General features: G+C 38.5%; 2 pseudogenes; both read right to left on the reverse strand.

Moving 5' to 3' along the window:
- Positions 1 to 23,520: 23,520 nt before the first annotated feature.
- LOC142433400 (heterogeneous nuclear ribonucleoproteins A2/B1 pseudogene) lies at positions 23,521 to 114,827 on the reverse strand (annotated as a pseudogene).
- Positions 114,828 to 114,838: 11 nt separating this feature from the next.
- LOC142433401 (mitochondrial intermembrane space import and assembly protein 40 pseudogene) lies at positions 114,839 to 115,267 on the reverse strand (annotated as a pseudogene).
- Positions 115,268 to 124,027: the final 8,760 nt, after the last annotated feature.

Consider the following 124,027-nt stretch of genomic DNA (forward strand, 5'->3'; position numbering starts at 1 on the left):
GTAGCCTTATTGAGATCTTTTTTTTCAAAAACTAATTTGGGGCTGAAATCATAGTGAAGATTCAGGACATGTCTGTTAAATGGATGATTCACCGATGATTTCTGGTTAGGACGTCCTTTTTGCGTGTGTTGCTTCTAGCAGTATATGGTATTTAGTTTGATTGATTATCACCGAAGAGGCTCTTTTCTAATTGAACAATACTGAAGTAAAGGAGACGAGCTAAATAAAATATCTTCCACTAGGCATGCCTGGAATGGTGACCATTTCCAGAGTCTTGATTCCTGATGTCCCAGAACTGGCTATGTTGTATAGGGCATCTGACTGGGCTAGCTAAAAGATTGAGCATTAGAGGGGGCGCATGCCTTGGACTATGAGATATGGTGCCTAAACCCCATTACCAACATTTACTCAGGTTCCACTAAAAATAAAGTCCATTTAAGTCAGCATGGAGCTCCTTCTTCTATTTTAACAGTGCTATGTATTCTGGAGAGGCAAAGAAGCGGAAATCCGAGAAATGTGGCAAAATTAAAGGTCTTATCCCTCCTGTTTGAGAGACTACATTGTAGTGATAGAGCGGAAGCCCTTTACCCCTTGAACAGTAACCCCAATTCCCATAAACCCTCCATTTTAGAATAATTTAAAGAAGAATTCGATGCCTTTCCAAGTCTTGGAAGTTGCCAACCTCCCCCACCTTTGCCACTTTGGTAATGTGAGAAGCCCAAATAGAAATATTTCTAATAATCTACTAAAAGCAAAGAAATGAGATGGGGAACACTATTTATGGAAAAGATAAAGGATTCAGACAATTAATTTGGATGAAATTAAAATGAAAATTTGCTAATTTCAACGGGCTGTTTTGTCCTAAACTTTAATTAATTATAGGATTGGGAGTTAAAAAGTTAATGCCTTGAAATGAATCACTGAGTCTGAGAGCTCAGGATCATGGTCTTGGAGGACCCCAAGATCAATTGGCTTAACTGTGCACCTTAAGTGTACATCTTACTTTGATGAGTAGCATCTAGGCTCTTAGAAGCTAGTGAGTGGCCACCTAAAGAGCAACTACTGGTCTCTTCCCATCGAAAGGAAAGAAGGGTAATGACGTTGAAGACGTTTGGAAACAATTGGTCCAGTGAACTAATGGACCACATGAACATCAGCCTTCATGACCCGAAGACCAGAACTAAATGGTACCCAGTTATCACTACTAACTGCTCTGAAAGGATCATATTAGAAAGTACTGGATAGGGTGGAAAGAAAAGGTGAAACAAAATTCTAAAAATTATGAAAGATACCAGCTTGCTGGTCACATAGAGACTGATGAACCCTCCGAAAGTATTGCCCATGTTCCCTTTTCGGGTCTTGAACTCACCCCTGTGGCTCACCTTTCAGCCAAACAATATACAAGAGAATAATAACAGTATTGAGGTGAACACACCTTAGAATAATTGATCATTTGGGATCCAGGAAGCAGGATTTACCCAAGAAGAAAGTTCATAAGGGTTAGAAAAGAAGTAGGAATGGAGACAAGAAACACAGGGATAATGTGTTATTCAGGAGATTGCAATGAAAGAGATAAAATAGAATGTATATGAACTATTGAATACAAAACTGATTATCTGCTCTGTAAACTACTCAATTCACACACACACACACACACACACACACCACTCATCTATATATATAATTTTATTGGGAGCTCATACACCTCTTATCACAATCCATCCATCCATCCATTGTGTCTAGCACATTTCTACATTTGTTGCCATCATCATTCTCAAAACATTTTGAGTCCTTGGTATCAGCTCCTCATATTCCGCTCCCTCCTCACCCCCCCTCAAGAACCCTTGATAATTTATGAATTATTATTATTAATGTATTTGGGATTTTTTGAAGTATTTTCCCTCACTTGAGCCTCACCAAAAAAAAAAAAGAAGCAAGCAAGTCTGAACTTCCACACAACTCATCCTCCACCCTCACCTATACAGATGAAAAATATAAGTGAGATTCAGTGATATATTTGGACTACATAGCAATGAGTGGTGAAACGGGCATTTAGAACACGTATCACATGGCTCCAAGCTGAGGGAGACCAGACAGAGGATAGTGCTGAGCTACGGGATGTTAGACAAAATCAAATTCATGACCATCCAGTCGATTCTGATTCATATTGACCCAATAGGATAGGGTAGAACTGCCTTATAGTATTTCTAAGACAGTAAATCTTCACAGAAGCAGATAGCTACAACTTTCCACTGTAGAGCGTCTGGTTAGTTTGAACTGCCATGCTTTTGGTTAGCAGCCTAGTACATTAAGCACTGCACTACATTAAGACAACGGCTATGTATAACCGAGTGGGGAAGTTGTTAAGCCTATACGAGGAGTAATGACTATTTGATTTTAACATGAGGTTTCTTAGTTCTCCCTGTTTCTAAACAGTATTTAATGATCTATAACCAAGCTCACGATAGGAGGTCTCTTTTTAGAGGAACCTTTCTGAATGTGTTTGTAATATAATAATTGAACTAGAGTGCACTCATTGATTTTGTTTTTATCTTTCATTGAAGTGAATCACTCTACAGTTAAGATGCATTTACTGACACTGTCAGTTTGCAGTATATGAAGCCCTGTTAGGTGCCATGAAGAAAAGGGGGAAAGGGCATAAATATGAGACACTGTCTCTTCCCACAAGAATCATTAGGACTTGTATAGATGTGAAAAACAATTCAAGCTTATGATCATGACATTGCAATCTGTACATGAAGTGGGGTACGGTGAGGACAATGAGTGACAGACTAGAAAGGATGTTGTAAAAGGAATAAAAGAATCTGACTTAAGATTAAAGTTCCTACCAGTGAGTTAAAGTTTATTGTACCGAATTCCAAGGATTATAGGGTTAAGGTGTAGGTGTTACTTAATTGCAATCATGAAGCTAAGGAATTATTTACAGGTGCCATGTTGGCAAGGGGTGGATTGCGTTAGTTTATCGTCCCAACCTGGCCGATAAACACATGTGGGGTTAATTGATGGGTGGAGGGATAAATTGCTTGGTGAGCCTTGCCTTTTGAGTTCTCCAGTCTCTTGCTTTGTGATGGTCGCACCAGGGTACAGCTGCCTTAGCAGGTCCCTGCTTCAGCTGGCAAGGCTGACTTCCTGCAAGACATCCCTGAGGAGAAGCCACATGGACTTACCCCGATGCAGCCCTGGGTGCTGGAGCAGCCGTGTGGAGACCCCTGCCAGTGCTGAGGTGCTTACACATTCACTGATTTGGCTTTCCTCCTGCAGTCGGTATCATTGCGTGTGTTTTGTGAGATGGAGGAGGACTTTGTGGATTGGTGTTAGACATGTGGGTTAATGGGTAAATGTTAATGGGCTTGGGCAGCACTGGGCTGGGATGTTTGCTTGATGCACACTTAGCCTTTATATAAAATTCTCTTATACATGAGTTTCTGTGGATTTGTTTCTCTGAAGTCCCCAGACTATGACAACCAGTAAACTCACAGCACAACCGTACACAAATTATTTTGAATATTTTGTTTTTTACATTTTGAATCTTTTCTGTCTTTTTTTTCATTTTGAATACTTACCTCCAGTTTTCTCATTTAAAAAGGGAGGGTAGCAAAGTTAAAATTGATCAGCTGGCTCTCAAGTCTATTCTAGCACAAAATGTCAGTAATCCTCTGACTGACTCAGGCAAGGAGGAAGTGGAAAGGCATTAGAGACTAGAAACCTGGTGATGAAAATAAGCCAAGCTAGTTGAGGTGCAAGGGCCATAGCAAGGGTTTTTAAAAGATGCGGTACAGCAAAGTGAGTGGTGGGCAAATGAAGAGTTGTAAAACACTTTTAATACCAGAATAAATTGTTTGAAGATTTGATTTCAAAGATAATTGGTAACTAATGAAGTCAGCCAGAGTATAGGGGTGCCATGGCAAAACCAAGTGAGAAAAGTTATCCTTGACAGTATATTTGATTCTGGAAGAATATGCGGATCTACTTTGTTCCCCTTGAGATGATAACCAGTTAATGCAGGGTCATTTGTGGAAGCATCGTTCTTTCTTGATTTTTGCCGCAACCTCTAGTTTTGGCTCTGCATTGCTAAAACTTGTATCCAAATTGCTGGCCTGGCTTGCTTAGCCATCTGCCTATACCTTTAGATTTAGTTCATCATGAGTCATTTGGCCTGCATGCACTCAACATGCTAATGGAATTTTTAATTTGAAGTTTGAATGGATGATGAATGACCACAGGAATAGAATCGATGAGCGAAGGGTCTTCGTAGGAAGGCTAGAGTGGTTTCATTGTAAACCTGAACACAGATTAGAAAGTCTAAAGGATAATAAGAAAAAACGCATGTTTGCACAATCTTTGACTTAGTATTAATGAGCTATAGAAGAAGGCTGTTAAGAAATGGCCAGCCAGGCCTGAGGCACAATGGATCTAAAATGAGCTGAGATTATTACGAGAACACTGGTCTACTAATAGCATCAGAGCTCCGGTGTGTAGGTGGGTTAAGCATTGCGATGCTAACTGAATGGCCAGTGGTTGCAACTCACCAGCTCCTTCACATGAGAATGATAAGAAAATCTGCTCCTTTAAAGATCTATAACCTCAAAAACTCTATGGATGATGTTCTGTCCATACAGTGGTCACTTCCATCCATTTATCATCCATTTCTTTATTAATGAACTAGGGACCTCCTCTGTCCCTGGGGCTATTTCCTCAGCTACCTGTCTGCTGTTTTTCCTTTTGAACAACCTGAAGTTCTTCGGTGGTGAGCTCTATACTGTGCTCCTTTGCCAACTTCTCCACAGCCTTTGCGTCAACCCATTGACTAGCTGAGAGACACAAGGTCTCCCACAATACTCTCCTCCTTAGAGACCTCAAAGCCTTCAAAATCTCTCTGTCACAGCTCCTAGCCACAATGTTTACATGCAAAATTAACGCTCTTGTACGAGTTCCCCCACGCAAACCAGGCTTTGTTGATAAGGGTGAAAATGACTTTTTCAGAACTCTTGAAGGGTCATCTGGGTGTCAGGTTATTTCAAAGGACCATTGGAACAGTGCTCTGGGGTTCAATTTTTTGAAATTAACAATGACTTGCTGGCCATGGGCTGGATGAGAGGAATCTTATTTGGGGGCAAGAACTTAACAATGATAAAGCCTCCAAGCCTGGAGGATGAGCAGAAGCACTTCCCACTAAGAAGAGTGCTTTTACAGTCAAGTTTTTTTCTCCTGCAATTATTTTTTGCATTAGGCCCAAACACTTCATGTACCCACTCAATGAAAAACTGCCTGGTCACCCATGCTTTATTATTTGCCCTCTGTATCACATTTTACTTATTTTATTATGTTTTTTGTTGTTGTTTAAAAACCCATGGGTTTCTTTTAATAGTACATTAACATGAGCTTCTCTTTTTATTCGTTTTATTAGGGGTTCATGCAACTCTTATCACAATCCATACGCACATCAATTGTGTAAAGCACATTTGTACATTCATTGACCTCATCATTCTCAAAACATTTGCTCTTCACTTAAGGCCCTGGCATCAGGTCCTCATTTTTTCCCCACCCTCCCTGCTCCCCTCTCCCTCATGAACCCTTGATAATTTATGAATTATTATTTTGTCATATCTTGACCTGTCTGATGTCTCCCTTCACCCACTTTTCTGTTGTCCGTCCCCCAGGGAGGAAGTCACATGTAGATCCTTGTAATTGGTTCCCCCTTTCTAACCTACCCTCCCATTATCACCACTCTCATCACTGGTCCTGAAGGGATCATCTGTCCTGGATCCCCTGTGTTTCCAGTTGCTATCTGTACCAGTGTCCATCCTCTGGTCTAGCCAGACTTGCCAGGTAGAATTGGGATCATGACAGTGGGGGAGGGGAGCTTCTCTTTAAAATCCCCACTAGCATTCTCACAGAACAACAGAGCGAGCCTATCTTTCATAGGCTTGTGGCCTGGCAATGCCTTTTCCTCTTTAATAATGAAGGTCCTACTGTTTGGGGGTTGTTCCCCACACCCTTCCCCCAAAAGAGTCTGGTTTCGTCGCAGTTGAACACTTGCTGGTGAACAAAATCCTCAATGTTCACGTCTTCAGCAAATTCAGCCTTGGATTTATCAGCTTCATCTTTATTTATAACCAACCTTTCCCCATGTCTCACTACACTGTGGATGCCTGATCTCCTCTTGAATTTTTCAGAGCTGCCATGGCTGGCTCTGAACCCTTCCAGCTGCTCAGCGCTCGCTCCCGCAACATTGTTCCATTAAATCACTATGGAGGCTTTTATCCTTTTCACATGTCACTGTCTGGGATATACTATTACCATTGAGTTGTTCCTGATTATCCAACTTAATAGTAATTTTTCAATGTCTTCGATGATCTGGGTTCTTTGTTTAGTGGTAAATGATTTCACATCTTTTGCTACATTAGCTGCTTTAATCATTTTTTTCTTAAACATATTGATAATGTTGACTTAGCCATGTTGTATTCAGCCACCAAATCAGACAAGCTACGGCCTGGTTGAAAGTTCACAATGATTTCTTTCTTAAACTCTATCGTGGTTCTCATAGTTTCCTCTTAGCTTTACTGCTGGTATCACATGGTTATGATATTTTATTCAAATAAAGCACAAAAACCACACTGATGAATTTTTTAATGGACTAACATCAACACTATATGTTGTCTAAAGGAGAGTGGCGCTTAGACTGCAGCATTTCCCCTTTGTGTTGGGAGTGAGATCTACTCATGACCCACAGCCCATCGTTTTTATCAGCTCAACCATCGAGCAAAGCTATGACAGCAAATTTTCTCAAACTTTGCCATTCTGGTAGTGGAAAGTTAGAGGTTAAAGCCATTCAACAACCAAGGTACCACTGTATTATAATGAACAGTGCAAAGACTTGGAGTTAGAAAACCAAAAAGAAAGACCACGCTCAGTATGTATTAAGCAGAAAGAACTGAAGGGAAAAAAAATTGTGGAACCTGTGCATAGACCAAGAAGCAGTGGTTCAAAGAGCACAAAAAATACTGTGATTTAAAATCAGAAACAGTGTGTGTCAAGGTTGTTTACTTTCACCATACTTATTCAACCGTATACTGAGCAAACAATCGGCGACGCTGGATCACATGAAAAATAATGCAGCATCTCGTTTGGATGAAGGCTTATTAACCACCTGCCATCTCTAGATGACACAATTTTGCTTGGTGAAATCAAGGAGTACTTGACACACTTGTTGATGAAGATCAAGGATTTCAGTTTTCAGTATGTATTGCAATTTAATATAAAGAAAACCCAAACCCTCACCACTAAACCAATAGACAACAACATGGTGAATGGAGAAAGGATTGAAGTTATTAAGGATCTCATCTTGCTTTGATCAGTGCTCATGGTAACAGCAGTCAGGAGATCAAATTACGTATTGCACTCGGCAGATCTGCTCCACAAGACCTATTCAAAGTGTTGAAAAGAACATCACTTTGAGGACTTAGGTGTACCTAACCCAAGCCATGGTATTTTCAGTCACCTCATCTGAATGTGAAAGTTGGACACTGACTAAGGAAGACTGAAGAAGAACCAATGCATGTGAATGATGGGCTTGACGAAGACTGTTGAAAATACTGTGGACTTACACAAGAATGAAGAAATCCATCTTGGGAGAAGGTTAGCCACAATGCTTCTTAGAAGTGAGGATGGTGAGACTTCATCTCATGTACTTTGGACATGTCATCAGGAGAGACCAGTCCCTGGAGTAGGACATCAGGCTTGCTAAAGTAGAGGGGCAGCAAAAAAGAAGACTCTTGACAAGATGCATCAACACAGTGACTGCAACCGGGCCTCCAACAGGACAGCAATTGTGAAGGTGGCACGCAACTAGGCGGTGTTTCAATCTGAGTCAGAACCAACGTGATGACAGCCTAATAACCATTTCCTGAACTGTGAGACAATGAATTAAAGCCATTTGCTTACGGTATTTCTATTGTAGCAGCACTGTATAACTAAGAGAGTATGTATGAGTGTGTGAGAGGGGAGTCGGGAATCCGGAAAAGGGACAATTTCAATAAGAATTGTCCCTGCACAATATTACCTTACTAAATCTCAGCAGTGTTTATTACAACCACTTCTTGTTTGGCATCAGCCTGCATGGGAAATGTGGGATACAAAAAGACTTTTCCTCAGCTTCTCTCCCCCAAGTATATGTCAGATCCAAGTTCTTTCCCTGAAGGCATTAGCCCCCTGGAGCGTCTGTCCGCCATAGCTGGGGCTCACTCCCTGCTGTGAAGGACAGTAGATTGCTCTCCCTGGAAAGCTTAGTGTAAGGCAAGTCTCTAACTCAAGGACAATGAGGTTAGGCCACCATCATGAATCTAGGGTCTGCCTATCTTGTCACATGAATACCCTTAAGCCCTCTTCTTTCTATAGTGTGTATACCCCTAGATCGTCCCCCTCCAATTATTGTATTACCTGCAGTACAACCGCTTCCTGTGACATATGACTTTACCTGTAATTAGGGGGCTTGCACACCCCAAAGACATATAAACCTTGGTTAGAAATAAATCACTCTCTCTCCTGCCCTCTCATCTCCTACCTCCGTGTACCACCACCAAGAGGAGCTGAGCTGAGCATGCTACTATGAAATGTGTCTGACTCTTATTTCACTCTTTTTCCTATCTCTCTTATTCGCTGTGAATTTACTGTAATCTTTATATAGCTTAACCGTACAATTGCGCTTACTGGACCAGTGATAGTGTGAGGGGCTGGTTTCCCCCACGGGGAAAAATAATGGAGGAGGGGGAAAAGGTAGGAAAAGGAGTTTCAGAAGAAGGTTTGACAACTTACAGTTGCTTTGATTAAAAGGTTTGGGGAGTGTGTTAGACAGGGTTCTCTAGAGAAACAAAACCAGGACACTAATAATTTTGTATATAGATAGATAACATAGGAAATAAACAGTTAACTGCTCTATAAAGCAGTACAAATGGCTCCGTGCAACTCACTCCCGTGAGATAGCTAGGACACCAGCAGTCCTTCAAGTCTTGAGGACCGCAAGGTAGTCCTCCATGGAGCAATTCAGGCTATCTGGCCACAGGCAGCAACCAGCAAGCAGGTCACCAACAGTCAGCCAGGCGACAGGTTCTGACAGTCTTGCTCAAGAGATGTACTTTCCAGTAGCGTGGTGAAGCAGGTTTTGAAGGAACCTCAAATTACAGCGCCACAGACCATAGGTAGGCGTCCCACAGATAGTGTAGCTTGCGAATGGAGGCACAGAACAAGCAAGGCAGCCAAACACGGAGCCAATGATCCAAGAGCAAGAGAGAGAGAGAGGCGAGGCTGGCCAAGCCATTCCTCTTTCCACCCTTCAACAAATCTCACATGTGTTCATTGGCCGTGATGGCACAACAAACCTATCACAGGGAGGAAGGTGACTTTATTTTCCTCCAGTGATATGCCCCCTGTCTTCCTAGCCACTCCCTTCTTCTTTTCCCTGAATGTTTCCCCTTGTACAATTTTCTCTCTTACTGAAAATTGTCTCATAGACACGCTCTGTGGTAAAAACACACCCCACTGGCATCAAGTTCAGTTCAACTCATATTGACCCTATATGACAGGGTAGATCTGCCCCTGAGTGCTTCTGAGGCTTTAGCTACTCAAGTAGAAAGCACCATCTTCTCCCATGGAGCAGCTGGAAAGTTTGAATTGCTTACCTTGTGGTTAGCATCCCAATGAATAACTCATTATGCCACGATAAAAGAAAAGTCGATGCATTTGAATTATGATTCTGGTGAAAGATATGGAAAGTACCCTGAACTGCCAAAATAACAAAGAAATCTCTCTTGGGAGAAGTACAGTCAGAATGGTCCTCAGAGTCAAGGATGACAACACTCTGTCTTATGTACTTCAGGCATGTTGTCAGGAGAGATCAGTCCTTAGAGAAGGACATCATGTTCGGTGAAGTAGAAGGGTAGCGAAAAGAGGAAGGTCTAGATAAGATGGATTGCCATAGTCGTTGCAACTATAGGTTTGAACATAAGAACACTTATGAAGATGGTACGGGACTGGGCAGTGTTTCCTTCTGTCGCCATAGGGTCACCGTGAGTCAGGTCTCACTCGACAGCACTTCACAAGAGCCTCCTCAATGCTCACTGCCATCGAATGAGGCTGAGTCATATGAACCCTGTAGTACACAGTAACAACAAAGGTCAAAACCAACCACCACCCCACACCACACCCCCCTCTCTCAGCTTCCTAGGCCTCCGCAATGACAAAGCCATCTCCCAACTGTGTCCTAGGTCCATTGGTTATAACTTGACCAAAACATGAGGGCTTTTTGGTCTTAATTGTTTCAGTGATTCATCAAGTCATTCCTCAATGAATTATTGAACATCTATGTGCTAGGCAGTAGATTTTTATTCTAGAAATTCACAATAAACAAACATGATACCATCAGTGCTCAAATAGTTTACATTTGTGGAATAGAACCTGGGAAATATACACATTAAAAAGACAGGTAGTTGGGTGGGCTTGGGGAGCATCCAGGATCTGGGGGAAAGCTGTATTCTTCATCGGTGCTACATCAAACCCTGACTGACTCATCTCCTCCCCTAGACCCCTCTGTGAGGGGGTCTCCAGTGGCCGACAAATGAGCTTTGGGTCTCCACTCTGCACTTCCCCCTTCATTCACTATGGTAAGATTTTTTTTTTGATGATGCCTTATACCTGGTCCCTTTGGCACCTTGTGATCATACAGGCTGGTGTGCTTCTACCATGTGGGCTTTGTTGCTTCTGAGCAAGATGGCCGCTTGTTCACCTTCAAGCCTTTAAGACCCCAGACACTACCTTGCAAGTCTGGATAGAGCAGAGGTTGTACACTGGTGCAGATAGGAGCTGGAGGCACAGGGAATCCAGGGTGGATGATACCTTCAGAACCAGGGGGTGAGGAGCAATACTGGGAGAGTAGAGGCTGAGTGGTTTGGAAAGGGGGAACTGATTACAAGGATCTACATGTGACCTCCTCCCTGGGGGACAGACTACAGAGAAGGGGGTTAAGGGAGATGCCGGATAGGGCAAGATACGACAAAATAATAATCTATAAATTATCAAGGGCTCACGAGGGAGGGGGAGCGGGGAGGGACGGGGGAAAAAAAAGAGGACCTGATGCAAAGGGTTTAAGTGGAGAGCAAATGGTTCGAAAATGATTAGGGCAAAGAATGTACAGATGTGCTTTATACAATTGATGTATGTATATGTATGGATTGTGATAAGAGTTGTATGAGCCCCTAATAAAATGTTAAAAAAGGACAGTGATATGACCAAAAATATTTCAGAAAATGATAAATGCAGTAAAGAAAATAAGAACAACAAAAAAGATGTGATAGTGTTTTGAGGAATTTGTTGATGAGTATGCTTACTTATTTGTTCAATTCTATATTATATACAAAACAAGAGTTTCAATTACTCCATCAACACTAATATTTTTGCCCCATCAACTTTTGATTTTGAAAATTTAAAACCCAAAGAAAAAATTGTAAGAATAATATAATGAGCATTCCTATATTCTTCACCTATATCTATCGATTGTTAATATTTGTCATATCTGTTTGAAATTTCTATCTACTTAACTATTATTTATCAATCATCTACCTTTAGTTTTGGTTAACCACTTGAAAATTACATTCCAACATCATAATGCTCCTATAAGTTTTTCAACTAGCATATATAAGAACAAGAACATTCTTCTACATGTCCTGTAAGAACAAGAACATTCTTCTATGTAAGCACAATATAATTGTCATGTCCAGGCAATTTGACAATGATACATTAATAATGCCTTATATACAATACATATTTTGAAATTTCCATTGGTACCAATAATGTGATGTATAGGATATATGTATATCTATGTACGTATAGATATATATCTATGGATATATCTATACATAGATTTATAGGTAGATTACTGACATTGAGTCAGTGCCAACTCATAGTGACCTTATAGCTTTTAAAAAAGCAAATCATAAACTGCATTTCATTGCTCTGTTTTTTTAGTCTCTTTTAATCTAGAATAGTCTCAGCCTTTATTTCTCTGTCATTACATTGACATTTTTGAAGAGTATAGATCAGTTGTTTTGCCCACTGGCCCTCAGTTTGTATTATTGTTTGAGGTTGTTTGGGATTGGACAGTCATGAAAGCCTTCTCTGAAGAGGGTTCAGTTGAGTCCTGAATAAAAAGAAGCAACTAGTCATCTAAAGAAATGGAGAAAACTATTCCCGACAGAGGGAACAGCAAGTACAAAGATGCTGAGATGAGAACAAGTTGTGTTTGAGGAAAAGAAAGCAGACTAAAGTGGCTGGAGCTTAGAGATCAGGAGAAATAATATTATGAGATGAAGTAAAATAGGCAGGAGTCAAGTCTGTTGAACCAAATATGGAGAAAATTAGGATTTTTACTGTAACTGTAATAGTAAGCTTAAAGGGATTTTAAGCAATTTGATAATATATTCTGATTTGAATTTTCTTTTAAGCATAGTTTTTATTTTCCAAGATTTTCATGTATGTATTTTCATATATGTAGGCTAAAGAAACAAAGATTTCTACAAGGTTATTACAAAAGAGAGGTAATAACTTCCCCAACTCCATAGAGGTAATAACTTTGAATGCCTTTAGTTAAATAATACAGTTGTAAAACACATTTATAATTTTTTCCAAATTAAACCTTCATGGAAGAGAGTTTATCCCATTCATTAACACCCCCCTATATGCAGGCAAATGCAAGTCTCATTCCACTATTCTCCACCACTCTCCCAGTAATGTTTTTCATAATTTGATGAGATTAATATTCGTTATAATCTTTATGCAAGGGGGCTTCATAAAATTTTTGAGAAAATTTCATTATCTTTTAACTCAATTTGCCACAAACTTTTTGAAGCCCCCTCATATGAGGTAACTTAATTATGGGGGTAGCATCAATCATTTTTTCCATATTCTGTTAGAAGGAAATCATAAATCCCACTTACATACAAGGAGAAGAGATTGCACAAAGGCACAAATACCAGGACCACTTAGGGTCTATGTTGGGTTTCTCAGCTAGACAATCTGGATAGGGATTCTCATTGAACAACTCCTTTGTTGAGCATTTTTAGGATTTTTGTGAGTTGCTCATATTTCCAGATATAATTATGTCAGTTTCCTGCCTTGAGATTTTAAACCAGACTCCCAGTATTATAAGATTTCAAGTGTCACAAGTCATTTCATGTTGGACTACTAGGGAAAGGTTAGTGAATCAAAATCCCCCAGCATCACCTTGGATGAAATAATTCTACTCTGTACACACGTGTTAGAATTGACTTGACTACACAGCAACTAGCAACATCAACAAGCCAGGATTCTCAGAAGGAACTGGGAATCTCAACATCTACTAAGTAGAATTCTTAATTCTCCTGATTTCAGTATGGTAACTCCTCCATCAACTGTCCTCTAGTCTTTTCCCAAGGAATACAACTTCCATCTTTTGATGGAGAAGAGTAAAAGCAATTATCCAACTGTGTGGAGTTGGGGAAGAGACCTTAGGATCTGACCATAGACCAGGGATATAAATAGCCGTGGTATCAGACAGAAAGCATTGGGAAGTGGATTTTGACAGATGCAGGTAGGTTAAAATCTAGCAATTATTTGATCCCCTGTTTGACCCATTTTTTATTTGTTCTAGTTTTTAGTACTTTCTCATTTATTTTCCATTGAGGTTTTTCTCTCTTTTGCTTTGTTAGTGTTGTTAGTTTTTTGTTTTGTTTTAAATGTTTTTTTCTGTGTATGAAATCCAAGATAGATAAATCTATAGAGACAGTAACTGGGCTAATAGTTCCCTTGGCAGAGGAGGTTGGTGGGAATTGAGGAACTAATGATGATGGGTACAAGAATGAAGAAAATATTCTAAAATTGAGTGTGGTTCTGATTGGACAACTCTTCTTGTTATGATTAAACTATTGAATTGTATGATTTGTGAATTATAAGCCAATAAAACTATATATAACCATATATAGTTTTATTGGCATATAATATATATCAACCAATACTCTCTTTTTTAGCCTCACCTCAATCCTACTTCCACAAGTACAGGTATCATTTACTGCTGAGATGCTTTGTTGTTAAAATAGTCAAATGACATCAGAATCCGTGTAACTTAAAAACCAAAATTAAACCCACTGGCATGCAACTGATTCTAGCTCATCAGCATAGGATAATGACCAGGATCAGCCCAAAGCTGACTCCCATGAAATAGAATTCAGACACCTCTAATTTCCAATCTTTTCACCAATTTTGATACCAGCCATTCTGATTATGATTCAATGGTCCATTGAAATGATCGCACAAAACTCACAAACCATGCTTAGTATTTGTATGTAACAGAAAATAACTTGGGATCAAGATGATCAGGAAGCATTCAGGCAAAGCCTGGAAGGCTCTGCTGAAGGGTAGAGCATACCCCTCCCTTATTCAATGCAAAACAGCTCTCTGAGCTCCTGTTAGCCATGTAAGTAGGCTGACCCTCCTATCAGCAGTTCCAGCCTCCCCCCACCATTCACACGCCAAGACATGCTCCTCTATGCCCCTTCAGGACAGGCTCCTCTTGGCCCTGTTGTTGGTCACCACTGATCTACCAGTGTCACTATCAACTCTGACACAGGGCTTCTTCCAAGTCCCTGAATATCTTGAGAATTACAACCCTTAAACTGGGTTACAGCTCTTTTAGGTGGCTCTTTGCCTCCCCTCTCTCTGCTTCTTCACTCTTCTTTCTTCCTTATGCTTCTGTCCTGCTTTTCTTCCTGCTTCTTTCTGTCTGATCCCCTTTGAAGTTTGCTGCATGCATACACAATTTTTTGACAATTTCAATTTCAAAAATGTCCTCTCCTAGTAGCTGGTATGTGTGCTGGTATGTGTGCAATATTCAGTAGCTCACAGGCCCTTCATTTGCATGGTATGCTATAGTTACATTATTTGCATAGTTCATACACTACATTTGCATGGATATAATGAACAATTACTTAAAGTGTGCACCAAGCACAGGGAATGTTTTCACCCAAGATCACATAAATATATTAAATCACAAATTCTATAAAAATTACCTCAGAAATATCCATCAATCAGGAAAAATTCACAAATCTTCTAGGGACTAAGGGTAAACATTTCCAAAGTTGGCTTTCCAAAGAACCAAGGCAAATTGCCATATAATGGAATTAATTCCAACAAAATTGTGTCACCAATTTTGCTTAATGCCAATTGTAGACTCAATTTCTTCAGGTTTGCTAAGTCAGTTTTTTTTCTCCCAATTTTCAGCTTCAGAAATTGGATTGCTCTCATCTTCTCTCCCTAAATAACTGCCATTTTAGTGAGGTTTGGCAAAAGAGTAGATGCAAATGCAAATGATCACATTGTTATGGTCAATGGGATGTCCTAATTTACATGTTTAAAAGATTGCACTGGGCTTTTTGTGAAAAAAATAGATTATGATGAAGGAACAAAAGGGGAAATCAGGAGAACAGTTTGGTATCCAATAATGGTATATTAAGAGAAATAAATAGAAAAAAGAGAGAGAGAGAGAAATAGGGCTTGCCTATGGATTGAGAGGAAGGGGAACTGAGAGCTGATGACTCCTAAGCTATGCAACACATTAGATAGTGCATTTCATCTATTTCTTGATTCATTATTTCTCAGTACTGATTTCTATAGCACTGACATTTACCCACTTGGTTACTCTCTCTGCCACAATTAATGTCACCATACAACTAACTCAGAACAAGCCTCGCATTGCTGTAGCATTTAACATGATAAGGAAACTCTAACCATCAGTAATAATAACATTGAAATGGAACACAAAGATCAATATTCTAAGTGTTAGTGAATTGAAATGGATTGGTATTGACCATTTTGATTCAGAAAACCCTAAAGCTGCATGCACTCTTTGACTGAGGACTGAGGCACTTGAGGGGAGAGGAAGCAGAGTGGCTAAATTTGACATGTGGAAATTGTAGTCATTGGACCTTGGGGGAACCCCAGGTTTGGTGAGTGTCCAGTGGCAAGCAACCCAGAATCACCATATATTTAGTACCTCGATGTTCCCCTTGGAGTGATATGATATGTTTTGAACTGTTGGGTAGGGATTTGAACTTGGAAGAACTGATCCATAAAGTTTTCCCTTGGCACCAACTCTTATGCCTAGGGTAAAGAGAGTGCAATTGAATGTGATATCCAACTGTGTGGAGCAGCAACTCATGGGCTATGGCTCACAGTGTGACTGTACTTGCATAGACTCCTCATACCTACAGAGTCCAGAGTGATGTGTAATTGAAAAAAATGATGATGTTACCAGTGTGATTGTCTTATACCCCAGGTGCATGATTGAAAAGGTGTTACTTTACTCTTCCTATGGGATTTTGTTTCCCTGCCTTTAATTTGCTTGTTTGTATTTGTTTGTCTGTCTTTTGTTGTTTGCTACTTGCTTTGTAGCTATTGTTGGGGTAGCTGGTCTTATGGCGTTTTGAATTTGTCATTATAACAACTACCATAGTAAACCCGAGTCATGCATGTCCCAGCAACAAACAGATGGATTCTGGGCCCACACTGAACTCTAGCCCCAACCCAAGGACAGTTAGTTCTGATAACAGGCACTGCTCCATACTCACCTGCATGAAAATATCACTGAAGATAAGGGTGCTACAGCAAAGTGTGAAGAGAGCAGATGGTGTCCTGCAATCCAGTGGAATAGTGTCTGGGGTCTTATAGGCTTGTATTCAAACAAGTAGCCATCTAAGCGCGAAGCCAGCTAAGCTCACGTGGAAGAAGCACACTAGCTTGTGTGATGCAAAGATGACAATAATAAAATTCAAATATGGCAAACGGAAAATTATCAGAGATAAAATTGTGAACACCCAATTTATGGAAGGCTGTAGAGGACAATGGGGGGCCCCAAACCCATCTGGAGACTATCTAGTCAGATTAATCCCCTGGCAGATTCCCTCTAGCCACAGGCAAAGGTCTGGACCAGGCTTAGTAGCAAACATAGACTATTGCTATCCTGATTATGCTGGATCAAACATGAGAATTGGTCAATTGACCTCCCTCTAGATGCAACTGCATTTTGTTCTAGATGCAAGGACCTCTTGCTTGTTCCGTGACAAAAACATCTTCCCTGGCTTTTTAAATAGGGATGGTGGTCCTTTTTTTCTTACTCGTTGTTTTTATTTTTATCTTTATGTTGCTAAAGCTTTATACTTACTACTTAATTAATTTTGAACTTTATTATTTCTGTTGGTGTTGCAAGTTTGTGAAGCACCAAAGGAGTGGATGCATAGAGACAATAACTGATGCAAGGGTTGGTAGAGGATGTAGGGGGCAGAAGATGGGGAGGGTGAGGGGATTTCAGGAGTAAAGAATGAAGGTGGGAGGGGGATGAGCACTAGAATGAAAGGAGATTACATAACTCATTTAGGCAATTTAATCATGGGCGGGGAGAAAATGCTCTGAAATTGATTTTGGTAATGATTGTACAATTTTTCTTGATATGATTGAGCTATTGAATTGTGTGATATGTGGATTAAGTGCCAATAAGGCTTTAAAAATAAAATTAAAAAAATTATAAAAGAGAAAAAGTGGCATGTACTGTCAAAAGAACAACCAAATCTGCCTTGGGAGAAGTACAGCTAGTTTGCTCCTTAAAACCAAGGATGGTGAGATTCGTCTCTCATACTTTGGGCATGCTGTCAGGAGAGACCAGTCCCTGGAGAAGAGCATCATGTTTGGGAAAGTGGAGGGGCTGTGGAAAAGAAGAAGGCCCTCGCTAAGATGGATTGGCACAATGTTTCCACAATGGACTTCAATAAAAGCACAGTTGTGAGGATGGTACAGGATCCAGTAGTGTTTTTTTTTCTGTTGTACATAGGCTCCCTAGGAGTCAGAACCGACTTAACAGAACCTAACAAAATGGAGTGATTACTACAAATCAGTCTTCATGTTATTTACTTTCCCTACATGGTTTCATTTCTTTTCTCCAAAAGCCCAGCGAAGCCATCAGAATTCATTCTCCTTGAATTCTTCAAGTTGATTCTTTCCAATTCAGTCCATTTCTGATCAGGATAGTTTCACTAGAAACATGCCAAGGTCTCTACCAGGTACAAGGGGACACATTACACTAACTTTTGCCATTTCTACTGATTTGTTCACTTCAAACCTATGGCCATACCCCATTGTTCATATTACCTACTTTTACCATTAGTGACCATCCCTTTCTTGTCGGTAAATTTTGTTTCATTTAAACTTTTTCTTATATGTGCATTATTTCCCATGAAATTTGAAAGATTCTTCTAACTACAGCACATAATTGTAGTCTTACCCTACTCCACAACTTTTTCTGCATAGGAGATATAAAGACTTGGAATGGAAATGAGGGAAAACTTGCTCCATCTGCAAAATTTTGGTAATAAGAGGCATAAGAATGAATTTTTGAATCATTCATATGAAATACAAATAGTATGAGAGGCATACAGAGTGATTTTCATGAAATTTGAGAGATTTCCCAAGATTTTTGAGGAATGGAAAAGCGGGGGAGTTAACAGAGCATTAACTCACAACTAGTATGTGCTGAATGCTACCCGGAATGGAAAAGGTAGGAGGATTAAACTTTGGTTTGCCAGGTCTTTTTTGTGCTAATAGATGTATTGACAACAGGAAGCATTGGCAACCCAGTAGGTTAGCAAAGCTAGGTGAGATTTGCTTGGATTCACATGTTCTCCGGATTACCATTTGCCCTAGCAGTCCCTGGAGAGCTGGCTTTTTTTTTTTTCCCTAACCATTTTCAACATGCTGAGTTCTGGATGAATTTTCATTTCTGCTCTGTCCATGTCTTTCTTCTGATGATAAAAGAAGTGACGAGGTTGACTAACTAAATACTGAAATATTGATTTTCCTCCCTTGAAAAAGGTTTGTGCATATGTGTATAACAACTTAGTAAATCAGAAAATAAAGTTGTTGACAAAAGGGAAGATTTTGTACTCGATGACATCCCAGTGTGCTCTCTCTCTCCTCCATGGAAAAGAGAAGGTGTGAAGGAGATTGAAGGAGCCAAGCAATCTTCGTCCCTCCCACTCCTATATTCACCACTATCCGGAACAATGAATTCTGCCCTCTAGTTCATTTCAACTCAAAGGTCAGTGACAAAGGAAGGCCTCCAATGAGGTAAATTGACACAGTGGCTGCAACAATGAACTGAAACATAGCAACTATTGTGAGGATGGCGCAGGACTGGCAGTGGTTCCTTCAATTGTGCCTAGGGTCATCATGAGTCGGACTGACTCAGTGGCACCTAATAACAACAGATCTTTGGGAGAGCAGATAGCCTCATCTTTCACCCTCCAAGTGCCTGGTGGGTTTGAGCTGCCAATCCTGTAGTGTCACTGATGGTGTAGTTGCTTCTGTAGAGCTGCTTGTTATCCAAAAGGTCACCAAAAGTTCAATATTTACTTTCCAGCCCCACCACTGAACCAAATGCTACCGTTTTCGCTCTTCAGTGGCAAGAATGAACACACTAAATAGCAGGAAGAAATATTGAAGTGGCACAGGTAACTAAGGAATTTACCTTCTTATTTATTGTGGTTCTGGTTGCTATTTTTTATTATATTTATTTTATTTAAAAAATCATTTTATTGAGGGCTCTTACAGCACTTATAACAATCCATAAATCAATTGTATCGAGCACATTTGTACATATGTGGCCATCATTATTTTCTTTTAAAAAATCATATTATTAGGGACTCATACAACTCTTATCACAATCAATACATATGTCCATTGTGTCAAGCACTTTTGTACATTTGTTTCCCTTATCATTCTCAAAACATTTGCTTTCTATTTGAGCCCTTGGTATCAGCTCCTCATTTTCCCCCTCCCTGCCCTCTCCCCTCCCCAATAAATACTTGATAATTTATAAATTATTATTATTTTGTCATATTTTACACCATCTGATGTCTCCCTTCACCCACTTCACTGCTGTCCATCACCCAGGGAGGAGGTTATATATAGATTCTTGTAATTGGTTCCCCCTTTCTCCCTCACCTTCCCTCTACCCTCCCAGTATTGCCATTCTCACCACTGGTCCTGAGGGGGTCATCTGTCCTGGATTCCCTGTGTTTCCAGTTCCTATCTGGACCAGTGTATATCCTCCGGTCCAGCAGGATTTGTAAGGTAGAATTGGGATCATGATAGTGGGAGCAAGGAAGCATTCCAGAACTAGAGGAAAGTTGTATGTTTCATCATTGCTACACTGCACCCTGACTGGCTTGTCTCCTCCCAGCGGCCCTTCTGCAAGGGAATGTTCAATTTCCCACAGATGGGAGCTGGGTCCAAACTCTACACTGCCCCTCTTTCACAATGCTATGATTTTTTTTTTTTTTTGGTCTTTGATGCCTGATACCTGATCCCTTCGACGCCTTGTGTTCTTACAGGCTGGTGTGCTTCTTTCATGTGGGCTTTGTTGTTTCTCAGCTAGATGGCCACCTGTTTATCTTCAAGCCTTTAAGATCCCAGATACTAAATCTTTTGATAGCCAGGCACCATCAGCTTTCTTCACCACATTTGCTTATGCACCCACTTTGTCCTCGCAGATCGAGTCGGGACAGGCTGGTGTGCTTCTTCCGTGTGGGTTTTGTTGTTTCTCAGCTAGATGGCCGCTGGTTTATCTTCAGGCTTTTAAGACCTCAGGTGCTATATCTTTTGATAGCCAGGCACCATCAGCTTTCTTCACCACATTTGCTTGTGAACCCGTTGTCTCCAGTGATTGTGCCAGGAAGGTGAGTATCTCAGACTGCCAAATTGTTAGAACAAAGTATTCTTGTGTTGAGGGAGTACTTGAGTGGAGGCCAAATGTCCATCTGTTTCCTTATTACTAAACCTATAAATATATGTACATAGATCTATTCCCCCTCATCATATATAAATATATTTACATCTGTATATGCCTGTATTTAGATCTCTATAACTGCCCTTTTCCTCCTAGTTCTCTCCTCTATTTCTTTTTACTTTCCTCTTGTTCCACTATCATGTTCAGCCTTCATTTGGGTTTCAGGAATTCCTCTGGGTTACATTGCCCTTGATCCAGCCCTGCCAGACCTCATACACTCTCTTTGCCACTGATTTCGGATCCCTTGTTGTTCCCTTGACCCTGGGTTTGCTAACACCCCCTTCCTTTCCTCTGTCTCCCCTTGCATCATTATTTTCTAAACATTTACATTCTATTTGAGCCCTTGGTATTATCTCCTCTTTTCACTCTCTCTGCTCTGTTCCTACCCTCATGACCCCTTGATAAATTATTATTATTTTCATATCTTACACTGACCACTGTCTCTATTCCCCCATTATTTCTATTGTTTGTCCCTCTTTAGGGGTGTGTGTGTGGTTGTGTCTATCATTGTCCACTTCCTCCCTTTCTCTCCCCACCTTACCCCTATCCTCTTGGTATCCCTACTCCCATTTCTGTTCCTGAGGTGTTTATCTAACCAGGATTTGGTGTGCTGCTAGCTCTTATCTGTGCCAGTGCACATGTCCTGGTCTAGCCTGAAGTTGAAGGTAGGACTGGGATCATGATATTGGGGCATGAGGAAGCCTCAAGGAACCAGAGGAATATTGTGTGTTCATCAGTGCTATACTTCACCCTGGTTGACTCATCCCTTCCTTGTGACCCTTCTGTGAGTTGATGTCCCATTGTCTACAGATGGTTTTGGGATCTCTGCTCCAACCCCCTTCATTATCAATAATATATTTGTTTGTTTTGGGTCTTCTGGTGCCTAGTACCTGATCCTGTCGATACCTCATGATTGCACAGGCTGGTGTGCTTCTTACTGTGTGCTTTGTTATTTCTCTGTTAGATGTCCACTTGTTAAACTTCAAACCTTTAAGACCTCAGACACTATATCTTTTGATAGCTGGCCAGCATCAACTATCTAAACCATATTCACTTGTGAACCCATTTTGTCTTCAGCGATTGTGCTGGGAAGGGGAACATCACAGAATGCCAGGTTGTTAGAACAACATTTTCTTGCGTTAAGGGAGTGCTTGAGCAGAGGCCCAAAGTCCATCTACTACCTCAATGTATTGCCATATAAATATATGTATATAGGCCAATACCTCTATTTTTATGAATTAATATATATACACACACCTATGTTCATACCTCTAACCATAGCTTTGTTTTCTAGATCTTTCTTCTGTTTCTTTTTACCTTCCTCCTGTCCCATCATTATGCTCACTCTTCTTCTGCCTCTTAGCAATTCCTCTCAGCTTGATTGTTGTTGCTCCAATACCCCCCAGGATCTCTATGTCCTCCTTGCTGTTGATTTTAATTCGCTAGCTATTCCCCTACCTATGGTGTTGTTTGCTCACTGCTCCCTTCCCCTGCCTCCTCCTCCCCATAAGTCCCTCCATAACCATCAGTCCCATTGCTTTCTCCTGCAGCCTGCTCCCCATGCCTATCATACTTTTAGAAGAATTCAATAGCCTCTCACTGTGGGTCCAGATTGAGCTCCAAGTAGTTTGTGGATCTCAGTACATGAAACTCTCTTTGATTTATTCTCCTGTCTTTCTATGCAGCCAAACATAATCATCCCTTTTTACCAAATATTTTTTGAGAACCTACTGTACACTTTGCACTATAATAGGTATTAAAGATTTAAAAGCATATAAAATATAATTTTATTCCTTTGGTTCATTTACATATTGGCACAAAGATCTTCAAAACAGATCTACACATACATTATTGAAATACAGAATAATGTGATAGTTAGATGCTTGGATAAGCTGCTAACTCAAAAGAGGAAGTCTACTTTTCCTTAAGAGAACTAGAAAAGTGTTCACAAAGGTGACACTTGAACTATGTTTCAAAGGTGAAGAAGAAGATTGAAGGCATTTCAGATATAAGGAATAATATATGCAAAGATACAGAAATGTGAAGGACTATGAAGTGTTTAAAGATCTGTAAAGAGTTCAGTTTGACTCTAGCAATGCTATGTATCCGGAGTAAAAAAGGGAAGTTGAAGTGCTTGTGAAAGACTTTAAAAAAATTTAATTCCTTAATTTTTTATTCCTGGTACAACTACCACAAATCTCCAGGCAATATACCTGAGGTAATGAAAAGAAAGAGAAAAAAAACCAACAAAGCTACAATAGATAAAAGATTTCCAGAATGTACATATCATTGGCACTGCATTGCATTAATCAGTTACTGAACTTTTTGCAAACTGTGGCTATGACAGTCCTGAACAAGAAGGGTTTCCCACTGAAACTGCAGTCACTTTTCTGAATGCGGATCATCTCTCCTTCTATGGCAGATTTTGACAGTTTCTCTCATGCATTTGGGCCGACTATCTCAAAGTAACCTGTAGCTTTCCTGACAACCTCTCTCTCTCTCTCTCTCTCTCTCTCTCTCTCTCTCTCTCTCTCTCTCTCTCTCTCTCTCTCTCTCTCTCTCTCCTGCTTTCTGCTGAATTTTTAGAAACTCCTACTACCATATCCATCACTCCCACCATCAGGTCCATAAGCACTGCCTGAACTTCTTCCACCAAAACTACCCTCTTTCACGGGTCCATAATTTGATTGCTGCTGTCCACTGTAATTTTCAAAACCATTATAGTTTCCACCACCACCATAGTTACCACTGCCAAAATCTCCTACATTTTAACCATCAATATCTTCCACCACCATATCCACCACCTTGGTTTCCATATCCTGACCCACCACTATCACAGTCCCCTCTACTACAATAACCAGGACAATTGCCATATCTGCCACCATCACCTTCAAATCCATTATATCCGCCATCACCTCCTCCACCACCATAGCTTTCTCTTCCACCATATTCCCTCCTTGGCCAAAGTTCCCTCCACCACCCCCAAAGTTTCCTTCACAAATGTAACATCATTTATCTCTGTCACCAGATCCACCTCAGGACCTCCCTGTGATTTCAGGAGGCTGCATCTCTTGTTTTAAAAGAGCCGTTTTCACTTTACAATTATGCCCATTAATAGTGTGGTATTCCCGAACAACAATTTTATCAACCGTATCATCAAAAAGCAAATCCTCTCTTGGTCCAACTATGCTTGAATTCTATAGTTTTAATCTTGTAATACTTTTCAAAGTAGTCTCTCAAATTATATTATGCCGTGTCTTCTTTTAAGCCACCAACAATACGCTTCTTCCTTGTTCAATGGGCACCAGGCTTTCCAGAATCCTGGCTTGAAACAGCTCTCTTTGGCTCCATTATACAGCCATCAACCTCGTGTAGCCGGGGACACATTGCTTCCTCCACCTCTTCAACACAAGGGTAGGTCACAAAACGCCAGACTCTGGAATGTTTTCTGGGTGTCTCTCATCACCAAATACTCTGTGAGGGTGCTCCATTTCTTGCAACATTCTCTTAAACTATACTCTGTAGTTTCAAAGCTTAGACCACGATTAAACAATTTCTGCAACTGCTCAGGTGCCTTTGGATCGTGATGCTCCCCGTTGAGACTGGACTCCTCTTCCAATTGGACTTCAGTATGAGACCTTGGAAGATTTTCTTAGGCCATACTAAAGAACTTGTATTTATTATGCAATAACAAATGGAGATTTGCAGAGCAGGTCAATTTCTCTTTCAAGAATTCGTACACATTTTGTATCACGTTTTGATTGCAATCCCTACAATGTAACACACATAGCATAGTTCCTCCCTTTTTCCTATCTCTAGTCCTCCTTTTTTCCTAACCATCTGAACATTGACCTTGTTCAAATACTGCCTTTTGATATCAAATGTTAATTATTCAAATATGGACTTACCTCCCTGTAGACCTGCCTATTATTTAACTGAAAAAATAAGTCATGGAGGTGAATTCATTTTTAGACCTAACAGTCAACACCCTTGGGGATTAAACCAATATCTATTTGTCCAGTAAGTGTGGTCTTTTTTCCAAATTTGAGTTTTGATCTACATTTTTCTCTCCCACTGCATCCAATACCTTCTAATGAGATCCTTTCAGAGCAGTAGGCAGTAGTGGCAAGCCATCATCTACTTATGGGTTCATTGTCATGGAGACAATTATTCACATGGGTCATTAGATTGTTTCCATGCACCTTCTATTTTCATCACTGTCTTTCCTCTGGACAGTGAGAGACCATTAGAAACCGTAGCTAACCATTCAAAAGCTTTTAAGACCCTAGTTGCTACTCAGCAAATTCGCCAAAGTTTGATGCAGAGCCTTGTCTTTGTGGGCTATGTTATGCTAATTGAACTTGGAATCCCCAGAGATCATGATCCTGAGCCCTCAGGTAAAATGAATCATTCCCTCAACTTTTTCTGTTATGTCTAAGAAGTTTTTATAAATTTGCTCCCTGAATGCTCCACCACATTCATAGATATATTTGTAGCAAAGGTAAATATACATGTATAAATATTTTCTGGGAGACATATACACTATGTATGTTTTCCCACTTTCCACAAACATTTCTTGAGCCTGGTTGCCTATCCATGCATCTACTCACAAGTCACCATCGTGTTAGGCATTCTATAGAGCAAGAACAATGATATTTGGTATGTATATAAAAGGGTTTATAAAAAAAGAGTTTATATCAAGAAAAATGGTTCACAGAGTTGTAGAAGCAGTTAATTCCAGTTTAGTTGTCAGATATGCTGGAGGTTTTCTTGAATCATATGACTGCAGGGAAACCGGGAAGCCAGGGAGCCAGAAGATCAAAGGCTGGTGGAAGCAGAAACAGATCAGCAGATCAAATGTTTTGGTAGGCCACAGAGAGCTCCCAGGATCAATAGCAGTATCGAAGGCCACCCTCACATGTTCTAAGAGACCAGTTGTAGAGTCCACATCAGCAGGAAGGAGAGACAGTCAAGAAGAGAGAGAGAAAGACATAGAAAGAGATGGCAGGAGCAGTGCTCCAGGTCTCTATTTATAGATGTGAAATAGGAAACCCTCCCAAAGCAATATCACCAGGCTGTGACTTGCATTTTATGAGGATGAATTTCTGTGACACTTCTGTGGATACTGGTCCATCCAACTTGACACAAAACCTAACATCACGATCATTATTGCAGGATTGTGTATGTAACATCATTTATCTCTGTTGCCTTTCACTCTTGTACTCATTTCAGTGTCTTCCTCTGCTTCAATTATTTTTGACTGATCTCCCTCTTGTATATTTTCTTCTCCTTTACTCAATCTAATATTTTTATACTAATATTTGTATATTTTTCTCCTTCACTCAATTTAATATTTGTCTACTCTCTACCTTTCTTCCTTCCCTCTCTTACTCCTGGCAACCAACAAAGATTTTGTTTTGTTTTGTTCTTACTGTGAAAACCATTTCTTGACTATATTTTCCTCTGCTATTTACTTATTTCACTCATCATGATGTCCTCCAGGTTCATCCATGTTATGAGGTTTCTTGCAGAGTCATCATTATTCTTTAATGTTGCACAGACACATACAGAACATCCCATCCACCACCAACATAATATGCATTCTTTGCCAGTGCATATGAAACATTCTCCAGAATAGACCATATGTTAAGCTAAGCAGCCTCAATAACTTTTTAAATGTTAGTTATTACAAAACCTCTTCTTGGATAAGAATCCTATAAAATTGGAAATAAACAAAAGTAAAATCAAGGGAAATATATACTTCACAACAGAGATGAACCTGGAAAACATGCTGAGTGAAATTAGTAAATCACAAAAGGACAAATATTGTGTAGATTATAAAAAGTCAAGAAAATGTTTCACAGTAAATTAACATTATATGATTGTTCCAAGAAGTGAAAATGGAAGGAAAGGAGGGGGATTCATGGCTAGTAGGCAGACAAGTGTTAACTTGGGTGAAGGGGAAGACAATATACAGTAAGAGGGAGCTTGACAAAAAAATGATGGAGGCAGAAGACGGATGTTTGCAAGAGTAAAAGCAAGAGAGGCATTTACTGTTACATACACAAATCTTCAATAGATGCAGATATACAGGTTAAAAAAGTATGAGAGGGAGCGTGGAAGTAAGTGTACCGGTGTGTGTGTGTGTGTGTGTGTGTGTGTGTGTGTGTGTTTGACAAAGAATATCTATATACCAGGGGGTGCCAAAAGAAAGCAAAAACGATGCTCATTTGTTTTTTTGATGTGGGAAGAATAGTGCATTTGGAGATTGTTCCAGCAGGTCAGATTGTAATCAAGCTTTCTATTTAGAGGTTCTGAAGAGATTGCATAACAATGTGCAACAAAAACAGGCCTGATCTGTGGCAGATGGGGGACTTGTTTTGCAACCATGACGATGCACCTGCTCATGCTGCCATCTCAGTGCACCAGTTTTGGGTGCACTGAGCACCCAAAAAACAACATGCCTCTCTTGCCTTACACACCTTATTTATTTGACCTCATTCTGTGTGACTTCTTTTTGTTTCTGCAAATGTAGAGGGACATGAAATGACAGTAATTTGATGATATAGAAGAGGTGAAGAAAAAAACAAGGAAGGTACTATCAGCTATCCAAACAGTTGCATTTGAAAAATATTTCCAAAAATGGAATCGTAGATTTGACACATGTATTAAGTGTAATAGAGAGTACTTTGAAGGTGATTGGGTTGTTTCATTAAAAAAAAAGCTTTAAAAGCCCTTTTTGGGGGGAGGGTAGCCCCACGTGTGTATATTTGCTGTAACTATATCCATAAATGTGGTGAAGCATACAGGGATCAAAATTAGAAAATTTTTTTGATATAGCCAAACACTTTGGGGGAATGAGTCACTGAGTCCAGAGACTAGAGACCATATTCTGTGAAGACACCAAGGTCAATTGGCATAACATAGCTCACAAAGACAATGCTTTATATCCTATTTAGTGAGTAGCTACTGCAGTCTTAAAAGTTTATGAACAACCATATAAGGTGAAACTCTTAGTTTCACCTTGAAGGAAATAAGCGATGAAAATTGAAAGATAAATGAAAAAAATTGGTTGAATGAACTAATGACCCATGAAAACATCGATCTCTGCAACCTGGAGACCAAATTAACTAGATGATGCCCAGTTACCAATACCAACTGCTCTGAGAAGGATTACATTACAAGATCCTAGCACAGTTGTTCTCAACCTGTGGGTCGTGACCTCTTTGAGGGTCGAACGACCCTTTCACAGGGGTCGCCTGATTCATAACAGTAGCAAAATTACCGTGATGAAGTATCAATGAAAATAATTTTATGGTTGGGGGTTCACTATAGCATGAGGAACTGTATGAAAGGGTCACGGCATTAGAAAAGTTGAGAACAACTGGCCTAGATAAACTGGGGAGAAAAATATAGGACAGAACTGAAAATCATAAGAGAGACCACTCCAGATCTGATATTAACAATAATATCCCTCATTCCAAATGCTCTTCTGAATCTGGCTTATATTTCTGGCAACTTCTATATGTGTACTTTTGAATTATCTTCAGTAAAATTTTAACTGTCAAGTGATGTTAGCTATATTATTCGAAAATATCTGCATCCTACTGGGTCACTTTTCTTTAGAATGGGCACAAATGTGGATCTCTTCTGCTCAGTTGGCCAGGTAATCATTTTATAAGTTTCTTTGCGTAGACTAGTGCTGCGGGAGTTTTGAGAACCCTTTTGAGAGCTAGTCTGTCTACCCTGTTTGGTGCTAATGTCTTCAGTGCTGTTCAGACTTCTTCCATCAGTTGCATTGTTCCTTGAGTATATGCTGCCTCTTGAACTAGTTGAATGTCAACTAATTTTTTTGTGCTTCAGAGCATTTGATTATTATCCTTTGTGTATCAGTCGGCTCTGTTGTGATGCCATTAGTGTTATTGACTGCTTCCCATTTCCTTTTGTTTGATATGATAGAGAGTTGTTGATTGTATTAATGCCGTCAAAGAGTTAAGTTCTAGTCTTGTGGCTTCTGCTTCGATGTTTTAGTTTCTGTCTCATTTATTTCTGTCTAATCTTTATAATAAGGAGCTCTGTCGGTAGGTTATGTGTTGTTCTAATAACAAGATAAAAATTTGAGGCCACCAGCTGCTCTGCAGGAGAAAGATGAGGCTTTTCTGCCCCCGTAAAGATTTACAACCTTGGAAACTCAAAGGGGCAATTATACTCTGTTCTATATGAGTTGAAATTGATTCAATGGCAGTGAATAATCCTTATTATTTATATTCTTCTAGGGATCGTGGGCTTATTTTGCTATTCTTTTTTATAATTGCTAGAGATATTGGGTTAAGGTGTTTATTTGGCTTCTTTTTAATATGTAAATTTATTACTATAAATCTCTGAACACTGCTTTGCTCCATCCAGGCATGTTGTTTGGTTGTGCTTTCATTATTGTTTGATTTTTTAAAATTGTATTTTTTTTCTGTTACTCAGTAGTTTTTCATCAGTGTTATTCAATTATACTTGCTCTTTTTAACCCACCCTGCTCTTCTTATTGATTTCTAATTTTATAGAATTGAGATCTGAGAAAATGCTTTGTCATATTATAACATTTAAAATTTTTCTGATTCTTACTTTTGACCTACCATGTGATTTACTCTAGAAAATATTTCATGTGCACTGAGAAATATTTCATATTGTGCTGTTGTTAGCTGGAGTAATCTGTATATGAATATGAGATCATTTTGGTTACTTGTACTGTTTAGTTTGTGTCTTTGTTGAATTTCTCTCTAGTTATGTCCTTCATGGCATGTGTTGTATTAAAGTCTCCTCCTATTATTACAAATTTATCTATTTCTCTCGTAACTTCTGTTAGAATTTGATTTATGTGTATTTGAGGATATTTTGTAGGGTGCATAGGTATTTATTATGGCTGTGTCCTCTTGTTCAATTGACACTTTTATCACTAAATAATGTCCTTTCTTCTCTAATGGTATTTTAACAGATATTAATATTGCCACTCCTGCGTTTTTGTGATAACCATTAGCTTGATATATTTTTCTACCCTTGGATTTTCAGGGATCTTTTCTTTGTGTCTTGAATGATAATTTGTGGGTTTTATAATTCAGTCTTCTGTTCTCTGTCTCTTGATCATGTATTTAATCCAATTGCGTTCAGTGTAATCTTTGCTAGGTATGAGTTTATTGCTGGCATTTTGCTGTGTGTGTGTGTGTGTGTTCATTCATGCATATGTGTGGTTTCTTTTGTCCAAATAATTTTGTGTTTTCTTATCATTTTCCTTTTGCTATTGTTCACTAAGTCTTTATAATTTTCCTCTTTTTTATTTTGATGAGGTATATTAACTGTCTTGGAGGTTACCCTGCAATTAATTAATTTCTTCCCAAGTTTAAAGCAGTCTGTTCTAGAAATCAACTTGACTTCCTCTTCATTTGTAGTTCTGTAAAACACCATTTTTACTTTGTACCAATGTGTTATAGATTGATAACTCTGGTTCCCCCATTTACTGTCTTATAGGTTGTTTTTTACCTTGGACATTTATATATGTGTGGTTGAGGATGCCATGTCTGCTAATAAAAAGTTGTTTTGTGCCACTTTGGGTTCTCTGTCCAAGGAATCCCCTGCAGTGTTTCTTGGTAAATGGCCAGTTGGTCACAGATTCCATTAATTCCCATTTATTTGCAAATGTCTAAATTTAGGTATCATAATTTGAGGGACTTTTTTATTGGGTGTCTATTTCTTCTTCCTTTCACAGTTTTATATGTCATCCTATTTCCACCTTTCTGGCACAGTTTCTGCCACGAAATCAGAGTTGTCTTATGGGTTCTACTGTTTAGGTGATTTTTTATTTTTACAAAGCTGCTTTCAGGATTCTTTCCTTGTCTTTGATTTTGGAACATTTGATAATGACATATCTTGTGCTTTTCTCTGGGGATCTCTTTTCTTTTCTGGTTCATTAAAATTTTGGCTAGATATCTCACGATTCAGGCAATTTTTCTTGCAACAAATCTTTGATAATTTCACTGCTCTTTCTTTTGCCTCTTCCTGTTCTGGAATTCAATTCTCACATAAGTTGTTCCTCTTGATGGTGGCCAAAATAATTTGTAAGCTTTCTTCACTTGTTCCAAGTCTTTTATTCACCTAATTGTTTCTCTAGCACTTTAGTAAAGATAGATTTGTCTTGAAGTTCACTGAGTCAGTCTTCCATTGATATAGTTCTACTACTTTGCCCCTCCAATGAATTGTGTTCTTCTGAAATCTTAGTATTAATTTTAGGGATTTCTATGAGCTTTTTTGGTGTGCTTTCCAATTTTTAATTTATTTTGTCAGTTTCTTCTTGTAGAGTCTTCTTGAATTCTCAAATTTTTCTGTGTTTACCTTGATTTGCCCTTCAGGTTTGTTGGTTTTTCTCTCAAGTCACTAAAAATAACCATATATAATTCTTTGGAGCCATTTATCTGATGGTGTCAGTGCCACTTTTTTCTTTGACTTTGTATTTTGGTGACTTATTTAGAGCACTTTTTCTTGTTTCTTAGTGAGAACTGAAATTTTCTGTTCACTTGAAACATTGTGGTGTTGTATTTGAATTTAAGTGATGATTGTATGTTGGTATGTTTATATGCACTCACCATTTTTTCCTTTAAGTGTGACATAGGAGGAAGTGGTGCTTGAAGTTCTATGTTTGCTGGTTGTGTAGCACTATTGAGGGCAGATCTGGTTGGTTTTGGTCATTGTACATCAGGAGTAAGTAGTGACCTCACACAGAGGATCAGGCTCCAGGAAGTATGAATATGGTTGAGGCCTGTGGCAACTGTTGCTGTCTTTCACTGTGTGGTACAAGGAAAGAAATTATAATAATAAACCAGGTAAAATAAGTGAACAACTGCAAGAAAAAATATTTAATTACTAAAACAAAAAAGAATGAAAATTAGAAACGAGGGAAAAGTAATAGCAAAAAAATATACCTTTTCTAATTTTAAACCTGAGGAGGGTGAAGAAAAAGAGAGCAGTAAAGAAAGGCAACCCAAACCCTCCCAAATCAAAATCAATGCCATTGTAGAAATCCCATGGGACAGGGTAGAACTAACCTTGTGGGTTTCCAAGATGGTCACTATTTACCAGTGTGGAAAGCCTAATCTTTCTTCTGCAGAGTAGCTGTTGTTTTTGAACTGCTGAACTTGCAGTTAGCAGCCCAAGCTGTAACCATTGTGCAACTAGGCTCAAGAAATGAGAAGCTAATAAAAAGAGAGAGAAAGTAGGGATTGTTACTGTTAGGTGCCATCAGGTCATGTCCTACTCATAGCGACCTTGTGCGCAACAGAGTAAAAGACTGCCTGGTCCTGCAGCATCCTACCATCCTAACAATTGTTTCCAAGTTCAAGCCCATTTCAACAGCTATGGTGTCAATCCATCTCCTTGAGGGCCTTCCTCTTTTTTCATCCCCCTCTACTTTACCAAACATGATGTGCTTTTCCAGGGACCGGTCCCTCCTGACAATATGTCCAAATCATGTAAGACAAAGTCTCACCGTCTTTGCTTTTAAGGAGCACTCTGACCATAATTCTTCCAAGACAGATCGGTTTGTCCTTTTAGCAATCCATGCTACTAATATTCTTCTCAGAGCCAAACTTTAAATGTTTCTATTCTTCTTTTGTCTTCCTTAGTCAGTGTCCAACTTTCACATGCATGTGAAACATTTAAAAATACCCTGGCTTGCAGCAGGTTCTCCTTAGTCATCAAAGTAACACTCTTTCTTTTCAATGCTTTAAAGATGTCTTGTACAGAAGATTTACCCAACACATGGTGCAGAAGATTTACCCAGCACATGTGTTTTTGATCTCTTGACTGTTGCCTCCATCAGCATTGATTGTGGATCCAAGCAAGACAAAATCCTTGACATCAATCTTTTCTTCCTTTATCATGATGTTACCTATTGGTCCAGTTGTGAGCATTTTGGTTTTCTTGACATTGGGTTGTAATCCATGGTGAGTGCTGCAATCCTTGTTCTTCATCAGCAAGTGCTTAACATCCTTCTCACTTTCAGCATGCAAGTTTGTGCTATTTGCATGTCGCAGGGTGTTAATAAATCTCCCTCTAATCCTGATGCCACATTCTTCTTCAGATAATCCAGATTCTCTCATCATTTGCTCACCATAGAGATTGAATAATTATGGTGAGAGGATCCAACCCTGTCGTACACCTTGCCTGACTTTAAACCATACAATATTCCCATGCTCCATTTGCACAACTGCCTCTTGATCCATGCACAAGTTCTGCATGAGCACAATGGAGTGCTTTGGAATTCCCATCTTCTCAAGGGTAGTCATAGTTTGCTATGGCCCACACAGTCATATATACCTTGGCCTAATCAGTGAAACCTTTCTGGCATTCTGGGATTTGCTTTCAGCTAAGGGGTATCAATGATGATACCCCTTGCTCCAAGACCTCTTGTGAATCCAACTTGAATTTCTGGTAACTCCCTGTTAATGTACTGCTGTTACCATTGTTGGCCCGGCTCAAGTAGTTTTGCTTGCATGTGATATCAGTGATATTCTATAATTTGATCATTCTATCATCTTTCTTTGGAATGGGCACAAATATGAATATTTCCCAGTTGGCCAAGCCGCTGTATTACAAATTTTCTGGCATAGACTAGTAAGTGCTTCATCGGCTTCTTGAAACATTTTGATTTGTGTTCCATCAGTTGCTGAAGCCTTGTTTTTGGCTAATCTTTTCAGTGCAGCTTAAACTTCATCCTTCAGCTCTATTGTTTTCTTGCTTCTATGCTACCTCCTGACATGGTGGAATGTCAACTAGTTCTTTTTGGTTCAGTGACTGTGTATTCTTTCCATCATCATTACTACATCATTCAATATTTTTCCCACAGAATCTTTCAAGATTGCAACTCGAGTTTAATCTTTCTTCAAAACCATTTTATTCAGTGCTAATACAAATGTCATATCATTCCTTAGCTCAATCACATACTGTAAAATGGTGGCCACAATCAGTTTCAAAACATTCTGTTCCTTCTTGAACTTTTTAATATTAGACCCCCTTTATTCTCGCTGTACCCACCTTCTGCCACACTGTACCCTCTGTAAGTTACATATACCAAAACCAGAAAAACCTAGAGCAAAAATTCTAGAGGATTATGCCCAATGACAAAATATGTCTGTCATAAACCCGAATATGAAACAAAACAACACAAAAAATGGTGAAACCTAGATCAGGGACAACGTGCATCAGAGGGGGGATCAACTGACAACATTTTGACTGTTCAGGTCATGTATATAATTTTGATCTCCGACAGCCATCTATCCAATGCACTGTTTGGTAACCAGTTTGTGGCACTGGAGGCTTATTTCCTGTGTAGATCGCACAGATGTCTCCTGGGCTTCCACTGTCATCCATAGCCTTCTGCAAGCCTGACTCTCACAATTTAGGCTCTGATACTTTTCCCTCCTTTGGTTTTGGATTATATGATTATTAATCTTTTAGTTACTGATATTCATGTGCCTTTCCCACGTGGACTTAATTTGACATTTCTCTTACATGATTGGCTGCTTATTTAAAAAAATCCTTTAAGACCCAGGGCCACGATGTAAGAACTAATTGCTCTTAAATTAGAGCCAGGATATAGTACAAGCCCCAAACCCATTCCTGGGGCTATGGTTTTCTAGTCCTATGGGGCAGTTCTACTCTGTCTTATAGGGTCACTATGAGTTCAGAATAGATCTGATGGCAATGGAATTAAACCATTACTTTTAGATTATTCCAGACAATCTAATATAATTATCTCATTTATATACTTGTTTGTTGTGTATCTTCCTCATTAAAAAAGTAAGTTCTATGAAGGTAAAAATCTTATATGTTGTTCTATCCCCAACAGCTAAAACAGTGCCTGGTCCAGAGTATGTGCTCAGACTATGCACTTCATCAAATAAGTACAATGAAAACCATTTGATATCACTTTTCAGCCCTAAATTAATAACTCCACGTAATTTGATTTAATTTAGTGCAACAAAAAATTATCAGTCTTAGTCACCTGTTTCTCCATAACCTAAAAACAATGCCTGGCTCATAGTAGGTACTCAACTAAACTAAAAATAAAGCCTATTGCTACTGAGTCAATTCCAACTTACTGCAACCTATAGAGACAGCACCTGTAGAGCTTCAATAGCTATAACTCTTTACATAAGCAGACAGACATCTTTCTCCCTTGGAGAGGCTGATGGATTGAACTGCCAATCGTTTGGTTAGATATCCAATGCTTAACCCACTGTGCCATCAGGGCCACTAGGTACTCAAGTGACATTAGTTAAGTGAACAAACAAGTTGCATTTCTACTTTGTGTAACAATGAAATAAGGATTTGTAGTAGTTGTTGTTAGTTGCCATAGAGTTGGTTCCTACTCACAGCAACAGAATTTTATTCAGCAGAATGAAACACTGCCTGATCCTGTACCAGCCTCACAATTGTGATATTTGAGCCGATTTTTGTAGCCACTGGGTCAATCCATCTCATCTTGCAAAAGGAACTTGCTTTTTCTCACCAAATTTCTGCTTTAAAAAAGCATAATGTTTTTTTCCAGGGACTGATCTCCCCTAATAAATATTCAAAGTACATGAGGCAAAAATCACTAGAAACGGAGGCCACAGCAGTGAGGAAAATAGACTAGGAGCCATTTGTTGACTATCAACAGCCTAGAGACAGAGACTGGATTTGGTTTCCATGGCAACCTTTCAATAGACCGCGTAGGAAGTCATCTATCTAGCATATTCTCTTTCCACAGATCAATTGGGAGATATGAAGAAGATGAGAAAGAGAAGCAGTTTTTCAAGGTTTGTGTCCTTTAATTTTCTGTATCAGGGAATGGATCTCTAAACTACTTGGTAGGTGGGTATGGGGAAGATATCTGTCCATAAATCTTGTTCCTACCAGAGGTCACTGTGCAGCATAGCAACACTTTCCCAGTAAGGTAATCCCTTGAAACCTACCTGAATCAATGTGGGGGAGGAATTTCCATAGAGAGGACTGCTCCCCTTAGCTCAGTTGTTGGTTTTGACTCATAGCTATCCTACATCCAACAGAATAAAACACTTCCAAATCTTGCACAATCCTTACAATTGTTCTCATGTTTGAGTTCATCATTCAAACATAGTTCCTTTAGACCCGGGTTAAAGGTGAAGATGGCAAGGAGTTAGGTTCCTCACCTGGAATAAAGATATAGCTTGAAAAGCTGGGCATTGAATCTATGCCTATAGCCGCATTTTGCTCCTCTTACGGCTGTCAACCTGTAGCGATCCTATATGACAAAGTGGAGCTGTCCCTGTGGGTTTCCAAGACCAGAGATCTTTATGGGAGTAGAAAGCCCCATCTTTCTGCCATGTAGTGGCTGATGATTTTGACATGCTTATTTGTGGTTAGCAGCCCAGTGCATAACCCACTATGTAACCACGGCTCCATGCGTCTTGTTCCTCCTGCTTTTATTATACTATTTGTGATATCTTCATGGAAATGCACCATGTACACTATAGGCTTCTTCTTGAAAGCATCAGTTCACCAACAAAGCTCTGGGCCCATGGTATATTATCTGTAATCTTCATAACTCTTCAAAGTAGGATAATACTAGCCTAATTTTACAGATGAAGAAATTAAGATTCAATTAAGTTAGAAGTTCAGACTCTGAAGCCAAATTACTCGAGCTGAGCTCTATCACTACCAGATCTCAGGAAATTTTCTTAACTTTCCAAAGTCTCTATTTTCGAAACCTAAAGAATAGTATCTAATTCAATAATAATATGTGTGTTTGTAGATCTATCTAATAATCCCTTTAATGTGCTTAGCACCTTCCTTGTTAAATAATATAATTATCAGTAAATATTAGCTGTTGTCATTATCTAAGGTTACATAGCTAGTGTGGAGATCTGGTTCAAACCCTGTGCTGTCTGGCCTGTAACTCTTTCCATTATAACCAAACCAAACTCACCGCCATCAAATTGATGTCAACTCATAGCAATCCTATATAACAGGGGTTCACAAATTTTAGCATGCATCAGAATCACCCAGAGAACTTGTTAAAACATGAAAAACTAACCCTTAGAACTTTAAGTCTGGAAGGGATCTGACAGTTTGCTTTTCTAAAAAGTTCTCAGGTAACTCTAATATTGCAAGGCCACTGCATTAAACCAGAAGTCACTTACAAAGAGCATCTAAAAGCAGCTCAGACTGTCGGTGAGGATAAGGTGTGAATGCCTCCAGAACAATTGCATTTTAAATAGATATTTTATGGAAGCAGAGAGACTGAAAATCTGGTCCAAGAGAAACACAAAATAAGGTAACTATTTTTTTTTTTAGTGCAAGGAACTTGCCTCTCCAATCACAGATAGCTGTAAGCATCTCTTCATCAAGCTACTGAATGCAACATGTTAAAACCCATTGGGAAAGTCTCCTACCTACTTGCTGAATGCAACATTGGTAATATTGTTAAGCCTGAGCAGTGTTTTGGGTTTTCCTAGTCATATTCAAATCACATTTTTGGTACTGGGTGAAGTCCAAGCTCACAACTTAGGGGCATGGGAGCTAATGGGATATATGGAACTGAATAGCATTTAGCCCAGTTGAACTCTGTCAAATCAATGTTTTGGGAAGAAGCCTGCAGTGTAAATAGTGCTTTTCTATGAAGATGTCACCAATAGTGTAGTCATGGCAACAGGAACAAGGTGTGGCTATGGACCTGACTCCTACTTCACAATGTACAGCTTTAAACCCTTTCTTCTTGCCACCTGCCATGCCCCTTCCACCCACTATCATAGACCAAATGACCCAATTTCAACCTTCATGGAAATATTCCTCCAAATTGCTCCCAGAGTCATGAATACAGAATGTAATTCTTTGTCATGGGTTCTTCATCTACAAGTCACAGCAGTAGCACATAAAAGGATAAGTGCATGGTTCTGGGAGCCCCTGTCATCATATGTCAGCAGCGAGGGAAAGATGGGATATAAACATTTAGCTTCTTGAGGGACAGAGCCATTCCTGGTACTCTATTCTTTACCTGTTTGTGGCATTTGATATTACTGTCTATGTTAGTGAACTGATTCTCACTACACGAATGCCTATTTATTTCTCTTTTGAGAATTCTCCTCCTCTTCAAATATCTTTACATCCCAAGGTTCAGAATGAAATCCCCTTTTTCTCCAGATTCTTCCTTCCATAAGTAAAACTCTAAACTCACTCCCATTAAATGATTTCTGACTCAGCAATCCTGTGGACATAGTGAAACGAGTTCTGTGGGTTTCTGAGAACTCCATAACCCAATGAGAAGAAAGCCTCACCTTTTTTTTCCCCCAGTGGGTTTGAACTGCTGGCCTTGTGAGTAGCAGCTTGTGTAGCACACTATGTCACCAGGGCTCCTTTCCATAGAGCACTGCTACTTAAACTTTAGTACATGTGCCTATGGTAATCAGAAAATTATATCTTATTAGTCCCCAATGGGATTAAGATTGTACAAAATATAAATCACTGATATTGCTAAAGATTTGGATTAATTCTGCTGGTAGCTTGTTGTAACAATGTCTTCTCGGTGACATAAACAATGCATTGTTTTATATGTTACCACATGCTTCTTCTCTTGCTGTGGTCTGGTACTTTGAATAACATTACCTTTGTGATACCTTATACTTCATGGCCTCAATACTCACTTCTATTTAAAGAACGTTCACTCAAATCAACATCTTTAGTCTCAATTTCTTTCCAGAGCCCCAAACCTGTATTTCTAGCTGCCTTTTAGATTCCAACCACCACTAACAGCAACCTGGAGAATTAACTTTAAATTCAACAAAACAAAAACTAAACTCGTGAGGACTTCCAGCAAAATGGAGAACTAGACAGACAGGCTACACAGATCCTCTTCATCAAAGACATGAGAGGCCAAACTAAACAGACAGGGATGATAAATCTAAAATCCTGAACTTTGGAGAAAAGGATAGAGAAGTGTATTGACTACTGATTAGGGAAGAATCTGAAAAAAAAAAAGCAGTGAGAGAATAGACAGAATGAATAAATAGCCAGCTGGTCTGACACAGCTCAGCCAATTAGGAATTTTACAGCAGCAGTCCAGACAATGATAGTGCAAATGCCTACACTAGTGGATGACAATCAGAAATTTGTGATCCTTCCCCTTTCCCCACATCTTCTTGGTGGCCAGAAACATAACGACTCTTCTTGTTGACTAGTTGCATGGTGACATTGCCTTTCTGACAGCTCTTGCTCTGACTAGATGGTGGTTCGGTTGCTACATGTACCATCCCTGCATATGGAGATATGAATTCTGCCTGATCAGACCAGCAGAACACGTAGTGTCAGATGGCTTATGTGTCTTCAGCCACTTCTAGGCAGGCAAAAATTCCTTCCATAACCAGCCAGCCTTCCATTGCCCTCTGAGTTCAAAAATGTCCCTTCCTGGAACAAGCACCCTGATCTCAGCTACTCTCTGAACTAGGAGGAATTACTTCCGAATCAGGTGTCTTTACCTTGGACATTAGGTAGGGCACCAGATCTCTGTCTGAGATTGGGTATTCCACACTACCCTCCTACCCCAACCCTCCTTGTGAACTCCGTGACTGGTAGAGGGCAATGAACCATCCTGGGTTCCCAGCTTTCTGGGTGCCCATTCCCACCCCATTTTCCCTTTCTTTGTTTATTTTTATTTTCTTGTCTATCACTTGGTTATACTGTGGTGGCGTATGTGTCACTGTGATGATGGAATCTTTGTCACTGCTATTTCAAATACCAGCAGGGTCACCCAAACGGACTAAGAGCAGAAAATGGAAGAAGGACTTGGCTCCCCCTCGGAGGAAAAAGGTCCTGAAAATCTTCTGCACAGCTTTGAAATGCTGTTAGATACTGAAGGCCTAATGAATGGAAATGGGATATTGTAGAAGATAGTGCCAGATGACAGTCCCCTGGGGTCAGAGGGCACTTGAAATGCGACTGAGGAGGATCTGCATTCTTAGAATAGAGTTAACAGTCATGGAGGCATGAGATGGGTAAAGACTGTTAGATTGGAACCTTCTGGATCTTCATTTACTTATGGGGAATGACTCAAAGTAAGATAAATAGCTGCAAAAATCTCCTAATTATCAGACTTTGAATGTGTTAAATATGAATCTAGGAAAACTGGAAGTGGTCAAAAGAGAAATGGAACACATGAAGACAGATGTCCTAGGCAATAGTGAGCTGAAGTGGACTGATATTGGCCATTTTGAATCAGAAAATTATATGATTTACTATGCCAGGAATAACAATTGAGTAGAATGTTGTGACATTCATTGTCAAAAAGGCTGCAAAATCAAACATGAAATACAGTATTGTCTGTCATAAGATTATAGCTAGCCACCTTCAAGGTAATCCAATCAATACAATTACTATTAAAATTTGTGCACCAACCACCAAAACTAGTGATGAAGAAATTGACTAACTCCACCACTGACTTCAATTGGAAATTTATCAAAGATGGAAACAAAATGCATTGATAACTATTAGCGATTGGAATGTCAAAGTTGGGACTCAGGAGAAAGAAACAGTCATTGGAACATATGGACTCAGTGATCAAAATGAAGCTGGAGGTGACATGACAGGATCTCGGCAGACCCACGTGTTATTCATAGCAAGTATCTTTTTTCAACAACCCAAAAGGCAAGTATACATGTGACTTCACCAGATAGAATACTTAGAAATCAAATTGACTACATCTGTGGGAAGAGACAATGGATACGCTCAATATTAGGAGCTAAAGTGAGGCTCAATATTAGGAGCTAAAGTGAGGCTCAATATTAGGAGCTAAAGTGAGCTAACATGAGGCTGACTGGAATTTCAGGATAGAGCTGAAGAAAATGAAAACAAGTCCATGAGAGCCAAACTACAATCTTGATGCTATCCTACTTGAATTTTGAGACCATCCCAAGAATAGCGCTTCTGCTACATTAAACACCAATGACAAAAGTGAACGACATTAGGAACACCATTCAGGAAGAAAACAAAAGGTCATTAACAAGACAGGCAAGAGAAAAGATCAAAGGGGATGTAAGAAGAGACTCTGAATTTTCCTCTTAATCATTGAGTAGCTAAAAGAAATGGAAGAAATGAAGTCAAAGAGCTGAAGAGAAACTTTCAAAGAACAGCTTGAAAACACATACATTATAATGAAATGTGTAAAGACATAGAATTAGGAAACCAAAAGGGAAGAACACGCTCAGCATATCTTAAACTGAAAGAACTCAAGAAAAAAAATTCAAGTCTCAAGTTACAATCTTGAAAGATTATATGGCCAAAATGTTGAATGATGCAGGAAGCATCAAATGAAGATGGAAAGAATATACAGAGTCACTGTATATCAAAAATACCTATTCATCATTCCACAATTTCATGAGGTAGCATACAAGCAAGAATCAATGATGCTGAAGGAAAAAGTCCAACTGGAACTGAAAGCATTCACCAAAAACCAGTCTCCAGGATTTAATGAAATATTAATTGAAATGCTTCAACAACCTGATGAAGTACTAGAAGTGCTCATTCATCTATATCGGGAAATTTGTAGACAGTTTCTTGGCCAATAGACTGAAAGAGATCCATATTTGTACCCATTCCAAAGAAAGGAGACTTAACAGAATGTTCAAATAATAAAATGAGATTATTAATAACAGAATCCCTGGTGGTGTTGGGCTGTGATCCGCATGGTTGACACTGAAACCACCAGCTGAAGATCATCCAACAACTATTGCAACAGTACATTGACAGGGAATGTCCAGATGCTCAGACTGCATTCAGAAGTGGATGTGGAACAATGTCAGATGAATCTTGGCTGAAAGCAGAGAATACCAGAAAAAATTGACCTTTTTAAGTTGCCAAGATTTCGTCGTGCTTGGATCCACAATCAATACTCATGGAAGCAGCAGTCAAAAGATCAAAATACCCTTTGCATTAGGTAAATCTACTGAGTAAGACCTCTTTAAATGGTTGAAAAGCCAGCAGATTTCTTTGACGCATGCCATGGTATTTTCAATAGTCTCACATGCATGTGAAAGTTGGGCATTAAACAAGGAAGACTGAAGAAGAATCGAAGTTTGACTTATGGTGGTGACTAAGAATACTGAAAACACCTAAAGAATAAACAAATCTGTCGTGGAAGAACTAGAGCTAGAATATTCATTAGAGGCAAGCTCACAGTCAGTGATCTGCTGATAGTGTTCTATAATTTAACCATTCCGTTGAGTCCACTTTCTCTGGAATGGGTACAAGTGTCCAAAGCCTTACATACTATGGACGTATTGTGAGGAAAGACCACTCCCTGGAAAGACGTTATGCTTGGTAAAACAGAGGGGGAACAAAAAGGAGGATGACCACTAAGGATGTGGTGACAGTGGTTCCAACAATGAGCTCCAATATAAGAGCAGCTGGGAGGACAGTGCAGGACTGGGAGGGTTTGATGCTCTTGTACATAGGGTCGCTATGAGTGGAACTGACTTGATGGCACCTAATAATAATGAGGGAGGGTTAACGGAGCTATAAATCTTGTTTTTTTTAAAAACAATTTCATTGACATTTCGTCTATGTGTCATAGTTCACTAGTTCAGCATAACAAGAAGGGCTGTAAAATCATTACCACAGTCAATTTTAGAACATTTTCTTCTTCCTTCTATTCATTGTTATTCATGTCATTATTTGTTTAATTAGAGCAAAGCTATGCACAATAAAACAGGTTGCAATTCAACAAGTTCTTCTTGTATAATTCAGTGCCATTGATTATCCTTTTTGAGTTGTACATGCATTATTGATATTCTTTTCCAAACTATTCCACTACCATTAACATAAACGAATTGCCCCCATAGCAAAAACTCTTTCTCTTTCACCCATGGTATTTATGCTTCAAGTAAGGTTTCTTTTCTTTTTTTTGTTATTGCTAGTTTTCTTTATATAATATTCATATACCATATGCTTGCATAGTTAAAAAGAGTTGCGTGTACATCATCACAATCAGGTAGAATGATCTCTCCCCCTCCCGCTTTATTGTTTGCACCCCAATTCCCCTCACCCTCCTCCACCTATGTTTCCTATAACCCATTACATCAGTTATTGTCTCTGTGTATCTACACTTTCTGTGCATCATAAACTGGGAAATCTAACAGAAGCAATAAAAAAACAAAATGAAACAGAGAGGACAAATTAATAGTAATAACATAATGATAAAAATGAAAATAAAGGGGAAAAAAGACCAGCAACAATATTTAAAAAGCCAAAGAAGGAATTTCTCACGTGAAAAAAAGTGACAGACATTTGAGCCTAGAGCAAATTCAGGATGGGGTAAGAGGGAGGTCAACTGACCAAGTATTACATTATACCATAGTTGAGTCCACCATAATCAAGTTACAATAACCTCTGTCGGATGGTAAACCTGTTTAAGTCCCTCGCCTGTGGCTAGAGGGGTCGGCCGGAAGCTTAATCTGACTAGATAGGTTTCAGATGGATTTTGGGCTTCCACTGTTCTGAATAGTCTTCTACAAATTGGGTGTTCACAAGTTAAGCTCTGATATTTTCCCTTTCATCATATCTAGATTTTGTTACCATGATCTTGGGATCATATAGTGTGTTTTTTTGATGTGGACTTAGTTGAAGCCTTGCTAATATGGCTGCTTGCTTGAATACAAGCCTTTAATACATCAGACACTATTCCAATTGATAGCCAGGCACCATCTGCTTTCTCCACCACACTTTGTTGTAACACCCTTATCATCAGTGATCTTTTCATGAAGGTGAATACTGAGCAATACCATGCTATAAGAAATAACTGCTCTTGGATTTGGGCTAAAATTAAATGGGATCCCAGAATCCATCTCTTTGTCCAAAAGTTATGAACTACTCTGATTTACTTTGGCGGTCATATTATGACAAAAAAATTAAAAACCACCACTAACATAAACAACAAACAAACCACCAAAGCACAATAAACAAGGTGGAGACTAGGTAAGAAGTATGTCGTAGAGATTTTTTTTCCCCAGGAGGGCTTTTCTTTAAAAAAAATGCAAATGGATACCTGAAATAGAAGAGACAAAGTGGATAATTCTAAAAAACCACAGTGTACAACTCTTTAGAATGCTTTTGTATAAATTTGAACACATCACTCAGAATTTTTATTTATTTTTTTAAGAAATAATTTTTTTTTTACATTTTATTAGGGGCTCATACAACTCTTATCACAATCCATACATATACATACATCAATTGTATAAAGCACATCCGTACATTCTTTGCCCTAATCATTTTCAAAGCATTTGCTCTCCACTTAAGCCCTTTGCATCAGGTCTTCTTTTTTTTTCCCTCCCTCCCCACTCCCCCCTCCCTCCGTAGAGATTATTTTAGGTCACGGTAGTAAGTTTGAATTTTGTTCTCAATGTGATGTGAAGCCATTGGAGAGTTTTCAGCAGCGGAATCATATGCTATGATTTATGTATTCAAGACATATTTCTGTTGCCCATGGGGTCACTATTCATCAGAACTGATTCAGGAGCATCTAACAACAACGTTTTCAAAGAGCAATGAAGCTGTGTGGAAATTGAACTGTGTGAGGAAAATATTAGAAGCTGTGAGAGCAGTGATGTAGATATGGCAATGGAACATTTAAATTTTTAAAGTTATGATCAGATAAGTATGTATTTTAAGTTAAAAATAATACAAAGACTAAATATATATTCCCAGATTAAATTAGTGGCTTGCAAAAAAGTGTCAGACTATATTCATTATATTGTATCACATCTTGGGACCCTCTAAAGAAATGTTTCTAATTTAAAACCTCTAGATCAAAGAGATCTTTCTAATTTACTATCTTTTCCCATGCATAGGTGTGTGTATTCATAATTATATGACAGCTCAGCCTCTTCTAACCAACTCTCTGAAATTTGTTGAGGACCTATCCAATTTGTAAGTTTTCAAGAGACAGAAAAATCATACAATTTAAAGTTATCACAACATCATTTTTATGCTTACAGAAAAATAAAACTTTACAGAATTTCGGATTTAAAATCAGATATATTAGGAGAGAATTTTTTAAATTTAAGTCATTTTATTGGGGGCTTATTCAGCTCTTATCACAATCTATACATACACCCATTGTGTCAAGCACATTTGTATATATGTTTCAGCCCATTGTTTTTTAAATTTTTTAATCATTTTATTGAGGGGTCATATAACTCTTATCACAATTCATACATACATCCATTGTATGTCAAGCAATTTGTATATCTGTTGCCCTCATCATTCTCAAAACATTTGCTTTCTACTTAAGCCCTTGTTATCAGCTCATTTCCCCTTCCCTCCCCGCTCCCCTCCCTTATGAACCCTTGATAATTTATAAATTATTATTATTTTGTCATGTCTTACACTGCCTGGTGTCTCCCTCCCTTCACCCACTTTTCTGTTGTCCGTCCACCAGGGTGGAGGTTATATGTAGATCCTAGTAATCGGTTCCCTCTTTCTACCCCACCCTCCCTCCACCCTCCGGTACCTCCACTCTCACCACTGGTCCTGAAGGGATCATCTGTCCTGGATTCCCTGTGCTTCTGGTACCTTTCTGTACCAGTGTACATCCTCTGGTTTAGCCAGATTTTTAAGGTAGAATTGGGATCATGATAGTGGGGGGAAGACGCATTTAAAAATTAGAGGAAAGTTATACGTTTCATCCTTGCTACACTGCACCCCGACTGGCTTGTCTTCTCCCCACGGTCCTTCTGTAAGGGGATGTTCCATTACCTACAAATGGGCTTTGGGTTCCCAACCTACACTCCCCCTCATTTACAATGATATGATTTTTTTTGTGCTTTGAGGCCTGATACCTGATCCCTTTGACATCTTGTGGTCACACAGGCTGGTGTGCTTTTTCCATGTGGGCTTTGTTACTTCTGATCTAGATAGCCGCTTCTTTATCGTCAAGCATTTAAGACCCCAGATGCTATATCTTTTGATAGCCAGGCACCATAAGCTTTCTTCACCACATTTGCATGTGCACACATTTGTCTTTAGCAACCGTGTCGGGAAAGTGACCACCATGGAATGCCAGTTTAATAAAACAAAGTGTTCTTGCATTGAGGGAGTACTTGAGTGGAAGCCAAATGTCCATCTGCTGCCTTAATACTAAACCTATAAATATATGCAAGTAGATCTATTTCCCAATCATCATATATAAATATATTTGCATATATACGTGCCTGTATTTAGACCTCTATAAATGCCCTTTCCCTCCTAGTTCTTTCCTCTATTTCCTTTTACTTTGCTCTTTTCCCACGATCATGCTCAGCCTTCATTTGAGTTTCAGTAATTTCTCTCGGTTACATTGGCTTTGATCAATTCCCTACCAGGTGTCTCACACCCTCCTTGCCACTAATTTAGGATCACTTGCTGTTCCCTTATTGGTCAACATCAACTCCTTTCTCCCACCTCCCCCTCTCCCATGTCCACCTGAACCATCGGTTCCATTGTTTTCTCCTCCAGACTATTCATCCAGCTTATCTAGATCTAGATAGACCTGCAGAGATAACAATGTGCACCAATTAAAAAAAACAAGACATAGAAGACAAATCGACAAAAGAAAACACAATGATTACAACAACAAAAAAGCAATGACCAAAAATAAATTGATTAATTAATTAAAAATAAAGAAAAACCTGTAAATAATTCAAGGTCTGTTTTTTACCTGTAGGAGTGTCCTCCACTGGAGTCCAATGGGGTGCCACATCCTGGCCCCAAAGTCTAACCTTTGCACTCCCTCGGGACCTCCCTACTCTGCTCCCCCTGCTGCTCTGCTGCATGTCCTTAGTGTTTTGCCTCGGTGTGCTGGGCTCAGACCGGGCTAATCCTCACATTGAGTCTCCAGTGTTGTCCCCCCTAGGGGCATGGGTCAGTGAGGGACCTCGTTTCTCCTAGTGGGGCCAGGCATATGGTCCACTCTTTGCATTGGCTGTTCTGAGCAAGGATATTGTCCTCCAGGCTTGGTGGGCCCAGATGTGCTCCACTCCCTCTTCCTCCCCCTTAATGTGCTCCTGTGTGCTCTGATCAGACATGTCCCTCTCCCCGAGCTGCAGCTTCAGTGCTGGCCTCTAAAGTAAATTCTTCTGGGGGAAAGGAGAGACTTATACACAATACACATCATTCTTTTACCATATCAAAATATTAACTAACCTGTTCCTTTAAAGAGTAATTTTCCTAGTACAGTTAGGATTTTATTTATAGATCGTGAGACTAATCATTAACTGGGTGACAGTGGGGCCATAGGGCAGAGAAATTCAGTTCAATCACGGAAACATTTATTGAGGTCTGCTTTGTACAAATAATGTAGAGTATAAGGTCTACTGAAAATTTTATGAGAAATAAGGTTAATTCCTTAACCTTCCTTTCCCCTCCTTGCTGAAGAATGAATCATTGTGAGGAAAAACAACTAGTATGAAATTAGTTATACAGTAAGACAGTCTAGAGAAGAGATTTGTAAAAAAAAAATGAGAATCTTTTAGTATTTTAGTTTTTTTGACATCAAAAGAATAATCTTTTCTGACTAGGAGAATCAGGGAAATTTAACAACCGCCATAGAACATCTACTATGTAACAAAAAAGTGCTAGATGTTGGCACTACTGTGTAAAGAAGACCATAACAAATGATTATTCTAGTGTGATCAGAGTTATGAGGGAGGAAGCATAAGCTGCTATGGGAGAACTGAGGAACAGTATCAAGAGTAGGATTAGCTGGCTTTAGATAGACTTTTTGAAAGAGGTGTCATCTAAGTCAATATTATGATAACTATAAGAAATATGAATCAATCTCTTCAGAAGGCCATGATCCTCATGGTTTGGAATGTGTGTGTTTTTCTGTGTCTATGTGTCTTATTTTCAGATATTGAACATGACTGATCAGTTATTCTAACAATGACTACTGTTTTATTTGGGTTGGGGGTGGGCACAAAACAGAATAATTGTTCCTGAAGATTTTTCTTTACAGTTGCTTTTAATCAATATTTCTTAACCTTGACTAGATACTTCTTTGTTGAAGTTTGGGGCCAGATATTTCTTTGTTCTTAGGATGCTCTTGGGAGCATCCTTGTCCACTATATGCCATAGGAACTACCCCAGGGTTGTGACAAAAAGTTTTTAAGTGTCTCTAGATATTGACAAATGTTCCCTGTCTTGGAAAATTATTTCTGAGTGAGAAACACTAATTTAAGTGTTCATTTTTGTTTCATCAATATGTAGATGACAATTGGTGGTTTGGAAATAGATGAAAACCCAATGAAAGCATCTAGCGTAAAAACGGCAATTCCTTTTTAAAATGCCTAAATCTAGCTTGAGTGAGAAACCAAGGAATATGGAAGAAAGGGAAATATAAGAGGTAGGAGAACAATCAAAGACAGAAAATAAGGAAGAAAGCCTCATTAATACATAGAAATTAATATCATAGGGTACAAATTACTAGGTTTAGTGATTCCTGGAAGTATGGGAGGAAGGCGCTGCACCTCACAGGCTTGTTATAAGGATTACATTATAGTGGATATGAGGAATCTTTCCAAATTAGATCACACTATGCAAGTGCTAGATGTCACAATGATCTATTTCTGTCAAGGCACTTCCAAGGCCCTTTTTTATCACATGAAAGATGAGAGCCATCCCTGCAAAGGGTTTTTAACCTCCTTAACATTGTATGCAGAGATACGTCTCTTTCATTAAAACAATAAAAATAGGAATACCTTAAGATGGCCTTTGTCTGAAAATGTGGTCATATTTTACATGCAGCACAGATGTTCTGATGCAATAGGAATCTAGTAAAGGTTTGGGCCGGGGTGGGGGGGTGTTTGTCTTTAGCAAGTTAGAGTGACTAAAAATAGGGTATTCTGATTCCCAATGTAATACTTCAGCAAAGATGCTTTTTCTCCAATGCAATAAGCAGCCAAAGTTTCAAAAGTTTTATGTGTCTCTGCTCATGTGCATTATTTTATTATTTTTTCCTAGAATTTTGATACCAATGTTTTAAAACTTTTATTATTTTTATGTTTCAAATAATTTTATTGATTTATACTTCACATATCACACATTTTAATTATATTAAAAAGATTTGTCACCACAGCCAATTTCAGAACATTTTCTTCTCATCTTCATTGTTGTTACTCCCCTTTTCCTCCCATCCTACCCTGCTAGGCCCCTATCCAGTTATTGTACATATAGCTCCAACTATCCTGGATTTCATATACAGAAAATCATACAAAACACAAACAAGAAACAAACAAACAAAAATACAGCAACCTTGACAGAACAAAACAGAGAAAATCTTTAATCAAACAGAAAGCAGAGCATATTAAAAAACGTGGTTTTAAATTGGGTCAAAGGGAAATCAAATGATACGGTATTACATTTTAGCCTAGTTATAGCTGCCACAATTGATTTTGCAATCCTCTCCGACTGACATGCACTTTCCTGGACTATGGTCACAGGGGAGTCACCTGCCGTTTAATCCATGTGGGGTCCACGTGGAATTTAGCCTTTCACTGCCATACATAGCCTTCTGCTATGAATGAAACCAGTTGTTCACTTCTGATATCATCCCCTCTTTCAAATTTGGGTTTTATTATTTACAGTCCTTGAATCACACTGGCTAGTATGCTTCTTCTATGTGGGCTTAGTTGACACCTAACTTAGATGGCTGTTTGTTTGAAAACAAGCCTTTAAGACCCCAGATTCTATTCTTTCTGATAGCAGGGCACCATCTCGTTTCTTCACCAAACTTTTCTGTAGCACCCATATTTTCAGTGATAACTTTATGAGGGCAAGTTTCAAATAGGCACATAGCATAAAACCAAATTGTTCATAGATTGGGGCTAGAATTAAGTGTGAGTCCAAAATCTATTCATATACCTCTGGTTCATATGTGTCTCTGATTAATTTTAGAGGCATTGTTTTCATTTTATGATAGAGACTATTATAAATCATCCTCTGGGTGCATAAGATGACACTATCAATAGATACTGTACCTTTGCCCCAGAGAAGTCAAAGAAACTAGATGGTGACTGGCTATCAGAAAGAATAGCATCTGAGACCTTAGAAGCTTGTCTTTAAACAAGCAGCCAAGTTATGCATTAACTAAGTTCACATCGAAGAAGCACAGTGGCCCATGGGATCTAAGGATTGTAAATAATATAATCCAAATCTAAAGGTGGAAATAGTATCAGAGTTTAAATTATGAACACCTGGTTTGCAGAAGGCTATGGACAACAACAAAAGCTCCAAATCTGTTTTCAGGACCCACACATAGATTATTCCTCAGGTGAATCCCCTCTGGCCATAGTCCAGGCATATGAATAGCTACCAGACACATAACCGTGTAAAGTCTATTATGGCACCTATAGTTAGGGTAAAATGTAATGTTGTGTGATCTCCCTTTTGATCCATTTCTTTTAGTTTTTAATACTTTCTGCTTTCTTTTCCTTTGTGGCTTTTCTGTTTTACTTTGTTATTGTTGTTTGTTTGTTTAGCTTTTTGTATATTTTTCTGTCTATGAAATACAGGATAGGTAAACCTATAGAGACAGTTCCTGTCTCTATAGTAAATGAATTCCTGGAGCTATGGCAGGGGAGGTTGGGGGGAGATGAGGGACTAATAACAATGAGTTCAACAAATAAGAAAATGTTATAAACGTGAGTGTATGACTCTTCTTGATATGATCAAACATTGAATTGTATTATATGTAGATTACATACCAATAAATCTGTTTTAAAATGAGCAAATTAATAAAGAACAACAAAAAAGTGTCCAATTAGAAACACAGTACTGGACATATTCCCTGCTTGCATTCTATATAAGCATTTTTTCCCAATGGGAGGTTGTTCATCCATGTTTATCCACCAACACTAATGTAATAGCCATCTCTGAGATATACATGCCTTCTTTCCCCATCTTCACCTGAATTTCCAGTGAGGTTTGCTTTTCACTCTTGTAGGACTGTCTGTTGATTTGGAGTGACCTTAGCACAATGTTGTATGGAAGCAACAGAATGATCTTCTAACCTCTCCCTCTATCTTGAAACACTGGTCCCAGTAGAGATGCAGTTTCCTTTTTTGAAGTTGCTTTAATGATGTACATGTTAAGAAATAAAATAAATTTTAAAAGATGCACATGTAAATAGGTGATAGATGATTCATGGGCACTAGGCAAACTCTCTACCTTTTTGCTTGGGAAAGCAAATTAGAAGATTACATGACCTGAAAACAGAAACCTACCTTCTTCTTGGTGTTTATCCTTTTAGTAATGGGGTCATACAATTCCTGTCCTTTTGTGAGTGAATACCTCCACTCAGCATATTGTCATTAGGTGTTTCATGATGTTAGCACTATTTTTAAAGGATGTATAGTATTCCAGTGTGTGTGCGTGCATGCATGCATGTGTGTGTACCAGAGTTTCTTTATCCATTTGTCTCCTGATGGGAATTTGGGCTGTTTCTATAATGTATAAGGAACTTTTGACCACCGTTCCTGAGAAGTTGCCTTTCTCCCATTCCAACTTAAGATGGTTCTTTGGAGAATAAGGAAATAAACCCAACTATCTGAAGCATATTGGAACTTCCAACAAATTTAATAAATTCACTCTGTATTTTTTTTGGAAACTACTATATATCTAGCATGTCAGGCTGCTTGCTATGAATAACTGCTTGCTATTCGTAATGCATATGCTGAAAAGGCAACAAATCATACATAGTCAAACTCACAAAGCAAGATAGCTGCCAGAGCCAGGGAAGTTGGGGTTCTGAGGAGGGGCTAACTGGGGCTTTCTGTGATCTGGGGAGTAAAACATTAGCAAAGATAAATGTAGGAATAAACATGGCTAGATTCTTTTTTCTAAATCATTTTATTGGGGTTCATACAACTCTTATCACAATCCATACATACATCAATTGTGTAAAGCACCCTTATACAATCGTTGTCCTCATCATTCTCAAAACTCACCTTCTGCTTGGGTTCCTGGAATCAGCTCATTTTCCTTTTTTGCCTCCCCCTCCCTCCCCGCTACCCCCTCCCTAATGAACTCTTAATAATTTATAAATTATTATTTTATCTTATCTTACACTGCCCGGTGTCTCCCTTCACCCACTTTTCTGTTGCCCATCTCCCAGAGATGAGGTTATATGTAGATCCCAGAGATCGGTTCCCCATTTCTACGCCCACTTCCCTCCCAGTATCGCCACTCTCACAGTTGGTCCTGAGGGGTTCATCTGTCCTAGATTTCCTGTGTTTCCAGATCCCAACTGTACCCCTGTGCATCCTCTGGTCTAACCAGGTTTGCAAGGTAGAATTGGGATCATGATACTTAGCGGGGGTGGGGGGAGAAGCATTTAAGAACTAGAGGAAAGTTGTGAGTTTGATTATTGCTACACTGAACCCTGAGTGACTCATCTCCTCCCCAATACCCCTCTGCAAGGAATGTCCAGTTGTCTACAGATGGACATTGGGTCCCTATCATGTACTCCCCCTCATTCACGATGATATGATTTTTTCCCCCGCCTTTGTTGCTTGAAACCTGGTCCCCTCGAACCTTCATGATCACACTTGTGGTGTGCTGCTTCCATGTGGGCTTTGTTACGTGGCTAGATTCTAACGATAATTTTATTGTTTTAGTCTGCCTCAACTTTCCTATATGTATGCAAGTATGCAGACACCAATACACCCTCAATTATACAAATACCTTTTTAAACACTTATGATGCACCCCCACACTGAGCAAAGAATGATGATTAAGTCTGTGTCTCATTTGGCTCTTTGCATCTGGTACCTCTTAGAATAGTCAGACATCAAGTGCTCTTCACTCCATTCTCTTCATTTTCCCATCCCCGAACTCCCGATCTTCTGATCTTCCATTTCCTCATCACTTCTTTTACCATTTTCCCACCTCCTGCTTGTCCTTCTTATTTTTTATCCTGTTAAAAATGTATACAAATGTCTATAGCTCATTCTTCATATATTGCTGACCTGTCCCTTATCAGCTGCAGACAACCATACTACAAGCTTCCCTCAGATCTTCTTGACTTATATGCAACAGGCAGAAAGTCAGTATTGATCCGTTTCTTCTCCGTCTTTATGGTGACCATCAAATGTTCTCAACAGATCTACAAATTCCTCTTCTGCTTCTCATCTTTCTTGCCCTCTTTTCTTATATCCTGTTTATTACTTCTTCCTCTCCTTAGCATCTTTAAGTGTTTTATTTTTTAAGTGATAATTTGCTTTTGAGCCAGTCTATTCTTTTTTTAAATTTTTTTGTCCATTGATTTCATTTTTAACATATTCTTAGGCAAATTCCGAATTATATCTAGCTTTGGACAACAAAATACATATAGTGACTATTTTCACTGCATGAATTTCGTCAGATTACATGCTTTTATGTGCCCCAGAATGCCTTTAGAGAATCAAGCACACTCTTAATTGTATACTTTAATTGAGGGGATTATTAGTCCTGATAAGCTCTGAATTCTTTCCTTTTGCTATGGAAATGTGTTTAAGGATTTGTTTTATAGTTACCTCTGTTCCTGATTTCTGTTTTAATTGGTCCAATTTTAGTATGAGTTAGCCTTCCCCTAAGCATACGTAAATTGCTGGCGCAGGGAGTGGGGAGCCTGTTGATAGAGTGGAAGTTCCTGGGCATAGCCTCTGCAATTGGGGAAGGGGCAAACTAGGACTTTTAATGACCACAGATAATACACAAAATGAATGTTCAAAGGATAGCCATCAAGTAGTGAATGTGGTTTAAACACTGCATGCTTCAAGCCATGTTTAAGTATTTTTGGAATTGCTTTTTTCTTAACTGTGAGGTTGCTTCTCACTAGTGAACAGGGAACTACTAGGGTGTAGAGGCCTGTCTCTGAGGAGTCACCAAGCATGTCGAATGCATACTGTCTAAAAAATAGGACAAGCTTAGGTCATCAGAAAAACCTGAGGGAGTCTCAATAGTCCAAAGGTTAGAAGGGTCCTCAAAACCAGGGGTTTCTGTACAATGAATACAATGAACTCATTCACTGCGGACTTCAGTTGAGGACTGGGTCAAGCTGTTTGCATATGGGATAAGATATGGAGTAGGACTGTAGGACCAGAGGGACCATACACTTATGATGGAAATGATGATGAGAGTCTTTTGTGTGGCCATGGCTAATATGGAGAAGTGGAAGGAAGTAAAGAAGGACTACAGATTAAGGGAATGGTGCAACTCAGAGATTATACAAAAGCTCTATGTTTAGCCCTAGCACTGCCAGTCAATTGCTAATTAGGCTATTTTAGGTCTTACAAGTAGTGGAGCTGTGGCTTCAGGTACCCACATTTCATCAATTTTAAAACACGTTTTGCCAACAAAGGAGGGTGGTTGGAGCAGAGACTCAAAGCCCATCTATGGGCAATGGAACATCCCCCCATAGAGGAGTTGCAGGGAGGGGGTGAGTCAATCAGGGTGCAGTAGAGTACTAATGGGTCACACGACATACCTCTGTTCCCTGGAGACTTCCTCACCCCCTGCTATCATGACCTCAGTGGCGCCTCCCAATCTAGACTAGTTGGGAGAATGTACATAGGTATAGGCAAGAGATAAAACTCACAACACATGGAACCTCGGAACAGGGATGGGAATTGAGATACCAAATGGGTAGGGGGAAGGGTTGGAGAGAAGTGGGGAGGGAAGGAGACACTGATCACAATGGATGGCACATAACCACACCATCCCAGTCAGGGAAAAGAACAACAGAAACCAGAGGGGAAAGGAGACCGTGGTCGGTGTGAGATTTGAAAATTTATTAACAATCTACAAACTATTTGGGCCACGAGAGTTGGGGCGGGGTGGAGGGAGATAAAAAAAGAGGAGTGGATCCCAAGGCTTCAATGGAAAGCAAATGTCTAGAAAAGAACAATGGGATATGTGTACCAATATGTCAGATACAATTGATGTATGGTTTGTAACGAGCTCTAACAGCCCCCAATAAAATTATTTTTAAAAGGTGCATTGGTAATATCTTTGAATTGAATTTCAATATTGGAAACAAAAAAACCAGCTAAAGTAGTTGGAAAATATGGTCTTGGTGATATAAATGAAGCTGGAGATGACATGATACAATTTTGCAAGACCATTGACATCTTCATTTCAAATACCTTATTTCAACAGCATAAATGGCAAATGGTACTGGTACACAATGACCTCACCAAATTGACTACGTCTGTGGGAAGAGAAGCTCAATATCAGTAGCTAAAATGAGGCTAAAAGCTAATTGTGGAACAGACTATCAATTGCTCATATGTAAGTTCATTGGTTGAAATTGAAGTAAATGAAAACAAGTCCATGAGACCCAAAATATGGCTTTGTGTATATCTCATATGAATTTTTAAAACATCTTAAGTAGAGATTTGACACACTGAACACTAAGGACCGAAGACCTGATAAGCTGTGGGAAGACATCAGGAACATCATTCATGAAGAAAGCAAACATACAGGAAAGAAAAGATCACTGAAATTTGCTTTTAATTTTAGAGTAGCTAAAATAACTGAAAGAAATGATAAAGTCAATGAGATGAATAGAACATTTCAAAGGGTAGCTTAAGAAGACAAAGCCAAATATCATAATGAAATGTGTATAGGCCAAGAGTTAAAAAACCAAACAGGAAGATGATGCATAGCATGTCTCAAAATGAACGAACTAAAGAAAAAATTCTAGCCTCAAGTTTTAATCATGAAAGATCATATGGAAAAAGTCTTAAATGATACCAAAAGCATAAAAATATACCAAGAATATAGAGTCACTGTATCAAAAAGAAATACAACAACAAACTAGTCAACATTCAACCATTCCTAAGAGGTAGCATAAGATTAAGAACAAATGATACTGACAGAAGAAGTCCAAGCTGCATTTAAGGCATTAGCAAAACATGACTTTAGGAATTGATGGAATATGATTTAAAATGTTTCAACAAGCTAACAAAACACTGGAAACTCATACTCATCTATGCCAAGAAAGTTGGAAGATAGCTAGTTGAAGGAAATTCATGTTTTTTTCCCATTTCAAAGAAAGATTATCGAACAGAATGCAGAAATCATCAAGCAATATCATTAATATTAAATGCAAGTAGAAGTTTGATTAAGATCATTTTAAAATGGCTGCAGCAACACATCAACAAGGTGCTTCTAGAAATGCAAGCTGAATTCAGAAGAAAACATTGCTGAAGTCTGATGAATAAAACTTATAAGCCTGCTTATAATTTTGACAATAAATAAAGAAAACCAAAGAAGAATGGATGCATTTGAGTAATGATGCTGACGAGGAATACGGAAAGTGCCGTGGACTGCAAAAAGAACAAACAAATCTGCCTTGGAAGAAGTGCAGCCAGAATGCTGCCAAGAGGCAAAGATGGCGAGATTGTGGACATGTCATGAGATACCTATCCCTGGAGAAGGACATGATGCAGCAAAAAAGAGAAAGTCCCTGGACAAATGGCTGCAACAACCAGTTCAAATATGAGAACAATTGTGAGGATGTTAAAAGACTGGGCAGTTTTCCTTTCTACTGGACATGAGATCTCCATGAACCGAAACTGACTTGATGGTGCCAAAGAACAACAATAATTTGGCTGACTATTGAGTTACAAGAGTGAGTTTAGTTACCCTAAATTTAGGGTGACTTTTTGAGTTCTTGATTTTTGAATTTTGTTCCACAATTTTCTTTCACTCTCTCTAAGACATTCTAATATGATTCCTTTTCAAAGGAATTGGTAGTGTTCTCTAGGCACGATCTAAATCTTCTGGTCTGAGAGTCACGGAGGTTGATGTGAAGTTTTCCTGTCCTAAGAATGATGTGGGTCTTTCTGTTGTTTGTTTCTTACAGTGGTGTTTAGTAGTTTTGTTTGTACAGGTCTTTTGTTTTCTTGGCTATGTTCACTACTGAATATGTCATCTTTTGTGTAGCTGTTGTAAATGATAATATTTTCTCAATTTTCTATATTTCCTTTCCTGATAGGAGGTAACTATGCAATACCCCTATGTTCCGTTTAAACAACTTAGTCTGTATAAAAGTTCTACATGAGAATAATTAAGTGTGCCAGAATTCCCATTCTTTAAAATTTTATACATAATTTCTTATGACACAATGTATCCATATTCTATTATGATTCACCCAGTTGAATGACTTTTCACTATTCATAAAACAGAAATATGCATCTGTTGTCTTTGCTACCAGCCAAGATCCATCTGACATTAACAATATCCCTTGTTCCATGTCCTCTTTTGAATCTAGTTTGAATTTCTGACAGCTTCTTGTCCATTCACTGCTGAAATATCTTCAGTAAAATATTACTTGCGTGTGATATTACTGACATTGTTTTGTAACTTCTGCATTCTATTTGATCTTCTTTCTTTGGATTTGGAACAGATATGGATATTTTTCAGTTCTATCTTTCACATGTCTTGGTATGAAGGAGTGAGTGCCTCCAGCACTGCATCAGTTGGTTGAAATACTAAAATTAGTTTTCTGTCCACTTCTAGAGCCTTGATTTTCACAAAGCATTCAGTGCAGCTTGGAATTCTTCTTTCAGTACCATTGGTTTGCAGTCATATGCTACCTCTTGTAATGGTTGTATGTCAACCAATTCTTTGGGGGCAAAAGTGACAATATTTCTTCCATCTTCTCTTGATGTTTCCTGAAACGTTCTATATCTTACCCACAGAATCTGCCAACATTTCAACTAGGACATGATTTACCCCCCCCCCCCCATTACTTTCATCTTGAGCAATGCTGAACATCTTCCCTTTTGCTTTTCTAATTTTGTTTTTTTTTACTTATTATATATTTACTTTGCATTCTTGAGTAGTTCTTTGAGATTTCCTGTTCAGTGTTATTTCATCCTAATTCCAATCACTTTAGCTTCTCTACATCCAAGAGCAACTTTTGAAGTTTCTTCTGATAGACAGTTTGCTCTTTTCTCTCTTTCCTGTCTTTCTAATATCTATTTACTTCTTCACGTGTGATGTTTTAATGTCATCCCACAACCCCTCTAGTCTTCAGTCATTATTGTTCAATGCTACAAATCACTTTTTGATATGGTCTCTAAATTTAAATTAGATATATCCAAGGTCACAGTTTTATTCTGTGGAGTTTTAATTCTCTTCAGCTTCAACTTGAACCTACTTATGTCTGTTCTGCACTTTAAGCTAGTTTGACTGATGATATTGAGCTTCTCCATCATCTCTTACCATAAATGTAGTCACTTTCTGTATATTTCATCTGGCAAGATTCACCTGGATAAATGTTTATTTTGTTGGGGAAAAAAAGCATTTCAGTGATGAAATCATTGATCTTGTGAAATTTTATCATGTAATCTCCAATGTCATTTCTATTACCAAGTCCATATTTTCCAACTACTGATCCTTCCTCTTTGTTTCCAACTTTCACATTCTAATCAGCAGTAATTATCAAAACATATTGATTGCATGTTTGATCATTTTCAGAATGAAAAAGTTGGTAGAATTTTTTAATTTCTTCACCGTTGGCTTTAGTGGGTGGTGTGTAAATGTGAATAATCATTGTATTAACTGGACTGCCTTGGAGACATGAATGTTATGCTATCAATGGCAGCATTGTACTTCAGGATATATAATGAAATATATTCCTTTATGATGCATATGATACCATTCCTCTTTAATTTGTCATTTCCTATATGGTAACCTCTATGATTGCTCATTTCAAATTGGCCAAATTGAATCCATTTGAATTTAGTGCACTCATGCTTACAATATTGATCTTTATGCCCATTTCATTTTCGATGGCTTCCACTTCTTCTAGATTAACAATTCTGATATTCTACATTTCTATTATCAATGGATGTTAGCAGATATTTCTCTTTGATTCGTGCCACACCAGGAAATACACGTCATTAAAGCTTTGCTTCATCCATATCATTAAGGGTCACTCTTTCAAGGATACAGGGATGGAGATCTTGCCCAGTCATACAGTTTTTTATAGTATTATGTTACTCTCAACTTTATTTCAGTTGATTATTTAGTCATGTGACTCATTTTATTTAGTTGTATTAAATTCATCTTTTTTCCTTTGTTTTATTTGCCAGAAGTTTCTAAAAATTTTATTTTACGTTATTAATGCTTTCAGAAAACCAATTTGTAACATTGTTGATGCTTTCTATTATTTTTTGTTTGGGGTTTCATTTATTTCTGCTATAATCTTTATTCTTTCTCTTTTGATAGTGACTGTAGGAATATTCTTCTGCTCTTTTTCTAATTACTGGAGATGTTAGGTTAAGGTTTCTATTTTGGATCCTTCTTCTTTTTGATATATGGATTAATTTGTAGAATTTGTTCACTGAGAACTACTTTTGTACTATCCCAAAGATTTTGGTATGTTGTGTTTTCATTCTCATTTGGTTCAAAGACTCTTTTTAGTTCATTTTTATTTCTTCTACTATCCAACATTTGTAAACTGAGGTGTTATTTGATTTTTGTGTAATTTATTTTTTTTCCATTTTGATCTTCCTATTGTTGATTTCTAATTGTATACCATTGTGATATGAGAAGATGTTTTGTAGCATTTCAGTGTGTCTAGATATATTAAGGTTTTCAATCTGGCATAACATATGGTCTTTTCTAGTGAATGTTTCATGTATGCTGGAAAAGAATGCATAATATGATATTGTTGGGTCAATTTGTTTGATTTGTTGTCTAGTTCTTCTCTCTCTTCACTGCATTTAAAAAAATTCTGTCTTTCATCAAAAGTGATTTATTAAAATTTCTTACCATTACTGAAGAATTATATATTTCTTTCTTCAATTCTGTTAAGGTTTAAAGTATATATATTTTGTAGCATTCTTTGTTTGCATAGATTTTTATGATAATGTCCTCTTGTTCAATTGACCATATCATTAATTAATGTCCTTCCTTTTATCTCTTTTTAAAATCATTTTATTGGGGGCTCATGTAACTTATCACAATCCATACCTCCCATCCATTGTGTCAAGCACATTTGTACATTTATTACCATCATTTTAAAAACATTTTCCCTCTACAAAAGGTTTTGGTATCAGTTCTTCATCCTTTTTCCATCCCTCCCTCACCCTCCCTCCCTCAAGAAACCCTTGCTAATTTATAAATTATTATTACTTTTTCATGTCTCACACTGACCAATGTCTACCTTCACCTACTTTTCTGTTCTCCATCCCCCCTGGGAGGGGGTTATAGATAGATCATTGTGATTGATTCCCCCTATCTCCCTCACTTTCCCCCTACCCTCCTGGTATATTCACTGTCAATACTTGTCTTGAAGGGTTTATCTATCCTGAATTCCCCTCACTTCTAACTCCCATCTGTACTCATGTACATGATCTGGTCTTGCCAGACCTGCGAGGTAGAATTGGAATCATGATAGTGCGGTGGGTGGGTTCTGGTGGAGAGCATCAGAGGACCAGAGGAAAGTTGTGTGTTTCATTGGTGCCACACTGCATCCTGACTGGCCCGTCCCGTCCCACCCCCTGTGACCCTCTGCAAGGGGAAGTCGAGTTGCCTACAGATGGGACTTGGGTCTCCACTCTGTACTCCCCCTCATTCACAGTGATATGATTTTTGTTGTTCTGGGTATTTGATGCCTGATACCTGATCTTATCGACACTTCATGATCACTCAGGCTGGTGTGGTTTTTTCAATCTGGACTTTCTTGCTTCTCCTCTATATGTCCATTTGTTTATCTTCAAGTCTTTAAGACCCCAGATGCTATATTTTTGCTAGCTGGGCACCATCAGCTTTCTTCACCACATTTGCTTATGCACCCTCTTTGTCTTCAGTGATCGTGTCGGGAAGGTGAGCATCATGGAATGCCAGTTTAATAGAACAAAGTGTTCTTGCATCAAGGGAGTACTTGAGTAGAAGCCAAATGTCCATCTGCTACCCCAACACTAAACCTATACATATATGTCTATAGATCCACCTCCCCATTGGCATATATAAACATATTTACATATGTACATGCCTGTATTTACACCTTTTAAAATGTCCCCGGCTTTCCAGATCTTTCCTCTATTTCTTTTTATTTTTCTCTTGTCACACTATCATGTTCAGCCTTCATTTGGGTTTTTGTAATTCATCTCAGTTACATTGCCCTTGACCAAGCCCTACCAGGCCTGCTACACCCTCCTTACCATTGATTTTAGATCACTTGTTGTTCCTTGTGCCTGGGTTTGTTGACACCCACTTCCTATCTCCCGCCTCCCCTTCTCCCATGTCCTCCCAGAACCGTTGGTTCAGTTACTTTATCCACCAGATAGTTTATCCCGGCTATCTTATCTAGATAGGTCTACAGGGATAATAATATGCACTAAAACAAGACTGAGCAAAACAAACCAATAAAAGAAAAGAAAACAACAACAAAAGCAATGACAAAAAAAGAAAAGCCTATAAATAGTTCAAGGTATGTTTGTTGACCTTTAGGAGTATTTTCTGGTTGAGTCTGATGAAATACCACACCCTGGCTACAAAGTTTATTTTTGTATTCCCTTGGAACTTCTTTGCTCTGCTCTTCTTGCTATTCTGTTGCATGATCTTAGTGTTTCACCTCGGTTTGGTGGCGTCACATCCTGCACAATTCCCGTACTGTGTCTCCAGTGTTGTCCCCAGTAGCACTATGGGTCAGTGAGGGACATCGTGTCTCCTAGTGATGCTGGCCCTATGGTCCTCTCTGTGCATGAGCTGCTCTGAGCAGAAATATCCTCCTCAGGGCTTGGTGAGCTACAATATATACCACTCTCTCTCCTTCCCCCTTCTTTTGTTCCTGTGTGCTCTGATCAGACATTCCCTTCTCCATCTCCCTGATCTGTAGCTTTCGTGGTCTCCTCTGAAATGAATTTTTCGGGAGTGGAGGTGGGTGGGAGGGGAGAGGTTGTCCATGTAGTTGGGATTGGGGCTGGCCCTTCAGACACTCTATTGGTCCCAGCTTTATGCGGTATGTTGTGTTCATATCTTGGAGCTCTCTTTCCCTGTGGAGATATGAACAACACCCTCCATTTGGGCGGATTAGTGCCCTGTTCCCCTGCTACCCATGTCTTTTTCATCCCTCCTTTTTAGTTGGCTATCACACATGTTGTACTTGTCCTTTTGTGCTTGGCTTATTTTGCTTAGCACAATTTCCCTCCAGTTCTTCCCATGCAGGAATGTGCCTCATGTGTTCATTACTGCTTTATATGGATGCCTAGTACTCCATTGTATTTATGTACCACATTTTTTAATCCATTCATCTGTTGTTGGAAATTTGGCTTGTTTGCAACTCCTTGCAATTGTGAACTGTGCCGTGATGAACATTGGAGCACAGATGTCTGGCCGTGGTTTGTTTCTTGCCTCTTCTGGGTATATGCCCAGCAAGGGGATTGTTGGGTCGCATGGTAGCTCAATTTCTACCTCTTTCTGATCTTGCCAAATCGATTTCCATAGTGGCTATATATACCTACAGGTCGACCAGCAGTGGAAAAGAGTTCCTATCTCACTACAGCCCCTCCAACATTTGTTGCTTCCTGATTTTTTGAATTGGGCTACCTTTGAGGGAGTTAATTAATTCCCATTTCTCTTATGGCTAATGATTGGGAACATTTTCTCATATGTTCATTGGCCATTTGTATTTCAGCCCTTCTGAAACTTCTGTTCAGGTTCTTTCCTCCCCTCCTCAGTGAGCAATTAGTTTTATTCTTTTTGGAACCTGGCAGAGTATTGTAGATTTTAGTAATAAGGCCTTTATCTGATATGCCATTGCAAAAGATGTTTTTCCAGTCCGTGGACTCTCTTGGTGAATTTTTTTGATCTACACAGGTGTTTTATCTTCAGTGTAGCTCACTTGTCAATTTGTGACTCATCCGTATATGTGTCCTTCCCTATTGCTGATAGCCTATGTGTATTCCCTGTGCCAAAGTTCTCAGGTTTGTCTCAATTTCCTCATTGATGGTCCTAATAGTTTGGGGTTTGGCCTTGAGGTCTGTGATCCACCTTGAGTTTATTCTTGTGCATGGAGTGAAATAAGGGTCTTGCTTCATTTTTCTGCAGGTAGATATCTATTTTTTTCCCTGTACTACTGGTTGATAAGGGCATCTGTTTCCTATTTGGTATTTTTTGGATCCTTATAAATGATCAATTGTCTGTATGCTGCTGATTTTTATTCTGGCTTTTCAGACATTTTCTATTGATCTGAGTATCTATCATTATACCAATACAATGCAGTTTTGACCACTGTGGCTGTATAATATGTGCTAAAATCAGGGAAAGCAAACCCTCTCACTCTGTCTTTCTTCTTGAGGAGTTCTCTGCTAATTCTGGACTTCTTCCCTCTCCTTATGAAGCAGGTAATCAGTTTTTGCAATTCTTTGTAGAAAGATGATGGCAAATATATTGCATTAATCTTATATAGTGTCTTGGGCAGAACTGACATATTTACTATATTGAACCTTCTAACCCACGAGCATGGGATATTCTTCCATTTCTTGAGGTCACTCTTGGTTTCTTGTAATAGTCTTCTGTAGTTTTCCTCGTAGAAATCTTTTGTTTTTTTTTAGTCAGGTATATCTCTAGATATTTCAATTTGTGCTTGGCTATTGTGAAAGGTAGTACCTTTTTGATCCCCTCTTCTGTGGTCTTATCTGATGTGTATAACAGTCCTGTAGACTTCTGTTTGTTAATCTTGTATCCTGCCACTCTGTCATATTCCTCTATTGTTTCCAGTATTACCCTTGTGGAGCTTTTGGGATGTTCCATATATAAAATCATATCATCTGTAAATAACAAGCGTTTCACCTCTTTCTTCACCAGGCTAATTCCTTTGATGCCTTTTCTTAGCCTTATGCTGATAGCTAAGACCTCCTGTACGACGTTAAATAAGAGTGGGGACAAGGGGCATCCTTGACTGGTCCCCCTTTTCAGTGGGATTCTTTTCATCGGTTCTCCATTGACTGCCACATTGGTTGTTGGTTTTTTCATATATAGCTTGTGTTTTATTGAGGAATTTTCCTTCCATTCCTATCTTCTTGAGTGTCTTAAACAGGAATTGGTGTTGGATGTTGTCTAATGCTTTTCCCGCATCTATCAATTATTATCATGTGGTTCTGATAGTTTTTCATGTCAATGTGGCAAATGATACTAATAGTCTTTCCAATGTTGAACCATCCCTGCATCTCTGGTATGAATCCCACTTGGTTATGGTGAATTATTTATTTTATATACTTTTTTATTCTATTGGCCAGTATTTTGTTAAGGATTTTTGCATCAATGTTCATTAGGGATATTTGTCTGTAGTTCTAAATTCTTGTGGGATCCTTGCCCGGTTTTGGTGTCAGAGTTATACTAGCTTCATAGAAAGGGTTCAGGAGTTTGCCATCTTTTTCTATGTTCTGGAAGAGTTTGTGTAGGATTGGTGTTAGTTCTTCATTGAAGCTTGGTAGAATTCTCCTGTGAAGCCATCTAGTGTAGCGGATTTGTTTTTGTTGATAATCTCTTGATAACTTTGTCTGTTTCTTTTATTGCTATGAGTCTGTTGAGATTCTTGACGTCCATCTGGGATATTCTAGGAAGGGATTGTTTTTCCAAGAATTTGTCCATGTTTTCCAAGTTGTTGAATTCATTGGAGCACACTCCTTCATAGTACTGTGAAGTTATCCTATTTCTTTTATTAGAGTCTGTTGTAATGTCCCCTCTTTCATCCCTCATCCTTGCTATTGAAATTTGTTCATTACTTCCTTTGGTTAGGTTTGCCAGTGGTCTGTTGATTCTTTTTATCCTTAAAAAAGACCAAATTAAAAAAAAACATTTTATTGGGGGTTCATACAGCTCTTATCACAATCCATACATCCATCCATGTGTCAAGCATATTAGTACATTTGATGCCATCATCATTCTCAAAACACTTGCTTTCTCCTCACTCCTTCCTCCCTCATGAACCCTTGATAATTTATAAATTATTATTATTATTTTGTCATATATTACCCACTCCCATCACCCACTTTTCTGTTGTCCATCCCCTGGGGAGGAGGTTATATGTATATCCTTGTAACCAATTATAAATACAGCAATTTTAATAATTAAAAGAGATTTTTAAGAGGTGGGCTAATACTTGTTAATTTATGTAAAAGTGTGTCTCACTGGGAAATGTAGAGTGGGTACTATATCCACTCTTTTCATTCACTTTTCTGTTGTCCATCCACAGGGGAGGAAGTTATATGTAGATCCATGTAATCCCCTTTCCTAATAATTGGTTCCCTCTTTCTACCCTACCCTCCCTCCACCCTCCCAATATCACTAGTCTCAGCAGTGGTTGTGAAGAGATCATCTGTCCTAGATTCCCTGTATTTCCAGTTCCTATCTCTACCAGTGTACACCCTCTAGTCTAGCCAGATTTGGAAAGTAGAATTGGGATCATGATAGTGGGTTGGGGGGAGAGGGTGGAGGAAGCATTTAGGAACTGGAGGAAAGTTGTATGTCTCATTGTTGCTACACTGCACCCTGACTGGCTCGTCTCCTCCCCGTGACCCTTCTGTAAGGGGATGTCCAGTTGCCTTGAGTCTTGGGTCCCCAATCTGCACTCCCCCTCATACAAATGATTTGATTTTTGTACTTTGATAACTGGACCTCTTTGTATTCAGTGATTGTATTGGGAAGGTGAGCACACAATGATATGACCTTTTGTTCTTTGATGTGTGATACCTGATTTCTCCAACACCTCATGATCACACAGGCTGGTGTGCTTCTTCCATGTGGGCTTTGCTGCTTCTAAACTAGATGGCCACTTGTTTACCTTCAAGCCTTTAAGACCCTAGATACTTTATCTTTTGAAAACCAGGCTCCACCAAATTTTTTTCACAACATTTGTTTATGCACCTGCTTTGTCTTCAGCAATTATGTCAGGAAGGTGTGCATCATGGAATGCCAGTTTAATAGAACAAAATGTTCTTGCATTGAGGCAGTACTTGAGTGGAGGCCCAATGTCCATCTGCTACCTTAATACTAAACCTATTAATATATGCACATAGATTGATTTCCCCATCCTCGTATATAAATATATTCACATATGTACATGTCTTATTTATACCTGTATAAATGTCCGTTAGCATCCTAGTTCTTTCCTTGATTTCCTTTTACTTTCCTCTTGTCCCACTATTATGCTCAGCCTTTATTTCGGCTTCATTAATTCCTCTTGGTTACATTACACTTGCTCATGCCCTATCAGTGTCCTACACCCTCCTCACCACTGATTTGGATAATTTGTTGTTCCCTTGTCCCTGGGTTTACTAACACCACTTCCTTTTACCCCATTGCCCCTCTCCCATGTCCTCCTAGAACCGTTAGTCCCATTGTTTTTTCCTTCTGATTGTTCATCCAGCCTATCTTATTTAGACAGACCTGCGGAGATAATAACATGCACAAAAAGAAGACAGAGCAAAACAAAGCAACGAAAGAAAACAAAACAATATCAACAACAAAAAGTCAACCACAAGACATCAACAACAATAACAACAAAGAAAAGCCTGTAGTTAGTTCAAGGACTGTTTTTTTGGCCTTTAGGAGTGTTTACTGGTCCAGTCTGATGGGGTTACAAGCCCTAGCCCCAATGTCTATTTTTGATAAGCCCTGGGGACTTCGTTCCTCTACTTCCCTTGCTGTTCTGTTATACACCCTTAGTGTTTTGCCTTTGTGGTGTAGGATCAGATTGGGTGCAATTCTCACAGTTTGTGTCCAGTGTTGTCCCCTGTTGGGCTATGGGTCAGTGAGGGATGTTGTGTCTCATAAGTGGAGCCAGCCATATGGTCTTCTCTGTGGATTGGCTGCTCTGAGTAGGAATATCATTCTCAAGCTCAGTGGGCCAGAATGTGCTCCACTCTATCATCTTCCCTCTTCATTTGCTCCCATGTGCTCTGATCAGATATGTCCATCTCCCTGAGCTGCAGCTTCAATGTTGTCTTCTGAAATAAATTCTTCTAGGGGAAGGGTCAGGTACAAAGGTCCAAATTTTAGCAGCATTAATTTTTCCATAGTTGTCTTATTTTCCCTCTCCTGAATCTCAGCCCTGATTTGTATTATTTCTTTTGTTTTGCTATTAGTAGGATTTTCCTGTTGACTCTGCTTCAGTTTCTGTAAAATTTGTGCCAGCATATCAATTATACATCTCTCTTCCTTTCTCAGGTGTGCATGTATTGCTATGAAACTTCCTCTGATAACTGCCTTTGCTGTGTCCCATAAGTTTTAGTACGTCATGTTCTTATTCTTGTTGGTTTCTAGAAATTTCCTAATTTCATTTCTGATCTGGGCTAGTACACACTTCTTTTGCATTAGAGATTTACTCATCCTCCGATTGTTTGCCTTGTTTTTTATCTTTCTTTCGTTGACTTCCAGCCTTATGGCACAGTGGTCAGAAAAAGAGGTCTGAATGATATCAATGTGCCTAAATTTATTAAGATTTGACTTATGCCCCAGCATGTGGTCTATCTTCAAATATGAGCCATGTAGGCTTGAAAACACGTGATTTTTTTTTGTATTTGGGTGAAGAGCTTTGTAAATATCTATCAGGTCAAATTGCCTAATTGTAGTGTTTAGATCTTTAGCCACCTTGTTGAGTTTTTTCCCCAGGGATCTATCTTTCTTTATTAGCACCACGCTCGAACCAACTGAGCTAACTGGCCACCTATATCTTTCTTTAAGAGCAGTGTAGGGCAGGCATAAATTCTCTAGGCTAAGGGAAGTGGCCTGTAGGTCAGCAGTGGCCTGTGAGAGAATAGGCAAGAGGAAAAAAAAAAGATAAAGAACTAAGCCTGATGAGAATGTGGGTGGAAAGACAGCAGAGAGGGAAACAAAAGTAACAATATAACTGAGTGGGCTAGATGGGGTTAAACCATGCCCTGAGAGGCCTGAGATTATGGTGGGAGGGAGAAACAAAAGTGATCATATAGGTGGGCTTTGATGGCCTGCCCGTGTGGCTAGAGGGGTTTAAACCCTGCCCCACGTCAGCGACAAGCTGTGGCTGTGTTGAAGTAAAGCCCTTGGGCTGGATCCAAAGGAACCCGGCTCTGGACGAGGCAGTGACAGGGCTAAGGTTGGACTCCTCTGTGGTAAGCCACAAGCCCCAGCTACTCAAAACCTAGTGGATCTTTGTCTACTTATCTTTATGATGCTCCTCCTGCATCCCGACAGTATGGAATTTCTTTCTCAGTCACTCTCCTTTGCTGATTTCTGTGGAGTCCCTCTGCTATGTGTTACTCAGTATCCATCTGCCAGAATGATTTTGTTTTACTTTCAAGGTTAAATTCTAGATTAAATTGTGAGCCTACTTTTCTTAAATAGATATTTATGATACCTATTGCTTGCCAAACAGTATATTACTAGGGACATGGGAGCTAAAAAGATAAATAAGACACAGTTGTTTCTCTCAATTAATTCAATACTCATAACAAGCCCAGAGCTACAAACTTTCACTATCAGTCCCATTTTATACATGAGGAAACTGACATTCGATGAGGCTAAGTAATTTATCTGTTCACTGTTAATAAGTGGAGGAGAAAGCCTTCCGATACCAGCCATGTGATTCTAAGGTTGAATTCTTGCCCACTGAGCAGTGTCCTTAGGCATCTCTTCACATGAGTTTTGAACGATGTTATAAAGTGGTTGGCATGATGCTTAACCTACATGGTGGTGGTGGTGGTGCTTAGGTGCCGTGAAGCCAGTTCGGACTCAGAGAAGCCCTATATGCCACAGAAAGGAACATTGGCCAGTCCTGCACCAGCCTCACAGTTGTTCTGTTTAAGCCCACTGTTGTAGCCTCTGTGTCAATTCATCTCAGTGAGGGTTTTTCTTTTTTGCCAACCTGCTGCTTCACCAAGCACAATGTCCTTTTGTAGGGACTGGCCTTTCCTGATAAAATGCTCAAATAACTGAGAAAAGTCTTTCCATCTTCACTTCAAAGGAGTATTCTAGCTGATCTTGTTCCAAAAGAGATTTGTTTGTTCTTCTGGCAGCTCATGGTACTTTCAATATTATTTTTCAAAATCATAATTCAAATATATCCATTCTTTTTCTGTTTTCCTTATTCATTGTCCAACTGTCACATGCATATGAGATTATTAAAAATACCATGGCTTGGATCAGGTGCACCTTAGTTCTCAAGTTACCTTCCTTCTCTTCAACACTTTAGTGTAACAGATTTTCCTGATGCAATATGCCATTTGATTTCTTGGCTGCTGCTTCCATAAGCATTTATTATGGCTCCAAGAAAAACCTTGACACTTGGTTGTTGTCATCAGATGCCTTTGAGTTGACTCATAGCAACCCTACGTACAACAGAATGAAACATCAACAGATCCTGTCCCATCCTCAAAATTTTTTGTATTGTTGAGCCCAGTGTTGCAGCTACTGTGTCAATCCATCTTGTCAAGGCCCTTCCTCTTTTTTTTTGCCCATCTATTTTATTAAGCATGATGTCATTCTCCAGGGACTGGTCTATTCTGATAACATGTCCAAAGTACATGAGATGAAGTCTTGCCATCCTTGCTTCTAAGGAGCATTTTGGCTGTATTTAATCCAAGGCAGATTTGCTTGTTCTTTGGGCAATCCATGGTAATTTCAATATTCCTCCCAAACATCAAGTGGCAGTTAATAATCTCCCATCAATTTGAGAAGGGGTGGAGCCTAGCCTGTCAATCAGGTCACAGCTTGATGGGAGATGCCACAGAAATACATAACTCACTGGAGGCCAGATACACTCTCTGCTTCATATTCCTAATGACAAGACACATGGAGCTACACTAGAGCCCTGGCACTGGAGGAAACACATGGAGACCTACACCAGCACTGGAATGCTTACACTTCCACTGGATCCACAAGACTTTCCACTCACTGGCCTGTGATCTTCCTGCATTCAGCATCATTGCATGTCTTTCATGAGTCTGAAGAGGAATTTATAGATTGGTATCAGACATATGGGCTAATATCAGATTTATGGACTTGATCTAGACAGGGCTGTTATGTTTTATTCATATTCAATTTCTCTTTGGTATAAAGTTCTCTCTTACACAATATGAGTGTTTATGAATTTATTTCTCTAGCTCACCCAGACTAACACACACTATAATTCAAATGCATTGTTTTTTCTTTGGTCTTCTTTATTCAATGTCCAACCTTCACATGTTGAAAAGCAAGGATTACTTTAAGAGCTAAGCTTCACCTTACCCAAGCCATGGTATTTTTCCATCACCATGCATGTGAAAGTTGATCCTAGGTAGTCAACAGTAAGTGCCGCTCAGTAGTAGTAGTTGCAAGTGGGTAACAGAGATACGAAGAATTCCATAATACAGAGGCAAGAGATGAGTATTTCCTGATCAGTCAGTGAAGCCCCATTTTCCGAGGTGGAATATCATTTGTGCCTCTATTAAGAGAAGTGTAAAAAAAAAAGGGTAAGGCCATTGCAAACAAGAGGAATAGTGTGTGAAAAGGTACTTTGGGGCAAGGTGCATATGTGGGGCAGTGAATATAGTACTCTGAAGGAAGCAATTCATGCAAGGGATAATTGGACCAAAAAATAGAAGAAAGAAAACACTAGGAGGAATATTCCATTTGAACTGTCTGTGTTCCAATACTGGATATACCACATCTGGTTGTAAGACTTAAGGCACATCACTTAACATCTTTGCATTTTAGTTTCTTCAGCTTTAAAATTTACTGGGGCTTTCTTGAATCTTTGCCCCTGCCCCATTCAGTCATTTTTGAAGGCACAGATCATAAACATTTTTCATGTTAATTAGCTCATTTAATCCTAACAATAAACTTTTTTAAAATGAACATTTATTTAAAATATATACATAGATAGTCACATATATAGTTAGTAGCAGAGATAAATACATAGGTAAACACTTAGACAATAACACAGAGAGATAGATATATTTTTTAAAGTAGAGTCAGAAAATGGAAATAAATAAAATAAATTGTGATGTAGTACCTATTATTATTATTAGATGAATTTGTTCATCACTAAGGACTCCACATCCATTTTAATTTTATTTTGCCTCCTATTTTTTTTGCCGCCTTTTTTGAAGACTTTCAAGCCACTACTTAGCTTTGAGGGATTTTCGTTTTGGGTTTTTTGTTTTGTTTTTTAAACGTTTTATTAGGGGTTCATACAACTTATCTCAATCCATACATACATCAATTGTGTAAAAAAGCACATCTGTACATTCATTGCCCTCATCATTTTCAAAGCATTTGCTATCCACTTAAGTTCCTGGCATCAGATCCTCTTTATCCCCCCTCCCTCCCCGCTCCCCCTCCCTCATGAGCCCTTGATAATTTATAAATTATTATTTTGCGATATCTTGCCCTGTCTGACATCTCCCTTCACCCCCTTTTCTGTTCATCCCCCAGGGAGGAGGTCACATGTAGATCCTTGTAATCGGTTCCCTCTTTCCAACCCACTCTCCCTCTACCCTTCTAGTAACACAACTCACACCCCTGGTCCTGAAAGTATCATCCGCCCTGGATTCCCTGTGCCTACAGCTCCTATCTGCACTAGTGTACATCCTCTGGTCTAGCCAGACTTGCAAGGTAGAATTCAGATCATGATAGTGGGCGGGGGTAGGGTGAGTGGGTGGAGGAAACATTTAGGAACTAGAGGAAAGCTGTATTCTTCACCGGTGCTACATTGCACCCTGACTGATTCATCTCTTCCCCTAGACTCCTCTGCAAGGGGATCTCCAGTGGCCGACAAATGGGCTTTGGGTCTCTACTCTGCACTTCCCCCTTCATTCACTATGGTAAGATTTTTTTTGTTGTTCTGATGATTCCTTATACCTGTTCCTTTCAACACCCTGTGATCGCACAGGCTGGTGTGCTTCTTCCATGTGACCTTTGTTGCTTCTGAGCTAGATGGCCGCTTGTTTACCTTCAAGCCTTTAAGATCCCAGACGGTATATCTTTTGATAGCTGGGTACCATCAGCTTCCTTCACCACATTTGCTTATGTATCCATTTGTCCTCAATGATCATATCATGGAGGTGTGCAGCCAATTATATGGTTTTTTTGTTCTTTGATGCCTGATAACTGATCCCTTTAACACCTCGTGATCACACAGGCTGGTGTGCTTCTTCCATGTGGGCTTTGTTGCTTCTGAGCTAGATGGCCGCTTGTTCACCTTCAAGCCTTTAAGACACCAGACACTATCTCTTTTGATAGCCGGACACCATCAGCTTTCTTCACCACATTTGCTTATTCACCCGCTTTGTCTTCAGCAGTTGCGTTGGGAGGGTGAGCATCATAGAATGCCAATTTAATAGAAGAAAGTATTCTTGCATTGAGGGCGTACTTGAGTGGAGGCCCAATGTCCTTCCGCCACCTTAATACTAAACCTATAAATATAGGCACATATCCATTTCCCCATCCTCATATATATTTGCATATGTGCATGTCTTTGTCTAGGCCTCTATAAATGCCCTTTGCCTCCCAGCTCTTTCCTCTATTTCCCATAACTTTCCTCCTGTCCCATTATCATGCTCCATCCCAACCTGGGTTTCAGTAATATTTGTTCGTTACATTACCCTTGATCCTGCCCTGCCAGACCTCCCACACCTACCTCACCACCAATTTGGATCACTGGTTGTTCCCTTGTCCCTGGATTTGTTAACATCACTTCCTTAACCCCCACCTCCAGCTATCCCATTTCACCCCGGAACTGTCGGCCCCATTGTTTTTCCTCCAGATTGTTCATCCAGCCAATTTTATTTAGACTGAACTGCGGAGATAATAACATGCACAAAAAAAGACAGAGCAAAACTAAGCAAAATATACAACAAAACAACAACAACAAACCACTGACAAAGAACAAAACAAAACACAACAAGAAAGAAAAGCTTGTAGCTAGTTCAAGGATCATTTGTTGGCCTTTAGGAGTGTTTTCCAGTCCAGTCTGTTGGGGCACCACGCCCTGGCCCCAAAGTCCACTTTCAGCATTCCCTGGGGACCTTGTCACTCCATTCCCTTGCTGTTCCGCTGCAATCCCCCAGTGCTGTGCCTCAGTGTGCTGGGATCAGGTCGGGCGCAATTCCCACACTGTGTCTCTGGTGCTGTCCCCCGCAGAGCCATGGGTCAGTGAGGGCAGTCATGTCTCACAGTGGGGCTGGCCATGTGGTCCTCTCTGTGGACTGGCTGCTCTAATTGGGGTCATTGTCCTGAAGGCCTAGTGGGCCAGGATGTGCTCCACTCTCTCCTACTCCCCCTTCATCTGCTCCCATGTGCTCCGATCAGATATGTCTCTCTCCCTGAGCTGCAGATTCAATGCTGTCCTTTAAAATAAATTCTTCTGGAGGGAGGGGAAGGCATCCACTTAGTATTTGGTACTGGGGCTAGCCCTCCAGACCTCTCCACTGATTCCCCACTCCATGCTGGAATTTGCATTCACACCTTGGGTCACTGGGTTGAAGTCTGGTCCCTCTTTCCCCGTGGAAATATAAATAAAACCCTCCCATTGTGTGGGTTAGCACCCCATTCCGCCTGCTACCCATTTCTTCCTTATTTTCATCCTTTTTTTCCTAACAACAATCTTATCAGAAAGATTGTGTTATCTTAATTTTTAATGGGAGAAGAAACAGAGAGAGATTAAGTAACTTACTGAATATCATACAACTATTAAATAGTAGAGGTGCAATGTGAACTTACACAGTTTTTCTGTGTATGTGTCTGTGTTTAAAATGTTTGGTATCATTGGAAAAATCAAGTAAACGGTCAGAGTGTAGAAGATAAATGCCTGCAAATCATGGTTGTCTGACCTAAATTAAGTTTAGGCTAAAATAGTTTATTTTGGTGGATATAACTAACTATCCAGACCTTTAGCTAAATGAAGAAGAATAATAGATATTTCAAATTAAACCTCAAGAACCAATAAACTTGAAACTGTGTTTAGCCTTTTATAAATTTATTTTCTTGCCACAGCAACCCTAGAAGATTGGTACTGTTAATCTCTCCATTTTACAGAAGGAAAACTGGGGTAAAGTGAATTCATTGATTTTTTTTTCAAAGCTCTGGTGGCAGAAATGAGATTTGAACTGAAATAGCTTGGTCTCACATCCTACTAACTTAGCCACAAGAAAGCATGGTGAACAACAGAAGCTTTGGGGATACTTTTGAAAAACAGAACAAAACAAAAACAATTATCAATCTGCTGCATTTCCAGTCCTAATTACATGTCTGACATTTGCATGTAAACCTTGGGGTATTTTAATACACATCTCATATATCAAAATAGGCTTCTAGGAGAGCCTGTGGGAAGGAAGTCACTTCTACAGGAGAATGAAAACTACAGAAAACATGAGCTGGGAGCCAGTGGAGGGGCCTGAGGGCTTGCCCCCAAAACCCGTTACATGGACGACTGTCCCTCACCCCAGAAGAATTTACTTGAGAGGACGGCACTGAAGCTCCAGCTAGGGGAGAGGGGCATGTCAGATCAGCATAAATGGGAGCAAAAGAAGGGAGAGGAAGAGAGAGTGGAGCACATCCTGGCTCATCAAGCCTGGAGGACAATATCCCCGCTCTGAACAGCCAATGAACAGAGTGGACAATATGGCTGATCCCACTAGGAGACACATCATCCCTTAATGGCCAAGGGCCCTAAGGGGGACAACACTGGAGACTCAGGGCTGGGACTGGCCCAGACTGACCCTGTGACACTGAGGCAAACCACTAAAAGCTTGTGACACAGCAACCATGGGAGCATAGCAGGGAGCCCCCAAGGGAGTACAAAGGACTGACTCTAGGGCCGGAGCATGGTACCCCATTGGACCTGACTGAAGGACATGCCTAGAAAAAAAATCAGACATTTATCTACAGGTTTTTCTTTCTTTTTAAAATTTTTTTTCTTTTAATTAATTTATTCTTCTATGGGTAATTGATTTCCCTTTTTATTGTCAAAGCTGTGTTCTCACTCATTGCCTATCTTGCAATGACTTGATTTTTTGGATGCATATTATTATCTCCACAGATCTATCTAGATAAGATGAACTGGATGAATAGTCTGGAGGAGAAAACAACAGGACCAATGGTTCCAGGGGGGACATGGGAGAGGGGGAGGGGGGCAAGGAGGTGGTGCTGACCAACCAAGGGACAGGGGAGCAATAAGTGATCCAGAATCAGTAGCAAGGAAGGTATGCCTGGCCTGATAGGGATTCAGCAAGGGCAAAGTAACTGAGAGAAATTACTGAAACCCAAATGAAGGCTGAGCATGATAGTGGGACAAGAGGAAAGTAAAAGAAAATAGAGGAAAGAACTAGGCGACAATGGGTATTTGTAGAGGTACAAAGACTGGAATATACATATGTAAATATACTTATATGAGTGTGGGGAAACAGATCTATGCGCATATATTTAGAGGTTTAGTATTAAGGCAGCAGATGGACATTGGGCCTTTACTCAAGCACTGACTCAATGCAAGAACACTTTGTCTAATAAATTGGCATTCCAGGATGCACACCTGAAGAAAAATGTGTGCATAAGCAAATGTGGTGAAGAAAGCTGACAGTGCCAGGCTACCAAAAGATATAGCACCTGGGGTCTTAAAAGCTTGAAGATAAACAAGAGGCCATCTAGCTGAGAAGCATCAAAACCCACATGGAAGAAGCACACCAGCTTGGCTGACCACGAGGTGTAGAAGAGACTAGTTGTCAGACATCAAAGAGCTAAGACCCTTATCAGTGGGTGCTCACCTTCCTGACACAACCATTGAAGACATACGTGTGCATAAGCAAATGTGGTGAAGAAAGCTAATGGTTCCTGGCTACCAAAAGATATAACGTCTGGGGTCTTAAAGGCTTGAAGATAAACAAGTGGCCATCTAGCTGAGAAGCATCAAAGCCTACATGGAAGAAGCAAACGAGCCTGTCTGACCAAAAGGTGCAGAAGGGACCAGTTATCAAATGTCAAAGAGCTAAAACCATATCAGTGGGTTCTCACCTCCCAGATACGATCAATAAAGACAAGTGTGTGCATAAGCAAATGTGAAGAAAGCTGATGGTGCCCACATGGAAGAAACACACCAGCCTGAGTGACTATGAGCTGTCAAAGGGATCAGGTATCAAGCATTGAGGAACAAAAAATCATATCATTGAAAATGTGGCTGAGTGCAAAGTGGAGACTCAAAGCCCATCAGTAGGCAACTAGAAACCCACTTACTGAAGGGTTGTGGGGAGGAGATGAGCCAGTCAGGGTGCAGAGTAGCAACGATGAAACATATAACTTTCCTCTAGTTCTTAAATACTTCGTCCCCCACCCCACTATCATGATCCCAATACTACCTTGCAAATCTGGCTAGACCAGAGGATGTACATTGGTACATATAGCAACTGGAAACACAAGGAATCCAGGACAGATGACTCCCCCAGAACCAGCGATGCCTGGAGGGTAGAGAGAATGTAGTGTAGAAAGGGAGAACTGATTACAAGAATCTACGTATAGCCTCTTCCATGGGGGAGGGACAACAGAGAAGAGGGCAGGGGGAGATGTCAGACAGTGTAATATATGACAAAATAATAGTAATATATGAGTGATGAAGGGTTCATGAGGTAGGGGTAGTGGGGAGGGAGGGGAAAATGAATAGCAGATATTAAGGGCTCAAGTAGAAGGCAAATGATTTGAGAATGATGATGACAACAAATGTACATGTGTTCTTGACACAATGGATGTATGTATGGATTGTGATAAGAATTGTATGAGCCCCCAATAAAATGATTTAAAAAAAGAAAACTACAGAAAACCAATTCACAAAACAAGCCTCTGTAGACTTGTCTTCCATTCACACACATTAAGGCCACTGTAAATAGGTCTGGTAGGTTGGTGAATTTGTTGAAGGGTGTATATTGTAGTGCTTGGTTCTGCAAGCATTTGTCAGCTTTATAAAGTTTCTCTGCCACTATCCAGTGGATGTCTTATCTTTAGAGGAAAAGAGTAAAGGGTATCCACTGTTTCTCTTGTTGGTGGAATAGTTAGGAAGAGCACTAGGGTACTTTAAGGTTCATATTTACCCATGAATCTAAAAGTCTATTTTAATTCCACAGTTGTTGTTTTGTTAATTTTGTTTCAAAAGCTTTAAAGAGAATATAGCCCGTATAAGAGCAAACAAGCAACAAAACAAAACAAAAGGGTTTTTTTTTGTTTGTTTGTTTGCTTTGCTTTTTTAATCTACAACCTTGGGATAACTGGGAACTATCTCTAGACGTTCCAGTCCTCCATATATTTGCAATAAAAGAGATGTGCCAATGTGTTTGTGTTTCTTCCCCCCTCATCTCAGCAAGGAAGTTTACAAAGAAAACTTTGAAATCCGAAAGTGGTTTTAAGTACTACCTCGGCAACAAATAACCAATTAGGACTAAATAACAGACTTTTAAAGTTATGGTATTATCACAGGATCTGTATAAAAGTCTCTATACGTCAGGTAGTCCTTGTGGCATTGAGCTTGTGTATCAGCATTCTTGATTCCAGATTTCTCACAAGATCACTTTGTTAGAGATAATATAATAATAGAAATTAAATTTTATAATAATAGAAATTAAAATTCTACTTTTCTGCATATTATAGGGAAGTTTTCCCTTTTTAATATTATCCCCCTCAACATTAAACTAACAGTTATAAGTGCCCAATTATTAGGATTCCACTATCTAGCATTAAGGTATAAACATAAAATTCAGGGACAAAATGAAAATTCAAAAAAGGCATAAATAAAATTTTAGCAAAAGGAAGAATATAAAGTATGCTATGTGTCACCTTTACATTCCAAGAAGTTTGAAAAAGTGGGCAAATTCCATTATCTTTGCATTCTTTTCCATGAACTTTTGAAGCCCACTCATATAATTAAGAACTAAATGAAATCTATAAAAAACAGATTTCTTTGAAACTAAACCATCTATTGTCATATAAAAGGAGCTTATCTCTAAAGCAAATGTTTTTAATGTTATGTGGATGTTTTTTGTCTTCTTGAAAGCATGTATGAGTGTGTATATTTTTTAAAGATCATTTTGTTGGGGGATCTTAGAGCTCTTATAACAATCCATATATCAATTTTATCAAGCATGTGTGTACATATGTTGCCATCATTATTTCTAAACATTTACATTCTATTTGAGCCCTTGTTATCAGCTCCACTTTTTACACCTTGCCCCCATTCCCACCCTCGTGACCCCTTGATATGTTATAAATGATTATTAATTTCATATCTTACATTGACCACTGTCTTCCTTCCCCTGCACTTTCTTCCCCTTTCCTCTCCCAATTTCCCCCTACCATCCTCCTATCACTACTCCCATTTCTGTTCCTGAAGGATTTATCTGACATGGATTCCATGTGTCATGTGCTTTTATCTGTACCTATGTACATGCTCTGTCCTCGCCCTAAGTGAAAGGCAGGATTGAGGTCATGATATTTGGGGGTCGGTGGGTGAGGAAGCCTCAAGGTGTCAGAGGAATATTTCATGTTTCATCAATGGTATACTTCACCCTGGTTGACACATCCCCTCCTTGTGACCCTTCTGTGAGGGGATGTCCCACTGTCTACAGATGGATCTTGGGTCTCAGCTCCAACCCCTCTCATTCCCAATATGTTTTTCTTTGTTGTTTTGGGTCTTCTGGTGCCTGTTACCGTTGATACCTCATGATCTCACAGGCTGGTGTGTTCCTCCCATGTGTGCTTTGTTGCTTCTCTGCTAGATTGCCGCTTGTTTAACTTCAAACCTTTTTTTTTGTTTGTTTGTTTTAAACGTTTTATTAGGGGCTCAAACAACTCTTATTAACTTCAAACCTTTAAGACCCTAGAGGCTATATCATTTGATACTGGGCAACATCAGCGTTCTTCATCACATTTGCTTGTGTAGCCATTTTTGTCTTCAGCAATTGTGCCGGGAGTGTGAGAATCACAGAATGCCAGGTTGTAAGAACAAAATGTTCTTGTGTTGCAGGAGGTCTTGAGCAGAGGCCAAAAGTCTGTCCACTTCCTCAATTTATTGCCTTATAAATGTATGTACCTTTACCAATGCCTCTATTTTTTAACGTTTTATTGGGGGCTCATACAATTCTTATCACAATCCATACTTTTATCCATTGTGTCAAGAACATATGTACATTTGTTGCCATCATCATTCTCAAAAAAAATTGCCTTCTACTTGAGCCCTTACTATCTGATGTTCACGTTCACCTCCCCACTCCCCCTACCTCATGAACCCTTCATAATTCAAAAATTATTATTATTTTGTCATATATTATACACTGTCCGATGTTTCCCCCAGCCTTCTTCTCTGCTGTGCCTCCCCCAGGGAGGAGGCTGTACGTAGATTCTTGTAATCAGTTCCCCCTTTCTAGCCCACATTCTCTCCACCCTGCAGAAATGCCTCTATTTTTATGAATTCATATATTTACATAAGTACACACCTATGTTCATACCTTTATTCATAGCTTTGCTTCCCAGATCTTTCCTTTTACCTTCTTCCTTTCCCACCATCTCACTCACCCTTCTTCTGCCTCTTAGTAATTCCTCTCAGCTCGATTGCTGTTGCTCCAACACCCCCAGCCCCTGATTTTCTGATTTAGGCTCTCCTCCAGGGTATTAGGTGGGATCTCATGATTGATTTAGTTTGCATATCTCTGATGGCTAATGATCAGAAGCATTTTCTCATAGGTTTATTGGCCATTCAGTTCTCCTTCCTAGTGAAACTTCTGTTCAGGTTTATGCCCACTTCCTCAGGGGGGTTACTGTTTTCCTTTTTGTGAATGCTAGGAGGTTATTGTAAATTTTAATAATAAGCCTCTTGTCTATTGTATCATTGATAAAAATCTCTGCCAGTCTGTGGGTTCTCTTGTTGAAGTCATTCAATGCACACAGGTGTCTTTTCCTTAACATAACCCACTTGTTGACTTCAGCTTCACCCGTTTGTGTACCTTTCCCTATGGAAGTTAGCCTATATAATCCCTGGGCCAAGGTTCTTAAGTTTGTACCAATTCCTTCGTTGATGGTCCTGATAGTTTAGGGTTTTATTTCTAGGTCAGCAACCCACCTTGAGTGTGTTCTTGAGCATGGGGTAAGGTAAGGATTTTGTTTTGTTTTTCTACAAGTGGATATCCGTTGTTTCCAGCACCACTTATTAAAGAGGGTGTCCACCTTGCACTGGAAGCATTTGGGGTTCTTGTTGAAGATCATTTGTGTATGTGCTCATAGTTTTATTTCTGGGTTTTCTGTTTTTTTTGTGTGTGTATGTCCATTTGCCTAGTATATTTTCTGCTAAGCTTTTATTCTTAGTCTTTTTTTGTCTGCAAGCTTAAGATGTGTCTCTTGCAAGGAACAGATTGATGGGTTATGTTTTCTGAGTCAGTCTGGTAACCTTTATCTTTTAATAGATGAGATGAGGCCTTTGACTTCAGAGTTATTATCAAGATCTTTGCATTCATTGATGTTGTCTTATACCTTTTTGTTGGGTGTTTTCTTACCTCCATTCATATCAGTGTGCTGTGTCTATGTTGGGAAGTTCTCTCTTGCCTTTTCCCTCTGAAGCAATGTTATCTTAGTAATTGTTTTCAGCACATTGGCTTCTAGGTGGAATTGTGCTTGTGCTTGGTGGATGTTGGTCTTATGACTGTAGTGAGTCTGCAAGATTTTTCTGCTGGGTTGGGTGTCTTATGACATTTTTTAGTGTTCCCTTGTCCTGGAAGACTTTTACCTTGCCATCTATCTTAATAGATAATTAATGGTAGAGGATTCTCGGGTTGGTGTTTCTTTCTTTCAGCTTTCAGAAGATGTCAATCCACACTCTCCTCCGCTTCATGGTATTTGCTGATAGATCTGAGCATATTCTTACCTGAGCATGATTATATGTGACCACCTTTTTTTCTCTTGCTGCTCTTAAAATATTCTTTTTCCTTGAAGTTGGAGAATTTAACTATTATGTGTCTTGATTAGTTATTACTGGGATTAGTCTAATTGGTGTCCTCTCAGCTTCCTGTATGAGTGTCTCATTTTCTTTCATTAAGGTGGAGAAGTTGGCTTCCAGATATTCCTTTGCTTATTTCGCTGCTGACTTTTTCATTGTGTTGTGTTCTTCTGTCATTGACCTCAGGGTTTCTTCTTCCTCTTTGATTATATTGTCTGACTGTCTTTCCCACTTGTTGAAGGCTGCCTGAATGTCCCCCATGGTTGCTGGTCCAATTCTCCACCTCTTGTAGTCTGTTAGTGAAGTCTGTAATCTTGTGTCTTGCTTCTGTTGGCTTACCCATTATTTCTTTTATTTTCCTTTGGTGCATGAACTTCATGTCCTCTATCGTGGACTTTATCTCCTCTATCATTGCATCCTTATTTTGCATTGCTTCATTTATATCCTGTATTACTCTAAGCAGCAGTCTGAAGATTTCCTTTAGTGCAAAATTAGCGTCTAATTCTTCTGTGAGAGTCTTTAGGTCTACAACTTCTTCAGCTGTTGCATTTTGTTTTTATTGTTTTCTTGTTGAGGGTATTGAAGTATGTTGCTGTTTGCATGTCATTTTGAAACTGGGTGCCATGATTCTGGAGACCAAATGTCCCTGAGCAATTTCTCTGTGTGACTGGAAAGAGTGTTTTCAAGGAGTACATGTGGCCTACTGTGGTGGTGAGTCCAACTGCTACGTAGGTGGGGGGCTGTGGCAACTCAGTGACCATCGGTGGTGAGAGGCCTCAGAGTCTGAGAAGTGGCAGGCAACTGTAGCTTTGTCACTGACCAGGTTGGGGCAGGACGGTAGCATTGGCATAGGTCTGGTCTGGACTATCTGGCCACAATTGTCAGCCTTTTAAAGACTCTATGTGGAGCCCAGAACTGGTAGAGCTAGTTTTTGGTTTGGGCTGTCAGCTTGCAGTACCTGTTTGCTTTTCCCATTTTGTTTTGTTGAAGTTCTAGGCTGTGCTCTTGAGATGAGAATTGGTATGTCAATGTTATGCAAAAAGACAGACTTCTGGCTGCTTACATTCAAAGTTGCACAAAGGTCCCTAGCCTGGAATTGAGAGCGTATTTTGTTGTTGTTGTTTGTTTTATTAAAAAATTCCCTTTTTTATAATGGGTTTGTGGGGTGCTCTGGCTGTGCAGCACTTGCCCCCAAGGAAGCGGACCAAATTAGCGGAGTGGACGCTTTCTTTCAATCTACTTTGTACAAGAAAACTTCTAAAAGTTCATGGGAAAATTCCAGTTTTTTCATGAAGTTCTTGAAATCCCCTGGTATTTAATCTTTGACGTTTGAGTCACCCTCAAGATCCCTTGACACTACTTAGGCATATTAAACAAAATCCACAGGACCCTGTCTCAGTGATGTGAGTTACAAATCTCGATGTAAAATTGTGAGTGGGTTCCATCATTCGTTTTTAGCACATTATTTTAGCTATGAAATTCATTGTCATTTGGGTCAATTGAGAAGAACCTATAGCTATGTTTATTTCTTATATTAATAAATGCACCATTGTTCTGTTTCTTCAATGTAATTTGCCCATTTGTTTTCACGATAAAAATTAAAACTGTATTCCCATTCTTCTGGGAACACCCTAGAATTATTTTTGAAGCAATCGCTACAACCTTATTCCCATCTGCTTATGGGTCCTAGATTTTTCAGGATAAAAGACAAGAAAAAGGACATTGGGCCATACACCCTAAGAAGAAGCATTGTCACAAATAGGACCGAATCCATGCATTTGACAACTATTTACCTCTCTTCTAGAGACTGCAGAAGTAGCTCCTTGCCTTAAGGGGGTTTCACTCTAGTGAAGTAGGTGAGATCTAAGTTATTTATATGAAATCAATTTTAGGTCAATATGAGGTAACCTGGTAGGAAGAACATAGAAGCTGAGACATCCTTCACACTCAAAATTGAAATACTCTGAGAGACTTCAAGATGTGAATCTCATCAATAGAATCCAAGTCCCAAAATGGCTAAATCAGCCAACATTTACTCTTCACATAAATTGCTTCAGAAAATTGTCCACAAATTTTCCAATAATCTTCATGTTTCTATGGACAATTGGAAAATTGTCCTTTTATGTGACATAAACATCATGTATAGGTGCCTTAGTTAATCCACTATTCAACAAATATTTGCTGAGTACTGACTATGTTTCAGGTATTTTTATAGGCCCTGGGGATACAGGCATGAATAGAAGAGTTGTGAAGGCAGAAGCACCAGCACGTGTAAAAACCTTTCCATGGCAGTGTCCAAGGAACATGGTAGTGGGACAACAAGGAAGTTGGTATGACAAACACAAGGAAACAAAGAAATTGGATTCAAATTTCTTTTGAGCACCTTCTCTATGTCATTTACTGTGCTAGACATTACAGGTACAATGGAAATCAAAAGAGGCACGGACAGTCCCTTATTTTGTGAAGCTATGCATATGAAAGTTGGTCATTGAACAAGGAACACTGAAGAAAAAAAATCAAAGTATTTGAACTGTGGTATTGTTAAAGAATATCAAAAGTACCATGGACTACAAAAAGAACATACAGACCTGTCTTGGAGGAAGTACAGCCAGATGTTTCTTAGAAGCAAGGATGGTAAGACTTCATCTCATGTACTTTGGAGAAACTGTCAGGAAAGAAACAGATCCTGGAGAAGGACATCATACTGCTTAAGTGGAAAGGCATCACCAAAGTGGAAGACCCTCAGCAAGATGGATTGACACAGGGGCTGGGATACTGAGCTCGAACATAACAACAATTCTGAGAACAGTGCAGAACTGGGCAGTATTTTGTTCTGTTGTACACAGGGTCTCTATGAGCCACAAATGACCAAAAGGCACTGAACAACAACATAGTCTGATACAAGCAAATCCAAAGATATAACTTTGAAAAGTGCTGTGAGCAAATAATAGGAGGACCTACGGAGACAGGTAGAACAAGAAAGTCTTCTTAAGTGATTCAGTACGTTTTAGTGAACTGAAGAATGAACAGGAGTTAAAAAGGTAATGAGTCAGATAAAAGAAAAACATTAATAGAACATTCCAGTATATTCTGAGTCCACAGAACACTAGGATAACTTGGAAGAAAGAGGGGCTGAAAGAAAGCTAGTATGACAGCATGTAGAGAGTTGAGGAAATGTGATTTAAGGTGTAACTGGTGATCAACAGGGGAAAAGCTATGGAAGGCTTTTGCTTTTTTTAACATGTGTTGTTTTAGTCTTTAATTTTATTGAGTTATAATTAACATATCATATAATTCAGTGGTGCAGTCATATCAAGAAAGGTTGTATAATCTTCACCACAATCAACTTAGGAACCTCTTATTCCTTCTTGTACCCACAGATGTTGATTTCTCATTTCTGTAAGTCTCTCCTGTGCCCTAAGAGATTTTGTTTTGTTTGTTTTCTAAAAGCAAAGAGAAGCCACTGAGAAATTTAAAGCCAATTTTAACACAATCAGATTGACTTTCCTAAAAGGTCACTCTGATAGTAGAGTGGAGTGGACTGATTGATAGTTAGCACATATGGATATGAGAAGATATTAAAGTAATCAAAATGAGGGATGTTGATGACTTAGACTATTGAGGTAGCAATAGAGTTAGAGAGTTGTGGTTAATTTCAGCATATTTTGGTGAAGTAGAACTCATAAAACTTGCTGATAGTTTGGATGTGGAAATTAACTGGAAGTAGGTGTCAGAAAAATTCTCAAATATGACCGAACTATGGAAGTGTATGATATGTGAATTACATCTCAATAAAAATATTGGGGAAATTTTTCTCAGGCTTTCAGCTGTGAGAATAAATGAGTTGATGGCAGTGCCATCCACAAGTATTAACCGTAATTGGGGAGAGGAAAGATCATGAATTCCATATACACATATATATGTCAGATAGTCATATAGCTTATATATAAATTTGCTCTGTGCTCGGTATGAATGAAGGTATTAGAGGAGTCCCAGTATTAGTTGCTGAGAAATTCTAGATCCTCACACGTCTCTATAATTTACCTTCATCCAGTACTTTCTGTCCAAGTCATTCATACAGCAACTACTCCTAAACATACCATGACAAGCCCTGCTTTTATGCCCCAGTTCAGCTGTTTCACTTGTCTAGGACGCTCCTTTTTTTCTCTATAAATTCTTCTCAAGAATCTTTAATATAGGGAGTCCCTTCCTGCATGAATTATAATGATATTTGTAGCTTGAAACATTCATCTGACATTTACCAATCACAAACAGGTCTTCTCTAATATACAAATAATCTGAGTTACAAAAGTTCATTTGTAAGTCAATTGTCTAAAGTACAGAATTAATTTTCTTACAGAAAAGCTTTTATAAATGGTTGTTAAATGTGAAGGTTAGCCCATAAAGTCTATTTAGCCTATAATGTAATTAAAATATATGACATCTATGATGGCCAAAAAGTAGAAAGTGATACTCCTCATCAAACAAAATAAGAAAATGACAAAATTGAATAAGAAACAATGAATAGAGTTGAGAGATTATTGCTTGAAGAAAATCAGGTTTAATTAGAAGATGAAGACATAGAGTTTTATAAAAGTCTGAAGAGGACCTCTGGAAAGTTTCAAGGGCATGGGTTCTTTATTATATTTAATTTTATGAAAAAATTATTCAACAGTTATCCTGTTGCAAGTGGGTTTTAATGCACGTCAGCTATGATTAGAGTTGTTTAATTGTTCAGTTTGATTTTTTTAATTCTCAAAAGTAACAAATGAATGCAATATTTTATTCCAGAAGTTACAAACTATGTAACCTGTAAAGTAAAATTATTCACATTCTATTTCAGATTATTTCTGTGTGTGGTACTTCTCTGTGTGATATTTCTTTCTCTGTGGTACCTCTTCCTGTGTTTACTCAACTGTACAGTCTCATAGAGAATTGTTTATTTAGAAGATAGAAGTTAATAAATCAGAGTCAGAATTCAGTTCCTTGCCCTTACCTGGCTTCACATTCATTAGATTTTCCATCTGTTCTTGTTGTTAGGTGCCATTGGTTCCAACCCACAGAGACTTTATGCACAACAGAATCAAACACTGCTCAATCACAATTTATTATTATGCTTGAGCCCATTGTTGCAGCCAGGGTGTCAATCCATCTCCTTGAGGATTTTCCATCCTTGCGATTTTCCATCTAACATGGTCCATATCTGAGTGACCAGGAGCTTCATAGTTTTCTTTTGAGATTAGAGACATTCTTTTTTCCCTAAACCATTGTATTGTGAGTTAATACAGGTATCATATCATTCCGTAGTCCAATCACATCAAGCAGTATGGTACAATTACTACCACAATCAGTTTCCAAATATTTCCTTCCTGAACTCCTTGACATCAGCTCCATTTTACACCCTTCCCAACCACCTCCACTGTCCCCATCCCCAGAAACCCTTATTCTATTTGCTGTCCTTATAGCTTCATCAATCTTGATTTTCATATACTGCAAAACATATAACGAAAATTCAAGAAGGTGAACCCCAATGACATAACACATCTGAGGTAAACCGCAATATGAACAAACAACAACAACAACAAAAAATACAGAAAATGTTGAAAACTGGAGCAGGCCTAACATGCATCACAGGGGGGTCAACTAGCAAGGTTTTAACCATTCAAGTCAGGTCTATCCTTTTGATCTCCTACAGTCATCTCTCCAGTGCACCGTTTAGAAACCTCTTTCTTCCCATCCCTCTATTCGTGATAGAGGGAAATCACTGGAGGCTTATTTCCTAGGTAGATCCCACAAATATATCCACTGTCATCTATAGCCTTCTGCCAACCAGTCTCAAAATGTAGGCTTTGATACTATTCCCTCCTTCAACTTCAGATTATATGATTTGCAATCCTTTGGTGACTGATGTTGGAGTGCTTCTTCCGTGTGAATTTAGACACCTAACTTAGATGGCTGCTTGTGTGGAAACAAACCTTTAAGACCCCAGACACTATTTTCTCTGATAACTGGGCATCATCTAATTTCTTTACCACAATTTCTATAGCACCCATACCTTCTCTGTTCCCTTGCTGAGGGCAAGCATTCAGCAGGGATATGATGTAAGAACTAATTGTTCTTAAATTGGAGCTAGGATTTAATGTGAACGCAAAACATGCTCGTTCCTGGATCTACGTTTTCTTGTTCTTGTTTGTTTTGTTCTTAATCTGCCTTTGGTTCCCTTTTAAGACCTCCTTGTTAATTTATGGTAGAGAGTTTTATTGATCATCCTTCTGGGGCCTAACACTCTTCCATTAATGCTGTCTTTGATTAGCCACTGGTATTAATTTTGTAAAGTCCTGTTGAGAGAGTGATATTGGCTAATGTTGGCTAACTCTATAATGCAGTACCTAAATTATTCACTTGTACAGAAGCAATCCTTTTTGGCAGGATGCTATTTACACAAACAATGGGTGTTAATTGTCAGGGAAATTTTACAATAATTTTAACTGAGAATGTCAATCATAGGTTTGCCAGAATAATATATACCATAATACTGTATATAGGGTATTGACATAGCAGGACCATGCTTGCCCGCCTAACAGCATTTCAACAATCTTGGTACAGCTGTCTTCTGCTTCCTCAAACACCATGAATTTTCCGTCTTAAGTCTTCAGGTTACAAGTGTATCTGAGGTAGAGTCCAGTTCACCAAGTGAATTTTCCGCATTGGATCTCACTGACTCCTAACACAAGTTAAATGAGCTGTTCCATAGGATGGATTCAATATTCACTTCTTAATACATCCTGATCCACAAGGATCATCCCCAGGAAGATAAAAGATATCTAGGCAGGAACAAAAGTAAAAAGAAGAGGATATTAGGGTGTGGAGAGGTGGCTACATGTTACTAATATAGGGATCCTCATAAGGGAATTTAAATCAGCCCTTCGAGATTTAGAAATAGCTTGTACAAGTGAGGTTATAAGCATCATCACAAGGGGAAACCCTCCTGCTTAAAATTATTGAAAACAACTACTGCCATTATAAATTTCATTTCTAAAGTGTTGGCTCTGAAAACAGGGATTATTTTTGATCACTACTATGGCCTCAGCACTTGCAATAGATTGCAATATTGAGTGTAAACTCAATAGATATGTTTTGAATAAATTGATGAATGGTGGTTTCCTTTAATAATCAGAACTATTTCTTATAGATCTTCTAGCTAATCAATAAATAAAGATCTTTTGTTCAATTCTCAATATTGCAGTTTCTTTGTTGTATTTGTTGGGGAGGGTTAGAAGGTTGTTTTGTTTATATCGCCACATTCCTAGGATTTCTTAATTTTTCTCTAAAAAGAATGGGAAAGTAATGAATATTTCTTGAGGGTTTATAATGTCAGTTGTTGCACATGCAACCCCAAAGTTATCTAGTACTTTTGTCAAGTTCTCCGTGTCCTTTGTTTCCATTTTCCCTGTTTCCTGCCCCTTCCTGTCTTCTGAGCTGTGTTTTGGGACAAATGCTTCCCTTTTGGTCTCCTAGAGTTAATTGTTTTAAGAAGTGTATTCCTTCGTGGTGTTATTGTTCACTTTATTCACCTGTTTGCTGTTTAGCTGCTACTCACCAAAGTAGGATAGACTTTGCTATGCCAATTGATCTAGATCTCACTTGAGATTATGGTCTTAAGTCCCCAAGCCCTTAAGGTATCTGTTTATCGCTAAAAAGTTTTCATAACTTTGCCCCATTATTGGTCTACTACATGCATGGTTATATTTGTGGCACATATAAATACAAATATAGGAATACCTTCTGCTGAACCTATGTACATTCAAGGATGTAGTCTCATTTGTCTTCCCACACCAGTTAAGCTTGCATGTCTATCTATGATTTCACTTGTAGATTATTGTTATTACTGCTGTTGCAAGATTGTATATGTAATAGTAGTTACCTCAATTTTATTTAATCCTTGTGTATCTCCCAGTGTCTTCCTTTGCTTTAGTCATATTTCATATTTTATATTACTTTTCCCTTCACTCAAATTAGTACACATCTCTTCTTTAGTTAGCTATTCCCCGGGCACCACCCCCTTCCAATTTTGATAACCTTCACCAAATGTTTTAATTTTTTCTCATTAAAATGGAAAATTTGATGACTATTTTTAAAAGTTGGAAAATGCCCCCTAAAAATGAAAGAAAAAGAAAATAATCCATGTAGCTTAAGTTTAATACATTGCCTTATTTTTTGCTTTCCTGGGTGTAAAGATCTATTTTGGTTATTGCTGCAAAACTTAGAAGTTTTTTTAAAAACACAATGGTGTATTTGTTATTTCTTATTATCATAATAATTGAATGATACATATTGTTTTATGTATTGTCAGTTGAAGTTTTCTGAATCACAATGCACATGTAGAGAAAGCAAGATACCCAATATGACTGGAACCTTGAGTATACAGAAGGCAGAGTGGAAAGAGGATGTTGGAAGTCTAAGCAAGGGCCAACATCCTATGAGAGTCACACACAATGTACTATGCTGTATTTAAATAGAAGAATTTTCAACCATGAGTAACAGCTAGATTCACCCTTTGTAGAATTCATTCTTACAGCCAACAGTGTGTGTGAGTGGCATTATCTATATAGATAAGAGATTCTGAGATTCTGAAGGAAAGTAGAAGCTGAGACTAGAAGACACAGTGGAAGAGTGACAAGAATGAGAACCTTGGCAGACTGAGACAAAGTAATATGCAGACAAAAATAGGGTTTCTCAATTTGATGACGCTAGCAAAAGTTATATCCTATCATGTAATGGTAGAGACCTGAAACCAGATTTCAATCTGGGAAGTGAAGAGGTAGACAGTTCAGGCAACTATTTACAGACACGTGAATATAAAGGACAAGAATTAGAATGAGGTTCACAGAGAAAAAGATGATAAACATGACTCTTTTATTGGTTTGACATTATTTTTATAGAAGAAGTTTTAGCATATATATTCACCGAGAGGAAAAACTCTATACAGGTGAAGGAAAGGGTCTCCAAGAGGGTGGGGGGAGATGAATAGAATGAAACCTAAGAAAAGAGAGACGCAGATATCTTTGACTCCTCGATTGTAATAGATTTGAAGATAATTATGGAATCTGATATCTCTAGATTCAAATCCTAGTTCTGTCACTTGGTTACTGGGTGAACTTGGCAAATGCTTAATCACTCCAAGCCTCAATTTTCTCAGTTAAAAACAGGATAACCAAGCATTTCTTACACTCGTTGTAAGGATTACATGAGACCATACATGCTCAAACTGCTAGCTATTATTACTAAGAATAACAGTATAGGGGAAAGTTTGAGAAGGATTTGATAGTAGAGGAATGTTCTCTTAATAATGGTGAACTGCTAAAAGCACAAACAGTGGGATGGGGAAAGGGCTGAAGAAGTATGTTAAAAAGTTTGAAATCTGCTGAGATGAAAGAAAGAGGGAGGTGCTCAGGAACAAGATGATTTAGCAGCATCAAGACCTTGAGTCGATTCCTGGCCTTCATTCTCTTGCCCTCCGATCTATCTTGCAAAGTAACGCTAGATCAACATTCTCAAAAAGAGACATTTATTGTATCACTTCCATATTTGTCTATTGAATAGTCTATGTTTCTTGACTGGACATTTCAGGTCAGAGGTACTCAGCTCTCTGTGTACTGTATCAGTTTCTCAAGCCAGTTGAACTATTTACTCTTTCCCAGATAGATCTTCCGTATTCACAGCTCTGCAATTTTATTTATGTAAATTTCTATACTCCCTACCAGAGATTTCTTTCAAGAGTTTTAAAACTGGAGGTTTCTGAGTTCTTAAGAATTGGGTTGTAATCTGATTTGCACTAACTGTGTGACCATAGGGAAAGGAATTTGCTTCTCTATGCTTCAGTTTCCTTATTGATAAAGTGGGAACAATAGTAGTAATAATAATGTGCTGTGGTTTCCACTAACAGATGTAAAAATTAGCAATAATAGAATATCCTTTATATAACAGAAACTCATAATGTACTGATTATTCATGTATTAACTAAGCATTTACAGAGTACCAACTGTATACTAAGTCCTAGACTTCTGGTCACATGAAAACTAGGAATAAACAAATCTACATATAATCAACAAATAATTGCAAAAACTCCAAAAAATTTCTTAGAGACAATAGACAATATAAAATCAAACAAATAAAGAGGACGAGATGGTGCAAGCAAGGGGCCAAAATAAAGAAGTAGGGAATCTGTCTACGGAAGAACAGGTAACAAAACCAAAAAGATTTACATGAAGACCATCCCAAGAGATTAAAGAAATCCCAAACAAAATTAATGAAAATGCAGGCACTGCCCTAGAATAATTTGGGGGGAAATGTAAAATCAAAATAGACAATTAGAAACTATACAAAAATAGCAATTAGAAATCCATCAGAATAACACACAAAATTTCTGAGGTGGGTGCCACATAAAAAGACAAACAACCTAATAGTGAATCAATATAAAAAGGGATCAGCACTTTTGAAGATAAATCCTGAACACCAATTTGTATGAGGAAAAATCAGAAAAAGAAATAATGAAGAAAGCCTAATAATTATGTAAGGCATGCAAGAGAAAAAGATTTATGTGTGATCAGAATTTAGGATAGGTGGGGACTGACTCAAACAAATGTTTAAAAACACACAGAATTGTTGAAGATAAGTCAGCAGAAAATTTCTCTGATAATGTAAAATTCACACAGATATAAATCCAAGAAATTTAACAATCCTCACATGGGAAAATATGCCAAAAGAGAGCCAGCAAAACATATCATAATCAAACAAAAACCAAAGACAAAAAAAGAACTTTGAGAGCAGTTCAGGAAAAAATAAATATTATCTACAAAAGGGCCCCAATAAGACTAAGCTATGATTTTTCAGCAGAAATGATGCAGGAACGAAGGCAATGAATGGCATGGCATGTTTAAGAAAAATATGACCCAACCAAGAAACAGTAGAAATTTCCCTTAAATATTAAGGTAAAATCAGGACATTCCCAGAAAGCAGAAATTAAGAGAATTTGTAAAAACCAGATAAGCTTTACAAGAAATTCTAAATGGAGTCAATAGTAAAGAGAACCAACAGCACGAGACAGCAACTTGAGATTAGGACACAAGACAACATCATCTGGAAAGCAATATAGGAAAAACTTGTCTAAAATTATAATAAACTTTCAAGACAGAAAACAGAGAACCAGAGACATCAATCTAAATTACAACAACCTCAAAATAAAACCTGAGGATAAATGGGATAATTTCAGTATTTCCAAATAGAGAGCAACTCAGGAAAATACAAAAACTAGAACAGACTATTATAATTCAGAAAGATAAAATTTATAGGATAATCATAAAGCAAATTACTAATGAAAATAAGAAATAATAGGATTTAGTAAATGCAAAGTCAATAGAAATTGATAAAACGAAATGGAAATCTGATAATAAAATTAACTCAGAAGAGAAAAAAATATATACAGAACAGGGAATAGTCCTCAACAACATAATAAATACAAAATAGGCAGCAGTAAATTGATAACTACAGTACTTATACTGAAATGTACCATGAAGAATAAGAGATTGGCAGAACAACAAAAGAGCAGGAATAATATTAATTTCTGATAAAATAAACTTCAAGGCAAAAATCAGTATAAAGGACAAGAAAGATAATTCATTATACCATGATTGAAGTGTCCATCCAGTAAGAGGACACAACCATCACACTTTAACAGAATTGAAAAGAGAAATGGCAACTCCACAATAATTGTAGGAGACACCACATTTGATGTAGGACAGAGGAACTAGGAAGGAACTCAGCAAAGATATAAAAAAATCTAACAACACAATCAGCCTCTTGACCTCATAAGAATGTTCAGAACATTCCACCCAACAAAAACATAATATATACTCTTTCCCAGTGCTCACAATTTGTTCTCTATAATAAATAATGTGCTAGAATACAAAGCAAAGCTCAATCAATTTAATAGCAATGGGATTATACAATGATTCTTCTTGAATCACAGTCCTACAAAATTAAAAATAAATAATAGAAAGATCATGGGGGGAAAAGTAAACACATGAACACTGAATATAAATTTGCTTACAATGTACAGAGAAATGTTGTTAGATGTTGTTGAGTTGGCTCTGACTCATAGCAACCATGCATATAACAGAACAAAACACACTTGGTTTTTAACTATCCTTACAATGGTTATGTGTGAGCCCATTTTTGCAGCTGGTGTGTCAATCATCTCTTTGAGAGTTTTTCTTTTTTTCACCAACCCTCTACTTTACCAAATATGATGTCCTTTTCCAGGGACTGATCTCCCCTAAGAACATGCTCAAAGTCAGTGAGATAAAGTCTCAAAATATTTAATAGTAAAGCATCTGGCAATACTTATTTCAAGACAGACTTTTTTGGGTCTTCTGGTAGTCAACGGTACTTTCATTATTCTTTACCAAAATCATACTTCAAATGCACGAATTCTTCTGCAATCTTCTATTCATTGTTTAGCTTTCACATACATATGAGAAAACTGAAAATGCATGGCTTGGTAGAAGCACACCTTAGTCCACAAAGTGGCATCTTTAATGAGATCTTTTGCAGCTGATTTGCCCAGTGAAATATTTCATTCGATTTCCTGACTGCTGCTTCCATGGACATTGATGGTGTATCCAAACAAAATGAGATCCTTGACAACTTTGATCTTTTCTCTGTTTATCATGATGCAGTCTATTTATATGGTTGTGGGGATTTTTATTATCTTTATGTTGAATACTATAGTTTTGATCTTCATTAGTAAGTGCTTCAAGTCCTCTTTGTTTTCAGTGTCACTTGTCCAGGTAGCTGTCATCCAAATTTCTTGACATAGAGTGTTTCCAGTACTTCATCAGTTTGTTGAAATATATCTATTGGTATTCATTCATTCATAAAGCCTGATTTTTCACTAATGCATTAGTGCAGCTTGGATTTCTTCTTCTAATATCATTATTTCTTGATCATATGATACCTCTTGAAACCTTTTTTTTTGGTATGGTAATTCTGTGTACTCTTTGCATCTTTTTGATGTTTCCTGAGTCTAGAATATTTGAAGGGATGCCAAAAAACAAATAACCCCCCAAACACAACCTGGAAATCTTTTTCAAAGCTATGTATTTAATTTTTTTTTTTTTTACCAAAAACCTATCACCTTCAAAGTACTCTCCATTACACTTAATACATTGTCAAATCTGAGATTCCATTCTTGGAAAGATTTTTCAAACTCATCTGTTTGGATGACTGACAGCACTTGCCTAGTTTTATTCTTCACCTCTTCTACTTTGTCAAATCGCTGCCCTTTCATGTCCCTCTGCATTCGCAGAAGCAAAAAGAAGTTGCATGTAGCAAGGCCAGGTGAGTAAGGTGTGTTGGGCAAGAGAGACATGCTGTTTTTTGCCCAAAACTGGCACGCAAAGATGGCTTCATGAACAGGTGAATTGTCATGGTGGCAAAAGCAGTCCCCTGTTTGCCACAAATTAGGCTTTTTGATGGCCACTGCTACACAATCTCTTCTAAACCTCTAAGTAGAAAGCTTCATTAATAGTCTCACCTGGTGGAATGAACTTCAAATGCACTATCCCCCTCACATTAAAAAAAAAAAAAGCAACAAATGAGCATCTTCTTGATCTTTGATTTCACTAGATGAGCTTCTTTGGGATGAGGTGAAGATGGTGACTTCCACTGGCTTGATGGAAGTTTGGTTTCAATGTAATAAGAATAGCATCATGTCTTGTCATAGGTAATGACTTTGTCAAAAACATTCTGGGTTGTTTCAGAGCTGTTCTTTTAAAGCATGGCACGTTTCCACCCAACACTCTTTTCCCTGCTCAGTCAGAACCTGAAGGCACACATTTCGCAGTGACCCTTCTCATTCCAAAATCTTCCATTTAAATGCACTGAACTGAGTTCCAAGAGAGTCCAGATGACTTCCCTATCCATCAGTGGTCCATCGTCAGTCTTCAAGCACAAGTGCATGAGTTTTGTCAATATTTTCATCCAATTGGGAAGTTAACAGACATCCAGAATGCAGTTAATTGTCAATTGACATTTCACCTTTTTTGAAACGAGAAACCACTCATACACCTGAGTTTTTCCCATAGCACTGTCCTTGTAAGCTTCACATCAACATCATAACAGTTTCAGTAGCATTTTTTCAGAGTAGGAAACAAAATTCCACAGTGGCACGCTGTCCTCTTAAATGAGCCATCAAAAAAAAAAAAAAAACGAGGTTCAAGGGAAACTGCTTTTTATGAAAAAATTCCCTAGGACTGGAGAGAAACTTCCCAAGTGACAGCACTTGGTGCACTAACTCTAAATGAGTTAACTTGGATGCTTGTCTAGTGGGGAAACTATGGTACTATGAAAGCTCTGCCCATCAGAGCTTTTTTTCCTGATTTTTATTGGGGGTACCCATTCTCATACCCCAAAGAGTCGAAAATTTGTCCAAAAAATGGTACATGACTGTTCATAGCAGTACTATTCATGATAACTAAAAGGTAGAACCAGCGTAAGTGTCCATCGACCTATGACTAGCTATTTGGTTTGGGGTTAGTTTCATTTTGAGTAAAATGTGGTTTTGATGTTTTTTAATCTATGTATGTTTTTCATGATTTCCCTTTAAATGTATACAGATTTTGTAGGGATCGTTTCTGTCTATCTTGAATTCAAGGATGTGGGATGAGTCTTGTCCTAGGACAACAACCAACAGCACGAATCCTTTACTCATCTATGTGCATATCTGAACATTAATTGATCTCTTAGATCCCAGACATAGGCTAGGGGATATGAACACAGAATGCTTGAGTGATATTTCTAGATAGTAAGTATTAGAGAACTGTAGTGGCCAGATAAGTCTTCTTGGAGAAAGGGTGGTTCGAGTTGGGGTTTGAAAGTTGACTATGAACTACCTGGATAGAAAAAAATACAAGATTGCAGAAAGTTTTTCAAAGAGGGCAATAGAAATAGGGAGATGGGGGGCAAGAATAATGCTACCTAATATGCAAAGAATTCTTGAAATTTTCCGAAGTCCATTCTAAGAATGTTGTGTTTCCTTTTATTTAATCATCTAGACAACCGAGTTAGTTTATTGGGCCAACCTGGCTGATAAACACATGTGGGGGTGAATTGGAGGGCGGAAGGATAAATGGCTTGGTGAGCCTTGCCTTTTGAGTTCTCAGGTCTTTTGCTTTGTGCTGCCTCCCAGTAGTTCCCTGCTTCAACTTGCAAGGCTAACTTCCTGCAAGACATCCCTGGGGAGAAGCCACATGGACCTACTCAATGCAGCCCTGGGTGCTGGAGCAGCCGTGTGGAGATGCCTGCCACCGCTGACATGCTTACATGCTTACACATTCACTGACTCGGCTTTCCTCCTGCAGTCAGCATCATTGTGTCTGTTTTGTGAGATGGAAGAGGATTTTGTGGATCGGTGTTGGACATATGCGTTAATGGGTTAATGTTGGATTTGTGGGCTTGGGCAGCCCTGGGTTGGGATGTTTTCTTTGATGTGCACTTAACCTTTATATGAAACTCTCTCTTATACATGGGTTTCTGTGGATTTGTTTCTCTAAAGTACCCAGACTAACACAACAACCTTATGAGGTATGTACTCCCATGATGCCATTTTTACAGATGTAGAAACTGCAGTCACACCACTAGTAAAAATTGGAAGGAGTATCATAGAACCAGAGAGTATGGCTCCAGAGGACACCTTCCTTACTACCACTTCACCTACCATCTGGAGTCTGCAAGGTGTTTTTCCTCAAGATGTTTCAGAAAGAAGCCTGATTAGAGAATTGAAACTCTAATCATTGGACACGAGTGCAGGGAAGGGACCCTTCACAAAGGTCTTGAATTCGAAGGTGAATTCAAAGAAAATGCAGACACATTCAAAGAAAAATGCAGACACAGCTTTGAATGTTATATCTGTCATTCATTAGTTATGGGACATGGGACCAATTTAATGTTGGCTTCCACTCCTTTATCTGCCAAATGTGGATGTCAATATATGTTTTGTAAGGTTGCTGTGAGGATTAAACAGACAAATGTGTATAAAATATCCAGCAGAGTAGGTTGCCATATATGAAAGCCATGACTATATTACTTTATGACTTCTATAGTTATCAGGGTAGCCTTCATCAGAATTATTTTGTTATGCTAATGAATGAATCCTAAAAGGCCCATTTAAGTGGGATTCTTGGTTAAAATACACTACTCTTTTTGGTCATTTCTATTTCTCATGACTTGTGGCTAAGACTACTAGATACTTCAGTTGTCAGTGTATTTCAGTTGACAAGGATGGCTAAAGACTGGCTTGGTTTAGGGATACTGACCACCTACAAAGGACTCGTAAGCCGTTTGGGTAATGCCATGAATATGGGCACAGCTCTAGCTCATCTCTCGATATAATTGGTAAGCTTGTGATGTCCCCCAGTTCCTTTCATTTGCACCAATTCAGTCACATACGGACAGCAGTGAATAACTATGGCAACACTTCCTTTGACACCTGCTTTCCTCTCTAATGAAGTGCTATGCCCTTCCCTTTTATTTTTTGGAACTGCTAAGAAAATCTTAATCTGCCTAATATCTTCCTGGAAATTCAGTTGCTAGAAGCACATAAATGAAATCATGATTGGGATTAGCTGCTCTTCTCAAGAATCTTGAACTATAAAACTTTCACTTTTCACCTGTCTGAGAAAATTAAATATCTAGGCATAACCTAAAACAGAAAACCCAAGAGTTTTCTCTTTTCTAGGTTGCAGATGTCTGGCTAGCTGCCTCAGGACTTTAAAGGTGACTTAAAGAAAGAGGGAGGAAAATAGAATTCTTCACTTGAAATTCTGTTTGCAAAACGTCAATTAGGCTTCTGCTGACTTAAGAGGAGGGTCCATGGAAACCACTGCTTCATCTAGCAGGCAAATAGCCACATGTGGTCTCAAATTTCGGAATATTTTATTTTCTTGAAGTGGTCCCAGGGAAGGTAGTCAACACTGGGATAGGACACATCAAGCCAAGGTAGCTTCATCTTCACTGCAGTGGCTCAGTGACTGCTGGTTTGAACTGTTGCTGATCATTCCCTAAAAGATAACAGTAGTTTCCCCAAAGCACGCAGCCAACATGCTAAATACTTCTTTTCAGAGTTGTATTAAAATGGGATTGGTAAGCAGGGTGAAAATTAATGCAGTTGCTTGGTTGAAGCAAAGCTTAGTCCTAACATCAAGGGTGAGAGAGCTGAGCCACACATTCTTGACTCTTCTGATTCTCTCACACCTCATAAGTGTTCTTCCCTCACAATTTGATCCCAATGTAACCAACTCACTGCCATCGAGTCCCTGGCGACTCCTAGCAAACTTATAGAACAGAATAGAGCTGTTTCTGTGAGTTTCTGAGACAGGGAATCTTTATGGAAGTAGAAAGCTTGAACTTTTTCCAGCAGAACAGCTGGTGGCATAATGGTTTCTGCCTAGCTAGGCATAACCCGCGATGCCACCAGGGCCCCCATGACTTGCTAGACCTTCAAAACCTATCAGGATCCAACCACTTCATCACTCTTTTCATTGCTAGAACCCTGTTATAAAACATCATTCACTCCTTATAGCCATCTTACTTGCCCCTCTAGAGACTGTTTCCCTCTCACCAGAAGGATTCTCAAGTATCCTTTAAATACCAAAGTCAGATCACATCACTTGTCAGCTCCAGATCTTCCAGCAGCTTCATATTGCATTCGTAGTAAGTCAAAGTTTTACAGTGGTGTACAAATCATGATATGATCGAATCCTCCATTAACTCCACAATGTTATGTCCTATTCTTTCCCTCACGCTCACGTTCAGCGGCTTCGGCCATCTTGCTGGTCCTTATACCTTCCAGACATGTCTCAGCCATTGGGGTTTTGCTCTAGTTGTCCTTTTTGCTCAGAAAAGAATTCCAAAGTGCTAAAATAGTTTATGTCCTTACCTCCTTCAGATACTAATTCAGTTAATGTCCCTTTTCAGTGAAATCTTACCTAACATTGTTATTTAAAATTTCAGCTACCTATAAAGTCCTCTTCCCAGCAATATATAGCTTTCTTATAATATTTATCAAGGTCTAATCTACTATATACAGTTCATTAATGCATTTATAGTCTGTCTTTCTCCCTAAATATAATCTTTGTTTGGGTAAGAATTTTTGTCTGTTTTTGTTGTTGTTTGCTTCTTTGTTAGCATAATACTATAGCAAGGGTTCACAACCTTCCTAATGCCTTGATCCTTTCACACAGTTCCTCATGTTGTGGTGACCCTCAACCATAAAATTATTTTTTGTTGCTACTTCATAATTGTAATTTTGCTAGTGTTGTGAATTGGACGACCCCTGTGAAAGGGTCGTTCGACCCCCAAAGGGGTTGCGACCCACAGGTTGAGAACCGCTGTACTATAGCATTAGGAAGATCCTGATAACAGTTGCTGTTGAATCAATTCTTATTATTACCCTAAAGGACAGAGTAGAACTGCCCCATAGGGTTTACAAGTCGGTAATCTTTACCAAAGGCAATTGATGGGTTGGAACTTATGACCTTGTGGTTAACAGTCAAGTACCCAATCATTGCACTATCAGTGCTCCTTTGACAATAGAGGTGGTCAGTCATGTTCATCATTTGTTAAATTAATCATCCTAAAAAATGCTAAAGGCTCAGGAAAATGTCCCATTCTCTATCTGTACTTCGGTTTTCTCCACTGATATAACATGAGGAGGTTGGATTGGGTGATTTTCAGTGTCTTTCACCTTTAGAGCTAAGACTAATGATTTGGTTCAAGGAATAGTCAGAGACTCCTTTGCCAGTTACCTTAAGATAAGTTATGTCTAGCCTTTCAGTTTTCTTATCTGGAAAAAGAATACACACATTATCTCCCCAAGTTGTTTTAGAAATTAAGATCATCTCTAAATATAGAGATAGATATAAATGTGTGTGTTGTGTGTGAGTGCTTTAGCATAGTACATTACGTTTAACTACTGTTGTTAGGGTGATCATTAGCAACTTGCCACATTAGCAGCCTTCCTAAATCCCAAACTAGCTTTTATGACATGAACGCAAAGACAAAATGATCTCCATAACAACGAATTTACTTGAGGTTCATTTGCAGCTCATAGGCAACTCACAGGCACACAGCTGGTCCCTTCTCCTCCCGCCACCCCCACCCCATTACTAAGAAAAAAGAACAGTATGTTCCTTTGTAACCTGATGTCCCTGGATAAGAGGAGAGAGAGAGAAAGACAACATATGATTGCCATGGTCACCTGCTGCATCTCAGATTCCACAGACGGGCAGGCATGGGAGCGTACTCACAATAATCTGCAAACCTGGCAAAAGCAGCTGTCAGGGTCGTTTCGATCAGACTGTGTTTCCACTTGTGGTCCCCATGGCATGGTTCTTACAGTAGGGCAAAAGATAATGTTCAATGCCATTAAGCAGCAGATGATTCAGAAAATTGGCCAAGCCTTTGGGACTTTGTGTGGGTTTGCTTAGAGAAGACAGGTTGTAGATAGTTTGTCAGAAGGAAACTAGAAAAGATAACCAATTATAAGTCTAATAATAATAATATCTAACATATTTCGAGTATTTATTGTATACCAGATGCTTTATACATGTTTTTAATTCTCCAATTAACTCCATAGTTCTTAGCCTTAGAGGAGCTAAAATTAATGTGCCTAGGTGCCACTGCAAAAATTATAGCAGAATCTCTGGCAAATAATATACTTTTAAATTCCCCCAGATAATTATAATGTATAACCAGAGTTAATATAATGTATAACCAGAGTTAAGAATTACTGCATTAGCTATCCATCAAATTATCTCAAATTTTACAAATGAGAAAACTTATCCTCATAAAATTTGTTCCAAGTCACCCTATTAGGAATAAGCAACATAAACACCTATGTATGACTGTAGAAACTCAAAATACATTTTCAAGACCTACACAGGGAATAAGTCTTTGGTGATTAACCTCTAACCATAATCGAGGGAAGAGAATAACTAGCTATCACACAGAAAGGATTGCAGAGATGACTATAATAGATTGAAATGATAAATCTGACTTGAACAGTTAAAGCTTTGTCACTTGATCTCCCCTCTGACACATTTTAGGCTTGATCTGGTTTTTAATATTTTCGGTGTGTGAAGCTTTGCTATGTATTTTTCTGGGTTTGTTTTTTGTTTGGGTGTATAAATTGTCGCCACTCTCACCACTGTTCCTGAAGGGATCATCTGCCCTGGATTCCCTGTGTTTCCAGTTCCTTTCTCTACCTATGTACATCCTCTGGTCTAGCTGGATTTGTAAGGTAGAATTGGGATCATGATAGTTGCGGGGAGGAAGCATTTAAGAATTGGCTGAGGGAAGGTGGGGTAAAAGGGGCAACTAATTATAAGGATCTACATACAACCTCCTCCCTGGGGGATGGACAACAGAAAAGTGGGTGAAGGGAGATGTCAGACAGTGTAAGACATGACAAAATAATAATAATTTATAAATTATCAAGAGTTCATGAAGGAGGGGGAGTGGGGAGGGAAGAGGAAAAACGAGGAACTGATACCAAGGGCTTAAGTGGAGAGCAAATATTTTGAGAATGATGATGGCAACGAATGTACAAATATGCTTGACACAATTGATGTGTGTATGGATTATGATGAGTTATATGAGCCCCCCCCCAATAAAATGATTAAAAAAACACAGGGTGGGTGAACCTGTAGAGATAACAACTGGAATAAGGGCTCCTTGGGTGTATGGTGGAAGTGGTGAGGGGGTGAGAGGGGCTGATATCAAGGAGTTCAAGAAGGAAGAAAGTATTTTGAAGCTGATTTTGATAGAAATTGTACAATACTGCCTGATGTGCTTGAACTATGTAGTACTATGATGTCTGGATTAGCTCTTAGTAAAAAGGAATGGGGGAAAAAAGAAAAAAGAATCAGCTCCAGGCCCTATTGCCTCACATCCAGTACTACACAGTAGGTGTGCCACACAAGAAAATCTTGACCTTCAAATATAGGGTTAGAATCTAATTTTTTAAAGGAGTTATGGTCAGGTATGGCTTTAGCTGTCTTTATATTGTGTAAGCTTCCTAGGGTCAACCCTGGGCTGTCATATAGCAGGGACTGGTAAAGCATTAGCTTAACGAGCCCTTAACTAGGACCATTTTCTTCAGTCATTAGTCTCAGATTTGGCTGACTCACAATCTAGTGATAATTATCACAAAATTCTGCCATGCACATTTTTCTGTTTCTCCAGCAGGCCCAAACTTCATGCAGCAGCAACACCAGTGGCCTTAGGTTATTCTTTCCTTTAGCTTTTTGTGTGTACCACTGGAAGGATGCAGATAATTTAGGCTGAAAACAGATGATCATTTAAAATTTTAATTGATATATATTCATTTTAATGTGATATATATGTATAAGTATATATGGATACACACACAAGGAGTCTTCAAAAGATTCTTGGGAAATTCCATTATCTTTAATTCTCATTTCTCTACAAACTACTTAAAAAGTTATTGTGAATTGAGTGAAGATCCACAGAGTGGATCCTAGTTTTAGGTTTAGCAATTCATCCATTCCAATCTCCTCAATGTACCATCACTTGTCCCACTTCCTCCTTGTGTTTCCTGTTCCATTCCTCCTCCTTCCTTCAATCTAAATTTTGTCCATAGGTAAAAGCTGCCCTTTTGATCTTAAATAATTGATTATTTTAATACAGTTCTGGATGTAGTTTCTTTTATGATTTTGAGTTCTGTGTCGTCTTAGGTGCATTCTACTCTATCAAGGAACTGTTAATGGGGTCCCTTTCAGGGTAGTTGCTAGGGGTATCTGGGCACCATCTAGTTATTCTGGTCTCAGGGTTGTTTGTAGAGATTGATGCTGCCATGGCCTATTTGTCCATTGGACAAATTATTTCCATGTGACTTTTGATTTTGATCACTCTTGTTTCCTCTACTCAGGGACAGACCTCTCTGAATTCAGCCAGAAGCTCTGGCAACACCCTCTCAATGTACTGCTGCAACCATTTTTGGATGATCTTCAGCAAAATTTTCTTGCATGTGATATTAATAATATTGAGTTGAGTATTCTGTTGAGTCACCTTTCTTTGGGATGGGTTGAAATCTCTTCCAGTCAATTGGCCAAGTAGCTGTCTTCCAAGTTTTCTGACATAGACAAGTAAGTGCTTCCAGTGCTTCATCAGCTTATTGAAACATTTCAATTGGTATACCAGCAATTCCTTGAGTCTTGTTTTTGGTTCATGCTTTCAATGCAGCTTCAACCTCTTCCTTCAGTACCATTGGTTGTTGCTCATATGCTACCCCCTGAAATGCTGAAATGTTAACTAGTTCTTTTTGGTACACTGACTCTGTGTATTCTTTCCACTGTCTTTTGATGCTTTCTGCATCATTCAATATTTTGCCTATAGAATCTTTAAATATTTCAACTCAGGGCTTGATTTTTTTCTTGAGTTCTTTCCATTTAAGATATGTCTATATGTTCTTTCCATTTGGTTTTCTAACTCTAGGTCTTTGCACATGAAACTATTATATGCAGATTATGGATACCAAGACCATGGGGATTTAGGCAGGTTTCCAAGCTGAGGACAGTAGGAAAGGAAAAAGCATGGAGGTGAGACACAAACAAACAAATAAAAAACATCATGAGTTTCCAAGGCTGAAATCTATACAGAAGCACATTGCCACATATTTCTTTGGGGAGCAGCTAGTGGGTTTGAGCTGTTAACAGCCCAGTGCTTAACCACTGTACCACGAAAAGCTCTGTATGATAGAAACAGTAGGGTATAAAAGTGGTAGTTGCCTGGGAAACAAAGCACGAGAGGAAGTAAGATTCAATTACTACACATAAAAAGGGATGAGGAGAGATACAGATGAGAAGATCTTCAGAGGCTGGATTATTTAACTGTATGGGTAGGTTTGGTTTTGTATCTGGGTTAAAAGATCAATGTTCAAATGCTAGTTCTACCCCTTTCTTTACTGTGTGCCACTGGGCAAGTTACTTAATCTATCTAAGCTTCCCGAGACAAACTTCCTCTATCAAACTGGAACATTTATAGTAGTTTTATCTTAGGAATTGGTGATTTAGTGGTAGAATTATTCCCTGCTATGCTGGAGACCGAGATTCAATGTATCTCATGTGAAGCTACCATCTATCTGTCAGTGGAAGTTTGCCTGCTGCTATAATGCTGATCCAGGTTCAGTGAAACTTCCAGACTAATATAAACTAGGAAGAAATGCTTGGTAATCTATTTCCAAAAACTGATCCTGTGAACCACACTTGCCCAAACTGAGCATGGGGTTAACATGAGTAAGCAGCTGACTTGATGGCACATAGCAATAACAATATTATTTGTATCAATTATGAAGATTTAATTGAAATATTGTTTATATAACAATTTTGATTACACACAAACTAGGTCCTAATTCTTAACTATACTTGCCTGGCAGAATAAAAGAAGGGGTTTTCCTTTTTTGTTATTTAAAAATTGTTTTATTGTAAATTAGATGCAAGTTTACATTTCAGATCATTTTTTTTTTGAGGCAGAGAGTTAGTTTATTCCAAGATCTCTACAGACAGAGCTTTCTGCTAAACCCTAAGAATCAGTAGTTTGTTTTTTTAAGGAAATAATTATTTTAATATAATAAACATATCATGTCTATATATTGAAGGATTCAAATTGCATTATGCTAAATTTGATAAGCTTGAAAATTAATGAATGTCTTCATTATGCAAGTGTATATCATTTAATGTCTATTCTAGAAATTTCTAACCACATATATGTCTGTGGACTGATAATTATTTTGTTTCTGGTGAGTTTTCTTTTTTTGTTGTTGTTTTAAAAGTTTTATTAGGGGCTCATACAACTCTTATCACAGTCCATACATATATATACATCAATTGTATAAAGCATATCTGTACATTCTTTGCCCTAATCATTTTCTTTTCTTTCTTTCTTTCTTTCTTTTTTTTCCTTTTCTTTTTTTACATTTTATTAGGGACTCATACAACTCTTATCACAATCCATACATATACATACATCAATTGTATAAAGCACATCCATACATTCCCTGCCCCAATCATTCTCAAAGCATTTGCTCTCCACTTTAGCCCTTTGCATCAGGTCCTCTTTTCCCCTCCCTCCCCCTCCCTCATGTGCCCTTTGTAATTTATACATCGTTATTCTGTCATATCTTGCTCTATCCGGAGTCTCCCTTCCCCCCCTTCTCTGCCGTCCCTCTCCCAGGGAGGAGGTCACATGTGGATCCCTGTAATCAATTCTCCCTTTCCAACCCACTCACCCTCCACTCTCCCAGCATCGCCCCTCACACCCTTGGTCCTGAAGGTATCATCCACCCTGGATTCCCTGTGCCTCCAGCCCTCATATGTACCAGTGTACAGCCTCTGCCCTATCCAGCCCTGCAAGGTAGAATTCGGATCATGGTAGTTGGGGGGAGGAAGCATCCAGCAGATCATTATTTTTATATTCAACAATTTAAACATTTTAAGCTTCCCAGTAGCTTTTCCATTTTTAATTTATTTAATTTTAATTTATTATTAATTGGGAGTTAATACATATTATTCCATAGTTCAATAACTTCAAGCTATATTGTACAATTGCTATCACAATCATTGTCTAAACATTCTCTTTCTTCCTGGACTCCTTGATATTGTCTCCCTTTTACCACCCCCTCTACCACCACCACCACCACTACCACCGTACACCCCCCTGAAATACCTATTCTACTTGTCTCCATAAGTTCATCAATCCTGGGTTTCATATACTGCAAAATAGAAAGACATAAAATGCAACTTCAAGAGGGTGATCCCCAATGACATAATAATTCAGAGATAAACCCTAATATGAGCAATTTCCTTTTTAGAGATGACGATTGTTGTTAGTTACCATCAAGTGGTTCCTGACACAAAGCAAATTTGTGTGCAGAGTAAAATTGGGTTTTCAAATGAGTGATTTTTCCAAAAGTCACTAGGCCTGTCACCAGGTGCCAATGGAAGAATTAGAGCCACCAAACTTTCACCTAGCAGTGGAGAATATTACAGTTAGTACCACACAGGTACTCCTAGAAATATCAGTGGCGTGTGTCAGTTGAACCAGTCTTATTACTCTGTCATTTTATCTTCATATTCAACAAACTTCTTAAATCAAACTTATTGTGAGTAGGGTGAAGTTTTGCAGAGATTGTAATCAGTTTTAAATTAAACAATTCTTGCACATTTTGTTTCATCTTCTTCATTGCAATGCTGTCAATGTAACATCACTTACCACATTCTCCCTGCTTCCTGTTTCCACATCTCCTTTATTCCTAACCCTTCTTAACTCTGTCTGTGGGTAAATGCTGGCCTATTGATCTTGAATGCCTTTCTAAGGTGTGAGTACCTTAGTAATATTATCGTTTCCCATACAGACCTGGCTATTATTTGGATGAAGTTTGAACCATGGGGTGGGGTCGTGGTATTGGTGGTGAATTCAGTATCAGACCTGAAGAATGCTTAAGGCAGATAGTTTAAGGAGTTTCACCAGCCAGTCTCTGTCTTACCATGATTTTTATAATTTTGAGTTTTGTTCCATGTCTTTCTCCTGCTCTATCCAGGATCTTCTATTGTGATTCCTCTCAGAGAAATTGCTAATAGTATCCAGACCCATATAGTTCTTCTGATCTCATGGTTGTGGAGGCTGATGTTTGCAAATAAGCAAACAAAGAAGTGGGAAAAACAAAGGAAAAATAGGAGGAAAGAAAAAAATGTAGAAGAGAGGGAAAAGAAGAAAGGAAAGAAGGACAGCAGAGACATAAAGGACAAACAGCCAAGGGAAAAGAAAGAAAAAGAAAAACGAAAGAGATTTTAAAGTCATCATAATAAAAAGGGTTCCGTGAGAAGTTATAAACAAACAAAACACCAATTACAAATAGAAAATCTAAAAATGTATATACATGCATAGATACTGTATGATTTCAATTATATAAAAATTGAAATGACAAAATCACATAATTGGGGCAACCTTTAGTCATTATCAGGACTTAGGGTTCAGATATAAGGCTTGTATAAGGATTGACTTATTTGCTCTTACTGTCCTGAGCAGATGCCAGTGACTGCATTTGCGTAGTGGTTACACATTGGTCTGCAGTCGGGAAGCACCAGTCACTCCCTTCGCTGAAGAAAGCTTGAACTCTCTACTCCAGTAGCACTTGAAAACTCACAGGACCAGTTCTACCCTGTCCTATAGGATTGCTATGAGTTGGCGTCACTCAGTGGCAGTGGGTTTTGGAGGATTGGTGGATTCAATTTATAAAAGGGAAAAGTGAAATATGCATATGGTGTAGCTTGACTGGGGTTGTGGATATAAAACCTACATATTCAGTAAATTGAATGGAGCTACACAGAGTTATCATTGTGAGAAAATGAGTGAATGGTTCATGCGATCTCTCTGTATTATTTCTTTTTTGTTATTAATAAATTATTTTATTGGGGGCTCTTACAACTCTTTTAACAATCCATGCATCAATTGTATCCAACATATTTGTGCATATGTTGCCATCATCATTTCAAAATATTTTCTTTCTGCCCTGGTGGCAGCTCCTCTTTTTTTCCTCCCTCCTTTAGCCTCCCACCATCGGGGACCCCTGATAAGTTATAAATCATTATTATTTTCATATCTTACACCATCTGCTATCTCCTTTTACCCATGTTTCTGTTGTTTGTCCCCCTGGCATTTGGGGTTATGCATTGATCATTATAGTTGGTTTCTTGTTTCTCCTACTCCCCCCATATTCCCCCTACCTTCATGTACTCCCAGGACTGAGAAGCTTCTACCGCCACTGAATCCACTAGACTTTGCACCCACTGGCCTGTGATTTTCCTGAATTCAGCATCATTGCATGTATTTTGTGAGTCTGAAGAGGACTTTATAGATTGGTAACAGACATATGGGCTAATATCGGGCTTATGGACTTGATCTGGACTGGGCTGGGATGTTTTCTCAATATTTAACTGCTCTTGTATATAAAGCTCTTTCTTTTTAAAAAAAACATTTTATTAGGGGCTCATACAACTCCTACCACAATCCATAAAACTCTTTCTTATAAACATATAAATGTGTTTATGAATGTTTCTCTAGTCTACCCAGATTAACACCCCTATATTTCTATCAGTATATATTAATATGTTACCATATGTGCATGCCTGTGTTAGACCTCTATAAATGTCTTTTGCCTCCTAGTTCTTTCCTCTATTTCTTTTTACTTTCTCCAGTCCCACTATCATGTTTGACCTTCAATCGACTCTCAGTACTTTCTCTCTGCTACTTGCATTTGATCAAACCCAATCAAGGCATTCTACACCCTCCTTGCCATCGATTTTAGATCTTTTATTGTCTTCCTTCCTTTTCCCAACCTCTTCCTGTCCCATGTCCCCCAGGAGCCATCATCCAAGTTGTTTTCTCCTCAGGATTGGTTATCCTGACTTTCCTATATGGATAGACATGAGAAAAAGAAAAAGAAAAAGGGGGGAGGGAGAGAGAGGGGGCAACCTATAAGTAGCTTCAGGTTCGTCTACTAACCTTTCTGAATGTTTTACAATCCAATCTGGTAAAGTGTCATGCCCTGCCCACCAGTTCTGAGGTCTATTTTTGGGATTCCTGAGGTACTTCATTGCTTCGCTTCTCTTGCTGCTCTGTTGCGCTCCCTTCCTATTTTGACCCGGTGTGGAGGTTCAAATGGAGCCACGTCCCACACTATCTCCAATGCTGTCCCCTGTAGCCCTGTGGGTCAGTGAGGGGCGTCGTGTTCATGGTGGGGCCAGCCCTAAGGTCCTCTCTGCGCATTTGCTGCTGTGAGCCCTAATGTCCTCCTTGAAGCTTGGTGAGCCATGATGCGGTTTCTCTTTCTCTCTCTTTCCTTCTTAGCTTGCTCCTATGTGGTCTGCCATTGTCCCTGAGCTGTAGCTTCAGTGCTGTCCTCTATAGTGCACTCTTCTGGAGAGGGGGTCGAGGACAACTAAAAAGGAGGAGAAAAGGGGGAAACAAAAGGAGGACATGGGTAGTGGGGAAACAGCGCATTCACCCATGCATGGGGAGGGTATTGCTCATGTTTCTGTATTATTTCTTAAAGCTGCATGTGAACCTAAAAAGGTCAAATAGATGGGGCAGGCTCCCAATGTGAAATAATTTCTTGGTTGTATATTTTTTGGTACAACTGGAGCATAGTGAGATGTTGAATTGTAGGAAGATTTGACTGTCTTGGGTGTCAATGTAACATTCCATGTGATAGAGTAGGGAAGGTTGTATCCCTAATACAAAAAAAATATTTAATGCCTATTTTGGCATCACTGTCATGCATTTGCATGACTTGGACATTTAAAAGTTTGTTCCCAGGTTGTTGATTTTTTTAGTAGAAGTGTGTCTGGAAAACATTTTCAGGGCTGTGTGCATTCTGTAACACCTTTGGTCGTGGTAATCCGGTTTTCCTGATAACTTTATTATGTGCTGTGAAGGGTTGAACATTTGCATGTGTTGTGTGTGTGACATTAAATTGTGATTTAGTGGGACTTAAGATGCAACAGCTTATCAACATTTGAACGTAATGGTGCTTGATAACTTCTTTTTTAAAAATTCCTCCAAATTTAAAGCTGGGAAGTCTCTAGAATTTAGAAAATAAGCTTATCTACATGCCATTTTATGATTTTGGTAAGTGCATTAAAATTGTGGTCATAATGTCTCTGCACTGATCTTAAAACAACCAATAAATGCTAGTTACAAAAGAAAATAAAGAGTGCAATTAATTTTTTAAATAAGGTAATGTATGCTTTAAATAATTAATTAAAATAAAATTGATTCCTTGATTTGTGAACTAGAGAAAATAGTATTACATTGTTAATTATTGTTTTGCATTGTTTTGTGTTACTGCTTGTGTTTGGCGACAAACTTTGAATTCATAAGCTTTGTTAGCATAATTTTAAATAACTTTAAAATATAACTATTTTTAGTAATTTTGAGGTGTAGCATATGAAGTTTCATTGCAGAATTTAGTACTGCTCCAGAGTTAATATTATATTTGCAGACTAATACAATGTGGTTCTTTTAACTCCATATATTAGACCTATGAATTTTGAGACATGAACTATCATGTATATTATTTTTTTAAAAGTCATGTGAGTTTTTACACATTCCATATGATCTCACACTGATCAGAATTGATCAGAAGTCTAACAAAATTGCTTTGGGGGTTCCTTTTCACTTCCATTTGATTTTATTACAATGTTTGGGTTTAGATAGTACTGGAAAAAGAAGGCTAGGTTATTAGACTCTGTCAGTAAAGATCCCATTGCTCCTTGTTCAGGTCAGTGTGGTCCACTCCTTCTATGTCAAGTTATCCCACCGAGCCTTTCATTGAGGCTCTTCAAGCTGTTACAGCATGTAATATCCAAATCTCACACAGCTGCCTCCATCCCTTCTAAATGATGTCACTTTCTAAATGCTGTGTGTGAACAGTGGCTGTCACTGCCAGCACACAAAGCTAGTGATTGCAGTTTACTTCATCCAATAAAGAAAACTGCACAATTTACAACTCTCATTCATATTGGGCAACTCAGCATAGGCCCATCATGAGTTTTGACAGAAGTTTAGTATGTAACAGAATTACTTGGGGATTCCAATGCCAAATAAAATTTGAAAAGCATTGATGTCAATAATGCTAAATGTACCTCTGACTATATTTTACTCTTCTGGTAGATTTTTGGTAGTTTAATTTAGAGTCCAATTTGAGACTCCAGGACTACTAAGACCTGCCCCAGGATCATGAAATATAAACTAAAAACTGTTGAAAGTAGTGCCACACAATTGAGGAGGGGTAATTTAGAAGGAATGCTCAAAATATGTAACAACTGGCCTACCATGAGAAGTAGCCAATCAGAAGTGATAGAGTTCCTGGAGGCCTTTGCTGGGCCAAGCATAATCTCTAATTCCATAAGTAATTCCCTATGTCCAGTAAATATATATACAGCTACTTACTAATGCTCTCCAATGTTCCCACTATTAACCTGGGGGCCTCATCTAGGACATTTCCCGATCTCTCCAGCAACAAAAAAAGAACCTTGGTGGTAGAGTGCTTAACATTAGCAATTTGAAGCCACCAGTTGCTCCACAGAGAAAGACGAGGCTTTCTACTCCCATCAAGAGCCAGGGAAACACACAGGGGCAGTCCTGTCTTCTCTTATAGAGTCATTACGTGTTGGAACCAACTCAATGAAGTATTTTTACATTCTCACCAGCAGTGTATGAGGGGGCTAATAAACCCCCTCTCTGGTATTTGTTATTTGATGGTTTGTTTATTTGTTTTTTTAACATTGATATCAAAGCTGTGGTGAGGTGGTACTTCACCATTGTCTTCATTTGCATCTTTTGAATGGTTACTGACTTGCATCTCTCATATAACTAATAATTTTAAGCATTTTTATATGTTTGTTGACCACCTGGATGTCTTCTTTGGTAAACTATCTAGCCCAATTTTTAATTGGATTATCTGACTTTTTCTTATTGGAGATATTAGTTTTCTATAGATTTTAGACATTAATCCCTTGTCCAATATATTGTTGCCACGTTTTTTCCCACTTAATGGGTTTTTGTTTTACTCTTTTGGTGATTACTTTCTCTATTTAAATAATAATGTGGGGGAGAGAGCAAGGGAGCTGGGAAGTAGGGGAGAATGAGAAGCTGATACTAAGGTTTCAAGTAGAAAGTAAATGTTTTGAGAATGATGATGGCAACAAATGTACAAATGTGCTTGACACAATGGATGGATGGATAGATTGTGATAAGAGCTGTATGAGCCCCCATTAAAATGATTTAAAAAAGAATAATTCTGGGATCAGGATCTGAATTGCACAATATTTATAAATTGCTTTGGCCAGCATGCATTTTCACAATGTTAAATCTCTCTACCCATTAACATAATATATTCTTCCATTTATGTAGATCTCATTTGATTTCCTGTAGCAGTGTTTTGTAGTTTCCCTTGATACAAGTGTTTTGTTTCTTGATTTCCTTTTAAAAACCAGAACTCTCAACATTTTTATACAAACTTCTATTGATTTATGTATATTGATCCTATACCTTGTGACATTGCTGAGTATTTTGATTATTTCCAACAATTTCTTGTCGTGTATGTGAGGTTTTCTATGTATATAATCACCTCATCTGCAACTAGAGAGAACTTTACTTCTTTGCCAATTTGGATGTCTTTAATTTCTTTTTTGGTTATCTTAAAGTTTTGATTAAGACTTCCAGCACAATATTGAATAAGAGCGGTGATAAAAACCACCCTTGTGTGGTGCTTGCAAGAGGAAAGCTTTTTGTTTCTCCCCATTGAATAAGATGTTGGCTGTTGGTTTTGTATATATTCCCTTTATTATATTGAAGAATCTCACTTCTATTTCTATTGTGCTGAATTTAAAAAAAATCAGGACGGGGTGTTGGATTTTGTCACAGGCATTTTCTGTATCTATTTATGTGATCATATAGATTGTTTCATTTGTTTTATTTATGTGGTAGATGGCATTATCTGTTTTCTAATGTTAAACCATTTTTGCATATCTGGCATGAATCCCAATTGATCATGATTTATTATTATTTGATATTTTGTTGGATTCTATTGGCTAAAATTTTGTTGAGAATGCTTACATCTATATTCATAAGGGATTTAGGTGTGTAATTTTTATTCTGGTAATGTCTGCTTTGTTTTGGTGTCAGGGTTATGCTAATTTCATAAAATGTGTTTGGGAGTTTGCTATCTTTTTCTGTTTTCTGAAATCGTTTGTGTATAATTGATGACAACTCTGCTATAAATGGTTGGTAGAACTCCCCAGTGAAGCCATCTGATCCTGGAAAATTTTTGTTGGTAGTTTTCAATGACCTGATATATTTCTTTGTTGACTATTTGTGTTAATTTAGAAAAGTACTATGCTTCTAGATATTTGTCCATTTATTCGAGTTATTCAAATTTCTTCATAGTATTGTGTTATTTTTCCCCAATTGATTCTGTTGTTATGGTGCCCATTTCATTTCCTATTCATTATATATGGATTTCCTCCCTTTCCTTTCTTATATTTGCCAGTGGTTTGTCAATTTCTTAATCTTTTTGAAGAATCAACTTCTTGTCTTGTTGATTCTTTCTATTGTTTTTCTGTTTTCCTATTCATTGATTTGTGCTCTAATTATTATTATCTGTTTCCTTCTTGTGGCTAACAGTTTATTTTGATGTTCTTTTTCTAATTGATGAAGATGTTGGGTTAAGGTGTTGATTTTGTCTCTTCTTTGTTAATGTGTGTGTTTATTGGTATAAATTGACCTCTAAGTACTGCTTTTACTAGGCCCTAACGGATTTGGGATGTTATATTTTCATTCTTATGTATTTCGGGGAACTTTAAATTTGTATTCCTTGTTTATTCAATTACATTGTAGTTTTAAACAGGGTATTGTTCAATTTTTATGTACTTAAATTTTTCCACCTTTTCATTTTGCTGATTTCTAATTTTATAGCATTATGATACATATAGTCTATTCTGTAGAATATTCCATATATGCTGGAAAAGAATGCATATCATCTTATTGTTCTAGATAGAATGTCCTGTATATGTCCAAAAATCATGTTGATTGTGTTGTTCAGTGCTTCCATGTCTTAATTGAGTTTCTTTCTAATTGTTCCATTCGTCCTCAAGCATGGCATATTAAAATCTCCTACTATTATTGAAATACTGTCTGTTTCTTACTTAAAGTCTGTGAGCATTTGAATAATATATTTTGAAACCCAATGAGCACATTGATATTTACTATAGTTATGTCTTTTTAACCAATTGTCCCTTATTGTGTAATGGCCTTTTTAACTCTCATGATGCATTCTGCTTTGAAGTACATTTTATCAGTGATTAATATTGCCTCTCTTATTTTTTTGGTTTACCAGTGTATCTTTAAAGAGGAAATTAAACCTTATATAATTTATATTTCCTTACATCAAACATATCTTTAGTACAATTAAACAACACATTCAAAATTAGGTAGAAATCTTTGCCCCCTGCCATTTTAATCCAGACCAGTCTCCCTCTGGGCTATTCATCTGGTGATAATTAGGTTCCCATCCTGATGATGCGGCACGTGCACTGGCTGAGACAGAACCAGTATGAACACCAGCCCCAAACCAAGGTTTTGGGAGGTGAAGGGCGGGGGAGGGGTGAGGAAACAGTGATAATCACTTACTAAGGGACTGTGAATGTAAAGTCCAGACCCCCTCCTTCCAAACAAGAAAGCAATGCAGAAATGAAACCCAGAATGGATCAGGAATAATGTGCTGACAGCCTCACAGCGCTGCCTCTTATACTGAAGATGGAGAGGCGTTCTGAAAACGAAGTGTCTGATTATCTGGCCTCTTCTATTAGGAATGGTCCCATGCCAGTATGTTTGTTCCCAAAGGGGGGTCTGAAATGTAGTCCAAGACATGATGGATTAGATAAAGCAGCTCACTCCCAAGAAACATCCCTGGATGATGACTTTGGCTTGCTGAGATGACTCAGCACACTATTTCAGAGTGGGAAGAGTCAGGGCAGTCTGCGAGGGGAAACAATCTACCTTTGCCGACAGGTTTACCGGAGGATGCCCGTGTTTTTTGTTTTGCTTTTGCAGTGTGTCTGTCAAGCGGCCAAGACCACTGCTTCACAGAATAAGCTGTTTTGTACATGACAGTGCACAGAACAGAAGGAGAGGGTTTTTCGGAGTGACTGAAAGGCATCTCTATAAAGTCCATCTTGATGTGAACTCGCATGACCGTGGCCTTCATGAACTTAAGCCCTCTTCCTTTTCGGTTGCTTCCATGGGAGCGACTTCCTCTAACACTTCTGGCTTCTCCTTCTCTTTCTCAGCATCGTCATCATCCTGGGGATAGAGGTCCGGGTATTTCTGCATGAATCCTGCATGGCCCGGAACTGGTCTTTACAGTCTGAGCCCTTGACATCCTCCGTGCTGTAGCGGAAGCAGGAGAAGGCGGACTTGAACTGCTCCCTACAGGGGCCGCTGGCCATGCCTCCAAGGCACAGGCAGCTCCAGTCAATGTCTCCAATGGGCAGTATCCATCTGTGCTCCTCAGACGGATCGTTGGGATCATCAGCTCTGCACTGCTGGAGTTGCATGGTCTTTTTTCGTCACAAATATGATTTGGTCCTTCCCAATAAATCCCCGCCGGCCGTTGTGCAATGTGCTCAGCATTTCCGCACCTTCCAGGCCTAGTTTCTGAGCTTCCACATGCTGGGTTTCCCTCTCTTCGTTTCTTTTTATTGCCACTAGCTTGATATATTTTATTTCATCCTTTCATTTTAAATCTATATTTTCTTTGCATCTAAAATGTGTTTTTTATAAGCTGCAAATTACTGAGGCCTCTTTTCTTATCCATTCTTCTACCCTCTCTCAACTGCATTTAATTCATTTACATTTAATGCCATTGTTATATGATTTGGGGATACAGACCCAAAAATGCAAAAAAAAAAAACCTGTATATGTTATAAAAGGGAAGGAAGACCAGACTACCAGCAATATCGAAATAAGTCAGAGAGAAAACCTCTGTCAAGAAACAAGCAAGAAATATGTAAACCTCAGACAAATCCAAGATCTGTGAAGAGTGAGATCAAATGACCAGGTATTATATTATATTGCAATTCCACCCACCATAATCAAATTTACAATAATCTCTGTCTGATGGTCAGACTATTCTCATACCTCAACTGTGGTCAGAAGGGACTTACTCTACATAGATAGTCTGCAGATGAATTTTGGGCTTCCCTGTCATCAATACTTTTCTATAAATTGGGGTTTCACAATTTAAGCTCTGATAAATTTCCCTACTTTGTATTTGGATTTTTATTATCCGTCTCCTTTGGATCATACAGATCTGCTGTGCTTCTTCCATGTGGGCTTAGTTGACATTTCACTTATATGCATTCTTGATTGAATACAAACCTTTAAGATCCCAGAAACTATTCATATTGATAGCAGGGCACCATCTGCTTTCTTCACCACACTTTGCTGAAGTACCCATATCTTCAGGGATATATTCATTACAGCGAGTATTGAATGGGGCTAAGTCATAAAAACTAAATGTTCTTTGATTGGGACTAGAATTAAGTTGAAGCCCAGTTTCTATTCACTTTTTCCTGGATTATGTACAACTATGGTTCAATACAGAGGTTTCATTATCATCTTATGACAAATACCATGATCTGTCATATACTGGGCCATACGCCAATTCCATTGATAGCATCCCTAGTGCATCTGCAGGCATAGAATTTAACATAATGTTGAGAAAATGAGGTTACACAAGCTCTTAACCATGCTCCATGAGCTGTTGATTTCTTAAATGATTGAGTCTAAATGATTCTTAAATGATTCAGCTCTGGTTACATTGACCATGGGGGTAGGTGGTAGGGGGAAATCTTCAGTAACATTAATTTACAAGGGCAGATCCTTGATTATCAGATTAATACAAAGTCACATTGATGCAAGAAAGGCATTAAATTAGTAACTATACAGGGAGGTACTTAAATTAGGTACTATACAAGGAGTTATTTTTTTTTATATAAAACAACTTTATCACCTCCAAAGTACATTCCATTCCACTTAATACATTTGCCAAATCTGCGATTCCATTCTTGGAAGCATTTTCAAACACATCTGTTGAATGGCTCACAGCATCTCCCTCATTTTTCCTTCATCATTTGTATGTTGTCAAATGGATGCCCTTTCATGTCCATCATCATTCAAGGAAACAATAAGAAATCACATGGTGCGAGGTCAGGTGAGTAAGACAAGAGAAGCATGGTGTTTTTTTGCCAAAAAAGAGGCATGGGACAAGAGAGGCATGCTGGTTTTCTTGTTTGTTTGTTTTGTTTTGTTTTTTCCAAAAACACGCACTGAGATGGCTGTGCGAGCAGGTGTATTGTGGTGGCAAAATCAACCCCTCGTCCACCACAAATCACACCTTTTTTGTCACGCACAGTTACACTATCTTTTCAAAACCCCTAAATCAAAAGCTTGATCAACAGTCTGACCTGGTGGAATGAACTCCAAATGCACTATGAGTCAACATTTTCATCTGTTCGGGCAGTTGATGGATATTGAAAATGATATTTGTTATCAATTGACATTTCACCTCTTCCAAAATGAGAAGACCACTTATACAGTTGAGTTTTTCCCATAGCGCTGTCCTTGTAAGCTGTGTGCAGCATCACAACTCTTTTTGCGGCCTTTTTTCTTGAGCAGGAAACAAAATTTCACAGCAGCACACTGTTCTTTTAAATTGGCCATCACAAAAAATAAGGTTCAATTCAAAGTGCTATAACAACAAAAAAAAATCAGTGACCAGAGAGAATCTTCTCTGGCGATGCCACTGGGTGTACTAAGAGCAAATTGCTTGATGCTTGCCTAGCAGGAAATATGTGTAAAAGAAAGCTCTGCCCAGCACAGTTTTTATCCATTTTTTGGTGGGGGACCCCCTCATATAGTGGTTCTGGACCATCTTTCATTGCACACCTGCTATGAAAAATCAATACTTAGTCTTATTGTTTCCTTTTTTTTTTTTGCTTTCAGAATTCACATTTTTTTCAAAGTTAATGATGCAAGGGTTTTTTGCTTTGTTTTTTACTTTTAAAAAACATTTTATTAGGGGCTCATACAACTCTTATCACAATCCATGCATATACATACATCAATTGTATAAAGCACATCTGTACATCCTCTTTTTAAGTAACATTACTCCTCCCCACCTCCCGCCCCAGCTGCTCTCAGGTGTCTTTCCTTGACTTTTTTATTAGAAAATTTGACTGTGATGATTTCCTTTGGGGTCTATGCTATTTGGAGTTCTTTCAGCTTCTTGAATGATTATTTTGTTCTCTCTTCATGATGTTAGAGAACTTTTCTAAAGAGTAGTTCTTAAACTATGTTCTCTGTCATTTTGTTTGCTGTGTGTTTCATTCCATTCTTGTATTCCTATAAAACCCATGTTAAGCCTCTCATGGAACACATCAAGTTGACATGTCAGAATGTACTCTGGTCATGTTTATTTTAGTATCCCACAAAACTTTCCGATTTTTTTCAGATTTTGGTTTTCTCCTTTAATGGATTGTTTGCGTCATAGATTGGTATTTGGGGCTTTGTCTTCACACTCCCCAATTTGCTCTTCCATTGCTTCAGTTTGCTCTTTCAAAGTGTTAAGTGTTACCTGACTTTTAGATCATAATAATAGTCTTCTGGATTTCTATTTTCTGTTTTTGTATGATTTCTAATTTTATTCATTTTGTCAGATTATTCTTAGTGCTTTCCTGATCTTCTAATGTTGTTTTTTGTTTTCTATGTAACTATTTCTATCTTTTAATCCATTCGTTGAAAGCACTTAAGATGCATTCTTCTGAATTTCATTCCAAAGGTCCAATGCCTTTTCAACTTCAGGAAGGTCTTTTGGCTCTGCATATCGGTCACTTATTTGAATCTTATGTTTTTCCATTTAAGCTGAAATTGTATGTTGTGACTGAGACATCGTGTTTTTGTATTTATTTATTTTGTTGATCAGGTGGTAATGGTATGGATAGCTGTTCTTGCTCACTAATTATACTTATTGCAGGTTTGAGGGTGATTTGGTCACGTGGGGCCAGATGACTCCATCAGGTTAATTAAGAAAAGAACAAGAAAAACAAAAGAAGAATAAAAATGCAAATAGCCCCAAAAAAGCAAACATATGATTTAATGGAAGTCACACACACACACACACACACACTCAACCAAGAGTCAGCAGCTGTTTTTGTTTGCTTTCCTGGCATTGGTGCATGCTTATCAAAGTCCTGCCTAGGGTATACACACAGTAGGAGTGTAGCCCCAGGTATACAGGGGTGTGAGGTGGTGACTTTTTTGGTCAACAGGGAATTGAGGATGATTCTACCCCTGCTGCATCTTTTCACTCGGTGGTTGTAGTTCTCTAAAAATAAAGTACACCCCACAAAAAAATAGGTGAAAATAAAAATAAGTCTCAAAACTATAACTAGTCGCTGCTTTGCTATCACAAACCCTGCCCCATACCTGATTCCTGCAGTTGCTGGAGATGTGAGTATTAGGGATGGTTCTGCCTTTCTTGTGGCTGTGCTTGTGGTTTATGAAAACAAATGAAAGACTCCTTCACAATCAAGGAGTTAATTTCAAAAGAAACAAGAATGGCAAAACATACTCAGAGCAAACACCAGTAATCCAGTGGAGCTGTGGAGCTTTTAGCTGCTGCCTGTGAGGATGAATGTGTGGGGCTGCATGCTGCTGGGCTCTGGGGAATTGGGAGAAACAATTTCCCCCTTTCGTTAGCGTCCTATGATGGGTGTCCTCCCATTCCTCTTTCAGGAGCTTACTTTTTTCATTCTTCTCAGGAGTCCACCCCTCTTTCAGATTCCATCTACAAACCTGGGGATATGGAGGGAGAGTTGCAACCAGCCTCTGTGTACATAAATATGTATGTCTTCCAATCAGTTGGACAGTTACTTGTCTTTCAAAATTCTTGGCTTAGATAAGTAAGTTCTTTCAGTGCTTCAACAACTTGTTGAAACATTTCTATTGGTATTTTGTCCATTCTTGGATTCTTGGAATATCTTATGGCCATTGAATTGTGACATTTGTCTTTGTAAAAAAATAATCCACCATGCTTGTGTGGCTTTATTCTGTGTGTTAGGCTCCTTTTTTTCTTCAACTACTTTATATGTTTATGCCTCCATCAATACCATGCAGTCTTGATTAGTGAGGCTATATTAATTCAAACCTGGCAGATTAATCCCCTTTATTATTTTTCAAGAATATTTTAGCCATAATATGGCTAGTGTCTTTCCATATAAATTTTATAATAAGTTTATCTGTGTCTACCAACACATTTTTCTGATATTTTTATAGAGATTGAATGAATTGACTAGAAAAACATCCACACCTTTACTCTGATGGGTTTTTCAATCTATAAACATGATTTGTCTCTCTGAAGAATCTTATTTTGGGGGCCTAAGAAATCCAAAATCTGTAGTCAGGCAATAAACTGCATTCTTATATCCCAAAATCTGCAGATTAGGTAGCTGGAAAATCTTTGAGTTGTTTTATCAGTGCTTTGTATATTTCAGCATGTGAGTCCTTTACAGATTTTGTTAGATTCATACCTGGCATTTAATTTTGTGAATGATTGTAAGTGACATTATATTTTAAATGTTCATTTCCATACATGCATTGCAAGACTATAGAAACGCAAATGATTTTTATATGTATGTATTGATTTTGTGTGGTATCGATAAACAAGCAAATGCACATTGTACTGTTTTTAACTTTAGTTTCCACCTTGCATTAATAGTATATACAAATGACATTGGTTTTGCATTTTGACCTTTTATCTGGGGACATTGCTAAACTCACTAACTAGGCTTTTCCATATCATGTAGGTTATCCTCTGCCAACAGAGATTGTTTCATTTCCTCCTTTCCAATCTGTATGCTTTTGCATCGTTTTCTTATCACATGGTCACTAAAACTTTTAGTGCTTTGTTAAATGCACATAAATAGAGAGCATTTTCATGTTGTTCCTATCTATGAGGTCAAGAGTGTGCAGTCGTTTACCACTAAGTATACTGCTAGCCATTGCGTTTTGTTGTGTTTTAGATAGTATTTATTAAGTTGAGCTATACCTTACTATTTCTAACTGGCTGAGACATATATGAAGTGTTAGGTGAACATTTACATGGCCAATTAGGGTCACATCTGTCAATTATTATACAACTGGTTCCATGACATTGTTTACATTTTCACAGTGCGTGTCATTATTCGCATTATTTATGTTCTGTTTCCATTAACCTAGCTTTTAGGGTAACTGTTGACTCGTTATGTGATAATTTGTAAAAGCCAAATCAACTCCACTGCCATCGAGTTGAATCTGACTCAGCAACACAAGGCTGTAAATCTTTATGGGAACAGATAGCCTCAACTTTCTTCTCTGGAGAGGCTGATAATTTTGAAACACTGACCTTTCGGTGAGCATTGAGTACTTACCCAACAGCACTACCAGGGACCATTTATTATTTACAAAACACACTATTCATGGGTGAAATTACTTATTTTATGAATCAGCTATTTTTATGAAAGATGACCACTTCAAAGTATCTCTTAGTCCAAGTCTTCGTGGTTCTTCTCATCTTTATCAATCCACTGAGTCTAGCCTTTTTTTTTTTTTTTAGGAATTCTGGTTTTGTTCTATATTTTTCTCTCTTTATATCATGGATCTTCTATTGTGTCCCTGTTCAGAATGGTCTGCAGTGGTGTCCAGGCAGCATCTAATTTTTCTTTGCTCAGGCTATATGAGACCATGCTGTGGTTCATGTAGGCTATTAGTTCTATGAACTCGTTATTTATTTGAGTCTCTGATTTCCTTCAATCTCTTTTATTCCGGAAAAGCAGAGACAAATCTCAGAAGGACACTCTCTGGCTTTTAGGACCCTAAACACTAGTCACCAAACTAGAATGTAGGACTTTAACTCTGAACTATGTTATGCCAAGTTTGTGGGAAATTTCCAATACCTTAATTCTATAGAGGCACTTTGAATTGGAATAGACTCGATGCAGTGAGGTATAGATATGCCTACAAATTCACCTGTATATGAGCCCCCCATACACTATCCTATATGCACATATATATGCTATCCTATGTATACATATTCTACCTATGTAACCATACACATATTTTTAGCTGTTTTAACTGTGGCAAAACGTGTTTTTTTTCTAGCAAAATTGTCTTCTTGAATGCTTTTTTTTTGCATTTTCATTTACCCTGGAGAAGTTGTACAGATTTCACTCATATTGGGATTTGCATTTTCACTACTAAAATTAAGTGTCCCTTATCGAGAAAATGAATCCTCCTCTTTCCCCATCCCATCCCTGAGAACCATTAAATAATGTTGCTTTCTGCGTGTATATCTGAAAGCAGGAAACAGAAATGCTACAAAGTAAAACAATGTCTTAGTTTATTAATGCTTCTGCTTTCAATTTCATTCACTTCTCCTTGATACTAATTTCCTTCTATTTGGGGTTGAGTATAATTTTTATTCTATTTTCTTGTTTTAGGAACTTAAAATTATAAGTTTGAAAGCTTTTTCTTACTAATATAAATATTTAATGTTGTAAATTTCCTTCTCGGGATGCATTTAGCTGATACATATATATTTAAATAAAATGCAACATATATAAATCTGTAGAATATACAACATATCACAATAGGTAGAAACAAACGGAGGAGTTGCACCCCCTTAAAAAAAAAACCCAAACCACGAAAAACCTCCACTCCGTGGAGCTTTTATAGTACACATCTTTTCTCCTATTAGGCGAGCAAGAGTGGAATCACAGATGTAACAAATGTATTAAGTATGATGGAGAGTACTTTGAAGGTGATAAGGTTGTTTTGTAAAAAAAATTAAATACATAGCTTTGAAGAAAAATTCTGGGGTATTTTGGTTACCCCTCGTATACATAATTTTCTTTGAGATTTTTCTTGGATACACGGATTATTAAGCATGCTGTTTAATTTGAAAATATTTTCTAGTGTTTAGAAAATTTCCTCTTGTCTTTCTGCTATTGACTCCAAGTTTGATATTATTATGGCCAGAGAAAATATTCAGTATGATTTCAATCCTTTTAAATTTGGTGAGTTTAGTTTCTAGTCCAGGTAATGTCCAATTCTATTGTCAAATATTTCATGGCCCTTCAAAGACAAGGGAGTATATTCTAATTAGTGGTGGTGTATTCTATTGATGGAAATTAGATTCTATTGCTTTATGGCTGAAAACATGGTAGCATAATGGGTTAACCGTTTGAATGCTAGCCACAAGGCAAGCAGCTGGAATTCACCAACCACTCTGTATGCTCCCACAAAGTTGGAACGGCTCAAAATGTGAGGGTTGCTATGAGTCAAAATCAACTTAATGGCAGGGGGATTGATTTGTCTTTCTTTTTTGGTTTGATTCTTGGTACTGCTAAATTCTTCAATAGTGTCATGATTGTTTATAGATCAGTTCCTGAGAAGGAGTATTTGAAGTCCTCACCTATAATTATGGATTTATATTTTTCTTATTTTAGGTTTTTTTTCCTTACTATATTTTAAGTATCTGTTATTTGATGTGTAGAGAATTAAGATATTGTATCTTCCTGGTGAATTAATCTTGAACCATTATGAAGTACTCCTCTTTGTTTATAGTGATTTCTCTTATTCTAGGAAGTCGGTGTTATTTAACAGTGATAGAATATTTCCAACTTTTTAATAATTAATATATGTTGCAAGTCCTTTAACATCTGTGTACTTTTAACCTACCTGTTTCTTTTAGATGAAGTGAGTTGCTTATAGATAGCTTATAATTAGGTTTATGATTTTGTGTGTATTTTTATGGGAAAATTTTAATTTCTTAATATTTGTCTATATTTCCATGTACATACTATGTTAGAATTGGAGTTGTTACCATTGGGCTGCTAAATACAAGGTCAGCAACTCAAGACCACCAGCCATTCCAAGTGAGAAAGATGAGATTTTCTACTCCCTTAAAGAGTTATAGTCAAAGAAAATTACAGGGACTCTTCTGCCCTGTCCTGTAAGGTGGAGATGAGTCAGTATTGACTCATGGCAGTGAGTTTAGTTCTATTCTTAGAATTAGAAAATAATAATGTTAAAAATGTTTTGTTTGAAAAAGAAAGCACTTGACTTGGGATTATGTGACTCTTGGACAAGTAATGCCACCTCTGTTGAGTCTCATTGCTCATTTACACAAACTGATAACTTTTACAGAAATGCCGATACTTTCTCTCTGATGTGTGAGGACCAAATACAGTAAAATTAAACATAGCACACAAATATGTTCCACCACTTGTCTGTCAGTTGGTCTTACTGTGGTGGCTTGTGTGTGGCTCTGATGCTGGAAAGTATGTCGCTGGT

The sequence above is a fragment of the Tenrec ecaudatus genome, chromosome X (assembly GCF_050624435.1).
Source record: "Tenrec ecaudatus isolate mTenEca1 chromosome X, mTenEca1.hap1, whole genome shotgun sequence".
Classification (NCBI taxonomy): domain Eukaryota; kingdom Metazoa; phylum Chordata; class Mammalia; order Afrosoricida; family Tenrecidae; genus Tenrec; species Tenrec ecaudatus.